This window comes from Moschus berezovskii, chromosome 5, assembly GCF_049115385.1.
Source record: "Moschus berezovskii isolate FMDL1 chromosome 5, NW_MosBer_1.0, whole genome shotgun sequence".
Classification (NCBI taxonomy): Eukaryota; Metazoa; Chordata; class Mammalia; order Artiodactyla; family Moschidae; genus Moschus; species Moschus berezovskii.
The window spans coordinates 26670344-26814522 of NC_142464.1; the positions used below are offsets into that span (position 1 = coordinate 26670344).

Below are 144179 nucleotides of genomic sequence, written 5' to 3' on the forward strand. Positions count from 1 at the left end.
ACATGACTGAAGTGACTTAGCACACACGCATGATAAATATGATAGTAAATACTGTCTGGAAGAGTGCGTAAAGGAGTGAATGCATGTATCCATGAATAGGTGGCAATGAACTCCTCAAGGGTGGTGGGGCCTTGAACCTCAGTCTCGCTGCGGGTACCCCTGTGCAATCCCGCCAATGTGCCAGGCGCCGTAGGAGCAGTCTGCACCGCCAGCGTGGCGGGGGCGGGCTTCCCAACCTCCGCCGGGGCGTGCCCACTCCGGGCGGTAGGGGGCGCCGGCGCGCGACCGGGCGCGTCCCCCGGCACCACCCGCGCGAAGCCCGACCAGGGTCTACGCCATGCGCGCGCTGCTGCCGCTGCTGCGCACCAGCTGGGCCCGGCCCGTGGGCGCCGCCGCCGCCCGCCTGCCGCGCGGAGCGAGCGCAGCGCCCGGGCCGCGCCGGACCATGGCCCTGTACCGCACGGAGGAGCGCGGCCAGCCCCACTCGCCCGATTACCGCCTCTTTTTCAGTAAGTAGCTGGCGGGAGGCCCGCCGCGCGTCGCACCGGAGCTCGGCGATGGGAGCGCGGCTCCGTCCCTGCGTCCGGCGGGCGCCGCGCGGTGCAGGCCGCGGTCCGCGCGCGGGGCCCGCGCCGAGCCGCGGGAGCTCTCCGCGAAGGGAGCCGCCCGGCCCCCAGCCGCGGGGCGCAGGGACGCAGGGCGGCCCGGGTCACCCTGAGCGGGCGCGCCGCCACCCGCCCGGGCGCGCAGCCGTTAGCCCGGCCCCCGCCGGCGTTCCGGACTCTGCGCTGGGGAACGGAGCTCCCGGGCCAGCCCGCCCTCGGGGTGGGCGTAACAAAGCTTCTCCGGCTAGGGCCGCTGGCGATTGGAGAGGCGGGCGGGACTTCGGAGATGCTTGGCCCACCTGTTTTTTTTAAGGGGCGGGGCTCTGATGAAGGCTCTCTCAGAAGCCTGAATTTATACTCGCGAGTTTGCACCTTGAATGTGATCCACGATCAAGGACCTCGTTGGTTCCAAAGTAACCCCTTCTCCTCCCCAAATTGAGCAAATCCAGAGGGCGAAGCAACTTAGGACCTTGACCTGGCCAGCTAAAATGGGAAAGACCCAGGTCTCCCTTAGTCTCTCTCTTTTTTTTTTTTTTTGCAAGTGTATGTTTCACTGTGCAGGTTAGCTATGATATGAAGTAGCGAGGTTGGTTGAGTTGCTGTCAGCCCTCACTGATTTGAGAGCCCCAAGGGGAGTAGTACCTTTTTTTTTTTTTTTGGAAAGTTGGCCTTGCCTTACCGCCCACCAATTAGGAATGCCAACTCGAGAGACTTTGGGTTTCAGCTCGAATCTGGATTCTTTAGCTCTTAACTCTGTGATCCTGGACGAGTTTCCAGACTTGCTGAGCCTTGTTTTTTCTCATTTTCTCATATGTAAAATAGGGCTGTAAGAATTACATGGCATAGTTTATGCAAAGAGATTAGTCACAGCGTCTAGAATATAAATTCTGTTGTTAATACTTGTGATCATTTTTGATACCTGTAATTTACAAAATGTTTACACGTTTCCTACTTGAGCCTAGGGTGGAGGCATTTTTATAGGAGAGAAGACTCAATTTGCATAGTTTTGTGGTTACTATCATTGGGTTGGAAGATGCCCTGGAGCATGAAATGGCAACACACTGCAGCGTTCTTAGCTGGAGACTCCCTTGGACAGAGGAGCCTGGTAGGCTACAGTCTGTGAAGTCGCAAGGAGTCGGAGACGACTGAGCAACTGAACACACAGGCACGTGGTCGTAAGACAGCTGATACTAAAATTCCCGTTTTCTTTAAACTTTTCTCCGTATTCTTTTCCATCCTTATTTGGTCAAGGCAAATGAAGTAGAGAGGAACCATTAACAGGAAGACCCAAATTTCTGATGGATTGTTGCAAAAGGTTACAACATGATGGTTTGAGGAATAGCTTTCCATACTATGTAACAGTGTTACAGATTGGCAGATTTCAAATCAGATAGAAGCTGTCTAACTCCTAAAATGGTGAAAGCATTTTAGATTTGTTATAAATACAGTAATAAATTATAGACCAAAAAGTCAATGAATATTTATGAAGTGTGTGCTGAAACTGTTACATGTGGCACTGAGAAAATTTTAGTTATGGGCCCAGAGGTTCATAATGTCAATATAATTAGTTAAGGAAAATATAAAAAACTAAAAAATATTTTATTTGAATGTTGGCTGAGAAAAAAGCAGCCTTGAGGATCCTGGCGCATGCGGTGTAGCCTGCTGAGCACAGACTTTGGAATGGAGAGTCCTAGGCCTTGATTCTGGCCCTTCAATAACTCTGTGCTGTCAACAGGCCACGGCGTCATCTCTTACATGGCCGGTGTCTGAAGCTGTGAAAGAAAGCAGTTGACCTACCAGTGCTCTTCAAGGCCCTCCTTAGTGCCGGTATTCCCTGGAGGCATTGGATGACTAAGAGATTCTCCTAACATTATCTGTTAGGCATTTCTGAGGCTCTATTGACCTCTTGCTGTGGTGTGGTTTTTTTAGCTACCTTGTGTTTCAAACTCATGACTTTTCTGCAGCTGGAATGCCACAAATAAAATATATTTTATATAAACATAAAATATTTATATCTCATTCAGTTGAAATAACTGACAGAAAAGAAGAAAAATGATTTTACTGGGGTTGATGGGCAAACATTGAAGGAAGTAGTTTGGAGGAGAGGCCAGGTGGTGAGATAGTCATTGCGATTGTTGGGTTGAACAATTCCTCAATTAAACGCCAGATGGCGTCCTTGACCCAGGACAGTTTACGGTTTGCTGGAAGGGGTAGGACAAAGTGAAATGAAGCCCCTTCAGTGTTAGGGGGTATGCAGGAAGCAGTGAGCAATTTACTCTTTATAAAGATAAATAAATTGGACATTTGTACTCTGGCAGTATCCATGAGCAGTAATATGGTGCAGTTCTCTCCCTTCAAAGAAGAGCATGAGTATACCACTTTTTTTTTTTTTGAAAAATGTTGTTTAGTATTGTTTAGCAGTGAAATCATTTCCCACATTTCCAAATATTTCCCAAGCCTCTGTAATACTAGTGAAGTTGGGAGGTAGGCTTTTTTGAATTTCATTTCTGTAAATGGTTCTCCTTACCACCATTCAGAAGAATTAGAATAAATGACAGATGCAGTACTTGGTTTTTCCCTTTTAATTGGTGTTAAACCTTGTAGGAATAGTATTGAAGTGAGACAAGGTGATGGGGAAGAGCATCCTGGTGGTAATCATGAGGCCTCTTGGCCCTGTAATTTACTTTTTGTGGGGACTTGTGTGAGTAATTGAACCTCTCACTACCTCATTTTATTGAACCATGGAAAGAGGCGATCGGAATCAGTCATTTTCCAAACTGCTTAGTTGAGCACAAGCATCCCATGGTGTGTTACTAGATTTTCTTTAAAGGAAGAGCTTCATGGTTTATTAAATTAGCAAACCGCTTCGCATTTTATTACCTTGGGGAGTCACCGTGTGCGTATTAAAGTTCTTGGAAATTTTTATGTAATGTAACTTGTCCCAAGCTTTTGAATCCCAAAGCCCCTGTTTCTCAGGACATTTGTTGACATTTTAGTAACTCTAGAGTTTCATAGAATTCTATTTGGGAAGCACTGAGTTTAATAGTCAAAAGACTTGGGTTGTGGAGGGGTAGGATGGGGAGGGAGACAGGAGGGAGGCTCAAGAGGGAGGGGAGATATGTATACCTATGGCCAATTCATGTTGATTTATGGCAGAAGCCATCACAGTATTGTAAAGTAATTATCCTCTAATTAAAATTTTTTAAAAATGGAAAAAAAACATAGGTTGTAGGTTTGACTTGACTACCTTGGGCATCACTTGATTTCCTTTAGCTCAATTTCTCCATCTGTAAAATGGGAATAGCACTGATAATTTTATAGAATTGCTGTGGCAGCTAAACGATACCATATAAGTAAAGATTATTAGTGTCTCATGCGTGGTACATGGTTAATGTTTAATATGTATAATTTCTTTTTCCCTTTTGACTTTAAGACACTAGACCAAAATTCTTGTTATATTTTATAAAGGATGAGAATAGTGGGATATGGATAGAATTGGATATTTTAACTATGTCCCAATTTATTAATTTCAAGTCTCAGGAGTTTTAATGGGTACTGATGACCTGCAATCTTTTGAATTAGTTGTGAAATCATAATGAAGTAAGACTTGGTCATATGGGACTAGAGACATAACATTGTATGCCAGTATTCATTTGGTAGTCTGCATGTGTTTCTTTTGTTCATAACTTATAATTCATTATTTTAAGTTTTTTTAAGTTTTCTGAAAGGATGAGGAGAAACTACGCTTTTCTTAATTTGGATTTTTGTTACTGTGGGGTAGGTGACTGGTTCACTTAGAGAAATAATGCCATAGATAATTCCAGTTGCTTTTATTTAGCACGAGAATGAATCATGCAGTTTTTAAACAATGAATTTGTTTTATCATTTATAGTAAGCACATGTTTATGTTGAAATTATTATATGTTTTAAGTACATCATTTGAATAGTAGGAGCAATCTGCCATTGAATGTACCACACATCCGGACTTAATAAAATTTACAATGAGTACTACACAAAAGGTGTGTTTTGAGCCTTAAATATATGAGTTCTTATAACCTTTTTTTCTTTTCAATTTTGCCTATATCATAGAACTTGAATTAGCATAATAGAATATAATGGTTATTGTGTGGCTATAGAAACATAAATTGTATTTATTTGGTTTTTGTCATTGCTACAGCATCCAGTAAGAATCTCTGTACATGGTTTTAGTAATCATCTGTGATAGTATGTTGGTACTTGGCCTCCATGTAGCTATTTGATGTATGTAATAGATATAATCAGATACAGGGTTTGCAGTCTATTTGATTTTCTCACTTGCTGATTTAAGTGAACTTTCATTCTGAGACAACTTGCTATTCTAAGAGAAAAACATGTAGATAACTTACAAAGTGATAGAATGAAATCTCATTTCAGTCCAGTTGAAGGTAAAATTTTAACATTGTTTGGCAACATCTAATATATGTTGATGGGCCTGATAGAATTTGTTAGCTAATGCCTACTAGGTATGTAGTCTGATTTTTGACAAAATGAAATATCACAGTAAGGCGGTGGGGGTGACTCCCGTTGTTTTCCTCTCTCCTCATAAACATCCAAAAGTGACGGTAGGTGGGTAAAAAAAAAGATAACCCTGAAACAACAAATAAGAAGGCGTCATTAGAGCTGGTGATTTCAGAATATTTATAAAGGAAAAAGAGCAGAAGGAGGTGTGGTTATTGGTGAAGAGGCACAGAGGAAGTCCCAGCTTGAGTCTGTGTGCTGAGGATCTGTAGTTTCAGAGGAAGCTGAGCTGCTTTGCAGAACCTCAGGGTCTGAGAACATGTTGATATCATATGGGAGAGGGGGTGAGAGAGAGAGAGATGTGGAGCTTGACACGGAGGAGCCGTGGAAGTTGTATTATGGAATGGCAGGCACATGGATATTTACAGTGCTGGCCTGGGGCTTAGGCTATGGACTGATCCCTTCCCCAGAGGGTGAAGGACGTGTTTGGAGATCAGCAGGACAGCCTGATGGTGTTGCTGTCCCTCTGACTCGGGGATGTGCCAGTGTCACAGCCAGCTTCTTAGGCACACATCTTCGCAGGAAGCTGGCCCTTCACCAAGCTTCTCCCACACACATCAGCCTTTCCTAGTCTTTTATTCTTAACTATAGCGCAGCTTGTCAGGGGTCACCTTCAGACAGGTTTTCCTGACTGCTACTGTTGTCTACCAAACTGCTTTGTCGAAAGGTGACTTTCATGTGGCAAATTTAATAATCAACTGAAAATTCTCCTCTCAGGTGAATTCCCAACAGTATTTTCACAGTCTAACCCTCTTTCTGCCTTGAAATTTTTTTTCCCCTCCTGGGACAACACTTTCTTTTATCTTCTTTTGATGGCTTTTCCATCAGCACTTTCCTTTGCTGGATTCTCTGATCTGAACTCTAACCTTTGATATGGCCCAGGACTCAGTACTTTGCACGTATATCTATCTTTTCTCTCTCTAGGGCAGGGGTTGGCAAGCCCTTTCTGAAAAGGGCCAAATAGTAAATAGTTTAGGTTTTGCAAGACCGGTGGTCTCTCACAGACTACTTGGCTCAGTGTTGTAGGGCAAAAGCAACCAGCGAGTAAAGGAATGGGTATGGCCATTCCAGCAAAAGGCTGTTTATTAAAGTAAGGACAGCCCTTGTGCTGGACTTGGCCTGTGGGCCAGAGTTTCTGTTGTTGCTTTTGCTGTAGATGATCCCATCCATCAAGATATCACTGCCTCCCAGATTTGTAATGTTAGCCCTAGTCTCTTCTTGAGCTCAAGATTTACACATGCGGTAAATGTACTCTGTATTTCCACTGAAATGTCCCAGAAGTTAACCTAAAGTTAATGTGTAGAAAACAGAACTTCTCCCTGTCCCCCACCCCTACCCAACTATTTCTGCCTTCACACCTATGACCAGTAACTTAGGAATCATTGTTGTGGCCACTCTTGCCCTATATCTAGTTACTATTCTCTCCCTTCAGTCCAGCTTTTGAAATGTATCCAAAAGGCAGTTACTCGTCTCCGCTCCCACCTGAGCTCCTGTATCCACATCACCAACATCTTTCACTTGACCGATTGCAGGGCTTCCTGGTTCTTCACCCTGCTCCACCACTGTCCCCTGACGTCTGCTTTCCACCAGAAGTCATGAGATGTAAGTCTGATCATGCCAGGTTCTGCTCTTACTGTTACAGGGTCGTGAGTGACCTGATCGGGGCTTCGTCACTGAAATCTGTGCTTACCACTCTTCCTTTGGATCATTGTGCTCCAGCCATCTTGGCCTCCTGGTTTCCTCCAGCGTGCCCTGCATTTTCTCGCCTCAGCACCTCTGGGCTTGCTCCTCGTGCAGGGTTGCTCCCTAGATCGCTGCTTGACCCTCTTCCTCACTTCATTCAGCTTCCCTGGCATTTCCATATAAAATATTATCTCCTTCCACTATTCTTTTCTTGCCCTATACCTGATCAAGTTAAAAATATATTCATTGCTTCTATGCACCAACCCCTGACCAGAATGTAAATTCCACAAAAGCAAGGAATTTGTATATCTAGTACCTAAAACAGTGCTTAGTATATTGTATGTGTTCAGTATTTACTGAATGAATGATTTTAAGAAAACCTTTAAACTAAATGGGAAAAAAGAGAACCAGAATTTTTCAGAGTCACACAGGTATCCACTGAGATTTAAGAAGTGATTGCACGCATTAAGAAGGAAGAGGAGGCTAGGAAGAAAAGGCAGTTGAAGAACAAGAGCTTTTGGAGATTAAAAATTGATTAAGACACAAAAGTCGCTAGAAGGGGTAGTGGGTAAATTGGTGTTCTGTTATTTTAAGCCACCAAGTGTGTGATAATTTGTTATGGCAGTCCTAGAAAGCTGATATAGAGAAGTTAGAACATCAGGTAAAGAAATCTACCAGAAAGTAGAACAAAATGTCAAAGAGACAGCATGGGGAAAAAAAAAAAGGTAGAAGAGACACAGAGATTTACTCTAGGAAGTCTTAACATTTGGATACTATGAGTTCCAGAAGGAAACAACAGACAAAATGAAGAATTTTCAAAGGAATAGTGAAAGAGATCTAAGAATTTAAGTACCCAAGTGTTCTGAGTCCCTGGCTCTTTACTGTGAAAACTCAGAGAGCCTTTTATAAAGAAGAGCCTGACAGTCCCTGGGGTTGGGAGTAGGGGAAGGAGGGAGAACAGGTCACCTGCAGAGGACTGAGAACAAACTGGCATCTGACTTACTAGCAGCCCTGCAAACTCAGAGACTGGAGTAATGCTTTCAAAATTCTGAGCTCATTTTCCTTCTAGAATTTACCCTGGCAACCATTAATCCAGGGTGTAGGCTGAATCAAGACATTTCAGGCATTTAAGGACTTTGGAGACTTACCCCCTGTGCCTCCTTTCTTACACTGCACAAGTTAGGAATATGCTCTTGCAAAACAGGTAAAACAAACAAAGCTGAAGGCTTGGAATCCAGAAAACAGATCTAAGCTGGAAACCAACAAAGCAGAGTCTCAAGGTTCCAAGAAAGCATCCAATCCAGATTGCAACAGAAAGTATGATCTCCAAAGGGAGCTATTTGGTTAGAGGATTCCATAGTTTCTGTGGAAGCTGTGAGACATTTGAATAATTGACAGATATGATTATGACTGACTAAGGAAGGAAGAAAATTAGAAACACAACTCAAAATAGAAGTTGAACAGAAAAGGAAATTATCTGTAAGATTCTACTTGGCCGAAAATCAACATAGAGCAATGCTTAAAATTGCCTGACTTGTATGCTTACTAATAATATAGATACCCAGATTTCTCTCCTTATGATTCTGATTAACTAGGTATGAGATCTGCTTAACAAGCAGTCGAGGCTTTTCTGATCTTTAGGAAATACACTAACAGGAAAAGCATGGAAAACTCAATAGGATTATAGAACATTTTATCAGCTTTGAAGTGAAAAATGTAAGTGCAGAAGATAAAAAACTAGGGAAAAGAATGAAGAAAGAGAAGAAGCCTGTTAGTTGGGTCAAGAAATGCTGTGTATGTTTTGATGAGGCAAGGAGTAAAGCTGTGAAGTGTTGGCCAATAGAGAATTTATAGGGATTAGGTTGCAGTCAGATGAACTAAACTTACCTTTCAGAGCTGAAATCAGTAGATAATATTCTAATATTGTAAATCAAAAACTATATGAATATATTCCAGTATTTGAAAAAGTAAATTGGCAACAACTTGGTTATAATTCTAAAGAAACAACCAGTCTGAGCTGCAGATAATGAAGTTCTAACCTAAGATTATCACTACTGTATTCTGAGGCTCTAAGAAAGAGCTGTTTCTGATGTGTGCTTCAGTTCTATCTTTAAAAGGTGGCATACGCTGCCACAGTGCTTGCTGCTTGTACCAAGTCTGTCCATGGCTCATAGGTATAGTATGAATTACCCCGTTCATTTTAGACAGGATCAGAGAGAAGGCAATGGCAACCCACTCCAGTACTCTTGCCTGGAAAATCCAATGGACGGAGGAGCCTGGTAGGCTGCAGTCCATGGGATTGCTAGGAGCAGACACGACTGAAGCGACTTAGCATGCATGCATGCATTGGAGAAGGAAATGGCAACCCACTCCAGTATTCTTGCCTGGAGAATCCCAGGGGTGGGGGAGCCTGGTGGGCTGCCATCTATGGAGTCGCACAAAGTCAGACATGACTGAAGTGACTCACGTGCATGTATGCATTGGAGAAGGAAATGGTAACCCACTCCAGTATTCTTGCCTTTAGGATCCCAGAGACGAGGGAGCCTGGTGGGCTGCTGTCTATGAGGTTGCACAGAGTCGGATACCACTGAAGCGACTTAGCAGCAGCAGGATAGATAGCACAGGTTTCTCTATCTAGAAGTGGAGTGGTCCTATGAAATCATCCACCAGCTGAAATGTTTTAAAGAAGCAATACCTTAGGAGACCTTTTGCTAACGAATGCACAAGATAAATGCAGAGAAAGCACAGGTGCTCACGGACGTAGTTCAGAGCTCTGGCAACTTGCTGCTGAGATGCTGAGTGTAGTTCCCAGGAAAGGGGCTTGCCTGGCCACTCTCTCACTGCTTAGGGCTGCTTGATGCCTCCATTAACAGCTGCTGAAAACACACTGAATGCTGCTTTCATTTCTTTTTTTTGTAAAAGTGAAAATCCTCTTTGGATTTTTCTTTGTTGTTATTAACAAAAACAGGCACTAATATAGGTCTTTTATAAAAGTAAAGTGGCTTAAACCAAACTTTTGAAAAGTAGGGGATACCAGAACCTATCTTTAAACCCACCTTTAGAGAATCTTAATGCGTTTAAGAATCTTAATGCATTTAATGTTGCTTAGAACTCAACATTCGGAAAACTAAGATCATGGCATCCAGTTGCATCACTTCATGGCAAATAGATGGGGAAACAATGGAAACAGAGAGAGACTATTTTCTTAGGCTCCAGAGTCACTGCAGATGGTGACTGCAGCCATGAAATTAAGACACTTGCTCCTTGGAAGAAAAGCAGTGACCACCCTAGACAGCATATTAAAAAGCAGAGACGTTAGTTTGCCAACAAAGGTCCATCTAGTCAAAGCTGTGGTTTTTCCAGTGGTCATGTATGGATGTGAGAGTTGGACTTTAAAGAAAGCTGAGTGCAGAAGAATTGATGCTTTTGAACTGTGGTGTTGGAGAAGACTCATGAGTCCCTTGGACTGCACGGAGATCCAGCCAGTCTATCCTAAAGGAAATCAGTCCTCAATGTTCCTTGGAAGGACTGATGCTGAAGCTGAAACTCCAATACTTTGGCCACCTCATGCGAAGAACTGACTTTTTTGAAAAGACCCTGATGGTAGGAAAGATTGAAGGTGGGAGGAGAAGGGGACAACAGAGGATGAGATGATTGGATGGCATCACTGACTCGATGGACATGAGTTTGAGTAGACTCTGGGAGTTGGTGATGAACAGGGAACCCTGGCGTGCTGCAGTCCATGGGGTCACAAAAGTTGGACACGACTGAGTGAACTGAACTGAATGCGTTGAAGTGCAGCTGCAATACTTTGGCCACCTCATGCGACGAGTTGACTCACTGGGAAAGATTCTGATGCTGGGAAAGGTTGGGGGCGGGAGGAGAAGGGGATGACAGAGAATGAGATGGCTGGATGGCATCACCGACTCGATGGACATGAGTTTGAGAGAACTCTGGGAGTTGGTGATGGACAGGGAGGCCTGGCGTGCTATAATTCATGGGGTCGCGGAGAGTCGGACACGACTGAGCAACTGAACTGAACTGACTGAATATCATGCTTACAGCACTGACTCTGGAACACTTCTGATGGATTCTTCTCCTTCCTTTGTATGTTAGGTCAGAGATTAGCTCTCTGATTGTGCCAAGAGGACTTCTTTGTCTTTCAGTTTATAGGATGATGCTGATCCTGATAGTGTGTAGTGCGCCCTAACTTAGCTGTAGGCATTGCTCACATTTTAGCACTTTTGTATTATGACATCTAATACATTGCCTTTTGCATTCTAAATTGTATATTACTTAATTAAGGGAAATTGAGAAATTTAAGTGTCAAAGAAATCGAGTTTCTTTATCAAACTCCACAACTACAAGGCAGACTCTTGCCTTCTGTATTCATTGATCCTGTACAAATTTATTAGTATTTTACCCATCAAAGCATTATAATTATCAGAGATCTAAGGCCCTATTTTATTTTCCCAGATGTGTTTCTGTTTTTTCTTTATTATTATGTTTTTATTTAAAGTATTTCATGACCCAAATGTCTTGTAGTAGGTTTGGTTATCTGAGTCAAACCATTCATTTACCTTTATATTCTTTTTGCCTTCCAGAATGGCAATTAGAAAATTATTTTAATGTGTGTATTGGCACTGCCTTAGTGTTTGACTATATTGAGACCCCAGTTTGAAGTGATAGACGTCAGAGAACACGTCTCACAGATCTTTAGCTTTTAGTGCTCACAGTCTTGTCCTATTTTCTCTCATGCTTGAGTAGCACATACTTCTCTTACATCTTAATATTTGTTGAGACTTGTCCCCAGTTAACAAGAGCTTTATAGATCTTCAGTTGAGTTCAGGGAGAGTGTTATATCCTTTGCCACTTGTGTGCTTTCTCTTGTCTTCATCATAGTTTGTGCATCGGGTCATATATAAGTCACTCTGTTGCTTGGGTGGGAAAGGGTAAATTAATTTAGCAGCTTGTACAGAAAAATGAAATAGTAATAGAGATATTTGCTCAGCATGTATTAACTGAATGCCTACTAAGTGCTGGGAACTTTTCTGGGTTCTGAGGATCGCGTAGAGAGCCCTGTAGAACAAACAGAAACACAACAACAAAAGGTATTCTTTCTTCAGGAACTTTAGTGATGAGTGGTAAGGGAAACCCAGGCAGATGAGAAGAGGAAATGCGATCTTGGTGGCATGCAGGCCATCGCTGTGCTACACAGTTCTGATTTTATTGGACGGAAGCCATTGTCTGTATTTGTTCATTTGTTTAAACTTTATTTTGGAATAATTTTAGCTTGGACAAGGTTGCAGCAACTGTACAGAATTTCAGTATGTATCTTTCCATGTTCCTAACATTAACATCTTTCATTACCACTGTGCATTTGTCAAAGCTAAGAAACCAACACTGATACATATTATTAACTAATTCCACGTTTTATTTGGGTGTTGCTGATTTTTCCACTGATGTCATTTTTCCGTCCCAAGATCCAATTCAGGGTACCACATTCCTCTTAGACATTCTATTTCCTTAGTTTCCTCTAATCTGACAACTTCTCAGTCATTCCTTTCATAAGTTTGTTCTTGATGACCTTGAGACTTCTGAAGAGTATTCGTTAGGTATTTTGTAGAATGTCCCTCAGTTTGGGTGCTTCTGATATCTTTTTCATGATGAGACTGGAATTATGGGTTTGGGGGAAGAACATGGCAGAAGTGAAGTACCTTTATCCCGGCTTATCAGGGGATCCATGCTATGATCACAGCTTGTCCACTGGTGCTATTAACCTTGATCGCTTGGTTAAGCATCCTGATCGTCAGGTTTCTCCACGGAAATGTTTTTCCCCTTCCTCACACCGTTCTTTGGAAGCAGGTCACTAAGTCTAGTCCACACTTGGGGAATAGGGTAAGCTTTATTTTCTGGGGGGAGGGGGGGCGGGAAACATCTACATATATTGTTTAGGATTTTTCTGAAAGGAAGTTTAGTCTCTTCTGTCATTTTCATTTATTTATACAATCATTTATTTGCATTACTATGGATCATGTATATTTATTGTATACTTTGGATTATAATGCATTACAGGCATACCTCATTTTGTTGTACTTTGAAGATACTGAACTTTTACAAATAGTTTTGTGGCAGCACTGTGTCGTGCAAGGCTGTCAGTACCAGTTTCACAGAAGCATTTGCTCACTTGGTGTCTCTGTGTCACATTTTGATAGTTCTTGAAATATTTAAAACTTTCATTGTTATAATATTTGCTATGGTGATATGTGGTTGATGATCTTTGGCGTTACCAGAACAATTCATTGAAGACTCAGTTGATGGTTAGCTATTTTTTCTTTTAGAAATAAACTATTTTTTAAAATGTATAAATTGCTTTTTTAGATATAATGCTGTTGCACTCTTAATAGACTAAATGTAGTGTAAACGTAACTTTTATGTACATTCAGTTCAGTTCAGTTCAGTCACTCAGTCGTGTCCGACTCTTTGCGACCCCATGAATCGCAGCACACCAGGTCTCCCCGTCCATCACCAACTCCCGGAGTTCACTCAAACCCACCTCCATCGAGTTGGTGATGCCATCCAGCCATCTCATTCTCTGTCGTCCCCTTCTCCTCCTGCCCCCAATCCCTCCCAGCATCAGAATCTTTTCCAGTGAGTCAACTCTTTGCATGAGGTGGCCAAAGTATTGGAGTTTCAGCTTTAGCATCAGTCCTTCCAATGAACACCTGGGACTGATTTCCTTTAGAATGGACTGGTTGGATCTCCTTGCAGTCCAAGGGACTCTCAAGAGTCTTCTCCAACACCACAGTTCAAAAGCATCAATTCTTCGGCCATCAGCTTTCTTCACAGTCCAACTCCCACATCCATACATGACCACTGGAAAAACCATAGCCTTGACTAGATGGACCTTTGTTGGCAAAGTAATGTCTCTGCTTTTTAATATGCTTTCTAGGTTGGTCATAACTTTCCTTCCAAGGAGTAAGCGTCTTTTAATTTCATGGCTGCAGTCACCATCTGCAGTGATTCTGGAGCCCCCAAAAATAAAGTCTGACACTGTTTCCACTGTTTCCCCATCTATTTCCCGCGAAGTGATGGGACCAGATGCCATGATCTTAGTTTTCTGAATGTTGAGCTTCAAGCCAACTTTTTCACTCTCCTCTTTCACTTTCATCAAGAGACTTTTTAGTTCATCATCACTTTCTGCCATAAGGGTGGTGTTATCTGCATATCTGAGGTTATTGATATTTCTCCAAGCAATCTTGATTCCAGCTTATGATTCTTCCAGCCCAGCGTTTCTCATGATGTACTCTGCATATAATTTAAAAAAGCAGGCTGACAATATACAGCCTTGACGTACCCCTTTCCCTATTTGGAACCAGTCTGTTGTTCCATGTCCAGTTCTAACTGTTGCTTCCTGACCTGGATATAGGTTTCTCAAGAGGCAGGTCAGGTAGTCTGGTATTCCCATCTCTTTCAGAATGTTCCACCGTTTATTGTGATCCACACAGTCAAAGGCTTTGGCATAGTCAATAAAGCAGAAATAGATGTTTTTCGGGAACTCTCTTGCTTTCTCCATGATCCGGCGGATGTTGGCAATTTGATCTCTGGTTCCTCTGCCTTTTCAAAAACCTGCTTGAACATCTGGAAGTTCACGGTTCATATATTGCTGAAGCCTGGCTTAGAGAATTTTGAACATGACATTACTAGCATGTGAGATGAGTGCAATTGTGCGGTAGTTTGAGCATTCTTTGGCATTGCCTTTCTTTGGGATTGGAATGAAAACTGACCTTTTCCAGTCCTGTGGCCACTGCTGAGTTTTCCAAATTTGCTGGCATATTGAGTGCAGCACTTTCACAGCATCATCTTTCAGGATTTGAAATAGCTCAATTGGAATTCCATCACCTCCATTAGCTTTGTTCATAGTGATGCTTCCTAAGGCCCACTTGACTTCGCATTCCAGGATCCCTGACTCTAGGTGAGTGATCACACCATCTTGGTTATTTGTGTCATTAAGATATTTTTTGTACAGTTCTTCTGTGTATTCTTGCCACCTCTTCTTAATATCTTCTGCTTCTGTTAGGTCCATACCATTCCTGTTCTTTATCGAGCCCACCTTTGCATGAAATGTTCTCTTGGTATCTTAATTTTCTTGAAGAGATCTCTTGTCTTTCCCATTCCGTTGTTTTCCTCCATTTCTTTGCATTGATCACTGAGGAAGGCTTTCTTATCTCTCCTTGCTATTCTTTGGAACTCTGCATTCAGATGCTTATATCTTTCCTTTTCTCCTTTGCTTTTCGTTTCTCTTCTTTTCACAGTTATTTGTAAGGCCTCCCCAGACAGCCTTTTTTCTTTTTTGCATTTCTTTTCCATGGGGATGGTCTTGATCCCTGTCTCCTATACAATGTCACGAACCTCCGACCATAGTTCATCAGGCACTGTATCAGATCTAGTCCCTTAAATCTATTTCTCACTTCCACTGTATAATCATAAGGGATTTGATTTAGGTCATATCTGAATGGTCTAGTGTTTTTCCCTTCTTTCTTCAATTTAAGTCTGAATTTGGCAATAAGGAGTTCATGATCTGAGCCACAGTCAGCTCCCAGTCTTGTTTTTGCTAACTGTATAGAGCTTCTCCATCTATGGCTGCAAAGAATATAATCATGTTCATGCGTAGAGTCTTCTCTTGTGTTGTTGGAAGAGGGTGTTTGCTATGACCAGTGTATTCTCTTGGCAAAGCTCTATTAGCCTTTGCCCTGCTTCATTCCGTGCTCCAAGGCCAAATTTACCTGTTACTCCATGTGTTTCTTGACTTCCTACTTTTGCATTCCAGTCCCCTAGAATGAAAAGGACATCTTTTTGGGGTGTTAGTTCTAAAAGGTCTTGTAGGTCTTCATAGAACCATTCAACTTCGGCTTCTTCAGCGTTACTGGTTGGGGCATAGGCTTGGATTACTGTAATATTGAATGGTTTGCTTTGGAAACGAACAGAAATCATTCTGTCGTTTTTAAGATTGCATCCAAGTACTGCATTTCGGACTCTTTTGTTGACCATGATGGCTACTCCATTTCTTCTAAGGGATTCCTGCCCACAGTAGTAGATATAATGGTCATCTGAGTTAAATTCACCCATTCCAGTCCATTTTAGTTCACTGATTCCTAGAATGTCGACGTTCACTCTTGCCATCTCCTGTTTGACCACTTCCAATTTGCCTTGATTCATGGACCTAACATTCCAGGTTCCTGTGCAATATTGCTCTTTACAGCATTGGACCTTGCTTCTATCACCAGTCACATCCACAACTGGGTATTATTTTTGCTTTGGCTCCATCCCTTCATTCTTTCTGGACTTATTTCTCCACTGACTCTAGTAGCATATATTTGTGTGACTTTCCTCATTGCAATATTTGCCTTACTAACACTGGTCTGGAACCAAGCCTGCAGTGTCTCCAAGGTTTGTCCTTAACCGTTATTTATTTTGTTGCTCAACTTGCTCCAGCTTTGGCCTTTGGGAGCTCTTTCAGGTTGGCTCCTTTTCTCTTTGACTTGCCTGTGAGTGAGTGATAGTCGCTCAATCATGTCTGACTCTTTGCAGCCCCACAGACTGTAGCCTTCCAGGCTCCTTTGTCCATGGAATTCTCCAGACAAGAATACTGGAGCGGGTTGCCATTTCCTTCTCCATTGACATACCCGTAACTTTTTGTTTTTTTGAGCACTTAGTCACTTTCTGGTACTCCAGGATTTTCCAAGCTCATCTTGTATTTTCTTTGCTCCAGGCATAGAGTAAGCCCCTTCTTCAAGAAACCCTAGTTCTTTTCACTGGAGAATGGTATTTAGAAACCAGGATTTAGGTGTTCTGTATACTCGTTGCTAGTGGAGTGTTAGCCAGTCCTCACTTTATTTATTAAAATATTTTTAAAGTCTATACTTGAAAATTATACCAAAGAAGTAGCAGGCCAGAAGTAGTACGTACCTTGACTTTGGAAATTACAAAGTGAAAATTTTCTATGTCTATATTAAGCCCAGCTTTTGGAAAAACACATTCCAATAAAAGTATGCATTCATATTTTATTTAAATAATATATACTTCTAAAGATATTTTACATATATATTTCAGTATGTAATGAGGATAGAATAGTTTCGGTTATTGAAGTTTGTTTTTGTTTTAGCTCCCCTTAATAATAGCATCCTATCACTTTGAGTGGAACAAATGACTTGTTTCTTTTATTTTGGTAGGATTTTTAATCCTTTGTTTCATGTGGTTGTAAGTAGAAATGAGGAATTATGTTGTTAGGTTTCCCTTGGGAAAATTGACATCAGTTTTAACCCAGTTCACCTATTTATGAGCCTCTTTTCGAAAGTAAGATTTTTTCATATTTGGAGTTTTAGTCTAATTTAGACTTTTTACTTTGGATTTTTAAGCCACAGGGGTAAGTGAATGGTTTCAGCAGCCCAGATATAGTTGATTTGGTGTGTCCAGCAGTCCCCCTTATTTGTGGTTTTGCTTTTCACGATTAAGTGTTAAATTATGTGCCGCTGTGTTCTGAGTAGTATGATGCAGTCTGGTGGTGTCCTGCTGTGTCCCTCTCCTGGGCATGAGTCATTCCTTTGTCCGGACTTAGTAGGTAGATGTCTTGGTTGTCAGACCAGCTGCCCAGACAGAGCTTGTGTTCAGGTAACCCTTATTTTACTTAATAATGGCTCCAAAGTGTAATGATGCTGGCACTTTAGATATTCTCTTATTGTGCCTAATTTGTAAATTAAACTTTATCATATGTAGGTGTGTATAGAAATAAAAACAAAACAAACCTATGTGGGGTTTGGTACTGTCAACATTTTCATGCATCCATTGGGATGTTGGAAGGCATCCCCCGAAGATAAGGGAGGGCTTTCATTTTTCTTTTTGGTCATCAGACTGGAGCAAGTTTTAAAAGTTGAAATAAACCTTAAATTGGGAGTTAAAGTTAATTTTGAAAAAACATTAACAGCTTGTTCAAAATTTAAAAGTGGGTAAGAGTATAATTGCTCTAAAGAATAAGCTAGTTCATTGCTTTAATTCTGTGTTTTTGTTTGTTTTCCTTTTCAGAGAATGTAGCTGGTCACTACATTTCCCCCTTTCATGATATTCCTCTGAAGGTGGACTCTGAAGAGGTATTGTTTTAACTTGTTTGGGGCATGAAAATGTATACTTCTAGTATCACCATCAGATGCTTTTTGGAAGCATTTCAAAAAGAAATGTTTTAGTTGGCAGTAGAGAAGAGCAGAGGAGAATTAGCATCAATTATCTTTGTAACAGGATTATAAGCCTTCTTCATGAATTAGAATTTGGATAAGAATGGGTTTCTTCCAGGAGGACTTGGGAAGAAAGAAGTGTTAGTAGTCTATGAGGCTTAGAATTTGGTAGCAAATAAAAATTTAAGGTTAAGAATTTGGGAGGTAAACAAGAGGCTTATTTTTAATAAGAATAGTAGTGGTATTAGTAATAATAAGATGGTAACATTTGTGGATTATCTTCTGTTTGCTAGCCACCATGTCAACATATGCCATTTTATTTAATCCTTAAAAATTGCTATTATCATCTCCAAGGACACTGGAGCTGAAGTGTCCTTGACTTGGACACTTTGCCTAAGGTCACATAGCTGGTGAGTGGCAGAACAAGGATTTGATTTAGCATTTCTGACCACAGAGTTCATGCTCTTTAACCACTCTACAAGATCGAAGCTAGAAAGATACAGTTGGAAAAATGGTAGTCTTTGAATAGCTATTCTTTTAGAACCTAAAGTTACTTGAGAGGTGGGAGGGTAGAAGGGATGTAAGTCAGGTTGGAGGGAAATCTGAAGATGGAGCTAAGAGGGGCTCAGAATATTGGAGCATTCCTAGGGCTCTCTTGACTAGCTGGCGAGCTGGCATCATTGATGGTGATGTTAGTAGTCACCGCAACCTTGGCGGTTCTTTCAGTAAGATCCGAGTAGTTAACTGGCTTATTTCATTACCACGTTTTTCAGTGACCAGAACTACATTCCAGGATGAGATTCCGTGGGGCTGGTTAGTGGGGTTGGGTTTTCCAGAACCGTGGTGGAATCAGTGTGCAGTAGAGGCAGGGAAAAAGTGGGAAGCTGCTGCAGCTGCAAGTCTGGTTTGACCTTTCCAGTGTTACCTCAGGGGCCGACTGTCAGGTGTCACAGTAAAGTTATGGAACTTGGGAATAGGATTTATGCTGCCTCCCAGGTCTTCACAGGGCTGGACTGTCCATAACAATGATAACGGGGGGCAGTGAGAGCCAAGAGTTACTGAGTGCCCCAAGTGCTTAGCCAGGCACTGTGCTCAGAGTTTGACTTGCATTATTTCAGTATGCCCAGGCCACTGTTATCGTTTTTATTTTGCTAATGAGGTGCAGTGCCTTGCCGGTGGTCACAGACCTGGTCTGTTGTGGAGATGAGATTTGAACGTAGGTGCTGTAACTCCACAGACTGTAATTTATTTTTTTTAACGTTTCTTCGGGTTTTATTTTAAATAATAGCAGGTGTGAAGTCAAGATGACAATAGGCAATGGTGACTTGATCCAGTAAGAAAAGGAAAGGTATTTTATTCTGAACTATTATTTACAAATACATTTAAAACTGTAGTCATTTCCTATAATGTCTATAAAATTTTCATAAATAATTATCCCAGAGACATCCAAGGAAGAGGACATTCAGCAGCATCCTCTACAAAGTCTGTAGAGGTCTTAGCTGCTCTTGTGTAATCCTGCTCTTGTGTAATCCTTCTAGCTCACTCCTTGTGAGTAATATTCAGCTACAGGACGAGGAGCCATGTAATCTGGAGAGAGAAAGGAACCAGTGAGAGAGCGTAAAGAGCTCTACGGGGGTGTGTGTGTGTGGTGTTTGTGTGTGTGGGGTGTGTGTGTGTGGTGTTTGTGTGTGTGTGGTGTGTGTGTGTGGTGTGTGGTGTTGGTGTGTGTGTGTGGTGTGTGTGTGTGTGTGGTGTGTGTGTGGTGTGCGCACGCGCGCCAGTGAGCTGTCCAACCTAGGTATCTCACATCTCCCAACCACCCTCTTTGATTTTGGCTTAAAGAGGGTGCATTCATCTATTTATTTGTTAATTAATTTATTCATTCGGTAAACAGTTATTGCGTGGTTACTGTGAGTCAGACACTATTTTGAGCACTGGAGTTGCAGTGGTGAATAAGGTGAATATAGTTCCTTCTCAGCCAGAGGAGACTAACATCCTAAAAATAAACACGACAAGCAAATACTGTAAGGTGCTAGAAAACTAGAGGAGAGGAGTGAAGGTAGGAGTGACTAGCAGGTGCTGCTTGGCGGGGAGTGGTGTCCTGTGACAGAGTCTCCGTACCTAATAGCAGGAGCAGTGATAACAGTACTGTATGGAGGAATTGTGTAGTAGGCCAGGGTGTAAGTGGAGCACAGAGTGGGCTTCATACATCCCTCTGAGTAATAACACTCTGCCTCAGGAGGATGGGTTTGGGGGAACATGAGGTTTGGGCTTATGAAAAATTGATAACAGCAGAACAAAGTGTCACAGGTTGTGCAAAAGAATTTTGGGCCTGTGGAGATTGGTACACACAGTGGCTGTATAAATGTGGCTTCCCTTGTTCCCAGACATAATGATTAGAACTCTTGCACCTTATACTTTGGGTGGTGGTATTTTAGGAAAAGAAATGATGTATCAGAGCTGACTTGGAATAATTGTTTATCTGTTTGTTTCCTTCATTAGCTGTTTTGGTGTGTAAAAGTTACATATAATGTGTGAGCATTTGTGAATGGTGTGATTTTTCTTCCCAACCCGCCGCATAATGCTCTTTTAATTTAAAAGTGCTTGATGGAGACTTGGTAATCACACCTTGGTGGAAATCACAGGCAGGAGGCGCAGCCGAGTACTTTCATGGCTTGTTAGTCACACTCCCTGGAGTTTCATTTCAACAATGAAATGACTGTTTTAAGCATGATTACTGGAAACTGCCAGTCTTTCTTTAAAGACTGAACCGAGCCTTTGCTTATTTTGTAAAAACTAGGAAAATATTCTTGAAAGAGATTTAGCTTTTCTAATAATTTATTTTATGAAGCACTTTGATGCTCATGCACTGGGGATGTAAATGCAGAGAGAAAACTGCACGGGGCATTTGGTGGATTCTCTGTTGAATCAGGTTTCTGGAAACCTCTGGTGGAATGTTTATACGATAGGCATATTTTTATTGCTGTACAGTCAATACAGCTGTATTCGTTCATGAAATATTAGAGTCAAAAATAGCATCTTTTAAAAATTGAAGTGTAGTTCATTTACAGTGATTCAGGTATATAGCAAAGTGATTAAGTTATATATATATGCATATATACACATATTCTTTTCAGGTTCTTTACCATTATAGGTTATTACAAGATATTGAATATAGTTCCCTGTGCTATACAGCAAGTAGGTCCTTGCTGTTAATCTATTTCAAATCCAGTAGTGTGTATCTGTTAATCCCAAATTCCCAATTCATCCCTCCCTGCCTTCCCCTTTGTTAATCATGTTTGTTTTCGATGTGAGTCTATTAATATTTCTATTTTTATAAATAAGTTCTTCTGTATCATTTTTTTAGATTTCACATATAAATGATAGTTTATGATATTTGTCTTTGTCTATCATACTTCACTTAGCACATTAATCTCTATTTCTATCCATGTTGCTGCAAATGACATTATTTCATTCTTTTTTATGACTGAGTAATATTCCATTATATGTGTATAAAACATCTTCTTTATCCAGTCATCCATCAGTGAACATTTAGATTGCTTCCATGTCTTGGCTATTATAAATAGTGCTGCTATGAGCATTGGGGTCCAAGTATCTTTTCAAATTAGTTTTTGTCTTTCCTGAATATATGCCCAGGAATGGGATTGCTGGATCATTGGTAGCTCTCTTAAGGAATCTCTATGTTGTTCACCAAAATAGCTGCACCAGTTTCCATTCCCACCCATAGGGTCGGAGGATCCCTTTTCTCTACACCCTCTCCAGCATTTATTATTTGTAGGCTTTATTATGATGGCCATTCTGACCAGTGTGAGATGGTACCTCATTGTATTTTTGAATTGCATTTCTCTAATAACCATCTTTTCTTTTATAGGAAAATGGCATTCCTACAAAAAGAGCACGAAATGATGAATATGAGGTATATCTAAAGGTTTTTATTTGTGTGTATCACTTATATTGTCTTTTAAAGACCTTGATGGTAGTCTGCATTTGTAAAGTGATGCTGAATTATTTTCCCTTGCAGAACTTATGAGTGCGTCCTTATGTTTTTCTCCTAGTCTCTCTTTAAGGTAGCTAGGGACAATATTACCATTTTACTTTATTCCCTTATGGTAAAATATATATACCATGACATTTACTGTATTATTTATTGTACACTTTTTAAGTGTACAGTTCAGCGGCATTAAATTCTTTACCATGTTATACAACCATCACCGCTATCCATCTCTAGAACTTTTCATTTCTCAGACTGAAACTCTGGACCCATCAAGCAATAGCTCTCTACTCCACGTCCACGCAGCCCCTGGGAACCACTGTGCTACTTTCTGTTTATGAATCTGACTATTCTAGGATCCAGGAATATATGCTATATTCCAACTATATGCTAAAATAAATACATTATAAATCCATCTTTCAAATATATGACTGTCAGACTTTTAATTGTTCTTGACGTAGGAACAGAACATTTGACTAATAACTGTCTTCCCATTTCTTTCTGTTATGCCTTTTTATCTTGCTGATTCCAGGAAACATTTCTACCTCTTCCTTAGCCTTCTTTTCCCTTCCTAACCTTACTGCCCTCTAGTCTCATCTGGCTGCAACTTTTGACCCCAGCCTTTGAATCTACTTCCAAGCATAGCTGTGTTGCTGTTTAATTCCTATCAGCTTTTCCTGCCCCACATCTTCTATTTTACTAAACTGATGTTTGTCAGAATGGTCCTAAACCATCTGCATTGGAACTGCTTAGGGCACTTGTTAATATTTCAGATTCCTGGTCCATTCCATATCTACTAAATTCATGCGGACTGGGTAGTCTTCACATTTAACAAGTGTTCTGTGCTCAGTCACTCAGTTGTGTCTGACTCTTTGTGACCCCTGGACTATAGCCCTCTAGGCTTCTCTGTCCATGGGGTTTCTGAGGCAGAAATACTGGAGTGGGTTGCCATTTCTTTCTCCAGGGAATCTTTCAGACTTAGAAATCGAACTCTTGTCTCTTGCATCTCCTGCATTGGCTAGTGGATTCTTTACCACTGTGCCACCTGGAAAGCCCAAAACAAGTGTTCCAAGGCATCCTGTACACTCTGAAGTTTGAGAACCATTGCTCTACATAATGGATAAATAGACATTCAGGGTCAAAGTCAGTAGGTTGCTAGAGACTTTGAGTGTTACCCTGAAAACAGTTGTTTCAGTGGGAAAAATGGTTATGGAGTATATATAGTAGTAGTTCTTAGTCAGTTAGTTGTGTCGGAATCTATATGACCCCATGGACCGTAGCCGGTCAGGCTCCTCTGTCCATGGGATTCTCCAGGCAAGAATACTGGAGTCGGTTGCCATGCCCTCCTCCAAGGGATCTTCCTAACCCAGGGATCGAACCCAGGTCTCCCGCATTGCAGGCAGATTCTTTACCATCTGAGCCACCAGGGAAGCCAACTTAAAATTTAATTTTTAGAACATAGTTTGTGTGTTGGTGACTACCTGATTTTTGATTTGAGATTTTTTTAAAAAATTCTTTTCTATTTCCCCCACTCCTCAGGCTGTGGCAGCTACTTTCCTACTCTCTTTCTATGAATTTGGCTTTTTAAAACTTTTAAGATTCTACGTGTAAGTGGTGCCATGCAGTATTTGTCTTTTTCTATCTGACTTCTTTCAGTGAGCATAATACCTTCCAGGTTCACCCATCCTGTCACCAAAGGCAAGATGTTGCCCTTTCTCATACTTGGGTAGTATTCCCTTGTATATATGAAAAATGTACTCATTCATTTATTGACAGGCACTTAAGTTGTTTCTGTGTCTTGGCTATTGTGAGTAACGCTATAGCGGGTGTAGAGTATAAGTATCTCCTCAGTATCCTGTTTCCCTTTTTTTTTGGGTATATATATACAAAAGTGGGATTGCTGGGTTACGTGGTAGTTCTATTTTCAATTTTTTGAGGAACCTCCATACTATTTTCCATTGTGGCTGCACCAGCTTACATTTCTACCAACAGTGCACAAGGGTTCCTTTTGTCGGCATCCTCGCCAGTACTGTTATGTCTTTTTTCATGATAATCATTCTAATGGGCATGACCTGGTATCTTATTGTGAGTTTGATTTGCTTCCTTTCCCTTGATGATTAGTAAAATTGGCCATCTGTATGTCTTCTTTGGAAAAGTATTTAAGACCTGTGCCCATTTTTTTTTTGATGGATTGGTTTTTCACTATTAAGTTACATGATTTCTTTATATATTTTGCTTATTAACCCTTTAACAGATATATGACTTGCAACTGTTTTCTTCCATTCCATAGGTTGCCTTTTCATTGTTACCTTTGCTGTGCAGAGCTTTTTACTTGAGTATGTTCCCACTTGTTTATTTTTGCCTTTGTTGCCTTTGCTTTAATGTCAAATCCAAGTTTATTTGATATTTTAAGAGTTAGAAAGAGGATAGAAGGGTTATATCCTTTCTTTTTACACCCCAAGAATATTGATAATGCAGTGTTAGAGAAGGCAATGGCAAGCCACTCCAGTACTATTGCCTAGAAAATCCCATGGATGAAGGAGCCTGGTAGGCTGCAGTCCGTGGGGTCGCTAAGGGTCGGACACGACTGAGCGACTTCACTTTCACTTTTCACTTTCACACATTGGAGAAGGAAATGGCAACCCACTCCAGTGTTCTTGCCTGGAGAATCCCAGGGCCGGGGGAGCCTGGTGGGCTTCCGTCTATGGGGTCACACAGAGTCGGACACGACTGAAGTGACTTAGCAGCAGCAGCAGCAGTGTTAGAGAATCTGCCTGCCGATTCAGGAGACACAAGAGACAAGGGTTCTATGCCTGGGTTGAGAAGATCCCCTGGAGAAGGAAATGGCAACCCATTTCAGTATTCTTACCTGGGAATTCCCATGGACAGAGGAGCCTGGCGGGCTACAGTCCATGGGGTTGCAAGGAGTCACACAGCACTGAGCACACACACATATAAAATCTACTGACTGCTTTTTCATCCTTTTTTTTTTTTCCTGCAATAAAAATAGAAGGGAAAAAAATAGAAAAAAGAACTGAAGGAAGAGGTAAATATGTCCCTAACCCAACATTCCGAATTTGAAACATGCCCCCTTGTGTCTTTGTGATTTTCTAATAAAGTTCAGCAGGCCACTTTTGGTTTGCAATTAACATTAATCTTAGAATAAGCAGACTAACATTGGCTTTAAAAAATTACAGGTCATGTGCATTTTAGCCCGAGAGACGAAAAGCAGACCGGAAGTACACTCCTAGTGATCAGGAGCAAATGATGAGGAAGATTGTAGTTTTCAGGCTTAAAATCCAAACCTGATCCATTGTTCTTTTGGCGTAATTCAAGTCTCTGTGAGGGGTTTTGGTTGGTGTCGTTCTGTAAAAGGATTGGCACCAGCTTTGTCTTCTCTGTCACCTCTGAGTATTCATCTGCATGCATTTCTTCTCTTATAACCAGACTTTCAGGGATGAATAAATTATGTGAACATCTGCCGTTTACTTAGGTTTTTCTTTTTAACAGCTACTTCAGACATATTTAAACAGGTGCTGGGGTACCTCATGAAAGAGCATAGAAAATGAAACATAACAGCAGGTCTGTATATAAGGTTGCTAAGATAGATATAAGGCATATTTCTAAGGAGCGGTTGTTGAGAATGCATTCTCAACTTTGTTCTTTATCTCAGTATGAGTATGCAGTTTTGTCATGGTAAACTTCGGTCTCATCTAGAAGAACTTAAAAACCATCATTTCTGTGGCTTGATTTATATTTAATTGTGTAAATGGCATTCTTTGATGGACAGGGAGGCCTGGTGTGCTGTGATTCATGGGGTCGCAAAGAGTCAGACACGACTGAGCGACTGAACTGAACTGAACTGACAGCATTCCTATTTCACTAAGGAAACCCCAGATATTGTTTTCAGTTCAGTTCAGTCGCTCAGTCGTGTCCGACTCTCCGCGACCCCATGAATCACAGCACGCCAGGCCTCCCTGTCCATCACCAACTCCCGGAGTACACTCAAACTCATGTCCACAGAATCGGTGATGCCATCCAGCCATCTCATTCTCCGTCGTCCCCTTCTCCTCCCGCCCCCAACCTTTCCCAGCATCACAGTCTTTTCCAGTGAGTCAACTCGTCTCATGAGGTGGCCAAAGTATTGGAGTTTCAGCTTTAGCATCAGTCCCTCCAATGAACATCCAGGATTGATCTCCTTTAGAATGGACTGGTTGGATCTCCTTGCAGTATAAGGGACTCTCAAGAGTCTTCTCCAACACCACAGTTCAAAAGCATCGATTCTTCGGCGATCAGCTTTCTTCACAGTCCAACTCTCACATCCATACATGACCACGGGAAAAACCATTGCCTTGACTAGACGGACCTTGGTCGGCAAAGTAATGTCTCTGCTTTTCAATATACTATCAAGGTTGGTCATAACTTTCCTTCCAAGGAGCAAGCGTCTTTTAATTTCATGGCTGCAATCAGCATCCGCAGTGATTTTGGAGCCCAAAAAAACAAAGTCTGACACTCTTTCCACCGTTTTTCCATCTATTTCCCATGAAGTGATGGGACCAGATGCCATGATCTTTGTTTTCTGAATGTTGAGCTTCAAGCCAACCTTTTCACTCTCCTCTTTCACTTTCATCAAGAGGCTTTTGAGTTCCTCTTCACTTTCTGCCATAAGGGTAGTGTCATCTGCATATCTGAGGTTATTGATATTTCTCCCAGCAATCTTGATTCCAGCTTGTGCTTCTTCCAGCCCAGCGTTCCTCATGATGTACTCTGCATATAAGTTAAATAAGCAAGGTGACAATATACAACCTTGACGTACACCTTTTCCTATTTGGAACCAGTCTGTTGTTCCATGACTGGTTCTAACTGTTGCTTCCTGACCTGCATACAGGTTTCTCAAGAGGCAGGTCAGGTGGTCTGGGATTCCCATCTCTTTCAGAATGTTCCACAGTTTATTGTGATCGACACAGTCAAAGGCTTTGGCATAGTCAATGAAGCAGAAATAGATGTTTTTCTGAAACTCTCTTGCTTTCTCCATGATCCAGCGGATGTTGGCAATTTGATCTCTGGTGCCTCTGCCTTTTCTAAAACCTGCTTGAACATCTGGGAGTTCACGGTTTACATACTGCTGAAGCCTGGCTTGGAGAATTTTGAGCATGACTTTACTAGCGTGTGAGATGAGTGCAATTGTGCGGTAGTTTGAGCATTCTTTGGCATTGCCTTTCTTTGGGATTGGAATGAAGACTGACCTCTTCCAGTCCTGTGGCCACTGCTGAGTTTTCCAAATCTGCTGGCATATTGAGTGCAGCACTTTCACAGCATCATCTTTCAAGACTTGAAATAGCTCAACTGGAATTCCATCACCTCCACTAGCTTTGTTCCTAGTGATGCTTTCTAAGGCCCACTTGACTTCACATTCCAAGATGTCTGGCTCTAGGTCAGTGATCACATTATCGTGACTATCTTGGTCGTGAAGATCTTTTTTGTACAGTTCTTCTGTGTATTCCTGCCACCTCTTCTTAATATCTTCTGCTTCTGTTAGGTCCATACCATTTCTGTCCTTTATCGAGCCCATCTTTGCATGAAAAGTTCCCTTGGAATCTCTAATTTTCTTGAAGAGGTCTCTTGTTTTTCCTATTCTGTTGTTTTCCTCTATTTCTTTGCATTGATCACTGAGGAAGGCTTTCTTATCTCTCCTTCCTATTCTTTGGAACTCTGCATTCAGATGCTTATATCTTTCCTTTTCTCCTTTGCTTTTCGCCTCTCTTCTTTTTACAGCTATTTGTAAGGCCTCCTCAGACAGCCATTTTGCTCTTTTGCATTTCTTTTCCATGGGGATGGTCTTGGTCCCTGTCTCCTGTACAATGACACGAACCTCCGTCCAGAGTTCATCAGGCACTCTATCAATCAGATCTAGTCCCTTAAATCTATTTCTCACTTCCACTGCATAATCATAAGGGATTTGATTGAGGTCATATCTGAATGGTCTAGTGGTTTTCCCTACTTTCTTCAATTTAAGTCTGAATTTGGCAATAAGGAGTTCATGATCTGAGCCACAGTCAGCTCCTGGTCTTGTTTTCGCTAACTGTATACAGCTTCTCCATCTTTGGTTGCAAAGAATATAATCAATCTGATTTCGGTGTTGACCATCTGGTGATGTCCATGTGTAGAGTCTTCTCTTGTGTTGTCGGAAGAGGGTGTTTGCTATGACCAGTGCATTCTCTTGACAAAACTCTATTAGCCTTTGCCCTGCTTCATTCCGTGCTCCAAGGCCAAATTTGCCAGTTACTCCAGGTGTTTCTTGACTTCCTACTTTTGCATTCCAGTCCCCTAGAATGAAAAGGACATCTTTTTTGGGTGTTAGTTCTAAAAGGTCTTGTAGGTCTTCATAGAACCGATTAACTTCGGCTTCTTCAGCATTACTGGTTGGGGCATAGGCCTGGATTACTGTAATATTGAATGGTTTGCCTTGGAAACGAACAGAAATCATCCTGTCATTTTTAAGATTGCATCCAAGTACTGCATTTCGGACTCTTTTGTTGACCATGATGGCTACTCCATTTCTTCTAAGGGATTCCTGCCCACAGTAGTAGATATAATGGTCATCCGAGTTAAATTCACCCATTCCAGTCCATTTTAATTCACTGATTCCTAGAATGTCGACGTTCACTCTTGCCATCTCCTGTTTGACCACTTCCAATTTGCCTTGATTCATGGACCTGACATTCCAGGTTCCTATGCAATATTGATATTGTTTAGCAGTGCTTTAAACCAGAGATTCTCAACTCTGGCTGCATACTAAAATTGCTTAGAGAGCTTTTAAAAATAAGCAGTGCCCTGGCTTCACCACAGAACCACTGCATTCAAATATGTAAGTGATGGGGGCTCTAAAAATCTCTTTAAAAACAAAGAAATCAATTCCATCTCTCCAGGTGATTTTACTGTGTGGCATAGTTGAGAATAACTGTATTTAATCACTGCTTCTCAAATCATCTGTGGTAAAAGATAGTTTTTTGGTTTATTTCTAATCTTTTGTGAACTGATATTGACACTTTAAAAAATTACAATCAAAATGAACTATTAGAAAAACTTAATTCAAGTTCCAAATACTTATTAATAGGTGTGACAGTCATAAAAACTACTTGGTCAAATTGTTATAAATGTTTCTAAAGGAGCCGGTACCAGTCAACTTGCAGATTAGCCCTGGTCCATGACCACACTTGGATGAAGACTATTTTAAACCATTGCTTTGATAAGTTGTTAGTAACTGATATCAGAGTGGCAAGCAAGCCAACTTTAAGCGTAGACTTTCTCTCTCTTTTTATAAAATAATTTTGTTTATTTTTGGCTGCACTGTGTCTTCTACTGTTGCTTGGGCTCCCTAGCTGCAGCGAGCAGGGGCTGCTCTCTGGTTGAGGAGCTCAGGCTTCTCGTTGTGGAGCACAGGCTTTAGGGCGTGTGGGCTTCAGTAGTTGTGGCGCGTGGGCTTATTTGCTCCTTGGTATATGGGATCTTCCCAGCCTCGGGATCAACTCCGTGTCTCCTGCATTGGCAGACAGATTCTTTACCACTGAACCACCAGGGAATACCTAAGGCTTTTTCTTTGTAAGGCCATTACTGTAGAAAATTATTTTTAGTCACCACTGATCTAGAGTTTCCTTTGTTAAGTACTCTCCAAGTTCAGAAATGGTAGAAAGAAGTGGTGGTTCTTTTGTAACTTTAGGGAATCCGAGATCAGTAGATAATGTTAAGCTAAGCTTTGTAACTCTTTGTAAGCTTTATAACTACCTGTACTGATGGCCTCAATTTTATATTACAATAGGAATAACTTGGATTTAAATTTTTTTTATGATTTTCAAAATATTTTACTTCTTGTCTGTGTATTTTCATTTAAAGCACGTAATTAATCTTCATAACCTTGTGTGGGATGAGGACAGAGATTATCACACTTACTTTGCAGACTGGAAAAGTGAGACACTCAGCGCTCACTTCTGTTTTAGTTGGAAAGTAATTGAAGCGTGTTTCTTGGCTCCATTCTGATTCTGTCCCTGCTTTGAAAAGGTATTTCCAGAAGTGTTGCAACTTCTAACACCATGCAGTAGTGGTCAAGTAACATAATCAGGCTTAAATTCTGTTATATTTTAACCAACTTCTTATCTAATTTTTTATTAGGAATTTAAGGCATAGGCAGACATATGATGCAGATTTTTTACATTTTTTGTAGGAAAAAAATAAAACATTCTCATGCAGGAGATAAGTGAAAAAATAAAAGATGACAACACTAAAAAAATGTTTTCTTTGTTGTTTTTTTAAATTGTAGAATGTGTTTAACATGGTTGTGGAAGTACCTCGGTGGACAAATGCTAAAATGGAGGTATGAAATAACCTATTAACATCAAATGGAATAATTAATAATGATATAAAATTTTGTTTCAAGTTGTTTGTCATAATATTTTGAATTTGGGATGGTTGACAAGCTTCTTTATAATGGACAATGGAAAACATTCTTGTAAACTTACTTTGAATCTATTTTCAAAAAAGAAAATATTATTCAAAGCTGAATTTACACTTTAAAGAGAATATATTCTTTTTTGCTTCTCTATTTTGTTGTACACATATTTATTTAATTTTCCTTGACTCCTGTGTCTTTGAAAATAGCAAATACTTTTAAGGTTTTCTTAAATAGGTTATGAGATGTATTTTGTTCATAGACACAATTGCAGCATATTTGGGACTAACAATTTTGGTTCCTAAGGACTTAATTCTCCTTTAGATTAAATTTTACTCTATGAGGAGTGAAAGTGTTTTTCTGGCCAACTCTTGATTTCTGGGTACTTTCTAAGAGCATCTGCTATTCTTCTGGTTAGTTTTTAAAATTAACAATTTTTTCTTGATTTTTCTTGATAGATGTAAACCTATCAAGAACTTCCCTTTTGCTTTTCAGAATTTTATCATTTCATCTTTAGTTAAGTAAGGTCCCTATTTCTGAGTGAAATTTATGGTACTTTGTTTAGTTATCTAAGTCTTATGTAACTTTGGATGTGATGGTAGGTATTATTTTAAATGTTTAAGTTAAGATAGTTTTATCAGTATATGTTTTGCAGATTCTATATTTGGAGAATTATTTCTCTAAATATAAAATAGTAAGTTTTTTGGTTAATATTTTAATAGGAAAAAGTAATTATATTCTTCTTTTGCTCTTCTTGCTTTTGGTACAATGTTTTATTGTTCTTGGCTACTCTCTACCTCACTTGGGTGTAGGATCAAGAACCTATGAGATCTTACCTAATTTAAGCAAAGTTTATTCATTCAAACATGGCTTCAATTATTTTTTGTTTACTTTTGTAGGATAGTTTTTTTTTTTGGCATGGTAATTTGAATATGTTTGATTGAAAGGTAACTTTGAAATGAAATCACTTAGTGAAAAATCTTTATTATAAATTGATGGTAGAAAATCCAAATAGTAACAAAAAGCAAGTTGATTAATCCTTATCTTCTTGCCATTTCAATAATATTTATTATTTGTGTTAAAAATAATGAGTTCATAAGTAATAGAGTGCCTAAATATATTATCCGATGTTTCCTTTCCAGTTTAATACAAAACAGTAAATTAGAAATAAGAACCAGGTTAACTTATTTTTAAAGTTATCTTTGATCAATAAGTTGGAATACAAATATTTAGTCTGACAATGGCAGATTTAAAAATCCTGTTTGAATATAAGATTAACCATTTCTTATGTCCCACACCCCTTTTTCTCCCACAATCTGCTTAGATTGCCACGAAGGAACCATTGAATCCCATTAAACAAGATGTAAAGGATGGCAAGCTTCGCTATGTGGCAAATATCTTTCCTCACAAGGGTTATATATGGAATTATGGTGCCCTCCCTCAGGTAACATTCTTGTTATAATGGTAAAACTTCTCTGTCTTCTGAAAAAATTGCCTTGTAAATCCTGTGAACTACTTGAATAAATTGAGGACATGTCAGTGTGAGAGATTTGCAAATTAAAAAAAATTTTAATGTGGAATTTTACTGTATCAATAAATTTTTTTTCAAACTGTATATATGTCTATACTCAGATCTCAGAGTTAGGTATTTAGAATGCTCATATTTGGCATTTTGAACACATTTCTTTTTCTGGGCTTGGCTATTAAGAGTCAATGGAAAATATTTTATCTCCTTTATCTGCAGTCATTTTTTTTGGATATGACAAGTTATGCTTTTGTATACATTCATACATGACAGTATGAATTTTACTTTTTAAACTTTAACAGATGAACCTATTAATTGTTACCTCTTTTGTTGTAGCCACGCATTCCGGGAAACAAACTCACTCAGAAGGACAATGCATATAGTGGAGTGCACTTTATTACACTGGCGGGCCCAAGGCAGAGTCTCCTCTTAGCCAAGGACCCCGACCACCATTTGTGAAAATCTTTTATACCCTATGTGTACGTGGAACCCACCTACCCAATTTCTTTGAGACTTACATAAAACAAAGGAAGGGTAAATACAATCACAATAACCCCATCATTCATGTGTTAGGTGTTCAAACAGTTAATAATCAATAAGCCTGTGATTACATTCCGATAGACACGGAAAGAGTTTATGACTTGTCTGGAGGCAGGTGTGATTAGAGTATGTTTTCTCTTAGGTGATGAGTAACCCGGATGTGATCTTCAAGATTCCCCTGTCCAGAGGGGAGCTTATCTTTCTATTGTAGTTTCCATAGGCACTAAGCACAGAGTTCAGAGTCCATTGGAGAGGTGGCTGAGCATGATCAGCATGAACAGGCCTAAGATAGAGTCCAGGCCCTATGAATTCCCTTTTCACTTTCAGAACTCATTGTGAATTGAATAAGGCAACTTAATTATATACTATTAAGAATTTATGATTTTTCAGTAGGAAGCAATGAAAGCAATGGCTAAGTGATGGTAAAGCAGCATTCCTATTAGAAAGTAACACTTACTATTTGCTTTTCTTCCTTTTTTCTCCTTTTTTGTTTTCTTCTCATGTTTCCTCATTCCTAGGAAGTGGTAACTCCTTCCAGATAATTTAGTGAGTAAAACTCAGAATATGCAGAATCAGAAGTCTAGGTTTGGAGACATAGAGGAGCATCTGCGTTTATGTTTATAAAAACCTTTAGAGCATCTGTCTATCTGGATATTTTTATATTTTAATTTTGTTTATTAATTTTAATATTTTGTGTGAAATTCCAAGATGCTTTTTGGGAAATATCTGAGAAAAGGGGTTCTTTTTTATCTAACTAAAAAAAAACAAAACCCAGCTGCCCATGTAGAGTAAACAGTTGCAGGAAAAGAAAAAAGAAAATTGTTTTCTAAAGAGTCAGACTGCCTTTGATGGCAGTTAGACCACCCACATGGATACATTCTTGGTTAAAACAGGCACTTCTAAAATGGTGTGCTAAGAATGAGAATGTTTGTTGAAACACAGGATTTCTGACTTCCCAGGTACCTAAGTAGACATTCTGTTTGACCTGGCAGTGAAAGGGTGAGAACCTTTTTGTTAAGCTTAGGGGACACTGTCTGCAGAAGAGATGAGTAGTTGTTATTTAATCAATCAGTCGTGTCCAACTCTTTGCAACCCCACAGACTGTAGCCCTCCAGGCTCCTCTGTCCATGGGGTTCCCCAGGACAGAATATTGGAGTGGGTTACGATATCCTTCTTCAGGGGAAGAGTAGAGTAAGCATAGGATAAACTAAAGTTCATCTCTTTGTTTATTTCATTAAATATTTATTAAGGATTTATGTGCTAGACTGTATTTAGGTGTTGGGTAGACAAAGAAATGGCAACCCACTCCAGTGTTCTTGCCTGGAGAATCCCAGGGACAGGGGAGCCTGGTGGGCAGCTGTCTATGGGGTCGCACAGAGTCGGACACGACTGAAGCGACTTAGAAGCAGCAGCAGCAGCAGACAAAGAAAAATGAGATATAAATATAAGATCAGTGCTGCTTAAGTAACTAAGAATGTTGATTTTAGAGTCAGCTTGCCACCTACTAGTAATGTGACTTCAAGCAAGTTCTTTTGTTTTTCTGGACCTCACTTTCTTCATCTGTAACAGAGAGATGATAAGATACTTACTGCATGTGATCCTGTTAAGGTTAAATGAGTTATTGCATGTTCATGTTAAAATAATGCCTAATGAATAGTGATCACATTGTTGTTACCACTGGTACTTTTACTATGATACAGTGGTTTTTTTTTTTTTTTAAAGCATTTATAGTCTCCTGGAGGTGGGATGATCAACAACTAAATTAGTGGCTACAGTGGCACATAGTAGATTCTAATTAGCTCATCTTTTTGTAGTTCATCTATTTAAAGTCCTGACAAATTTTTGTATTCCTCTGGATGTGTTTGAATGTTCAAGGTGCTCTTACATGCTATTATATTAGTCTGTAAGGTGCAATAGTTCTTCAGCTGGAGCAGAATTAGACTCTTAATCTTGGTTCTTAATGTCCCCTGCATTCACCACTGCCTGCTGAAATTTCATACTCCACCTAGTATCCAAAAATACCATTTTTGTCCATATGAGAACCTTTTAATGGTTTCCTATTGCTGAAAGGATAAAATGAAGCATTGCTAACATAGCTCCTCAGCCCTTCGTGGTCTGGCCCTGCTTCTCCAGCCTATTTGTGCAGCCTTTGTCCTCCTCACTGCCCTCCCACCACAGCAGCATCTTCAGTGTGTCCAGTTTCCCTTGTCATTTTCACACCAGCCCTTCCTTCACAGAGCTGTTCGTTTCTTCAGGACCCATTTTTTGAGTACCTGATGTTTACCAGACCATGTTCTAAGTACTGGAGGTAGAGCAGTGATAACAGTGACAAAAATTCTTATGGAACTTTTATTCTAAGACAGACCGAAAAAAAGTAAAAACGTATAGTGTGTCAGATGGTGGTAAGTGTGTTGGAAAATAATCAAATAGGAAATGGGTCTAGGGTGTGTTGGAATTGTTGCAGTTGGGAGGAAGACCTCAGTGAGGACCTTTTTTCTATAAGGAGACCAGGAGAAAGTGAGAGGGTGGCATCTTAGGAAGTGAGTGCCACCCCAGGCCATTTAGAGGAACTGATCAAGAATCATGAGGTATAAAAGTCTAGAGGTGGAAGGAGGGCTCGTGTGTCTGAGTAGCAGAAAGGAGGCCACTGTGGGTAGGATGGAAGTGAGGAAAAGGAAATAGACCTGTGTTCTCTCTGCCATTTTTAGCCAGAGATGTTTACCCTGTACCCAACTGTCTGAGCAGTGGAGAACTCACCTGCCAATGCAGGAGATGTGGGTTTGATCCCTGGGTGGCAAAGAGCCCCTGGAGAAGGAAATGGAAATGGAAACCCACTGTAGTATTCTTTCTGAAATTTCATGGAAATTTCATGGACAGAGGAACCTGGCAAGCTGTTACAAAAGAGTCATACGTAACTTAGTGACTAAATAACAGCAAATGTACCCAATATACTTTTTGCTTCCTTGTCAACGTTAAGACAGAGTGAGCCAGTTAAATTGAAAGCCAGCCCCTGGCCCATTTATGTTTTTGATCTCATGTCCAGCTTCTCCTTCTGCTGCTGCTCCTGCTCCCTAACCCCAACGCTGACCGTCTCATGATTCCTCTGAGGCTCTAGGCATGCTCCTGCCTCAAGCTTTCACACTCACTGTGTCCCCGGCTCGGGACGTGTTTCCCAGTGTACACACGCCCTCCAGTGTTCGCTCATCAGTTGCCTCCTTCATGATGTCTGCCTCTAATGCCCTTTACTGTACCCCGGGTACGCCCATCGTTCTTCTTCCATGCTTTATTTTTTTTCCCTTTTCCATTACACCTGTCAGCTTCTGACATGCTGTATAATTTGTGGTGGTTTAGTCGCTAAGTCGTGTCCGACTCTTGAGACCTCACGGACTGTATGTAACCTGCCAGGCTCCTCTGTCCATGGGATTCTCCAGGCAGGAATACTGGAGTGGGTTGCCGATTCCTTCTCCAATATGTAATTTAGTTGTTAGGTTTATTGTAAATGTGTTCTAGTTAGAATGTAGTCTCATGAGGGCAGGGATTCTGTTTGTTTTGTTTGCTGTTGTCTTTCAATGCCCTGTTTAGTGTGTGGCACCGAGGTAGGTGATCAGTAAATATTTGGGGGATAAGTGACTCCATGAGTGCATGGTGTGTGTTGCATATGGTTCATAGGCATGTGTGGGTAACTGGATTTTGCTGTTCTCTTGTGATGCATCTGTGACAGTGGGGAATTTGTTCAGAGCAGTTCCCAAGCCAGCCATGCTTGGAAGAATGTTTGAGCAGCAGAATGCCATCTAAGTGGAAGCCTCTCCATTTAGTCGTCAGTGTGCCCTCGTTATTTCAAACCTTCATCTGCCTAGACTGTGTAACCCCGCTAATAACCTCTCCTGCACTGCGACGGTGACTTCCTCAAAGTTTGAGTTTGGACTGGGCAGAAATCATCTTTGTTTGTATTCCTCTTGAGAGATTTTTAAACTTTTTTTTAAAGCTTTTCATGAATCTGTGCTAAAGTTTTTCTGGGTACATAATATGTATACATATATACTACCAGGTATATGCCTATGATTCAGATTGCCAAGTTCTGAGTTACATACCTTTTACTAGGTATTCCCAAATTGTTTACAGAAGATGTTGTAACAATATGCACTCCTACTAGTAGTAGCATTTCAGCCTTCTTACATAATTATGAGTATTTAATGTTATCAGATTTTTGAAGTTTTTGAAATAGCGACTCATTTTGGTTTTAATTTGTATTTCTCTGATCAGATTGGTTATCATGTATTTATAAGTCATTCATGTTTCGTCTTAGAATTACCTGTTCCTGACTTTGACCCATTTTGTATTGTGTTGCTTTTTCTTACTTAGTTGTAGAAGTTATTTCTAAAGTCTGGATGCTAGCCTTTGTCAGTTTTGTGAAACAAATATTAAGACTAGGAATTTTCATCTTCTGGATATTTCTTTGCTAGCTTGACTGCCTTTCAAGTTATTTCCCTGCCTAGTTTTAAGCCTAGACACTTAAAACTCCACTAGAGGGTGTGATTAAAGTTTAAATTTGTCAAGATTTCTTCTGGTCTTTGCTTGAAATTATACTGTATTTTCAAGTTAAGTTAGAAATCATTTAGTGTGACTCTCTTTTTGTAGTAAATAACCAAGCCCTGAAGATATAGAGCACTAAATGCAGAACTAGAAATAGACAGAACCGTTATGTTATTTTTTCTGGTGAGGGAGATCATGAAGAACTGGCCCTAAAATCAACAGCATTGTGATAGGTTAAGAATTTTGCCTGTATGTATTTATTTCCTCAACAGAAAGAACTAAATTGATAGGTAAAAAATGCAATTGGAGTTTCTGAAGAGAATGAAGACAGTTTTTGTGTCAAGACGAAGAAGGACTTTTGTAGAAAAATTAACTGACCACAGTGGATTGAGTTATTCATTAATTTGTGAGCTACCTGTTTACTGGTAGTATTTATGCAGATTACGAATGACCACTAACAATCATAGAATTCAGAGATAGGATGTATCTAGCAATTGTCTTATTGAAGACCTTCTTTTTATAGGTGAGTATTCTGAGGTCTGAATGTTTTGGCCTAGGTAGTTTGTGGCTAAAATAGGACTAGAATCTAGGTATTGTCCTTCAGGCTAGAGTGACTTCTAGCTAGCTTATCACGTTTGCTCCCTTCTGAGAATGAGAATGAGTTTAAGGAAGATTCAGAGAAGGATTCCGGCCTTAGAGAGGAGGAACCTCCCAGATGTTTTCTGATTCTGCCTCTGGGTTTTCTAATTCCACTTTCACTTTCTTTCCTTCATGGTTTCTCCAGCACATTAAGATTAATTTCGTAGCATTTGTGACAGATGCTACACTACTTTTTAACATGGTGTTCTTTAGGGTGTTGCGTGTGTCTTGTTAATTTCTGTTCCTAACTCCAATACTTTGGCCACCTAATGCGACAAGTTGACTCACTGGAAAAGACTCTGATGCTGGGAGGGATTGGGGGCGGGAGGAGAAGGGGACGACAGAGAATGAGATGGCTGGATGGCATCACCGACTTGGTGGACATGAGTTTCAGTGAACTCCGGGAGTTGGTGATGGACAGGAAGACCTGGTGTGCTGTGATTCATGGGGTCTCAACGAGTTGGACACAACTGAGCAACTGAACTGAACTCCTGGCCCAGAGTAGATTATTAATAAATATTAACTCAGTGAATGGATGCTTGGTAATAGAAAATAAGAAGTAGTAAGGGCAACAGTAGGAAAATACACTTAAGAGATTCTGAGAGTAAGAGAAGGAATTTAAAGGAAGAGAATCATGAATAGAGTTATATCTGAATGTAATTGCAGTTCAGTTCCCATACTAAAATTTAGGCTTTGTAACATAATGATTAATGGCAAGGGTTCTCATCCTGTTGCCACCATTTAGAATCTGAATGTGGACAAGTTTAAACTCTGTGCTCCAGTTCACTTATCTGTACAGTGGGGTTAATAGATGGCATGTTCTTCCTGGTATGCATGTATGTATATGTGTGTATGTATCACTTAGGTGAGCTCTCACCTATAACCAATATGTAAGGTTAACAATTGTGTTTACTATTCTTATATTAATTATGTTAGTATTTGAGGGTAGTGAAATGTAGTTAGACTTACTGTGAATGTAATTAGACTTACTGTAGTTACATTTACTATGCGGGTTTTTTTTTTGGTATGGTGAGTTAGCTTATTCCTGAATAGTCTATAATTAGAATCAGAAAGAAAACATTAGAGTTTATCTATAGGGTTTAGCTCTAAGTAGCATTCCTTTTTCGGAGAAGGCAATGGCAAGCCACTCCAGTACTCTTGCCTAGAAAATCCCATGGATGGAGGAGCCTGGTGGGCTGAAGTCCATGGGGTCGCTAAGGGTCGGATGCGACTGAGCGACTTCACTTTTACTTTTCACTTTCACACATTGGAGAAGGAAATGGCAACCCACTCCAGTGTTCTTGCCTGGAGAATCTCAGGGACAGGGGAGCCTGGTGGGCTTCCGTCTATGGGGTCACACAGAGTCAGACACGACTGAAGTGACTTAGCAGCAGCAGCAGCAGCATTCCTTTTTAATTATCTATGTAAAATTAGAGGAGCTAGGCTTAGATAATCTGAAATTCTAGATAAGATTCTTGAGATGATGTTCTCTGCATATTTTATAAATCTGAAAGGATTAATTTCAGGAAACTTGTACAGTTCTAGTCAGAATCAGCTAATTATGAGGGTTTTGAGGAAGGATGGTGCATAAAGGATCTTTAAACTTGATAATAAATTTCTGTTATGCTGTTCATTTATAAAAATGCCCATGTATATAGTTTGTAGGCAACAAGGTATAATCTCTTCAGAAAACTAAAGAGTTGACATCTTTTCATGCTTTTGTCAAATTCTTGAGATTTGACGAAAAGGTGGAGGATCTTTTAAATGGAATGAAATGATTCAAAAATGAATTTTCTTTGGTAGATACTCTCTTGTTCTTTAGTTTATGAAGGGAAAACTAGGTTTGTTCTATTAAAAGTCATTTAAAATATAGGAAGTTTATTTTCAAACCTGGAAAGCAAGACCCAATGCTGTTACCATGTCAAAGAAAGCAAAAATGGAAGCAGCAATTCAGACATTTTGTAGAAACAAGGGCACAGACAACAGGAACATCTGAAATGAAGCTCCAAATAAAAGTGAGCATGAATTTAGACAATGACTAAACTTGGAAGAAGAGTGTGTTTGGAAATACCACCCACTTTCAGATGTGATTATACAGACAAATGAGAGACAGATGGGAGGAAATAGTATAAATCTGTTTTAATTATTATGATGCTTAAGAATGTACTGCCATGTTGGCATTGAGCCTATTTAATTTCTGAGAATTTTTTCCTTGGATTATGACTATCTGTAAAACTTCATGATGATGTGGAAAGATTATAGAGTATTAACCTATATTCCACCCCTGCTTCTGTTTTTTAGACTTGGGAAGATCCCCATCGAAAAGATAAGAGCACAGACTGCTGTGGAGATAATGATCCTATTGATGTTTGTGAAATAGGCTCAAAGGTTTGTTTCATAGACTGTTGTTCAACCATATGTTCTACCTTAGTCATGCCGTAAAATTTCAGTTCTTTTCAGAAGGCACCAATTCTTCAACTCGTCAAAGTTCTTGCCTGTTTATCCCTCTCAGAAGTGAAGTGAAGTTGCTCAGTCGTGTCCGACTCTTTGCGACCCCATGGACTATAGCCTACCAGGCTCCTCAGTCCATGGAATTTTCCAGGCAAGAGTACTGGAGTGGGTTGCCATTTCCTTCTCCAGGGGATCTTCCCAACCCAGGGATTGAACCCGGGCCTCCCGCACTGCAGGCAGACGCTTTACTGTCTGAGCCACCAGTCCTTTTTTGCGTCTTTACTTCCTTCTCTTACACTATGGGTTGGTAAACCCTAGCCCATGGCTAGTCCAATCCAGCTTGCCACCAGTTTTTATAAAGAACACAGCTCTGGCCTTTCAATTACGTATTGTCTGCACCGCTTTCACACCACCACTGCAGTTGAGGAGGTTGGAAGAGATGCTACAGTCCGCAAAGTCTCAAGTATTTGCTGTCTGTCCTCTTACAGAATGAGTTTGCTGAGTCCTGCTTCATCGTCCTTGCCCATTATCCAGGCAGGATGTTCAATACTTATGAGAACTAGCTGGTACTTTTTTTGTGTGCCTGCTTCCAGGTTACTGGGGACAAACAAAACTTACACTTTCATAGGTTACTACTACCCATAGAATTCTGTGTGTCTTCGCTCACATTCTCTCTCCTATTTTATGCCGCCTTTATCACCAGGGTTTATTGTTCTCTATTAAAATCCTTGTACTTGGTTCTCACTGTCAGCAGAGCATGTTGTCTTGGGGCTTCCCTGGTGGCTCAGAGGTTAAAGCGTCTGCCTGCAATGCGGGAGACCCGGGTTTGATCCCTGGGTCGGGAAGATCCCCTGGAGAAGGAAATGACAACCCACTCCAGTACTCTTGCCTGGAGAATCCCATGGTTGGAGGAGCCACGGGGTGGCAAAGAGTCAGACACGACTGAGTGACTTCACTTCACTAGAAACCCGCAGATAAGGATCACTTAGAATAAGGATCTCCCCTTAGGCTCTCAAACAGATGTGCCTGCAAATACTCGTCCTTCCCTTCCTTCTGTTACTGAGACCAGGACTTCCCCTGGGCTCTCAATCCTGTCCCTTCCTGCCATTTGAATGACACTGTTTTCTTGACTCTTCTCTGATCTGTGTTTACAACTGCCCTTTCTTTATTAGGGGCTTCCCTTGTGGCTCAGCTGGTAAAGAATCCGCCTGCAGTGTGGGAGACCTGGGTTCAGTCCCTGGGTTGGGAGGATCCCTTGGAGAAGGGAAAGGCTACCCACTCCAGTATTCTGGCCTGGAGGATTCCATGGACTGTATGGTCCATGGGGTCAGAGTCAGACATGACTGAGCGACTTTCACTCTCACTTTTCTTTATTGCCTTCCTTCCATATTCCCTTTCATTAGAAGACTCGTAAAAAGAGCAAACACTCATCTGTCTCCTCCTTCCCACTTAATCTTCAGTCAGTTTAAAATTGTTTTCATCCCCCCATTATTTCAATGAAACCACTGTTACAAAGATCACTGGCAGTTTTCTTTTAACCAAATCCAACCTATCCATTTCATATGTTTTGTATAACGTGAATTTATCTTGGAATTTTATGCCTTTAACCTCATCTTCCTTCTTCTGTCAGTCTCTTTGCTTGACTTCAGTTGTATCTGAGTGACTTGGATATCCTCTGATTCTTCCTGGGTTTCTTTTGTAGGCTGATTTTCTTCTGCCTGCTCCTAAAGCATTGCTTAGCTTGAGAGTTGTGCCGTTGTTCAGCTTTTTCTCATGTGAGGACTCCCTTGGTGATCCAGTCCCAACCGTTTGTGGTTTTGCTGTCAAACTACTATCTCCAACTCAGACCCACATTCTCAGCTATCTGCGTTTACACTTGACTGTCTCCCAGGCATCTCACACTTGTGTCCAAAACTGAATTCCCTGTTTCCTCCTCTCCACGTCACTCCTGTCAGTGGAGGACACCTGTCTTCCTTCCCTCCTCACCTCCAGATTCTTGAGACCGAAACTGGGAAATCTTACAGGTCATCCTTTGCTTCTCTTCATCCCATTAGTCCTGAAGTACTGACTCCGTGACCCAAACGGCCTTTAAATCTCTTTCTTTTGCACTGTCACTGGAGCTGGTTTGTCTAGCCCTCGGTTACAGTGCACTTGCATTATTCCTACCACAGCCCAATCTCCTTGCTGAGCCTTATCCTCCCTGCCGTCATTCATACCAGACTCTCCTGCTTTGTTCTTGTTTGGGCCTCATCCCCTGCTTCCTGACTTTTCTCTCCCCCAGTGTTTGCACGCTGCCCTGTAGCTGTGCCACACTTTCCGTTCCGGTAACGTGTCTGCCCTCACTCAGTACAGGCCTTCACACAAACGGTTCCCTCTGCAGAATGGAACGTTAATTCCCCCTGCTTTTCCTTGTACGTCCCCCTGCTCATCCTTTGGATCTCAGCTCTAGTATCCCTTCTTCTCGAAGTCTCCGTTCACCTGCCGTAGACTAACATTCTAGCTCTTTGGTCTGTGGTTCCTTAGTGCTAACTGTCTGTGTCGTTTGCCTCATTGTCTCCTCTCAAATGGCTGTGAGCTCTCGGAAGAAAAGACCCACCACTGCGGTGTTTAATTCAGTGTCTGGCACAGAGCATGTGCTTAATGAAAGACATACCAAGTGTGGTCACTGCTTGAGTTGTATTCTTCTAAGATCAAATTAGTTATCTCTGGAATTTCATGTTAGCACTTTTAGGCTTCCAGAATGTTGTTTTAATAAATAGTTTCCTTTGATTCTTTGTTACTTGTTTGTTTGCTGTGATATTTTGTTACTCTCTTTTTTGTTTCTCCTCTTCTTCCTTATTCTCCTTTCTTACTCCTATTCTCTTTTCCTCGTCTTTGTCCACTTCTTAGATTTTCTGTGCCTTCTTTCACTTTTTTCTTCTTCTGTTTTTCCACTTCTTTTCTTCTTCCTTATACTGTTCTGTCTGCCCTCTCTCTCCCTCTTCTCTTCCTTCCCCCTGTTCCTTTCTCCTTTCCTGCAGGAGAGATCTGCATCCAATCTTGATTTCTAGTCTTATACCCAGTTAAGGACAGACAGGGACCAGAATTTGTTTGTGTGTGTGTGACTCTAATTCCTCTGTCTCTCCTGCAGAAAAATGGCCAAATCGTTTGCTTTAGTTCAGATTAAACTATAGTTGAGAAATTTGTTTGGACATTTTCTCTCCAGAGGGATAGTAAAGTGTATATAAAATGCATAGATTAGAAGGAAGAATATAACTATTTTAATGAGTACCTCCTCTCTTCTATCTTATAATAGATGCTCTGTTATATTACTTTGGTCATTTTCCTGTGTCTTATTTTGTGAAAAGAAGAGTCACTAAATTAAGTAGCATTACACTGATAGAAAGGTTGTAGTAGAAAACTCTTCTTTTGTTGAAAATTTATTTTATTGAGATATAGTTGATTTACAGTATTGTGTTAATTTCCTCTTGGAGCAAAGTGATTCAGTTTTATATATATGTGTGTGTATACACACACACACTCTTTTTCATATTTTTTTCCTTTATGGTTTGTCACAGGATATTGAATATAGTCCCCTATGCTATATAGTGGCATCTTGTTGTTTATTCATTGTATAGTATATATAATAATTTGCATCTGTTGATCCCAGAATTCCTCTGCAGGTGACTCGGGTTTGATCCTTGGGTAGGGAAGATCCCCTGGAGGAGGGCATGACAGCCTGCTCTATTATTCTCGCCTGGAGAATCCTATGGACAGAGAAGCCTGGTGGGCTACAGTCAATGGGATTAAAGAGCTTGACATGACTGAAGTGACTTAGCATGCATGCACACATAGGAGAAATTGTATGGTATTTGTCTTTCTCTTTCTGACTTAACTTTATTCATTATGATCATCTCTGTGTCCATCCTTGTTATTGCAGATGGCATTATCTCATTCTTTTTGCGGCTGAGTAATATTCCATTGTATGTATGTACCACATCTTCTTTATCCATTCATCCATCAGTGGATGTTTAGGTTTGCTACATCTGGCTGTTGTGAATAATGCTGCTATGAATATAGGGGTGCGTGTATTTTTTTTGAATTATAGTTTTGTCTGGATATATACCCAGGATTGGGATTGCTGGATTATATGGCAATTCTATTTTCAGTGTTTTGCGAAACCTCCGTAGTGGCTGCACTGATTTACATTCCCACCAACAGTGTAGGGGGTTTCCTAGAAAACTGTTATTCTGAAGGTATAATCCTTGGGGTCACTTGGCTTGTATAAAATGCAGGTTGTTAATTTAAATTCCTATGCAGATATTTAGTGAGTGAAAAGATTAAATGAAAATATCTTATTTTCACTGATGTAAAAATTAGACAGTGAACCTATAATTAATGAGATTGGCAACTGAAAATCATGAAAGTCTATATATCTGATTAATTGATTTGACTTATTATCACTAATTCGTTATTGACTAAACAAAGGGATCTAAAAAAACTTGATGTACAGGCTTTTAAATAAACTTGTCAAAGTCACTAAATATCTAAAATAAAATTAAAGGTCTTAAATGTAAGTTATTTTTTAAAAGTGTACATAATTAATCTTGAATGCATGCCTTTGTATTTTACATAGAATGCTTGGTACATAGTAGGTGTTTAGTTCCTTACTACTGAAAAATATGTTGACTGATGTTGTTCAGTCAGTAAGTTGTGTTTGCCTCTTTGCAACCCCATTAGATGGCCGCACACCAGGCTCCCCTGTCCTTCAGTGTCTCCTGGAGTTTGCTCAGATTCACGTCTATTGAGTTGGTGATGCTGTCTAACCTTGTCATCCTCTGTGGCCCCCTTCTCCTTTTGCCTTCCATCTTTTCCAACATCAGGGTCTTTCCAGTGAGTCGGCTCTTTGTATCCAGTGGCCGAAATATTGGCGCTTCAGCTTCAGCATCAGTCCTTCCAATGAATATTCAGGGTTGATTTCCTTTCGGATTGACTGGTTTGATCTCCTTGCAGTCCAATGTATATATTATTATATATAATACTATATAATATATATAGTATTGTATACTATATATTATATAGTATGTACTATATGTGTCTATGCATATATATACGCATATAACCAGAGAATCTAGCTATGTTGTACCTGGACTCATGATGTATGGAAACTGTGAGATAATAAATTTACACTGTTTACGGCTTTCGGTTCATAATAATTTGTTACACTGCAGTGTATACCAAATACCCAGGATAGCAGGTTTTAAGCAGTTTCACTTTCTGTGGTTTTTCATATTGACTGGGTCCAGTTGAAGTCCTACCTCACTCTTCATATTATAAATCCGCATAGACGTTTCACCGTGGGCCACTGTCATATTCTGCTGATTCCAGGTTCCCAGGAGTTAGCAGCTGACAGGTGTGAGCAGGTCCGTGTAGAGCCCAGAGAGAAGATTAACATCTGAGAAGACCTCTTATGTTATAGTTCATGTGTCTTTTGTTTCCTTTGCTCTTTTTCTTTACATCAAAGAATATGCGATATGATCTCCATTTTACTGTTGAGAAACCAGGTCCTGAAGTACTGTGTGGCTTGTGTGAAGTAATTGACCTCAATCACCTCTAAGAATGGTGGAGCAAGAATTCACTCCCACATACTTGTGACTGAAAAATCTTATCTTTTCAAATATTTTTGTATAATGGCTAGAACAGTCTATGATAACCCTAGTCTAGTTATGTGTATAATTTTGAGGCAAACCTGTATTTTTGTTGCAGAATGTAAACTCATTTTTGAAACAAGGTCAACTGTATGATTCCCAAGGAATTAGTAACAATATCTGCTGTGTACATTAATTTCCTTGCAGAGTAGATGGAAAGTTTTATAATGGAACTGAGAAAATAGGTCTCATCTAATATCTAAAGCAGTTTATTCCTTTAGTTAATGAGACCTTTAATAATATTTAGTAAACCTGTATTACTTAATCACCATCTATACAGTGGACCTTGATTGAGACTGTGTGCGTGCTAAGTGACTTCAGTCATGTCCAGCTCTTTGCGACCTCATGGACTGTAGCCCACCAGGCTTCTCTGTACATGGGATTCTCCAGGCAAGAATACTGGAGTGGTTTGCCATTCCTTTCTCCAAGGGATCTTCCTGATCCAGGAGTCGAACCCAGGTCTGCTACATTGCAGGCAGATTCTTTAGCATCTGAGCCACCAGGGAGGACCTGGTGTTGAGACTGTGCTCCTTTATCTTGTGCCTGACTGTGCCTGGCTAGTCCTTAAGTCACCTGTAAGGAACATCATAGAAAGAAAGCCTCTCTTAACACCATGTTTGTAAATGGGCAAAGGAAAAGGAGCAGAGTCCTGGAAGTTGATAATAGACTTAGGATCACAGATACAGACATTTTTAAGGGTAAGTTCTTTGAGAAGTATTATTCATTTGATGTCTAATATTATATGTTCTGCAAAATTTGTTGAATTGAATTGTGGGATCTTCATTAGAATTTTACCATTTGTCCCTAAGCATTTTATCCTGAGTTTTTGTTTTGATTGATTTTGTTTTGATTGTTTTAATTTTCTTTTCAGATCTTAAATGTGTTATGTATAGCAAGACAGTGTTTTGTCTACTCCCCTTCTGTTGCTTGTGAGATCAAAGGGCATTTATCATTCTAATGAAACTTGATAATGCCAAGACATGCGTCCTGCTTGTCCTTGTAACCATAAAAGTCTCAAAAGTTATATGAAATGTCAAAGTAAATTGATTTTTATGAATAAATATAAAACAATTTAGAATGTATCTTTAAAAACTACATCAGTTCAGTTCACTTCAGTTGCTCAGTCGTGTCTGACTCTTTGTGACCCCATGAACTGTGGCACGCCAGGCTTCCCTGTCCATCACCAACTCCCGGAGTTCACTCAGCCTCATGTCCATCGAGTCGGTGATGCCATCCAACCATCTCATCCTCTGTCGTCTCCTTCTCCTCCTGCCCTCAATCTTTCCCAGCATCAGGGTCTCTTCCAATGAGTCTGCTCTTTGCATGAGGTGGCCAGAATATTGGAGTTTCAGCTTCAACATCAGTCCTTCCAATGAATACTCAGGATTGATCTCCTTTAGGATGGACTGGTTGGATCTCTTTGCAGTCCAAGGGACTCTCAAGAGTCTTCTCCAACTCCACAGTTCAAAAGCATCCATTCTTCCGCTATCAGCTTTCTTTAGAGTCCAACTCTCACATCCATACAAGACCACTGGAAAAAACATAGCCTTGACTAGATGGACCTTTTTTGACAAAGTAATGTCTCTGCTTTTTAATATGCTGTCTAGGTTGGTCATAACTTTCCTTCCAAGGAGTAAATGTCTTTTAAGTTCATGGCTGCTGCAGTCACCATCTGCAGTGATTTTGGAGCCCCGAAAAATAAAGTCTGACACTGTTTCCACTGTTTCCCCATCTATCTGCCATGAAGTGATGGGACCAGATGCCATGATCTTAGTTTTCTGAATGTTGAGCTTTAAGCCAACTTTTTCACTCTCCTCTTTCACTTTCGTCAAGAGGCTTTTTAGTTCTTCTTCACTTTCTGCCATAAGGGTGGTGTCATCTGCATAGCTGAGGTTATTGATATTTCTGCTGGCAATCTTGATTCCAGTTTATGCTCCCTCCAGCCCAGCGTTTCTCATGATGTATTCTGCATATAAGTTAAATAAGCAGGGTGACAATATACAGCCTTGACTGGTTCCCTATTTGGAACCAGTCTGTTGTTCCATGTCCATTTCTAACTGTTGCTTCCTGACCTGCATACAGGTTTCTCAAGAGGCAGGTCAGGTGGTCTGGTATGCCCATCTCTTTCAGAATTTTCTGGTTTCCAGTCATTCTGATAGATATCCCTGCTCCCAGAGTCTACTGCAGGCTCCTCAGCTGTGGCACTTTTGACAGTTTGGGTGGATGTTTCTGTTACAGGAGACTGTCCCGAGCAGCATCCCTGGCCTCTTGTCACTAGATGGTAATAATACCCACCAAGTTGTGGCAACCAAAAGTGTCCCAGACATTGCCAGATGTCCTCTAGAGAGCAAAATTGCCTCTGGTTAAGAACCAGTGATCTAGTTTATCACTGAGTTAGCCAGTGTGGTAACCTTTCCTTGATGGTTATGTGATAACTTTGAACATTTTTGTTTTATAAAGGACTTCCTGGCATGAGGTATGTAAGTCTCTGCAACACGATTGTAAACCGTTAAGAAAGGAGGTGCTTTCTTTTAGTATACATAGTGTCTCACGTAGTGCTTGGGTACTTAATAGAGCCTAAACGTGAGAATCTGGTCAATATAGTTGTGTCCGTTCTCCTGAAAGTGGTATTTCAGTTTAGTTTATACAGTCACATTAACCTGTGGGATAAACTGATTACAGCTTCATGCAGGTTATATTAAGAGTTTAGATTCATTTTGCAAATGTTCGGGAAAAGATGTATTTGAGCTTATGGTTTAAGATCTGCTTTTTTCTCTCAAATAATTTCAAGACACAGCAGTGACTTAAATTTGCATACCTTGATTTCCAGTTGTAAAGCTGCATTTTAAATCTTGAAGGAATTATTCTGAAGCAAGTGTTCAGATTTCAGCTTACAGTGAAATTCTATAGCCAAGTAAACCTTTAAAAATAAGAGACTATAGAAGGAATGCATGCATATAAACTTGGTACTGGCAACTTAAAGGAACCACTGAAACATCTTTCTTTAGCACAAGGAACATCTGCTTCAACATCATGCTATTTCTTGACTTCTCTTAAAATTTTTTTAACACATTTTGTGAAATCTGCTTTGTCTGTATCTTTAACATATTCATAATTCTTTGATTGTCATTCATTATCTTAAGGCTGCATTCAGATATGGTAAAAATTTACTTTTCATTAGTAACTGATAAATATAGTTTGCAAAAAAAGGTACTGTTAAGAAGTTTCAAAGAATTCTCATGTGTCTTTTTACCTCCAAGTGGCAGAAGCCAGATTTATACTATAACATGATGTACGTGGCTTTATTTCCTGCTTAGTATGAGTTTCTGGGCCTACTACATTAAATTTTAAGATCTATATATAATTTCAGTTTCTAAAAAGGGATTAAGATATCTATTCTAAAAAGTATATCATAAAAGGCTTTATGATTGAGTTTATAATAATTTTAATTATTAAAGCTTTATTAAGTTTCAATCTGTAGTGCTTTTAATATTTCATATGGATTTTTATAATATATGAGTAAACTTCTTCAAAGCCTTGCAGATTCTGAGTTTCTTTTCTCTTTAAAGGTTCTTTCTCGTGGAGAAGTTGTTCACGTGAAGATCCTTGGAGTTTTGGCTCTTATTGATCAGGGTGAAACAGATTGGAAATTAATTGCTATCAATGTGAATGATCCTGAAGCCTCAAAATTTCATGGTAAGTCTGTATTTCTCCAGAAACAGAGGTAGATTGGTGTGTCATTGGAGTTCTTAGAATTTAAAAGGTGCTCGTGTAAAGCACAATGTATGTATTTGGGAGTTAAACTTATATATTTTTTTCTAATTCTCTCTCCATGGACTATGAGGGGCAGTTCAGTATGATTGTGTCTGAGTTGTGTCATACTGCTGGGAGGAACAGGAGAAAGAAAAGGATGCAGACAAACAGATGGTAGTTCACACTAAGAAAGGACGTTCTACGGCTTTCCTTCCCGCTCACCTCTGTGCCTCTCACCCTTCCTCCTTTCTCAAATCTCTATTTTATTCATTTGCTAACAGGAGAAAATAAAGTGTGGGGGGTGCGTGTTCATCAAGGACACGTTGTTGGTTGTGTTACTTGCTCAGTCGAGCCTGTTACCCCACAAACTATGGCTCAGCATATTCCTCTGTCCATGGAATTCTCCAAGCAAGAATCGTGGAATGGGTTGCCATTTCCTTCTCGGGATCTTCCCACTGCAGGCATCAAGCCCTGCTCTACCACATTGCAGGCAGATTCTTTACCATCTGAGTCTCCAGGGAAGCGACTAGAGAAGTCATCAAGGACATAAACTGTTCTTATACCTAGATTTTGTTTTCTCTTGTACGATTGAAGGGAAAGATAACTGCCCTCTAACAAAATTTTGATGTCCTGGAAATTTAAATTCCCAAAATAGTTTGTGTGATGAAGAGTTGACTTTCCTTGGAGTCAGACAGACTCAGTTTGCACTCTGGCTGTGCTACTTCCTACCCAAGTGACTTTGGATAAATCATTGAACCTTTCTGAATTTCTGTTTGCTCATCTATCAGTGGAGGTAATTTTACCTACTTGTGAGGTTGTTCACAGAATAAGAGATGATTTACTTAAAGCATCTGGCTGTCATATCGGGTGTTGAATATGTGGCCACTATTATTATTCTTTCACCAATTTCCCCCCCTGTTTTTCTAACCTTTCTCCTTTTGGTTTCATCCTTATTCAGGATCCTGTTTTTTTCTAGACCTCAATTCTTATCTAAACTGAAAAGTATACCATTTCTGAATTGACTGAAACTCATTAACACATTCTTTCTCTTAATTTATGTGCATTTAAAATCTTTTCTTGAACATGGAGCAAGAGAAATTTTATGCCAGTCTTGCTTGCAATTGAGAAAGGAAAGGGTCTGATAGGGTGAAGTACATATAACCTCAGAGCCAAAATTAAAACATGAAAACTACAATTAAAATATGAGACTGAGCCCATATTGAACCATATATATTTCTTATCTAATTACTTTACCCTGAGTTTCTTTATTATCATATTTCTCGTATATACATATATATGTGTATATGCAGCAAGAGTAAATATCCAGCTTAAGAGTTTTTTTAATACATTAGCTTCTCCTCTAATGAGACCTGATAATATAATGATGAAACAACCAGCAAAAATAAATCATTCAGCTAATTCACTTGTGATGTGGCACACTAAAGTCACAAAATGTGCTGACAAATGTCCCTTTAAACTGGAGAGGCTGAGAGTCTAAGGAAACTAGTCTTTACCCAGTACTGTTGGAGATGTGATTTAACATCTTAAATTCCCTAACATATGCAAACACTGGTTATTATTCTTAATTTAGAAGACTCTCAAAGGATTTAAATGATTAGCCCAAGTTTGCACTTTTGCTAAGTAGCAGAACCATGATTTGAGCTCATTTTGGTATGATTATAAAGTCTGCTATCCATCTACCATACTCTACTGAGCAGTTCATGTTTGTGTAATTTTTACAGTATTTGTAACTAGTAGTTTTGAAACCAAATTACATAGGATAAGTATGTTACTCCTAGAGTTTCCTAAAGGTTAGAATGCAAATGTTAATGGACAGAGATCATTCCTAACCTTACTTTTTTCTTCACTACTTAGCCTGGTGTGTTGTCTGTGTTTTCATTAGCACCTCTAACGAGGAGAATTGGAGGGGATGAGAACTGAGAGATGCTCACTAACACAGGGGTTGAAAGCTTCCTAAATTCGTGAAGAAATTTTTATAAAATCAGATTATGTGACTTGATCACAATATTTAATAGCTCTGTCTTGTATCATAATAATTAATCTTCTAAAGATACGTAACTTATAATTCAGGAGGAGTTTAAGTATTGTAAGTACATGGCTTATTTTATATAATGTTACAGGTTAAAAATAGAACCTTGGCAAGGGTGAGGGGACCTCAGGAATAAAGGAACCAACTTCATGATTTTGAGATTAGGGGAAATGTCTCTTGTAACAACTCATGGTTTTAATGTAGCAGCATAAGAATGTATGTTTGGATTCATATGATTAAATACTAGCGAATAGTTATTAAAAGTGTGATGCTATTCTCTATCTACTGTAAATCTTTGAAAATAAATCAACAGTATTTAATCTTAAACCAGGTAACTTTTAAACATTTTATTATACGCCCCTGTCATGTCTACCTTCTAAAATTACAAACACAAGATTTTGGCTGACTTTTTTTTTTTAATTATAAAAATAGCCATATATTTAGAAATAAAATCTCAGAAGTATAAAAAAGATACATAAAGTAAAAAGTAATGTTCTCTTTCCCACCCCCACCCCCCAGTCTTAATTCTAGTATCTTCTTCCCCATATGTTTTTAGTTCTCGATTGGTAGCTTCTCTTCTGTGATCAAGGTGCCTCATACCTCTGTTTCTTTTCTTTTAAGTTGCTGCTTTGAAAGATTAGAAATTTAACATCTTATACATTTCTCAATTTTGTTACCACATTTCTTCTTCTGTTAGTTAATAACTGTAGGTATTACATTTCAAACTATATTTACTGCTTCATTAATTTTGTACAGTAACTCGTGGCTGCCCAGTGTAAAACCAGGACATTGAGGTTTCGACCCTTCTTTCCTTCTCTGCTCCTTACCTCCCAGCTTCCCTCAGCTATACTATGAGTTCTATAGTGTCAACAGGTATAATGTGTAGGTTCTGTTCTTTCACCATAGCTGTTTATCATGTTTTGTTTCTTAAATCTGATAGTTGAAAACTACTGAATAGCGTTTCAGTTCAGTTCAGTTCAGTCGCTCAGTCGTGACCGACTCTTTGCGACCCCATGAATCACAGCACGCCAGGCCTCCCTGTTACAGTATTATATATCGTTCACTTCGTTTATCATGCTGTTTATTGAATGACTGATTTTGGACAGGCTGTATTCTTAAGCCTGCTGCATAGCTGTCATCATGGGGTTTCTTTTCATTGCCTTTCCGGGTTATTGGCCCTATTCTTTCTTAGATTCTTTCATATTCTCTCTTCTTTATTTTCAGTTTTGACTGGTGTACCTTTCCAAACATTTTTACAGAAGATGCCTAGGAAATTGAGCTCATACATGTCAGAGTCTATACATGTCAGAAATAGTTTATTTTGTTTTGTTGGTCAACTTATACTTAAATAATCTTAAAATATCTAATGCAGTAACCTTAAGTATAAGTTACTGTATATGAGTTGAAATTTCTATCACAAAGGAGTAAGTAATTTTTTAACAGTTTTAAACATTGTCATTTATACTTGGCATTTTTATTCAATATGAAGAAGAGTTAGAATCATGTAAGGAAGGGTAAGTATCTGGAAATTTTTTAAAAAATCAGTAGTTTTCTGAATATGTGTGCAATGTAGAAATGTATAGAGAAATTTTTTTAATATTTCCTATATATTTTAATTGTTACTTAGACACTTAAAAAATAAGTCCCTGCTATTCATTTCTACTACCTTAAGAAAAAAAGCTGCTTTTTACATGGTCAGTACCTATTTTTTTCTTTTTTGGAATAAAAGGCAATTTATAGACAGTATACATTATCTCTCTTTTTTTTTCATATTAATCTGAACACATTTATGTTTTTGCTAGGAAGTTCTGGTGTTGTTTTATTTGGTAGGTAATAACTTCTTTGATCCTAATGAACATGTGCAGACTTCAGTAGACTGTAATATTCTGTTTTAATGTGTATAGGTTTTTAAACTTTGACTTGACTGAACTAAAAGTGTCATTGCATGAGAGAGCACATTTCAATTAGAAACTGGTTGCTAGCTATGTGTGTCATTTTAACATTATTATTTAAATTTTCAAGTTTTGCCTCCTGAATTTGGAGTAGCCACTTTGAAAATCTAAACAAAGTCTAAATAACACTTGAAAACAAATATGTGTCATTTTAACATTATTATTTAAATTTTCAAGTTTTGCCTCCTGAATTTGGAGTAGCCACTTTGAAAATCTAAACAAAGTCTAAATAACACTTGAAAACAAATTCCTTATACTCTTGGTAGAAAATTGGGCACTTTGACTGGCTCATTAACACTTGACGAGCACCAAGACGGTTTAATGCCCTGTAATTAGGTTCCAACCCCTAATGCTCCTAATGGTACCTTAATTTGTAAGAGTTAATAAGACTCCTTATGTCGGGCAGCCAAGTTGTTTCTAGAGAATGCCTTGGCTGTTAGGGATAATAGTTCTTGGTTATGAAATAACCAAGTTCAGAGCTTTTTAAGAAGACTGATATTGTAATCCTAGAGCATATGTCATTTCTTTGGTTAAAGCAAGCAGTTCCTATAATATCAAGCTTCAGATACTCACCAAGCAGATGTTTGAGCCTCTTCAGAACTGCCAACGATGCCTAAGAACCTAATGTCAGGTAAAGTAATGTCATGAGGAGATATTTTAAGCCTGGAAGCTATGTCAACTTGCAGAGTAATAAAAATTTATTTTCTTTGGTATTAGATGAAAACTGCTATCTATTGTCCTGTAATAAATATTGCCTGTGCAGTGATGTTAAATTTTTCAAAAATTGATAAGCAGAACAATTATATTGATGTAGATACATTCTGGGATGAATAAATCACATGAGTAATAAGGGAATTATTTAGAAGAGGCAGTTGGGTCTTTCTCAAAGGCCAGCATTATACTTGTCCTGAAATTATCAGAATTTATCTTTATTTCATATTTGTATAGTTTCACCTTACATTGAAAGAATTTTGAAAGTCAAACTATGTAGTTTCTTTTATTTTCTTTCAAAGAAAGAGTTAGTCACTCAGTTGTGTCCAGCTCTTTGCGATCCCATAAACTGTAGCATGCCAGGCTCCTCCGTCCATGGACTTCTGCAGGCGAGAACACTGGAGTGGGTTGCCATTTCCTTCTCCCGGGGATCTTCCCAACCCAGAGATTGAATGGGTCTCCTGGATTGCAGGCAGATTCTTTACCTTCTGAGCCACCAGGGAAGCTCATTTTCTTTCAAGGCCAAATCTATTTAACTTAAAATTTCATGTGCTAACTAAGTACTTCTAGTGCCCCTTCAATTATTATTTTAAAAATAAGCCCAATTAACTGATATTTGATTTGCTTAATTCCTGAAAAAACAAGTTAATCTTGTCATTTAGGGGAAAAATAGGGCACAGCATAGTAATCTTAAGGGAAAATATTCACGTAACCCTCTGTACCCTAAAAGGATGGAGTTCTGTTTGCTTTCCTATGCATGCACTTGGTGCAGACAGGGGCTGGTATGTCACCATTGCCATCCTCAAAGCCCTAACGTTTCTGGAACAGTTACTGTATGTATGTCTAGTAACTATGCCGAGTGCTTCTTTTGCAATATCTGCTTAATGTTTGCCTAAGTTCAGTCAAGATGTGCTAGTGTTCTCTCTCTCTCTCTCTTTTTTTTTTCAAATTAGAAAACTGAGACATTGGTTGTTGGGGGCAGGGGTCAGTTGGTGACTTCTCTAAAGGCTTATGGGAGCCACTGGAATCCAGTTGCACTCCAGAGCCCATGCTCTTCACCACTGCATTGAATCGGCCCTCAGAAAAGTATCTGTGGCCTTGGTTTTCTGGGAGTGCTGACCCCTTGCTCTTAAATAATTGAAGCATCGGTGGGATAATTATGATTAGAAGTCCTAGTAAAAAAGATGGCTCTTTTGATCTTCATTCTTTTGATTTCATTAATAGGTATGGCTTAATAGGGCATGGGTGGGTAGGGATGGAGTGTGGGAGGAAGTGGTTGAAGAATAGAAACAAATAGAGTAAAATGTACTATAATTAAGAATATAATTAAATTACGGGGAATCTTTTTGAACCTTGACCTCTCCCAGTGCTTTTTCAGGCTTCTGTTATATTCCTATGATATGAGGAGTAGAGGAGACCTTAATTCTAAAACTCTCTCTTATATGTATTAATTATCTGACCTTAGAAAGGTCACATAACCTCCTGACGCATTCTTCATCTCTAACGCTGTGGGGTTGATCCTCTAATCAGTAAATGGTCCCTAGAGTTTTTCTTCTCTAAATTTTGGTTGTTTTAGGAACATTTCAATCCATTATTTTTAGCCTGTCTTAAGACCCAAATTATCTTCAGAGTTAGTGCTTAATGAAACACTTATAGGATCATGAGATAGATTTCTTGGGGACATTGGCACATTTTTAGGTACTTTAGGGAAGCTTTAAGTGGTGGAGCTGAAACTTCAGTGAAGGGCTGGCTGACCCAAAGTCTAAGCTTTTAGCCACTGGATTATATGCTTCCAATTAAAGTTAGGTTAGAAAACCATTTGGATTACTACATACAAGGCACTCGGATGGTTTTCATTTTGTTGGTCATGTAAAATTTTTCATGAAATGACAATATTTATATTTTGGGAAAGAAATCTACCAAGTCTTTTCCAAGAGAGTTTCTTGATACAGTACAGATAGTCTTCTATGCAGAAATGCTATGATTGGTTTTAACTCATTTTGAAGTGTATTAATTTCCATTTTTCATGATGTTAGTGTATATTTTTAGTACAGACATTGATAAGATATGTAGACCAGTGTGGAAAGCATGAGAACCTTTGAGAGGTCCCGAGTAAGTATAACAATTAAAACTGTTCTCTGAGCTGGAACCTCTATTTTTGATGTGGAAAATACAGTGAGTATTACAGGATGCAATTATTATTTCTTATGAGTGTTTATACAGTGTCATTAAAAGCATGTGTTCTGCTTCCCGTGGACTTCCTTCCAAGGCTGGTCGTGCACGTGTTTAGGCCTGTGATCGGCAGCACTGGGACAGGAGCTTTGTGTGCTTACGTCACTGCCTTTGGCAGCATCGCATAGAATCGGAAACTCCTTTTCTTTTTACTCACTTTGGGCAGAACTTCAAACATAAACACGTTATCTATTATCTTCTTTTTTTTTTAAGTAATGTAAGGAGATATGGCATTACATTTGAGTTACTGGTTTTTGTCTAAAAATAGAAACAAAAATCCTCATCTGATTATAATGCTTTCCTCACTTCAGGTTGTCGTTTGTGAAGATAATGCTAGAGAAACAGCATTTTCATTTTCTTTTCTCTTATCTTTTTCATGGAGATACAGTTAGTTCTCCATATGGGTATGTGGGTGGGAAGTTAGAGGTGTGCATGATATATAGTTTGATAAATCTCCCTGAGTGATTTTATGGATTCTTTCTAGTTGAAAACCGTTCTGTTAAACTATTCTTCATTGCTGGCTAGATAATCCAGTCTTGGAACTAGAATAATTGATGACAGTTTTGATATATGTTCAGTTAGGAGATGAAATCACCTAACCAAATTTGATGATATTCGTCTCCCCACACATGTCCCTGGCCCCCATATTTTTCAGAAGTCTCCATACAGTTTTCCATAGTGACCGCACCAATTTACAGTCCTCCCACCAGTTTACAATGGCTCCCTTTTCTCTACACTCTCCCCAACATTTGTTTTTCCTTGTCATTTTGAGAATAGCCATTTTAGCAAGCGTGAGGTGGTATCTCATTGTAGCGTTGATCTGCACTTCCCCGATAGTGATGTTGAACATCTTTTCATGTGCCTGTTGACCATCTGTATGTCTTTGGAAAAATGTCTATTCAGATCCTCTGCCCGTTTTTGAATTGGGGTTTTTTGTTGTTGTATTGTTATTGTAATGAGTTCTTGATATATTTTGGGTGTTAGTCCATCATCAGATATACAACTAGCAAATATCTTCTCCCTTTCAAAGGTAGGTTACCTTTTCATTTTAATGATGGTTTCCTTTGCTGCTACAAAAAAGCTGTTTAGGTTAATGTAGTACTATTTGTTTATTTCTGCTTTTGTTTTCCTTGCCTTTGGAGTCAGATCCCCAGAAACATTATTAAGGCTGATGTCAGTGAGGTTGCAGCCTGTGTTTTCTTCTAAGAAGTTTATGGTTTCAGATCTTTAATCGATTTTGAGCTAATTTTTGTATCTATTATATTTAGATGGACAGGGAGGCCTGGCGTGCTGTGATTAATGGGGTCGCAAAGAGTCAGACACGACTGAGCGACTGAACTGAACTGATATATAGACCGCTCTTTGTTTCACAGGTCGCTGAAACTCTCTTCATGTCTTTTCGGTCTTTCTTGCTTACTGTTCTCCAGACTTCATAATTTCCATTGTTCTGACTTCTACTTGCCTGATTTTTGTGACATATCCAAGTTCTGCTAGGAAATTCATCATTTTTCATTTCTGACTATCTGTTATTTGTCTTCTTTTTTTGAAAGTTTCATAGTTTTTATTCCTCATCTGAGATTTCCACATGTTCATGCATTGTGAACTTTCATATACTCCTGAAAGTCCTGGAGTATATTCATAATAACTACTTTAAAATCCTTCCTTGTATTGGTCCTCTCAGGATTGACTGCTTTTTCTCTTAATTAGCTCTAGCAGATATTCCAATACATACAATAAATCATATGATTATCCTCCTTTTACCTGACAGGTATTTTTGTTCCATATTGAGTCAGCAGAGTGCTTTTTTGTTTTTAAGTATTTTGAGTTTTCCTTTTTTATAATTTATCTATCTTGCTGTGGGTTAACTTGAGTGAATGTGTTGAAACATGAATTCTTTGCCTGATCTTTGTCAGATGTTTCTATTTTTTGTAAAGCAAAATGCTTTGGAAAGTTGCTGCTGCTGCTAAGTTGCTTCAGTCGTGTCCGACTCTGTGCGACCCCATAGATGGCAGCCCACCAGGCTCCCCCGTCCCTGGGATTCTCCAGGCAAGAACACTGGAGTGGGTTGCCATTTCCTTCTCCAATGCCTGAAAGTGAAAAGTGAAAATGAAGTCGCTCAGTCGTGTCCGACTCTTTGCCACCCCATGGACTGCAGCCTACCAGGCTCCTCCGTCCATGGGATTTTCTAGGCAAGAGTACTGGAGTGGGTTGCCATTGCCATCTCTGAATTAAGTAAGAAGTTAGTTACAAATTCATTTGAGGACTGGTCTTTACCATAAGGAAAAATAGTATGTTTATAGAAGAATTTTATGAATATGTTATTTTTAGTGCTTATTTATATTCACGTCTATGTCTAAGTGGAAAAGTGAAAGTCGCTCAGTCATTTCTGACTCTTTGTGACCTCATGGACTATACAGTCCATGGAATTCTCCAGGCCAGAATATTGGAATGGGTAGCCTTTCCCTTCTCCAGGGGATCTTCCCAACCCAGGGATCGAACCCAGGTCTCCCATATTGCAGGTGGATTCTTTATCAGCTGAGCCACAAGGGAAGCCCCTAAGTCGGGAAGGGAATAGCAAACTACTTCACCTTCTTGCCTTGAGAACCGCACGAAGAGTATGAAAAGACAAAAAGATAGGATGCTGAAAAATGAACCCCCAGGTCAGTAGGTATCTAATATGCTACTGGAGAAGAGCAGAGAAATCACTCCAGAATGAAGAGCCTGAGCCAAAATGGAAATAATACCTAGTTGTGGATGTATCTGTTGGTGTGAAAGTAAAGTCTGATGCTGTAAAGAACAATTTGTATAGGAATCTGGAGTGTTAGGTCCGTGAATCAAGGTAAATTGGAGGTGATCAAATAGGAGATGGCAAGAGTGAACATCGACATTTTAGGATCAGTGAACTTAAATGGGCTAATTTAATTCAGGTGACCATTATGTCTGTTATGAGGGCAAGAATCCCTTAGAAGGAATGCAGTAGCCCTCATAAGCAAAGAGACTGATGCCATACTTGGGTGCTATCTCAAAAATGACAGAGTGATCTTGGTTCGTTTCCAAGACAAATCATTCAATATCATAGTAATCCAAGTCTATGCTCCAACCACTAATGCTGAAGAACCTGAAGTTGAACAGTTCTATGAAGACCAACGAGACCTTCTAGAGCTAACACCAAAAAAAGATGTCCTTTTCATCATAGGGAACTGGAATGGAGAAAGAGGCAAGTTTGGCCTTCGAGTACAAAATGAATTGGGGCAAAGGCTAACAGGGTTCTGCCAAGAGAACACACTGGTCATAGCCAACACCCTCTTCCAACAACACAAGAGATGATTCTACACATGGACAGCACCAGATGGTCAATACCAAAATCAGATTGATTATATTCTTTGCAAGCAAGGATGGAGAAGCTCTATACAGTCAGCAAAAACAAGACTGGGAGCTGACTGTGGGCCAGATCATGAACTCCTTATTGCAAAATTAAGACGTAAACTAAAGAAAGTAGAGAAAACCACTGGGCCATTCAGGTATGACTTAAATCCCTTATCATTATACAGTGGAAGTGACAAATAGATTCAAGGGATTAGATCTGATAGAGTGCTAGAAGAACTGTGGACAGAGGTTTGTAACATTGCACAGGAGGCAGTGAGCCAAATCATACCCAAGGGGGGAAAAATGCATAAAGGCAAAATGGTTGTCTGAGGACGCATTATAAGTAGCTGAGAAAAGAAAAGAAGTGAAAGGCAAAGGAGAAAAGGAAAGATATACCCACATGAATGCAGAGTTACAAAGAATAACAAGAAGAGATAAGAAAGCCTTCTCTAGTGAACAATGCAAAGAAAGAGAGGAAAACAATAGAACGGGAAAGACTAGAGATCTCTTCAAGAAAATTAGAGCTACCAAGGGAACATTTCATGCAAAGATGGGCTCAATAAAGAACAAAAACTGTATGGACCTAACAAGCAGCAGAAGATGTTAAGAAGAGGTGTCAAGAGTACACAGAAACACCGTACAAAAGGGTCTTAATGACCCAGATAATCACGATGGTGTGATCACTCACCTAGAGCCAGACATACTGGAATGTGAAGTCAAGTGGGTCTTAGGAAGCATCACTGTGAACAAAGCTAGTGGAGGTGATGGAATTCCAGTTGAGCTATTTCAAATCCTAAAAGATGATGCTGTGAAAGTGCTGCACTCAGGATGACAGCAAATTTGGAAAACTCAGCAGTGGTGACAGGACTGGAAAAGGTCAGTTTTCATTCCAGTCCCAAAGAAGGACAATGCTAAAGAATGTTCAAACTACCGTGCAGTTGAACTCATATCACATGCTAGCAAGGTAATACTCCAAATCTTTCAAATAGGCTTCAACAGTACATGAACTGAGAACTTCTAGATGTACAAGCTGGATGTAGAAAAGACAGAAGAGCCAGAAATCTAATTGCCAATGTTTGTTGGATTATAGAAAAAGCTAGGGAATTCCAGAAAAACATCTACTTCTGTTTTCTTGACTGTGCTAAAGCCTTTGACTGTGTGTATCACAACAAACTGTGGAAAATTCTTAAAGTGATGGGAGTACCAGGCCACTTTACCTGCCTCCTGAGAAACCTGTATGCAGGTCAAGAAGCAGTAGTTAGAACTGGACATGGAGCAACAGACTGATTCCAAATTGGTTAAGAGTACATCAAAGTTGTATGTTGTCACCCTGCTTATTTAACTTATATGGAGACTATATCATGTGAAATACAGGGCTGGATGAAGCTCAAGCTGGATTCAAGATTGCCAGGAGAAATATCAATAACCTCAGATATCCAGATGACACCACCCTCATGGCAGAAAGCAAAGAGGAACCGAAGAGCCTATTGATGAAAGTGAAAGAAGAGAGTGAAAATGTTGCCTTAAAACTCAGCATTCAGAAAACTAAGATCATGGCATCCAGTCCCATCACTTCATGGCATATAGATGGGGAAAAAATGGAAACAGTGACAGACTTTATTTTCTTGGGCTCCAAAATCACTGATGGTGACTGTAGCTGTGAAATTAAAAGATGCTTGCTCCTTGGAAGAAAGGCTATGAGAAACCTAGACAGCCTGTTAAAAATCAGAGACATCACTTTGCTGACAAAAGTCTGTATAGTCAAAGCCATAGTTTTTCCAGTAGTCATGTTCAAATGTGAAAGTTGTACTGTAAAGAAGTGTGAGTGCTGAAGAGTTGATACTTTTGAACTGTGGTGTTGGAGAAGACTCTTGAGAGTCCTTTGGACTGCAAGGAAATCAGACCACTCAATCCTTAAGTAAATCAACCCTGAATACTCTTTGGAAGGACTGATGGTGAAGCTGAAGCTCCAGTAACGAGTTAACTCATTTTAAAAGACACTGATGCTCTAAAAGATTGAAGGCAGGAGGAGAAGGAGACTACAGAGGATGAGATGGTTGAATGACATCACCGATTCAATGAACATGAGTCTGAACAAACTCTGAAAGATAGTGAAGGACAGGGAAGCATGGCATGCTTCAGTCCATGGGGTCGCAAAGAGTCGAACAAAACTGAGCGACTGAACAACAATGTCTAAGTACATTGATTTTTCAATAAACTTATGTACATTAAAAGTAAAATAACTATATTAGCAAAAAAGTAATTTTTAAAATCATTAATTTATATTTGTTTATTTGTTTTTAAGAGATAAAAACATGTGAAGTTATAGGTTTCCCTTTTGAGTATCTTTGGCTGCATCCCATGGACAAGGTTTTAAGGGACTGCAGGGGTAATAATATTTGTTAAGAGTTATTCCATATTTTAAATATATTATTTATTAAAAATCATCACAAGCTTTATGTCTTTTTCTCCACTTCGTATTTGAAAAGACAAAGTAATGTATTTTTCCAAAATAACACAAGATACGAGTGCTAGAACTGAAATTTGAACTTAGTACTCTGATTCCAAACAGAATGTTTTTCCTGGTTTACCTTATTTCTTCTTGTAAACTTTTTGAATATTCTTACTGTCATTAGTTTCTGAATATTCTAAGTGAGAGTTTGGTTTTCTTTTGTACCAGTTATTTATTAATGATAAGTAAGTGTTTCTTTGTTTTTGATATTCATTATTTATATCAAAAATTGGGAAGACTGGGTGTGGCTCTATTTTGGTAGCCAAGAGAGTTATTTAAATTATTTTAAAATTGTTATTGTAGTTGTTGTTCAGTCACTAAGTCGTGCTCAGTCTTTGCAACCCCAGGGACCGCAGCATGCCAAGCTTCCTCATCCTTCACTGTCTCCCGGAATTTGCTCAAACTCATGTCCATTGAATTGGTAATACCATACAACCACTGCATCCTCTGTCACTCCCTTTTCTTTCAGTTCAGTTCAGTTCAGCCGCTCAGTCGTGTCCGACTCTCCGCGACCCCATGAATCACAGCACGCCAAGCCTCCCTGTCCATCACCAACTCCCGGAGTTCACTCAAAGTCATGTCCACAGAGTCGGTGATGCCATCCAGCCATGTCATTCTCAGTCATGCCCTTCTCCCGCCCCCAATCCCTCCCAGCATCAGAGTCTTTTCCAGTGAGTCAACTCGTCGCATGAGGTGGCCAAAGTATTGCAGTTTCAGCTTTAGCATCAGTCCTTCCAATGAACACCCAGGATCGATCTCCCTTAGAATGGGATTGGATCTCCTTGCAGTACAAGGGGCTCTCAAGTGTCTTCTCCAACACCACAGTTCAAAAGCATCATTGCTTCGGCGATCAGCTTTCTTCACAGTCCAACTCTCACATCCATACATGACCACTTAATTAATTAATTAAAATGTTTAATAATAAATGGTTTAGGTATTACAGAATGTGTTGTGGTTTTCTCATGATTAAAGTTTCTTAATTTTTCTTTGTTTTGGTAAATAATTACTTTTAAAGTTCATCGTGTCCTTCATGTCTCCAGAGTACAAAGATCTCAGAGGTTAGATATTCCACGCACACTCTGTCTCTCTTATGGTTTATGAGCTGTAGGTATAAAATGAACCTTATCACAATTTTTTACTTCATTTATGTCATTACTATATGCTTATTTGGCAAAATTAGAACATTTAAGTATGTTTAAGTCTGAAATCTGGGTAAAATGGAAATCTTGACAAACACATGTATTTAGAAACTACTCCTGTTGTAAGAGAATTTTTTTTTTTTTATAATAAAGATTAGAAAGAGAGTCAATTATCCAGCCTTTTTTTTCCCTTAGAGCACAGTTTGTGATACTCAGTTACATTTTATTTTTTTTTGAAGTGATTCTTTAATTTTTTATTTTTTTTTAAAAACAATTTTAGGAATCTTTACTTAAAAACAACCTTATCTTAAAATGGAGTAACTTTGGTTTTACAAGCAGCAAGCATAGTACAGAAGCAAAAATGCATTACAGGACCATTAAGTTCTACCTTAGGTCACAGTGTCTAATCTGAAATCACACCTATAATATCATTTTTCAGGATATCTGGGAAATAGTTATTTCCCAGGATGTCTGAACCATAGCTACTCTATTTTGACTTTTAATTGTAAAAAAAAAAAAAAAAATTTTTTAATAGCCAAAGCAGATTTCACCATTAATGACATCAGTGTTTTTCTAGGTATGAGAAGATGCAAGAATTGGAACTCATAAAACCTTTTTCTGAAAAGATCTAACTATCTGAAGACCTGTTCTGCCAGTTTTTGTTTTTTTTTTTTCAGAGCACAGAGTGCCTCATTCCTGATTTTCACCCTGAACATCTTTCAGGGGGTGTTGAAGGTCAGCAGCTTGCAATGGTCATGATGTAATCTTTGTAGAGGCAGCTGGCAAGGACCAACTTCCAGTCAGCAGGGTCCCTTCATAGCCACATATCTGACCATGTGACACCATTTCATGGCCATTGTGTCCCGCGGTGCTGGGAAGGCTCATTCCCAGGTCTAGGGAAGTGATGGGCCACTCAGTGTGCTAAAATTGGACCAGGCCTTGCAAGTAGCAAAAGTCTCTGGACCACTGTCTTACTAGCCTCCTGGTCCAGGAAAATATTTCCTCTTGTTGCTTTTTCCCATACCCAGAGTCACATTATTAAAATTATTGATCTCATATGGAACTGTCAGTTCAGCATTATATCACAGGCTCAGTGAAACAAGTGACATAGAAAATAATATAGCCATAGCTAGCAGTTATTAGTAAAATAAGAATTATAAGTCAAGAACTTTCATTAGATAAAGCCTGGTATACCCCAAGTCACCTGACTTCATTTGTTAAATGATTATAGTCTGGTGTTAATCTCCTGGTTGTACAGTATGGACCATCCGACCTTTATCTGAAGATTGATTATTGAGATAAGCCTTAGAAACTAACCTAGAGTGTCCTTTTTAATAACTTAATTAAATCTTTTAGCAGTATCACGTAACAAGGAACTGTCTCAGCAGTGAGTCTTAGTTAACATTAACAAAACTAGAAACTTAATTTAACAATTTACAAAACTTAATATTCCGTGATTTTTCATTATGGAGGCCCTGTAGCCAGGGAGGCTTTAACCCATCAAATAAAAAATGAGGTTTGTCAGGGAGCTGGGAAAAGCCAAGCAGCCATCTTGGATTTCCCATAGCCCTGACTCTGATTTCTAGATATTGTTTTCAGTTTTCCAATTTAGAAGCAGTCTGTTGCCATGGTTTAAGGACATTAGGATGGCACAAGTCTTAACAGAGTTTTTGTGTAAGCTGAATGAGCTTTTACATGTCTACAAACCCAACAATTGGATTAATTTCTAAAACTAGCATAGGATCAGGCCTATGGTAGAAAAGCATTTGATTTATATGCAGAGGGCTAAGAAGTCACGAAAACATTATAAATGATCATACGAATCAGGTCCAGCATCTTGGGCAAGCTGTCTACCTCTGATGTCGTCATCTTCTCATCCTGGTGTAGTGTAGTTTCTTCTGAAAAAAAATCCTTCCATCCAGGTTGGAGACAGTCCTTTGAATTATGTCCTTTTTTTTTTTTTTAAGTCCTGGTTGCAGGTCACGAGGCATCTGATCTTCATCCAAAGATAGATCACTGAGATAAGCTTCAGAAACAAACTTAGGGTGTTCTTTAAGAATTCAATTAAATTTTACATTAATATCACATAACAGCAAGGAACTATCCAAGAAATGAGTCTTACTACCTCCATTGGTAGACCGCCATTAACAAACTGGGATTTAACGTTTATTGAAACATCCTTTTCTCCCTAAAATCACCCTCATTTTTACCAAATATAACCAAATTAAGACTTGTTTAAAAAATAGATCTGTTCTCAATAAACTTGACCTGATTATTTATATAACCATATACCCCCTTTTTTTTTATTTGCTGAGACTTTTATGGAGTCTCAAGCTTAACTTTATTTTTTTTTAATTGGAGGCTAATTATTTTACAATATTATATTGGTTGGTTTTGCCATACATTGACATGAATCCGCCACGGGTGTACATGAGTTCCCCCTCCTGAACCCCCCTCCCACCTCCCTCCTCCCTTTATCCTCCCTCTGGGTCATCCCTGCACACCAGCCCCGAGCAACCTGTAACATGCATCGACCCTGAACTGGTGATTCGTTTCACATATGACAACATACATGTTTCAGTGCCATTCTCCCAAATCGTCCCACCCTCACCCTCTCCCACAGAGTCCCAAAAACTGTTCTATACATCTGTGTCTCTATTGCTGTCTCATATACAGGGTTATCATTTGCATCTTTCTAAGTTCCATATATATGCGTTAGTATACTGTATTGGTGTTTTTCTTTCTGGCTTACTTCACTCTGTATAATAGGCTCCAGTTTCATCCACCTCATTAGAACTGATTCAAACGCATTCTTTTTAATGGCTGGGTAATACTCCATTGTGTATCTGTACCAAGGCTTTCTTATCCATTCGTCTGCAGATGGACATCTAGGTTGCTTCCATGTCCTGGCTATTATAAACAGTGCTGAAATGAACATTGGAGTACATGTGTCTCTTTCAATTCTGGTTTCCTCGGTGTGTATGCCCAGGAGTGCGATTGCTGGATCATATGGTAGTTCTATTTCCAGTTTTTTGAGGAATCTCCACACTGTTCTCCATAGTGGCTGTACTAGTTTGCATTCCCACCAACAGTGCTCAGTCCTTTGTTCTGTGAGCAGGGCTGGCAGAGTCTTAAGTTAGGGCTTTCCGCCTTTTCGTGGGGAAGCTATCCCAGTCTGCTTTGCTGTTCCCAGTTCTCTCAGATTGCCCTCCTGGCATTCAAGCCCAGTCCTCTCTCTGAGCAGTTCAGCCGGCTCCTCCCTGCCCAGCCCCCACTTGCTAATGGCGTATGCAGGCGTCTGTGCTGCTTCTCCGCTGGGAGTTACCCTTTGGTGGGTAATCTGTGGGTTTTAAAAAAATCTTAAAAAAAAAAAAGAAAAGAGGGTTATGTGGCCCTCTGAGGTTCCAAGGCTCGCCACAGATTCGCCAGTGAGAGTGTTTCCTGGTGTTTGGAAACTTCTCTCTTTTTAAAGCCTCCCGTCCCAGGACGGAGCTCCGTCCTTACCTCTTTTGCCTCTCCTTTTATCTTTTATGTTTTTTCCTACCTCCTTTCGAAGACAATGGGCTGCTTTTCTGGGTGCCTGATGTCCTCTGCCAGCATTTAGAAGTTGTTTTGTGGACTTTACTCCGCGTTCAAATGTTCTTTTGATGAATTTGTTGGGGAGAGAGTGGTCTCACCGTCCTATTTCTCCACCATCTTGTTCCTTCCCTTGTTTCTCAGTTACATTTTAGAAACAAATCAATTGGTTTATACTGAAAAGAAACTTGATTACATGTTGGACGGTGTACAATATCCCTAATGAAGGGATAAGATAAAGTCATAAAGATTTCTTTTAAAAAGTAAAAAGTATCATGATCCTCTCATGTCTATAGAAATAAAGTGGTAGGTTTTAACTAAGATATTTTAGCTTAATTTCTTTGCTTTTATAAATTTCTAATTCAAAATTAGTTAAGACAAACCAAATTAAAATGAAAAACTCTGGATTTTAAAAAAGCAAATTGAACTTAAAATTTTGTTAGATTGCATCATTATTTCTGTTTTGCTTTTTACCTAGCATTTAATAAAGAAATTTACAAAATTTCCAATCAATTTATATAGAACTATCAGTTCAGTTCAGTCGCTCAGGCGTGTCTGACTTTTTGTGATCCCATGGACTGCAGCATGCCAGGCTTCTCTCTCCATCACCAACTCCCAGAACCTACTAATACTCATGTCCATCGCGTTGGTGATGCCATCCAACCATCTCATCCTCTGTCGTCCACTTCTCCTCCCACCTTCAGTCTTTTCCAGCATCAGAGTCTTTTCCAGTAAGTTGGTTCTTTGCATCAGGTGGCCAAAGTACTGGAGTTTCAACTTCAGCATCAGTCCTTCCAGTCAACATTCAGGACTGATTTCCTGTAGAATTGACTGGTTGGCTCTCCTTGCAGTTCAAGGGGCTCTCTCCAACACCACAGTTCAAAAGCATTAATTCTTTGGTGCTCAGCTTTCTTTATAGTCCACCTCTTACATCCATACAAGACTACTGGAAAAACCATAGCTTTGACTAGACGGATCTTTGTTGGTGAAGTAATGTCTCTGCTTTTTAATATGCTATCTAGGTTGGTCATTGCTTTTCTTCCAAGGAACAAGTGTCTTTTAATTTCATGGCTGCAATCACCATCTGCAGTGATTTTGGAGCCCCCTGAAATAAAGTCTCTCACTGTTTCCATTGTTTCTCCATCTATTTGCCATCAAGTGATGGGACCGGATGCTATGATCTTAGTTTTTTGAATGTTGAGTTTTAAGCCAACTTTTTCACTCTCCTCTTTCATTTTCATCAAGAGGCTCTTTAAGTTCTTCTTCACTTTCTGCCATAAGGGTGGTGTAACTGAAACTGCAATACTTTTGCCCCCTCATGCGACGAGTTGACTCACTGGAAAAGACTCTCATGCTAGGAAGGGTTGGGGGTGGGAGGAGAAGGGGACGACAGAGAATGAGATGGCTGGATGGCATCACCGACTCTGTCTGTGGACATGAGTTTGAGTGAACTCCGGGAGTTGGTGATGGACAGGGAGGCCTGGCATGCTGTGATTCATGGGGTTGCGGAGAGTCGGACACGACTGAGCGACTGAACTGTACTGAACTTGAATAGTATATTTTTAGTTTTAATATAGAAATTCCATTAGGGAGTTCCATATAATCTTTGTTAATTAAACTTTCAAATTTGAAAACAGCTCGTTTATAGTGTAAATCATGGTTTTACACTATTTGTCAGAACTTAAGACACTTATTATGAAAGTTTTTAAAAACTGGGTGATACATATTTAGGTGACTGCTTTTAGCTGTATTATAATTTGAATTGCTACTTAATGTTACAGAGTAGTCCATTTTAGCTCTTTGATTCTTTAAATATTAAATATTCTTTAAATATTATATTCTTTTAATATTTGATTCTTCAAATATTCTTAAAATAGTCTTTAAATATTATGATTTTTACTGGGTTCTGTTATTTTTTGTTTTTTCTTTCATTGGTGATTCATCTCAGTTCTGCTTTCTAAAATTAATCCAAAACTGACCATTTGTCACCACCTTCCTTCAGTTATAATTATCAAAGCCCTCCGTCATCATATTTCGCCTACATGCACCCTCAGTAGCCTCATGTTGGATTTCCTGCTTCCCCTTCTTCCTCTCCACAATCTTTTCCCTAAAAGACAATTAGAATTCTTCCTGAAAACACATACTCCTCTGCCCAGAATCCTGTATGGTGTCTTGTCCCAAAGTCAGGTCCATAGTGTGACCCCTGGGGTCACATTACTGCTTCTCTAATCTCATCTCCTAACACTCTTACTTAACTCTGTCCCGAATACAGGGCTTTCTTGCTGTCTTCCTCAAGCATTCAGTGCACACTCATACCTCAGAATATTGGTACCTACTCTTCCTCCCAGGACTCCTTTTCTGGATGTTTGAATGAGTCACTCCCACACTTCTTCTAAGAATTTACTAAAATACTTTTTGTTAGAAGCTGTCTTTGACCTCTCATATCTAAAATCCTCTCCTCATCTCAGTTGCAGAGTGACTGACATACATAATTGTAGATTTTTACATCTTTGTCTCATCTTTAACTTACCCAGGCCTACTTTGACAGCCGATGTTTGTAACGGTCTCTCTTATTGATTTCCTTCAAAACCATTCACAGTAATTTTATAAAACAAAATCTCATTTTTGTACTGATAAAGTCACTGCCTTATATAACATTTTATTAAATTTCATAATTATAACACTAGACATCGTTGGCATAAATATTTGGCAGTAAATACACCTGATGCTTGGCAAAGCTAAAATTTAACTTGTGGGAGCAAAGTGCAGGCTTCATTCTAGGACTGTCTGCTAGACTCAGCAGACAGACTACTATCAACGTCAGGCAGAATATGCTATAGAAGTAGAGTCTTTGTTAATCGTCCAGGGAGTTGATTGGGTAGATCTCAATTAAAAGAGTTTGATTTGTAGTTAAAAAGAGAACCTAAATAAGCTTAGCTTGATTATATAAAGGAACACTTCTAGAGTATTCTTTTATTTTTGGATTAGTTCATCTTGAAAGTAAATTATATAATTATTTATAATAAAAGCTTTCATATAAAATTAATTCCAAGATTGGAAGTAGATGACCACTAGAGAATTGCTGCTTTTCTTACAATGAACATATATTGTAAAAATTTCTGAAGATGGCTAATAGTGATGGTTGTGCAACACTGTGGATGTACTTAATGCCACTGAAACAAACACTTAAAAATGGTAAATTTTATGTTAAGGATATTTTACCATAATAAAACTAAAATAAAAATATATCTGTACTTAAAAATAATATAAGTAAACCTGTGACATATTATTAATGTGCAATATAGAAGAAAAGCTGGGATTCATGGAATTAGAAGACTTGTATAATACTAGTTCTCACATGAATGAGTTGGAAGCATTTTACCCAAATTTTACATTTTCTTAGCTGTAGTTTTCTTAGTTTTAAGGCAAATTTACTTACTCTTCACAACTCTCAGGAGTTTTATGAGGAACAGGTGAGGTTATTTATATAAAAATCTTTAAGGAACTGTAAATCAGTTTATAGACTTAGGTGGAATTTTTCATATTTTTGGAAAAGTAATTCATTGAACTGACTTAGTATTGTATGTAAAGTCTTGGCTGGAGGCATTTGCTATTGAGGTTTTAAAATGTTTATTACTTATTTTAAATGTTTTGGTTTTTTTGCAGCTGTTTTTGCTCCAGGGTATAATTAATTGAGAATGGAAAAGTTTGACTTATATTTGAAGTGTTATACTTCTTATTGGCATTATTAAATGTTTAGGTTTTTTGTTATTGATGTCATTTCTTAACAGATCCCCTTTATAGCTTCTGAAGGGAAAACCTTGTAAACTGAGGTGGATACTGAATAACTTTGTCAGTGTATTAAAAAGCAGTTATCAAAAAAAAAAAAAAAAGGTTTATGCAGTAGAACAAAAAATGGCCGATTGGGCAAGGTATAATGATATCATAAATCAGATTTGTGTGTGTGTGTTAGTCGCTCAGCCCTGTCCAACTCTTTGCGACCCCATGGACCGTAGCCCACCAGACTCCTTTGTCCATGGGATTCTCCAGGCAAGAATAAGTAATAGAAAATTATTCATTTTGGACATTGATTAAAGTGCATTTCTGGTTGCTCACCTTCCATAGACTAAAAGATATTTTTTTCTGCCAGTAAGAGAACAGTGATTTGGAGGAGCTCAGTTAATTTACAGAGATTTTTTGTTTTTTGCAAAAATAGAGATAGAATGTAGAAAAATAGTCAATACAAACTCACTTTGGCAGGAACTTTTTTATAAGATAAAGGTAAAAAAATCAGAATTTAATTAGGTGAAATCTATTGAATGTTCTATTGGGGGCATAACAGAGAACTCTGTGACCTAGTATACAGTGTACAATACTAAAACAATGTGATCATAATCTTTGGAATTCGCTGTTTTAAACATCTTCTGTCAATATGTACTCATTCTGATTAATAGAGCTGGTGTAGTCTGTGTTTAGTTTCAAGGGATTCTTTTTCCTCTTAGTTAGTTGTAGCATTTCTGCAGTTTGTTCCAGAATTATTTTAGATAATGTGGCCCATTGACATATTTTAAAATTTTAAATTTGAGTGCCTTTAGGCAGCCTACTCAGTCGTTTGCCATAGTCTCTGCCATTCCTATGGTTTCTGCCTTACTACACTTACTTCACTTATGTGAAACATCTGGCCTTTAGAGACATGTCACTCTTGCTCAATTTTTACGTAAAGGCACAAGGCAGGCATAAAAAGGAAAAGTATAATTTCTGTCTGTTCAACCCATACCTTTTCCCATCATGCCTAGTGAGTGGGGATTCCCACAAGGCTTGGATGAGCAGATCTGAAACTGAGTGATTGTTATTATCCCTATGCATGGTGTCATCTCCTGGTTTTAGTTATAGCTTTCTAATTTTTCAAGTGCTATTAGTGTGTCATTTGCCATAACATATTGTGAATAAAGGACTATGCTAAAGTTCTGTTAAGCCACAGTCTAGTGGAGGTAAAGACTTCCAGTTTTATCTAGATATTTCTCATACTTTTTTTCCCAAGGTATGCAAGAATTTTTATGCTGTTCTTTTTTTGTTAAACAGAGCAAAATAAATTAGTGGAATATAAAGATAAGAGCTGATGAGCATGCCACTAATGGAGAAAAAGGGGTATTTTCACGGAATTGTTTTTTTTTTCCCCATCCTATCTACATTTGATGTCAATCAAAACATACCATTGGCCATTCAGTTTTAAAAAAATGCAATATGCTTGTGCACAGACACCAGTTGCATCATGTACAATAAAGGAATGGGGAAGGGGAAGATGAAAGAATAGACAAACTATATTGTAGTAGTCAGAATGCAGTGGAACCAAATTATAGTTTTCTAGTTGAAAATGGTTTCTTGCTCTGGAAGAACAGAATTGTGAAGTAAAGTGTGAAAGTGAAAGCCACTTGCTCAGTCCTGTCCGACTCTTTGTGAACCCATGGACTATACAGTCCATGGGATTCTCCATGCCAGAATACTGGAGTGGGTTGCCTTTCCCTTCTTCAGGAGATATTCCCAACCCCGGGATCAAACCCAGGTCTCCCGCATGGCAGGCAGATTCTTTACCAGCTGTACCATCCATGAATACTGGAGTGGGTAGTCTATCCCTTCTCTAGAGGATCTTCCTGACCCAGGAATAGAACTGGGGTCTCTTGCATTGCAGGCAGATTCTTTACCAGCTGAGCTCCCAGGAGTAGAGTAGAAAGTTCCCTTTTTAGTTGACACCTCCTGTCTGCTGCTGAAATACATCAATGGTATCTGCATCTTCCAACCTTGCAGGTGTGTTTACTAAGTGGTGTATGCCTCTTAATTTTAAACTGCACCACAGAACCAACCTGCCCCACCAATTTCAAATTAATGTGATCGTTGTTGTCAGTTTTGACTGGTGCTTGGGGTTTTTCGACCGCCATGGCAAGCACCGGGAACATCCTCAGCCCCACCTCACAAGGGAGGTACCAGGTCTGCACAGAACAAGCATGCAAGTAGCACGAGGAACCGCAGAAGGAGGCGGCAGCGCTGGAGGAGGGAGAGGGCATATACCTCTCAGGCTTTTTGAACTGATACCTTTGGAAATGATGCATTTCTTGGGGGCCTCTTTTGCAGGAGGAGGGTCTATTACTAATGCAGTAATATTTCCAATTATATTAATATTTAAATGAATGTCCTCAAAATGGAATGGTTAAGGTGTTTACATGGTAATAGAACTTGAAGATAAACCCTATAAACCATTATTAATTTGAAATGAAAAACGCTGAACCATTCATGTATCATTCTGTTTAAAATTGCCCTGACCACATTCTCTGTCTCTCTCACTCTGATTTATTTTTCTTCATCACACTCTTCACCCCTCAAATTTTGTATTTGTTTCTTTATTTGTTGTCTGTCTCCTACTTCTGTGTAATCTTGTGGGCAGGGACTTGTTTCTGATTACTGTTCTGTTTCGTGGCTTACAACAGTGTTTGATATATAATGAGAAACTTACTAAATATTTGATGCAGGAGTCCATGCAACCCTCTCATGCAGCTGTCGTGTTTTCTATTATGGGTATGCGCTCCCCAGTCTACCTTCAGTGTCCTTTAGCTTAGTACATACGGAATACAGATCCTGATGTTGTAATTTTTCCTACTGTAAACCCTGCATTATCTTCAGACTGACAGCTGTCCTAAGTATATCTCACTTTAATGCAATTTGCTGTTTATCTGCCTGTTCGTTTTTGTTTTTTTTTTAAATTAAAACTTTTTGATCTCCTTGAGGAAAAGATCTTTGTTGCCTTCACCAACTTATCCCTATACCTAACATGGTATCTGAAGGTGCTCAGGAAATGTTTGTACAATAAAGGTATAGTAGTTTGCATATGAAAAAAATGAAAGTTCAGAGGTGATATGATACATGTTGGTGATTATGCTGCTGGTGAGCAGCAGAATCAGACTAACTCCCTCAGTCCAATGCTCTACCACTTAAAGGAGTGGATTTCTATTTTTAACGAAAAGTATTTCTGTTTCTTCACTTGCAGATATTGAGGATGTTAAGAAGTACAAACCTGGTTACTTAGAAGCTACACTTAATTGGTTTAGATTTTATAAGATACCAGAGGGAAAACCGGAAAACCAGTTTGCTTTTAATGGAGAATTCAAGAACAAGGTGAAGTTGATAATCTTTATTTTAAAATGTGCCTGTGATACTTGTACCACACTTCTGTCACTTTGGGGGATTTCTTATGTGAATATTTGTGAATAGTATGATAACAAAAGTACTGTTTACTGACTTTCATGTTTAAGGACATTATTTTTATTTTTTAAAAAGTTTTAGGAGCTCTAAGTAAATCAGTAAGACTGATAAATACCTGTGTCCATCCATTTATCTATCTCCGTCATCTCAGAAAATAAAAGATTTCCATGATCAGTCTAACTCTGTAAATTGTAAATGAAGAAAAATCTTTCATTTTACTGTTCTGGAGAGGAGGGAGTTACTTACCATTAATGCAAATCCAGAGGGGCTTCCCTCTTAAGTGTTCATTCTATCATGACTAAATTCAGCTACTTAACATTAAGAAAGTATTTGAATTGTCTTACTGTCAGAGGGTTTTTATATTAGAAACCACGAAGTTACAAAAAAGTGGCTCTAATATGACACAAATGGAGAAAATGGACCAGGATTAAAGTCTGAAACTATTAGACTACTTCTTTTATTTATATTTATTTTTACTACTTTTAAACGTATTGCCACTATATAAGTTTCACATTATAAACCAACCTTTAAGTAGGTACTAATAAATACAGTATGTTTTGTAAGTAAAGTAAGCCATGGTCATAAAAACTTCAAAATTACAGTAAGCATTTTGTTATACAAGAGCTTATTGCTGAACCCAGTATTTTTAAAAGGTATATTAACCCTTAAGATCTTGAGGGCTTTATCTAGGATTTATTAAATATGTATATAAAACTCCCAGGCTGTGATCTCTCACATAAAAATAAAATACTAAAAATTTATAAAATAACTTATTTTTTTCTTTTTTCTCTAAAATGTATGTTGTATTTTATGTTTGAAACAATACACATTTCAAACATATGTGTACCTTTGTGGCCCCTTATTGCCTTGGGGTTGGACTGCCAAGTCATTCCATGAATTTATAAAAGAATGAGGTAGTTTGAGAATTTTGGGGGTTTGATTTCGACAACCATTAATTTTTTCTGAATGAAGATTGGGTCATTTATGCATCCCTTCAGAAAATAATCATTTTATGCATTGCTTTTTATCGCTGCTGTTTTATATATTGAGCCTAACCCAGGAAAATTGAATTATATCTCTTCAACCTGGTTGAAAAGATGGCTCTAGGCTATAATCCAGATTTTTTTTTTTCATGCTGACTGCTTAAAGCAAGTACTGGAATCTGTTTTAATAATCAAAATTATCTGAATAATATAGTTAAAAATCTTTCCATGTATTTTCCAAATAATAAATTGACTTTTTGTCGCATACCTTAGGAGTCTCCCCTACACCACCTCACCAAGCATTAAGTCTCCTTTGTCTCAGGCAACAGCAGACCTGAGGGAAAGTTTTCTCTTAAGAAGTACATTTGCCATCATTTTCTTCATATCATAATGTGTTTAGTTGTCACTGAAAAAGAGAGGAGCTAGTATGACTTAGTTAATACATGAAGACTCTGCTTAAGGAAATTTAGCAACATTTTTGGGGAAAAAATAAAAATGTTCTTCTCTGAAAAAATAAAGCAAGTTTTCCTTAAATGGTCTTACTAGATATGTGTCTGTTGTTGAGTTTTCATTTTTAGACACTATATGAATTCACGCTAAGAAAAAGATTTTTAAAATGTTGAGGTTTATTACCTTCAGACAGTGGATAGTCTAAAATGATTATTCAGTTAAACTACTTGCAGCATTGTTGATGATGAAATTATTAAGTTTGTGCTTATTTACAGTCCAGATAGTAGGCTAATCTGTTTACATGCAGCAATCTTTATTCTTTCAGCAATGCTGTGATATAAATCAGGGTTGGCAACTTTTTCTTTTTCTGTAAGAGCAGATAGTAAATATTTTAGACCTGCAGGCCATGTGTTCTCTGTCACAACTACTCAACTCTTCCATTCCACTAATGCAATGCACAAATGCATGGACATGACTGTGCTCAATAAAACTTTATTTACAAAAACATGTGGCAGGCTGGATTTGACCCAAAGGCCCAAGTGTGCCAGCTTCTGGTTTAGTTGATTTTCATTACATTCCATCTTAAAGAAGAAGAAATTAAGACAATGAGATTGAATAATCTGCACAAAGTCACACAGCTGGTAAATAAGGATGTGAGAACTTAGGTTTGCCTGACTTCAGAGCTCATGTTTTTAATAATTAACTGTCATACTGTGACTAGTTCCAAGTTATTAATAGTATAATGGTGTGATTGCTATGTCTGTTTTTGGTTTTTAACCAGGCTTTTGCTCTTGAAGTCATTAAATCTACTCACGAATGTTGGAAAGCCTTGCTTATGGACAAGTGTGATGGCGGGGCTATAAATTGGTAAGAATTTATCTTTTCTATGTAGTGTTAATTTTTATTACTAATTGGTACTAAAGAGCCATATGATACTACTCAGATCTTTTGTTTGTTTCTTTTAAACAGAATTGCAATTTTTTTTTTTTTCCATTTAAAAAGTGTTTAAAGAGCACCTATTTGGAAAGCATTACCAAGTACTGGTCACTATGACATTAGAAATTGACATGATCACTATTCTCAAGGGATTTATAGTTTAGCAGGGAAGGAGAAGACTGTTGAGAGTCCCTTGGACTGCAAAGAGATCCAGCCAGTCCACCCTAAAGGAGATCAGTCTGTTCATTGGAAGGACTGATGCTAAAGCTGAAACTCCAATACTTTGACCACCTCATGAAAAGAGTTGACTTGTTGGAAAAGACCCTGATGCTGGTAGGGATTGGGGGCAGGAGAAGAAGGGGACGTCAGAGGATGAGATGGCTGGATGGCATCACCGACTCAATGGACATGAGTTTGAGTGAACTCCGGGAGTTGGTGATGGACACGGAGGCCTGGCGTACTGTGATTCATGGGATCACAAAGAGTCGGACACGACTGAGCAACTGAACTGACTGACTGATTGTTAAGTAAACAAGCATTTACTTACAATGAATTGTGATATATGCAAAGGTGGAGCAAAAAACAGTGATTTTTCAACATGCAGACATATGATTATTTAATTTATGTTGTATGTACCACATCATTTCTTGATAAGAGTAAAAAAAGCCTTATCCAACATGATCTGAGTCACCAGCTAATTAATTAAGGGGACTCAAACAAATGTAAGATGTATAACTCAAAGATTTTATTTTACTTTAAAACATTTAAATCTATGTTTATTCATCAATCTGTGGATATAAGGCTAAGACTTTTTCTGTAGAGATTCCATGTAGACTATATCATAGAATAATATAATAGACTATATAATAGAGAATAAAGATCAGATCCTGCAATCTTTATACTCCTTATACTTAAAAACCTTTGCAAATTTTTAGGATTCTTTTTATCTAACCTTTTACACTTGTCTTGGTGATGGTTTAGTTCCTAAGTTGTGTTCGACTCTTGCAACCCCATGGACCATAGCCCACCAAGCTCCTCTATCCATGGGATTTTCCAGACAAGAATACTGGAGTGGATTGCCATTTCCTTCTTCAGGGGATCTTCCCGACCCAAGAATCAAATCCAAGTCTCCTACATTTCAGGCAGATTCTTTAGTGACTGAGCTATGAGGGAAGCCCTTATAGCTGGGTTGTCTTACCCACACCTAATTTAACACCCAGGTTTTTATAGTGGCTCAGTGGTAAGGAACCGCCTGGCATGCACAAGATGCGAGTTCAGTCTCTGTGTCAGGAAGATCCCCTGGAGAAGGAAATAGCAACCCACTCCAGTATTCTTGCCCGGAAATATCCCATAGACAGAGGAGCCTGGTGGGCTACAGTCTATGGGGTCACGAGGAGTCGAACATGACTTAGTGACTAATCACCAACAATAGAGCCTCGCTAGTGTTTACAGCCTCAGTAGTTTTAGAGCCCACTTGATGTCCATAGAAATAATTCTGTTTCCACATTCCCTTCATCAGTGAGTATACATAGAGCTTAAATTATGAAGTTATAATAACAAAGGCAACTGACATAAAAGATTTGAACATGAAAACAACTGACTCTTGGTAAGCCTAACTAACAAGCAAAAATACAGTCTTTCTGGCAAGCAGAATCCTACCCAAGTTCATTGTCCTCTTTGAATCAGAAAATGGGAAGCGCTTTACTCTTTCAGTAAGTACTGATGCAGGTCTCCTGCCAGGTGCTGTGCTGGAGTGTGGTGAATATAGTCCTTGTGCTCTTGGAGCCCAAAGTCAGGGAATCAAGAGAGAAATCATTAAAAAAAAAAATCATTAGACCAAAATCATACGGGATAAAGAATTAGTCAGTCTCAGGGAATGTTTTATCCAAGTTCAGAGGCTTACCTTGTAAACACTTGGGCGTTATAGCTTCAGATTCTATTGTTCTCTTTTTAAAAAATTTTAATTATAGATGATTTACAATATTACATTAGTTTCTGCTGTACACCAGAATATATCAGTTGTATGTATATATCCTTCCTGTTTTAGATTCTTTTCCCTTATCGGTCATTACAGAGTATTGAGAAGAGTTCTATATGTTTTACAGTAGGTCCTTAATTAGTTATCTATTTTATATATAGTAGTTTGTCTATGTCAATACCTGTTTCGCAGGTTATCCCTCCCTCCCCTCAACTCCTGCTTTCCTTGCTGGTAACCAGAAGTTTGTTTTCTACATCTGTGACTGTTTCTGTTTTGTAAATAAGTTTAATTCTATCATTTTTTAAATTCCATATATAAGGAATATCATATGATATTTTCTCTTGTCTGACACTCCACTCAGTATGACAGTCTCTATTGGTCCATCCATAATATGACAAACGGCATTATTTCATTCTTTCTGTGGCTGAGTAATATTCTATTGTATATATGTACCATATCTTTAGGGCTTCCCTTGTAGCTCAGTCGGTAAGGAATCTGCCTGCAGTGCAGGAGACCTCGGTTCGAGCCCTGGGTTGGGAAGATCCCCTGGAGAAGGAAATGGCAACCCACTCTAGTATCCTTGCCTGGAAAATCTCATGTACAGAAGAGCCTGGTGGGCTGCAGTCCATGGGGTCGCAGAGAGTCGGGCACGACTGAGCGACTAACACTTACTTACTTAGCATATCTTTATCCATTCATCTGGCAATGGATATTTAGGTTGCTTCTATGTCATCAGATTCTGTTTCTCTTGCAGGCTAGCATGACACTGTGGACTTCATCTTCTTCCATTTTTCTTTCGTAGAACACTTTTTTTCAGCATAGTTTTTAAAAGTTAATTGTTTCTAACATAAATATTGCAGTTTATTAGCAAGAAAACTGGGTATAAATTAAATGTCATCTAGCCGTTGCTATCCTAGTAACTAATAGGCTGAATTCTTCTTTCTGGTCAGATATCCTAAGTCATTTATTAATCTGATGGGCTCCCAGGTGGTGCTTGTGGTAAAGAATCTGCCTGCCAATGCAGGGGGCACAAGAGACATGAGTTTAATCCCTGGGTTGGGAAGATCCCCTGAAGGAGGAAATGGCAATCCACTCCAGGATTCTTGTCTGGAGAATCCCATGGACAGAGGAGCCTGGTGGCCTACAGTCTGTGTGTTTGCAAATAGTTGAATATGACTGAGCACAGACACACACAGACACACACACACACCCTCTAAAAAGAGGGGTTTTTGATTGTTCAAAGAGGTATTTGCTTGCTGTTTGTTTTCATTTCCTCCTAATGGTACTTTCTGAAAACCTTTTGCAGTCTTTAATGGGGCTTATATGGTTCCCAGGTTTTTTGAGCTGCACATTTAGAGAGCATCTCTGATTAGTTTTTCTATAGCTTGATATCATTCCTTCTATGCTGATTCTAATTGTCTTTACTGTGAGAGTATATTTATATGCTCTGAAGTCATTTTACTGTAGCCTCCTAGGTAATGCTATGGATTACATTAACAATAAAAATTGACATTTATTGAACTGTATGCTGTTTTTCAGGTTATGTGAGCTCTATATGTATCATCTAATTAATATTCACCAGAACTCTGTAAGACACACATAATTTTTGTACCCACTTTACATATGAGGAATTTGGGGTCATGTAGAGATTATGACCTATTGATGGGCTCTATGTGATGGATTTAATCCAGACTTTAAACATATTCTCGTAATAGGTATATTCTTTCTCTGTTTTCAAAGAATACAGCAAAATCAATTCTTTTAGGTAAAATTGTTATAAGGCCTGGATGTAAATTTTATGCATCTAGATAATTTAAAGTCAAAATCTTCAGAAGTTTAACTCATTTTTGTCCATATTTTTAAAATTTTTTGTCACTACCTGATTTGTAAAATATATTTATTGTTAAGTTTTTCTTTCCTTTGTCTTTACCTGTGAATTGCTTCTCTCTAGAAGGGAAGAGAAGAGCAAAGGAGAAAAGGAAAGATATACCCATTTTAATGCAGAGTTCCAAAGAATAGCACGGAGAGATAAGAAAGCCTTCCTCAGGATCAATGCAAAGAAATAGAGGAAAACAATAGAATGGGAAAGACTAGAGATCTCTTCAAGAAAATTAGAGATACCAAGGGAACATTTCATGCAAAGATGGGCTCAATAAAGGACAGAAATGGTATGGATCTGACAGAAGCAGAAGATATTAAGAAGAGGTGGCAAGACTACACAGAAGAACTGTACAAAAAAGATCTTCACGACCCAGATAATCATGATGGTGTTATCACTCACCTAGAGCCAGACATCCTGGAATGTGAAGTCAGGTGGGCCTTAGGAAGCATCACTATGAACAAAGCTAGTGGAGGTGATGGAATTCCAGTTGAGCTATTTCAAATTGTGAAAGATGATGCTGTGCAAGTGCTGCACTCAATATGCCAACAAATTTGGAAAACTCAGCAGTGGCCGCAGGACTGGAAAAGGTCAGTTTTCATTCCAATCCCAAAGAAAGGCAATGACAAAGAATGCTCAAAATACCGCACAATTGCACTCATCTCACACGCTAGTAAAGTCATGCTTAAAATTCTCCAATTCAAGCTTCAGCAATACGTGAATTGTTAACTTCCAGATGTTCAAGGTGGTTTTAGAAAAGGCAGAGGAACCAGAGATCAAATTGCCAACATCCGCTGGATCATGAAAAAAGCAAGAGATTTCCATAAAAACATCTATTTCTGCTTCATTGACTATGCCAAAGCCTTTGACTTGTGTGGATCACAATAAACTGTGGAAAATTCTGAAAGAGATGGGAAAACCAGACCGCCTGATTTGCCTCTTGAGAACCCTGTATGCAGGTCAGGAAGCAACAGTTAGAACTGGACATGGAACAACAGACTGGTTCCAAATAGGAAAATGAGTACATCAAGGCTGTATATTGTCACCCTGCTTATTTAACTTATATGCAGAGTACATCATGAGGAACGCTGGGCTGGAAGAAGCACAAGCTGGAATCAAGATTGCTGGGAAAAATATCAATAACCTCAGATACGCAGATGACACTACCCTTATGGCAGAAAATGAAGAAGAACTAAAGAACCTCTTGATGAAAGTGAAAGAGGAGAGTGAAAAGGTTGGCTTAAAGCTCAACATTCAGAAAACTAAGATCAAGGCATCTGGTCCCATCACTGGCAGATAGATGGGAAAACAGTGGCTGACTTTATTTTTCTGGGCTCCAAAATCACTGAGGATGCTGATTGCAGCCATGAAATTAAAAGACGCTTGCTCCTTGGAAGGAAAGTTATGACCAACCTTGATAGTATATTAAAAAGCAGAGACATTACTTTGCCAACCAAGGTCCATCTAGTCAAGGCAATGGTTTTTCCCGTGGTCATGTATGGATGTGAGAGTTGGACTGTGAAGAAAGCTGATCGCCGAAGAATCGATGCTTTTGAACTGTGGTGTTGGAGAAGACTCTTGAGAGTCCCTTATACTGCAAGGAGATCCAACCAGTCCATTCTAAAGGAGATCAATCCTGGGTGTTCATTGGAGGGACTGATGCTAAAGCTGAAACTGCAATACTTTGGCCACCTCATGGGACGAGTTGACTCACTGGAAAAGACTCTGATGCTGGGAAAGGTTGGGGGCGGGAGGAGAAGGGGACGATGGAGAATGAGATGGCTGGATGGCATCACCGACTGTGTGGACATGAGTTTGAGTGAACTCCGGGAGTTGGTGATGGACAGGGAGGCCTGGCGTGCTGTGATTCATGGGGTCGCGGAGAGTCCGACACGACTGAGTGACTGAACTGAACTGAACTGAACTCCTTGGAAGGAAGGTAATGACCAACCTAGATAGCATATTAAAAAGCAGAGACATCACTTCGCTAACAAAGGTCCGTCTAGTAAAGGTTGTTTTTTTTTCCAGTGGTCATGTATGGATGTGAGAGTTGGACTATAAAGAAAGCTGAATGCTGAAGAATGGATGTTTTTGAACTGTGGTGTTGGAGAAGACTCTTGAGAGTCCCTTGGACTGCAAGGAGATCCAACCAGTCCAACCTAAGGGAGATCAGTCCTGGGTGTTCATTGGAAGGACTGAAGCTGAAACTCCAATATTTTGGCCACCTAATGCAAAGAACTGACTCATTGGAAAAGACCCTGATGCTGGGAAAGATTGAGGGCAGGAGGAGAAGGGGATGACAGAGGATGAGATGGCTGGATGGCATCACTGACTCAATGGACATGTTTTTGGGTGGACTTCAGGAGTTGGTGATGGACAGGGAGGCCTGGCGTGCTGTGGTTCATGGGGTCGCAAGAGTTGGACGATTGAACGACTGAACTGAACTTAGTTCCTTATAGTGTACTGTGTACCAAACCTTCCCACCTTTCTTTTTTACCTGTTCGCTCCATGTAAATGGGTTTAAGTCTGAACTGAAGGCAGTGTTTTTCACAGTAGTTCTCTCAGACAGTGTATATAGTACAGCACATTACCTAAGGAAACCATCAGAAAGCTCAAGTTTGTTGTCCTCTTCTTTAAATCTGATGAATTAGGATCTTTGAGGAGAAGGATCTAAGTATCAGTATGTTTTAGAAGCTCCCTGGTATCTGATGAGCTGTTTGCTTGCTGCTGCTGCTGCTAAGTCGCTTCAGTCGTGTCCGACTCTGTGCGACCCCATAGACGTAGCTGACCAGGCTCTGCCGTCCCTGGGATTCTCCAGGCAAGAACAGTGGAGTGGGATGCCATTGCCTTCTCCAATGTGTGAAAGTGAAAAGTGAACGTGAAGTCGCTCAGTCGTGTCCGACTAGTAGTGACCCCATGGACTGCAGCCCACCAGGCTCCTCTGTCCATGTGATTTTCTAGGCAAGAGCTGTTTGCTTAAGAACTATAAAATCTAAATTTTTCAGAGAACAAACAGTTGGCCCCTCTTGCCACACAACCTCATTTCCCATCACTTCTTGCCTTTTATTTCATGTTCGAACAACTTAGAACCACCTGTCGCTCCTCACAAATACCGTACTTTTATTGATCTCTGGGCATTTCTCATTTTGTCTCCTTTGCCATGATTTTCTTCTCACTTCTTAAACTGGCTGACTTACTCATCTGGTAAGGCTTTGTTTTGACTTTGCTTTCTCTAGGAAACTTTCCCTCATCCTAGCCTCATGCTCGCTAAGGTGCCATTATACCTAGCTAAAGCGCTATTCCTTGCCCCCCTGTGTAGTCTTATCACTGCATTTAATTAACTGCTTGTTTAATGAATTTGTCTCCTCTGGAGTATAATTTCCTCAAATATAGATGAATAAAGATGCCATATTCATCTTTATATTCTTCATAAATATTCTTATTTATATTCTACATGCCTGACATGTAATAGCCACTCAGTAAATACATATTTGAGTGATTGTTGGATGATATTTTAAAGTAAAAAAAATATGTTGTGTTTTAAGTCCAGTAGTAACTCTTCTGTTTCTAGGAGCCTTGCATTTACTAAATTACTTAATTCTCTTTTCCCAATAAGTTTTATTGTTGTTATTTTTATTCTTTTTCTTCCACTGCTTACTGTTTACTCTAGAATATTTTTTTTTAGCAGGGATAATTAAGTTATTTCTGTTTTTACTGAAAGCAACTTGAAATTCTCTGGAGGAAAAATACAGTTTTTTGTCATTTGGTTTTATTACTCTTCAGCTCTTCTCAGATTCTCTTTAATCACGATTTATATGTCTACCTTATTCTTAAGACATCAGGACTGTACTCTTCATTTCACCAGTTTATTTTATGTCACTGATCATTATTCTGATCCAGATTTTTTCAAGTTTTGACTGATTCTCAGTTGCCCTTCTAATTATAAAACTGCTTTAATTTCTTTACTCATTAATTGTTTTATATTGTAGCTACTCTAACATAGTCTTTACAAGACGTACCATTAGATTTATCTTTGAAAAATACAGATGTGGTTGTCATTTTTATGCTTACAATTTTCTTGTGACTTCTGTTGTAGGATCTAATCCAACTCTTCTCTGTATTAAACCGTGTATCTAAACCGACTTTTCCAGCCTAGTGTTCTTTTCCTCCTCTTTCATCGTCTTTCCTCCATGAATGCCTGCCCCATCGTCAAAGAAAACAGTTTAGATGTTACTTCTGCAAAGTAGTTGCATTTCTTTTTTGCATAATTAACGGTACCCTCACCTGTGTTCTCATATCACTGCTTTCCACACCTCTAGGTAGAATTTGGAGCGTTTTATTACTTTTTTTATGCTCTAAATTGAGTTTGTATTTTAGCCCTAGTGATAGGACTTGGCGCATAGTAGTAGTTTGAACATACTTACTGAATGAAAAAATTATATAAATATTTATATGACATTTTCAACATATGTATATGTTTTTTCATATATATGTATATTGTTCCAAATTATTTGTCTTGAAGCTGTTTTTACCTTTCCAAAGAAAGATATATTTAATCCATATATAACTCCAGTTCTATTAGCTTTATGTAGATTTACGTCAATGCTAGTTTTCTTCAGTGAACTCTGGAGGTTGTGGTCCCAAATCATTGCCATTCTTATCTCTTTAAATTTTCTCTCTCCTTTGTCCTTGACTGTTTTGCTTTAGAGAGAAAAGCCTTGACCAATCTGAATCTTGGACACTGTTCTTGGGGATTCACATGAGTGTGGGCCTTTGCCTGATTTGATTGTATTGAAGAAAATAATTTTCTCTTTACTAAAATTCCATATTGCTGGCCCTGTAAATTTCATCTTTTAGATATTTTTTATTATTTGCAGGTAATTTTTCTTTTTCTTTTTATTTAATCCTTATTATGTATCTGTTAATATATTTTTTATTATTTGTAAGTGAAATTTGGTTTGCTGTGCACAGAAATTTTGATGTGGTTGATCTTTTACTCTAGTATGTCTGCTTGTTTTGGTCAGCAAATGATGTAGTCAGCAAAGGCTGCTGCTGCTGCTAAGTCACTTCAGTCGTGTCCGACTCTGTGTGACCCCATAGACGGAAGCCCACCAGGCTCCCCCGTCCCTGGGATTCTCCAGGCAAGAGCACTGGAGTGGGTTGCCATTTCCTTCTCCAGTGTGTGAAAGTGAAAAGTGAAAGTGAAGTCGCTCAGTCATGTCCGACCCTTAGCGACCCCACGGACTGCAGCCTACCAGGCTCCTCCATCCATGGGATTTTCTAGGCAAGAGTACTGGAGTGGCTTGGGCTATACAATGTTTATACATTTAGAGCAAAATATTGAATGTCTTACTATTAAAAGGAAAGCAGCACATTCTTCCTTGTGATGATGATGATGATTTTTGGCTGCAATGCATAACATGTAGGATCTTAGTTTCTCAGCCAGCAATCAAACCTGTGTGTGACCCTTGCATAGGAAGCATGGAGTCTTAACCACTGGACTGCCAAGGAAGTTCCCCCTAGTATTTATTTTTAATCTCATTTATAGTAAGCACCATCAGTTTAGTCATCTTCCTTGAAGGGATTATACTGCTTTTCCTCCTGTAGGGCATAGCCATAGCTAGAAAGAACCCTGAATATTTTAATGTCCAGAGAGGTTCTGTAGTTCAGTATTGTGTCCTCAGCATTTAAAAATGTCCTAAATACGTTGGTATAAGAATAATTTTTTGAATCAATCAATAAATATGAATCAGTGTAAATTCTTATACAAGGGCCAGTTCAGAGGAAATGAAAATATTTCTTGATAACCTGCCTTTTAGCATACCTTCACACATCCAAAGTAAATCCTGAGGAAGGCATATTGCAACCCAGGTTATATACTTCATTAACTAGAATGATGTTAGTGAGGAAGGTGGCACTATTTGTAGCAATAAAATGCTATTATTATTGTTATTGTGGTTGTGGTTACTGTTGCAGCAATAGTAACAAGGGGCTTTGTTACTTCTTATCTCTCCTCTTTTGTATGTCATATATCATGCACCAATCTCCTATGTCCATTTGTATATACATTCCTAAAACAGCCATGCTAATAATTTGTCCAGGGTGAAAAATGGCAAAGCCTATTGACTTTCCTAGGTTTTGCTGGTTACTTGTCGAGACATTTTATTGGGGATATTTTTTAACTTACTCAGTTTTTAAAATTTACAGTTCTAGCTTGAATATTTTTTCTTGCCTAATATTTCTGTTGGTGGCTTTGTTGTGGGAGTAGATGTTTACTTTAGAAATAGATTATCAGATTTAACAGATAAAAATATAGGATACCCACTCAAATCTAAATTTCAGACTTTAAATGTCTCATGCAATACTTGGGACATATTTATACAAAAAATAATTTGCTGTTTATCTGAATTTCAGACTTAACTGGATTTTTTGTATTTTATCTGACAACCATTTTTACATAAGATCCCTTTTCTCTCATCATCATTCTCCCAGAATCCCCACTGAACGTTTCCCTTTGTTGTTGTTCGTTGCTGAGTCGTGCCCGACTCTTTGCGATCTCATGAACTACAGCATGCCAGGTTTCTCTGTCCTTCACTGTCTCCCTGAATTTGCTCAGACTCATGTCCATTGAGTCAGTAATGCCATCCAACCATCTCATCCTCTGTCATCCCCTTCTCCTCTTGCCTTCAGTCTTTCCCAGCATCAGGGTCTTTTCCAATGAATCAGCTCTTCGCATCAGGTGGCCAAAGTTTTGGAACTTCAGCATCAGTTTTTCCAATGAATATTCAGGATTGATTTCCTTTAGAATTGACTGATTTGATCTCCTTGCTGTCTAAGAACTCTCAAGAGTCTTCCCCAGCACAACAGTTCAAAAACATCAATTCTTTGGCGATCAGCCTTCTTTATGGTCCAACTCTCACACCTGCACATGACTATTAGAAAAACCATAGCTTTGACTAGACTGACCTTTGTCGCCAAAGTGATATCTCTGCTTTTTAATATACTGTCTAGGTTTGTCGTAGTTATTCTTCCAAGGAGTAAGCATCTTTTAATTTTGTGGCTGCAGTCACTGTCTGCATTGATTTTGGAGCCCAAGAAAATGAAATCTGACACTGTTTCCACATTTTACCCATCTGTTTGCCATGAAGTGAATAGGACTGGATGCCATGTGTATATACGTAAGACCTTATGTATAGCATATTTATTATACACCATGCTTTCTTCAGAGGAGTAGCACTTATGACTTTGTAGTGTCTGGGTTTTTTTGCCTTGTTCCTTTTAAATTTAGATTTTCTTTAGAGAAACATCTCACTTATAAGACCTTACCTTTTTCAATTTTTAGCTTACTTTAACAAGGGCTGTCGGAGAAGGTAATGGCAAGCCACTCCAGTACTCTTGCCTAGAAAATCCCATGGATGGAGGAGCCTGGTAGGCTGCAGTCCGTGGGGTCGCTAAGGGTCAGACACGACTGAGCGACTTCATTTTCACTTTTCACTTTCACACATTGGAGAAGGAAATGGCAACCCACTCCAGTGTTCTTGCCTGGAGAATCCCAAGGACGGGGGAGCCTGGTGGGCTTCTGTCTATGGGGTCACACAGAGTCGGACACGATTGAAGTGACTTAGCAGCAGCAGCAAACAAGGGCTGTGGAGAAGAGAGTAGTTTAGTCTTAAAGATGATAATGCCAGCTTTCATCAAACATCAGCATTCATGCAAGGAATGAAAACAAATTCCACATTGAGTCTGAGTAGAAAGCAAAATGACCACTTTCATAATCACTGTGTACCCAGTATCTGATTATAGACAGATGTAGTTTAAAAGATAAATAGCTAGACAGATCTTTTTATCATATATGTCCCAGAATATTTCACAAAGCCATTGCCAAAATAAATTTGGTAACGTGTATCCCTAAGATCCACTTGGGGAGCATGTGTATGTGAGTATGTGTATGCATGTGTGTGTTTCATCTATTATCTCCCTTGCTGCTGCTGCTAAGTCACTTCAGTCGTGTCCGACTCTGTGTGACCCCATAGACGGAAGCCCACCAGGCTCCCCCGTCCCTGGGATTCTCCAGGCAAGAACACTGGAGTGGGTTGCCATTTCCTTCTCCAATTATCTCCCTTAGGGATCTGCTAATCATTTATTTCTTCAGTTTTGAAAACATTAATTTGGTTTTAACTCCCTATTCTACTACCTTTTTCTGGATCCACTTTAATCTGATTTCTTTGATGAAATTTTTAAAAAAATCAGACTTAAAAAGTTTGAGGGGAGTAATGCCTGTGCTTTCATCTGCGAAGTAAGAAAGATGTGGTGGGCAGCATGCTTGTGGAGAGAGTAGACTGGTCCCCATCATGTTTGAAGGCTCTGGACTTACAGAACCTTTCCTGATCGTGGGAGGAGCTGCTGTCTGTGCCTTGCTGAAGTTCCTTACTTGTATAGAAACTCAGTCTTGATGTTCATGTGGTTTCCTCTCACCACTCTGAGCTTAGTCTTTCATACCTGTCTGAGACTGTACAGTGTTTATCACCTCACTTAGAGGAAAATTCTTTCTTATGATCCTCAATCTGTGGGTCAAATTTGGTTTTTCTTTTCTTTAGCAAAGGTGAAGGGTAGTGGAATAGCCTTTTACATATACCAGTGAAGTCGCTTAGTTGTGTCCGACTCTTTGAGACCCCATGGACTGTAGCCTACCAGGCTTCTCCGTCCATGGGATTTTCCAGGCAAGGGTACTGGAGTGGGTTACCATTTCCTTCTCCAGGAGATCTTCCCGTCCCAGGGACTGAACCCGGGTGTCCCACATTGTAGGCAGACGCTTTACCATCTGAGCCACCAGGGAAGATTTGTATACGATCATTTGATTTTTTTTTTTTTTTCAAGTTCTGAAGAGTGCAATGCTGTGAAACACTTTATAACTTTGCCTGAAGGAATGTACAACACTCTTATTTGTCCTGATTTATATTCATGCAGTTTCTTTTTTAGGGTATCTTAATCACATTCCTACAGTGCTGTAACATTCTACTTTAGAAGATCCCTTGTCTCCTTTTGAGGTGGGATTAGTGGGAAGAGAGAGAGTGTGTGTGTTATCAGGTGAGATCTGGAGACTCTGTAACTATTGACTGGGATCATACACTTAAATGTAAAGTCTTTGAAAGTTGGTTTTATTTTTGGTAATTGCTCCTTTTTTATCCTAACAGTTATATTCTCTTTTCCTCTCCAGCACAAATGTGCAGGTATGTGATAGCCCTTTCCATTGCTCTCAAGAGGAAGCAAGATCATTAGTTGAATCGGTAAGCAACAGATGTCCAAAGCATCCTTTATTCTAATAAATGTCATGGGGAAGTCTAACAGAAATTCTGAGAAATCTATCAGTGAAATGTATCATGTCTTTTGGGGAGCATAACATTAAAAACTAACATTGAAATTATTTTTTATCCAAGGAATTTAGATTTAAAACTTGTTACTGTCATTCTGTTTTCTGAAGTACATTAACCATTAAACTAATTTCATATGATACTATTATTCACCACTTTACTATTGTTTAAATCCATTAGCGCTCCTCTGCAGTAACCTATCATCACAAGTCATCCACCACTCCGTGTCTAAATTGTGACTGGCTGCTGGCACGGGTGCATTTTGTCTCAAGAAAAATAAAATAATAAGTTTCTTTGCCTTTTTTTTTTTTCTATTTAGTTTAGTTACCTCACAAACTTTCCTTCTCTAAGGAGAATATCTTCAGATTTTTACAGGTCTTAGTGATAATGCTGCCTTGAGGCAACTGAATTTATTAGTAAAGTAATACTTGACTTGGAGACCACTAAATAAGAAAATTCAAATTCATATATTCAAGTAATATTGCTGTGTAAAGCATGTTCAGGAGTGATCTAAGGCTAGAAATCCCATCTATAAATTAAAGGTTTCTTGGTTTTTTTCCTTAAACTAATTATCAGATTGAAAACCAGTGAGTTTAGCTCTTTACTTCAGGACCAACAAAAATGTTTACTCACAGTGGCTGCTTTGAATTGTTTTTCACTAACTAATCGGCTGTTTAAATATTGCTGTTATGTATGGTTAGATTCTAGGTACTGGAGATGCAGTATTACAGAGAAGATACAAAACCTGTCCTCGTATAGCTCACATTCTAGTTGCAGTGATGGATAATAAATACTCAAGTGAAATATAAAGTGTTTCTGAATGTGATAAACGCCATGATGAAAAATGAGCCAGGGAAGAGAGGATATAGTGCCTGGAGTGGCGGGGGGCGCGGGGCACTGCAGTGACTGGGAAGCAGTGGGGGACAGCCGCGTGGATCGAGAACTGACCTGAATCTAGATTTGTAGACGGTAAGGGACTATGCCATGTTGACTGTCTGAACAAAGAGCATTCCACACCGCAGACTGAAGGCCATGAGGCAAGTGGGTACTTGATGTGTTCACGAAGTACCCAAGAAACCACAGTGACTGGTGGAATAGGGGAGTCTAAGGGAGAAAGGAGGAGCTGAGATCAAAATGTTTGGATCTGGGGTGAAAAAGGAGGCAAATTATTATGAAAGACCTTGTGAAAAACACCCTGTAAAGATTATTTTAAGAATTTCATTTCTTATTCTGAATAAGATGGACCCATTGAAAGGTTTTGAGCAAAGGTATGATGTAGTGATATGATCTGACTTAGATTTTAACAAGATCACTCCGACTATGTTGGCAAGAATGGACTCCAGGGAGTCAAGGAAGGTGCAGGGGAGCCCTGATAATCATGCACACTACAATGTCAGTTTATTTTCTCCAAGTTTTCAGTTTTGTATCTGTGTCGATTACATTCTGAACTTGGTTCTCATTTATTATTCTTTAAGAAAAAATAGAGGAAACCAAGTTAATAACTTTTTATCTTTATTCATGTAGTCTCCCATTAATGGGACTTCACTGGTGGTCCAGTGGCTAAGACTCCATACTCCCAATGCAGGAGAGTGGAGTTCAATCCCTGGTCAGGAAACTAGATCCCACATGCAGCCAAAAATAAAAAAAAGACTATTCCTTTTTAGTTTTGAATTTATAAATGATAGGTATAACAGGCTTTTGTTTTAAAGTTAGCTGCAAGATGAAAATTTCTGTTTCAGATCTTAAAAAAAAATTTCCTAACATTTTAGTAGGAAAAGTCCTCTTAAAATAATTGGAGAACATGGATATGATCTAGGTAGTTAGATATGGGGGACAAGATTAGAATTCAGAAACATTAACATCCAGATTTAATTATATCGTTTGGTAGCTTTGCTCAGTTTCATAATGATGAAGAAGGTGCTATGCTGATTTTTCACTGAGAAAGCTGTAGTAGAAAATAAAAATGCAGAGAAAGCAGTCCTTCATCAGCTCTAGTGGAACTTACTGTATATGGGATTTCACTACTAAAAATTTGTTAGTCAAATAATTGCTCTTTTAGCAGCCTCATTAGTGAATTTGGAGCTCAGATTAAGTAACACTTAGTCAAGAGGATTTTATCACCTTGTAATAATGAAATTTTTTGTAGTCAGAGCATTTTGACTTGGCGTTTTATCTCTTCCCTGGAAGCTCAGCTGGTAAAGAATCTGCCTGCAATGTAGGAGACCCCGGTTTGATTCCTGGGTCGGAACGATCCCCTGGAAAAGGGATAGGCTACCCACTTCAGTATTCTTGGGCTTCTGTGGTGGCCCAGCTGGTAAAGAATCTGCCTTCAATGCGGGAGACCTGGGTTCAATCCCTGGGTTGAGACGATCCCCTGGAGAAGGGAACGGCTACCCACTCCAGTATTCTGGCCTGGAGAATTCCATGGACAGACATGACTGAGCAACTTTCACTTTATATCTTCAAAACCACACTGAGGTGTTTGAATCAGCATTGCTTAGGTTTAGATTCCCATATCTCTCTATTGCTATATACTGAATGTTGCACTGACTTCAAAGTACTGTCAACTTTTGCTTGTCCTTTGCTCGCTCAGAATAACTTAAGACATCAGAGTCATCCATCAAATTTGATCATATTCACACCACATCAATCCTGGGCCTAAATGGAAACAAACTATAGCCCCAAGGTTTATTAGTGGGCTTAGAATAAGCGAACTCATTCTTACAAGTTAATCAACTTAGGTAATATTATCTTAAGATAGATGTGAAGATTTTTAGTGAGTCTGAAGTAATGGTTAAAACGAAGACAGGTAGCAATAAATTTTCATTTTCTAGATGTATCTGTGTGTGTGCTCAGTCATGTCTATTGATTAAGTGAGATTTTAGGATAAAGTAATTGCTTTGATGATCAGATACTCTTAAAGCACCGAAAGAAAAGAAATGGACTAAGCTTTTGAGTGATTATAGAACTGTTACAGAAAGCATATACTTTTGAACATGTATTGATCAAAACACAGTTAAGTGTAGTAACATTGAGACCCTCCCTAAAATTATTAAGTAGTCACCCAAAAATATCAATTAGGAAAAATAGCGTTACCATAACCAAGAAAAATAAAATCCGACAACCTGGTGACTGTAATTTGGAAGCATCTTAGAAACAAAACAGAAAATATCTACAGAAGTAATTTGTCATACTTAAGTTAGAAATCTTAAGGAAGATAGTTGATCTAAGGATGATAAGGAAAGTTGAAGTAGTCAGGAAGGTTAGTGAATTTTGTCTATAAATATAGATGCTTGAATTATATACAGTCATGCAAGGCATGGGTATGTCCAAAACAAGGTTTGTTACCTAGACCTGAACACACTCAGGATCCACAGAGACAGATTGTTACTCTGTGTGTCCAGGTTACTGTGCGTGACCACTGGCTACCAACTGAACCACCCAATTATATTTTTTTTGGATAGTGTCATTTTTTTTTTTAATAGCCAAAAGTGTAGAACTCTTTCCCAATTTTTAAATACCGTGTGACTAGAAATTGGAGCTTTATTTCAGGGAACAAGGTTCTGAGCCTTTATAGGGAAGAAGGAATGTATCCTTGTGTATGCGTGTGCATACATGAGTGTGCATTTGTGCATACACATGTAGTTTTCCTTTCAGATCTAATATTAATATTGAATGACAGTTGATTTGATGACTGGGATCTAAGATGCTACTTTTAGGGTCCTTTACTATATTTAAAGTATTTGGAAAATATGTTGCGAAGATAGGAACAGTATTTATAAGCTTTGTCTAATATACATATAGAATTAGAGAATACATTGTTTTTTTAAAACATGTGGACACTTCCAGAAATTAAGTATATGTTAGGCCACAAAGAGAGTTGGGGAAAAAATGCCAAGGAGTTGAGGTAATGCAGACCAAGTTCTCTGTCAGTAGTACAACAAAGTTACCAATCAGTTAAAAAATATTAAAAGAAAAAAATCCCAAATCCTTGTTGTTTGGAAACTAAAAACATTACTATATGTCATGCCAAAAAATGAATTGTAACAAATTATAAAATATTTAAAATGAATAACTAAATCACTCTGTGTCAAAACTTGCATGATGCTGCAAAAACAGTTTTTGAGAGAAATTAAATATACAGCAGAAATGAAGAAAGAAAGTTGAGAGGCTAAATGTTCAGCTCAACAATTTCTGTTTTTTTCCTGTCTTTTCACATTATAGGAAAGAAAACTATATAGGGTAGAGTAAATATTTAATGAAATAGAAAACGAGATATGGAAAGTATCTGTTAAAACAGAAGCTGGGTTTTCTTCATATAGAGCTGACAATATGGACAAACTTAATTCCCTGGTAGCTCAGTTAGTCAGGAGCCTGCCTGCAGTGCAGGAGACCCAGGTTCAATCCCTGGGTTGGGAATATCCCCTGGAGGAAATGGCAACCCATTCCAGTATTCTTACCTGGAGAATCTCATGGACGGAGGAGCCTGGGGGGCTACAGTCCACTGGGTCACAAGAGTCGAACACAACTTAGCGACACAACCACCATTACAGGAAGGACCATGAAAGAGAGAAGACATAAATAACAATATCCAAAACTAAAATGAAGACATTACAGACATAGGAGTATATAGGCAATCAGAAAGGAATACTCTAAGTTGCTTTTGGCAATACCTTTCTAAACATAGATGAATTGCCAGTCTTGTTTAAAATATAAATAACAATGTTAAGAAGAAACAGTCAACCCAAATAGACTTATCAACAGTTCAAGAGAATACTTAGTTATGAAAGTGACAGTATCTCCCATATTAATTAAATAAGTCAATCTGTTTTTATAAGAATTTCAGTAGGGTTTTCACTGAACTTGGTAAGATAATCCTAAAGTTTATATGAAATATTAACTCAGGGATAACCTAAAGAAAACTGATAAATTTAAACAAAGTTTTTTTAATCTGTAAACAATTAAAGATACCACAGAATAAGTTAAAAGATATGCCACTGATTGGGAGATCTTTGCATGAAGTGACAAAAGAATTAAGTTTATGAAGAAAATAACCCAGTAGGGGGAAAAATGGGCAAGCAGTATGAATGGGCAACTCACGAGAGAGGGTATTTATGTTAACAGAAAACATGTGAAAATTTGCTGTATTTCTCCAGTGATCAGTGAAATCAAACTTAAGACAGTGTAATTTCATGGTTATCAGATTGGCCAGCATTTATTAAGTGTTTTTAAACATGTGTAAAGGAGACCTCTCGTACTAGTTGATGGGCTTGCAAGAGTATAAATTAGTATAACTACCTTGAAAAGCAGTTAAGTAATTTCTAGTATGGTTGAAGGTGCTTATAACCCACTACTCTGAAGGTACCTTTCTAGATATACATTCTACAGAGACACTAATACCTGTCTTTTTATAGTCAGACATGGGCAAGTTGGAAACTGAACAATGTCTGTCAGAAAACTGGGTAAATAAACTGTAGTATACTTATACAGTAGAAACTATACCATAGGTAAAATATGTGAATTAAAACCATATAACTCTACATGGATAAAATCTAAAAGTGCAATGTTGGGTGAAAAAAATGTTTGCAACATTGTGTGTATTGTTGAAATAAAATTTAAAACACTGCAAGTAGCAGCATAGATTTTTAGTGAATATAAACAGACATGTTTTTCACATTTTTGAAACATAAATAAGAATAATAAACACTGGTTTTAGCCAGTGTTTCTCCTAATGGTTAGGAGAAGTTACTTCTGAGAAGGAATAAAAATAAGGTTTTTATTTTTGATGAATAGGGAGAAAAAGAGACTTCAGTTATAAAGTTTCTGAAATAACAAAATGTTAAGTCTAAAAAAAAAAATCCAGAGAATAGATATTTGTTATAATGGTCTTTACATTTTCTGTGTTTTTGTAGTAGTTCATAATTAACAGAATTTGAATGCCCAGAAAAAAAAAAATAAAATTAATGAAACCCAAACTTTATTAGTTGTGAAGACCAGCAAAATTGATAAACCTTTAGCCAGAATGATCAGGAAAGAAAAGAGAAGACAAATCTTTAATGTCAGGAATGAGACAAGTGACATCACTACTGATCTGGGAGATAATAGGAGAAAAATAGAGAAATATTGTGAAAAACTTTACATCAGTTAATTTCAGAATTTGGATGAAACTGGACAGATTCCTTGAAATACATAAAATACCAAAGCTCCCTGAAGAAGAAATAGGTATAAACAAATTAAATCTGCACTTAAAATATCTTTCTGTAAACACAACTCTGGGCCTTGTTGACTCCTGCTAATTTTATTCAGCATTTACCAAAGGTTCTAGCCAGTACAGTAAGGCATTAAAAAGAAGGAAAAGCATCCAGGTTGTAAAGGGAGATGCATGAATGTCTATATTGAATATTCAATAAAATGAACCTAAAAGCTATTGTAAGTGATTTTAGCAAGGTTGCAGGATACAGGCTCAGTATACAGTAAACAGTTGTGTTTTTATGTATTAGCAACAAAAATTAGAAACTAAAAATAAATACATTACTTATAATGGCTTCAAAAATATGAAACACTTCAGAATAAATCTGGAAAAAAAATATGTGAAGATCCTGAACCCTGAAAACTGTCACATATAGCCCATAGATGTAGAACTAAATAAATGGGAAAATGTTTCATGTTCATGATTTGGAAGACTCAATATTGTTATGATGTCAATTCTCTAATTGATCTGCAGGTTTAATGCATTATCAATCAGATTTCAATACACTTTTTTTTATAGAAATCAGCAAACCCATGTATGTAAATACTAAGGACCTAGAATTAGACTCAACAACTTTGTGGAGAACAAGGTTAGAATACTGATTCTACCTGACTTACAGTCAATTTACACAACTACAGTAATGAAAAGAGTGTAGTAATGGTGTAAACTAGAAGAAATCAGTGAAAACAAATCCACAGATATACCTACATTTATGTAGGCAACTGATTTTTGAAGTAATAATCTTTCCAACAAATAGTTCGTGAACAGTTGATTATTCCATATGGGGGAAAAAAACACACTTTAATCCATACCTTGCACTGTGTATCATAGTTCTCTAAAGTGTATCCTAGGACAAAATTTAAAACAGAATACTAAACCAATTTTGACCTTGGGTTAGTTAGGCAAGATTTCTTAGATATAACACTAAGTTCAGTTCAGTTCAGTCACTCAGCCATGTCCGACTCTTTGCGACCCCATGAACCACAACACGGCAGAGCTCCCTGTCCATCACCAAGTCCCGGAGTCCACCCAAACCCATGTGCATTGAGTCGGTGATGCCATCCAACCATCTCACCTTCTGTTGTGCCCTTCTCCACCTGCCTTCAATCTTTCCCAGCATCAGGGTCTTTTCAGATGCGTCAGTTCTTTGCGTGAGGTGGCCAAAGTGTTGAAGTTTCAGCTTCAGCATCAGTCCTTCCAATGAATACTCAGGGTTGATTTCCTTTAGGACGGACTGGTTGGATCTCCTTGCAGTCCAAGTACAATCTGTTTTGTTTAAATGTTAAGTTGAACTTCATCAGAATTAATTTTTGTTCTGTAAATGACACTCTTAGGAGAATGAAAAGAAGCTACATGCCGCAAGAAAATATTTGAAAATTGTGTACCTGATAAAGGGACTTGTATCTAGAACTTAAAGAATTCTCATAATTGAATAATAAGAAAAAAAATACATCACCCTCCCACCACAAAAGTTGCAAAGCATTTGAATAGTTACTTTGCCAAAGAATATATACTGAAAAAAACAGGAGATGATGCTCAACTTTACCAGTCATTAGGAGAATGTGTATCTGTAAACTGAATACCAAACTGGAGCTCCCACACCCTGCTTGTTGGAGTCCAAAATGATAAAACTACTTTGGGAAACAGTTTGGCATTTTCTTAGAAAGTTAAACATATACCTACCATATGATCTAGCCACTTCACTCTTAATTAGATATTTCCCCAATAGGTTTGGAAGTCTTTGTTCATACAGAGACTTATTTATGGTGGCTTTATTTGTAATAGACAAAAATTGGAAACAAACCATATTTCTATCAGTAGAAATAAATTGTGGTATATTCGTATGAGGAAATACTCAGCCATAAAAAGAAGTGAATTATTGATACATACTATGACATGATTGAATTGAAAAAAAATTATATGGAATAGAAAAAGGCAGATATACATGTATTATACCGTTTATAATTTTAGAATATGCAGACACTAGTGTATACTGTTCGGAGAAGGCAATGGCAAGCCACTCCAGTACTATTGCCTAGAAAATCCCCTGGATGGAGGAGCCTGGTAGGCTTCAGTCCGTGGGGTCGCTAAGGGTCGGACACAACTGAGCGACTTCACTTTCACACATTGGAGAAGGAAATGGCAACCCACTCCAGTGTTCTTGCCTGGAGAATCCGAGGGATGGGGGAGCCTGGTGGGCTTCCGTCTATGGGGTCACACAGAGTCGGACACGACTGAAGTGATGCAGCAGCAGCAGTGTATACTGACACAACGGGTGATTAGTTGGAGGGATTACAATCACAGGGATGGGAGGAACTTGGTTTTGATAGTGACTATGATTATTATCTTAATAGTGTTAATGGTTTCATGAGTATGTGTGTGTGTGTGTATGTCAAAACTTATCAAACCATACACTATAAATGTGTGCAGTTTATCCCGTGTCAGTTTTGGTTCAGCAAAACTTGAAGGAAAAATTTTTTTTTCTGGAATTGGACTGTCTGCATCCATATCCCAACTCTTATTCACAGTTGGAAGCAAATTGCTTAAGTTAACTTGTGCCTTGGTTTCCTTATTTATAAAATAAGAAGGTAATAGTAGTATCTTCCTTGTACTGAGGGCTGTTGTGGAGAACTGAATTAGGTAGTCCAGGTAAAATGGAGAGCAGCTAGAAAGTATTAATTAAATATTGGGTTTTATTGTCCCTATTGTATTAATAGTATTGTCGAACTAATTTAACCATAGAGAGAAGCCCCTTCTTGAATATTTTTTGAGTATTCCAGCCTCTTGACTACTTCCAGTGATGAAGAGAGCACTTCTTCATGAGGTATCCCGTTCCGTTAATGCATGAGCAGTGGAAAAGTCAACCTAGTTTACATTATTCTATGAAAAGTAGTTCTTTTTCAGAGACTTAAGCAGAAAGGATTAGGAGAAAGAGTGAGTTAGTGTCCACAACATAAAAACTCAGTGAAGTACTTAACCATTTATCCTGTCTGGGAATTTTTTGCCCTATAATTCTCCCACACACTTCTTTCTGTTCAAATACTTTCGTTGTATTCTGCTCTCTCTGGAAATGGACACCCTCTGGGCAGCATGCAAAGTTGGGAGAAGTTTGAATTAGGTTATTTGGTAAGAACTTAGTATGCACTGATTATAGTTATTTTACTGGAAGAAGAAAAAACACCAAAGTTTGAACTTTGTGAGATTCTGCACACAATCTCAGTGCACATAGGACTGAGAGAGAACCAGACTCATTGCAATGGAGTCCTCGCCTAGCCTCAGACCCTACACAGCCCGGTAGCCGCAGAGATTTAAAGCTGTTCAGTTCAGTTCAGTTCAGTTGCTCAGTCGTGTCCAACTCTCGCGACCCCATGAATCACAGCACGCCAGGCCTCCCTGTCCATCACCAACTCCTGGAGTTCACTCAAACTCATGTCCACAGAGTCGGTGATGCCATCCAGCCATCTCATGCTCCGTCGTCCCCTTCTCCTCCCGCCCCCAACCTTTCCCAGCATCAGAGTCTTTTCCAGTGAGTCAACTCGTTGCATGAGGTGGCCAAAGTATTGCAGTTTCAGCTTTAGCATCAGTCCCTCCAATGAACACCCAGGATTGATCTCCTTTAGAATGGACTGGTTGGATCTCCTTGCAGTATAAGGGACTCTAATCTGCAATTCAGGCCAAGGAGAATAAGTAACCACACTCCTGCTTAGTTGCAGGGACCCATCCTGTGATACTGTGCGCCTTTAGATCATAGTAATGATGGAAAACTTCCCAAAAGGGGAAAGACGTCTAAAACTGGGAGGATAGAACGCCTCCCAGGGAAGTCTTGGCTGTCTCAGTCTGACTTGTTTTCGCCTTCGCCTGACCAGACTTCCACTGCAAGCAGTCTCCGGAGTGCAAATCTGGAGCACAGCAGGCTAGGAGATGACAATGCTAATGGTGCATGGATGCATGGAAAGGAGTGCTTTGAAGGAAAAAAGTGAGGGGAAATTTCAAGTTTAATTAAAAGTATTATTCTGACTACATTGGGTAGATCTTATTTATTCAGTAAATCAGTATGTCCACAGTGCTGTGTGAAATTTTGGATCGTCATTTTATATTTGATGTCAGACTTCTTAGCTGAACTGTCAAGAGCAGTGCATTCAGGAGACCAGGGCCTTAGAAGGAATTCCAGTGGCAATTAACGCCATCAATATATACTCTAGCCGTCTCTCATCACTGAAGTTTACCAGCAGTCTTGTAAATGCATGTTTGTATTTACATACTAAGTCAAAGATGAATCCAGATGAAGGACTTTAGAGCTAAACTCATCATCAACAGTGTCTCATGTGAGTCTGAGTCTTTTCTAAAAAAATTCACACCAAAGCCACCTTTACATTTTTCTAGAGGTCCACCACAAAGATAATCGATAGACCAGGTAGTTTAGAAGTGTGTATTTTGGGGTTCTGTGCCCTAATAGGAAATTACCAGTGAGTGAATATTGTTAAATAGTTTCAAATATGAGAAGTAACAACCAACAGAATAATGTTGCAGTTCATTAGAGCTGTTGGATAGGACTTTTAGCCGCATGCTTCTCAAATGATTTCCTTTGGGCACGCACTTCATCTCTGCGTAGAGCTACTGAGGACGGCAGCCACAGTTTTCTTGCACATCTCAGAACAAGATGACCATCCTTGGCATCTGATTGTTGAAATCAAGCCAACTCAGAACTAAGTTCTGACAGCAGTCTGACTGGGAGGTTCTCTTATCTGGACTGCTCGGACTGGCTCGGCAAGAGACCTTCCCTCTGTGGGCACTCACTTTACGTCTCTATCAAAGAGGACTGTGTTTCCCTTTAGAGGGGAAACTTTCTGTGGGTGTGATTTTTCTAATGAGGTCACACTACAGTATTCATGCTATACAGATCTGTCTTATTTGTGATTCTGAAAATAAACATCTTTGTGGCAGTTCACTATTAAAAAAACTTTAAGGTATTTTCTTGATAAATCTATATCTGATTCTAGTCACCTTATGTCTCCTTCTTCATTTTCCTTTTTTGCTTAAAAGCTTAAGAAGCTTTTGCTTAAAAGCTTCACTGCATTACCACTCAAAGATGAACAAAGAAGGTGAAAGTAAAATAGAATTTTAGCCAATTGTATATGTTCATGAAAGGAAGAGAATGTTTATTAAACTTAGGCAAACTTAAAATACTCTTACATTTTGGTTATGGATAACTAAGAACTGGTCATGTTTTATTGACTCATAAATCAGAAAAGAAATTGTGAAGATAAAGTGAATATATTCAAGTTAACAAATAGGTGAATCATGGGGTGAAGTGTACACAAAGGGGAATATGGTCAGTGTCATTGTAGTATCTTTGTGTGGTGACAGATGGTAACTAGATTAATCGTGGTGGTTATTTTGTAATGTATAGAAATACCAAATCACTGTATCGTGTGCCAGGAACTAACATAGTGTGGTAAGTCATTCATACACTCATAGGAAAAGAGGTCAGGTTTGTGGTTGCCAGAGGTGGAAAGTGAGAGGAGGAAGAATTAAACGAAGGCAGCGAAAGGTACAAACCTCCAGTTATAAGTAAGTACTGGAGATATAATGTACAGCATGATAAATATAGTTAATACTGCCATATGTTAGATGTGGAAGTTGTTAAGAGAGTAAATCCTGGAACTCCCCTGGTAGTTCAGTGGTGAAGACTTCTCCTTCCATTGCAGGGCGTATGGGTTTGATCCCTGGTTGCGGGGTGCTAAGATCCCACATGCCTCATGGCCAAAGGAAACAAAACCATAAAATAGAAGCAATACTGTAATAAATTCAATAAAGACTGTAAAAATGGTCTGTATAAAAAAATCTTTTAAAAAGTAAATCCTGAGAAAAATTTTTTAAATTTTGTATCTATATGATAATGATGGATGTTCACTAAACATATTGTGGTAATCATTTCATGATGTAAATTAAATCATTATGCTGTACACGTTAAACTTATACAATGCTGTATGTCAGTTATATCTGAATAAAACTGTAAGAAGAAAAACATGAATACAGAGCTTTATGAACCATGGAAACATAATGCCGGGAGAGAATACCCAAGGTAATGTAATTCAACTGAAACCCTACTGCACTTGAAAAACCAGAAACTTTTTTCTCTTTAATTTTGGATCCTTATAATAAAGTAAAAGAATATAAATTCTCATATCATGTGGTAAAGCAAGATTTTATGTTGGTTGAGTGTATCATGCTTGTTTATTAATTTGAAGAAATGTACCCTCAGATGAAAATGCTTTCACAGGGATCCGGTGGGATTATCTGAAGGAGTAAAAAGCAGTTGTATTAAAGTTATATTAATTTAACATAAAGTTTACACATGAATAGGGACAGAGGCCAGAGTAAACCTTCTTTGGTTGATTAAAAGAGTAATATTTCAGTAATGAAAACACTAGATTTGTTTGAAAGAAATTAAAGAAATGATTATTCGTGAGAAATATTTTTGGAGAGGGAAAGGAGAGGAGATCGCATGTTTAGAAAGGATGTATATTGTGGCTCAGTTGGTAAAGAATCTACCTGCAATGCTGGAGACCTGGGTTAAATCCCTGGGTTGGGAAGATCCCCTGGAGAAGGGGAAAGCTACCCAATCCAGTGTTCTGGCCTGGAGAATTCCATGGACTGTATAGTCCATGGGGTCGCAAAGAGTTGCAAAGAGTCGGACACGACTGAGCGACGGAACTGAACTGAACTGAAGCAGCTTTCACTCGCTCATAAAGTCATTCATTTTCCTGGAGAAGTTATCTTCGATGAGTAGAGGGTGGCCACATTCATCCCCTGTAGAGAAATGAGGAGAAGGAAGCACCCGAAAATCCCCCATTTATTTCTTACAGGGAAAATGTAGTGATGGCGACTCCTGGGAGCGAGGGTTGGGATTAGGTCACTTTACAGTGTTGCTCTGTGCTTTCTTTGTTGTTGTCTTCCATTTTCTGTAATTGTTATGTTTAAGAATCAATTTAATGTTGGGCCTCTTCTGGCATATATTAATATTATTATAGAAAAACGTGAAAAAGCTTTATTTCCAGACTTTCATAGTTATTGTCTCTGAGTGTTATGGTTCTTTTACAAATGGGGCTTTATACCTTCTGAATATATTCTACCAACCAAGAAATTTATTTTAAGAGTAAGTAAATAAAAAGTTCTTAGAATTACTTTTTAGATGTAATGATAAATGTTTTAGTTAGAATAGTTTGTTCATTTCTTTTCTGTAATGCTTTTTAGGTTGAATACTCAGGTGTGTGGTATGTGGTTCCATTGGTACATTTGCCACTGACCTCAAATATCAGCCTCTTTCCTACTGAGGCTGAGCAGATTGAGAGAATTAGAACTTGATGACTGAATTGAAATCTGAAAAGTGTGTTATAAAATCAAGGTGGTGGTTATTCCTCAGGGAGAAGAGCTTATGATTGGGGAAGTGCCTGGCATGTTCCATTTCTTGACTGGGTGATGGTTACATAGATTTTATTCTAATATTTTGGAGCTTTCTGCATTCTTCTCTGTGAGTAATAGATCTCCCAATAAAGTTAAAAAAAACTTTAAAAATGTATTCATAATTAGGAAAAAATCTTATATCTCAGAAAAACTTGTCTTTCAATCTTGTCTTCCGCAGATTATATCTATTCTAAGAATCTTGACACAGTCATCAAAATAGAACAATTAATTTAAATGCTCTAGGAGACAGCTAAATAGCGTGTGTGCTTTTTTGCACATGTGCATGTGCGTCTTTGAATGTGTGTGTTGGATTTTGATTCTAAAGGCCCAGCCTAGGAAGCAACTGAAAGGAAATGTCTCTTCATATTCTCAGTAGTTCCCATGGGTTAATGAGAGAAAATATTTTTAAGAATGCTTTTTATCTTATTTGACTCTTAAGCCTATGGTTTGTTTATTTAAAAGAATAGGCAATAACAATAAAAAGGTAAAGAGGAGTATTCACTTTTTTTAGATTAGAGAACCATTGTGTGTAAACTTTGTTCTATAATTTTATGTGTTTTTTTTTTTTAAGAAAAAACATTCAGAGTATAGTTTCCACATCTAAATATTTGTTATAACAGAGACTCTGTTCTTATCTTTCAGGTGTCGTTTTCCTTGAGTAAAGGAGGTGATGAAGAAGGTAAGGTATACGTTGGTTCTTAAGGAGCTAGATATGTAAATGTATTTGTTTACAGTGGTGGAGGCCAAAAAAGCACAGGAGATTAAAAATGATACAAACCAAGTAAATCAGATTATATAAATGATATAAACTAAGTAAAGTACATTTTAAAATAGTCATTAAAACTTCAGATGAAATCAGTTATTTTCTAATTTCAGACAATAAGGAACACGTTTATTACTTTTAGTCTGGAAAGTAGTTTGTGCAGTGACTTTGTTGGTGAAGTACTAAGTTTCCAGATAGTTCGGATAAATTTTAAGACTTCTGATGTCTGCATTGGTGAGATTTTATTTATTAGTTATCACTGTTTTAATGAATCATTCATTTTATATTCTTGCTGTTTATTTATTTGGCTGCTTGGGTCTTAGTTGCAGCACGCGGGATTTTTGTTCTGGTGCGTGGGCTTCTGTCTAATTGCATGCTTGGTTGCCCTGTGGCATGTGGGATCTTAGTTCCCCTGGTCCTGACCAGGGATAGAACCTGTGTCCCCTGCACTGGAAGGCGAATACTTAACCACTGAACCACCAGGGAAGTCCCCACTCATTTTAACTGAAGACGTTAAAATCAAAATTTAAAGTAGAATTAAAAATAGAATTTTAAAATTACCATTATTTAAAACTGTTGTGAGAAACAAATAAAAATGTTCTGTAGTAAAAATTTCAAAATGTGTATATATTATCTTTTAAAATATTGCAAGGCTTTTTGTCTGTTTGTTTTAATATAAAATATTAGACTACTCAACTTGCAAGTTTGGAGGAAAAAATGAGAACTATTTACTGTAAATCCAAGTTCTAAGATGTTTAGAAAGGAGAAAATCTATAGATAATGATTTCATGGGGAGGCAAGCTCTAATCCGTATAGGGGGAAGTAACAGATTGTTTCTTTGCAATACTGTCCCATCTGGGCTGTTTGACAGGCAGTCACATTTTACAGTACAGGGTTTGCCTAGACCTTTCATGCCATAGCTAGGATACTTAACTTCAGTATTAATCAGTAAAGACTAAAGAACCCAGCAAGATGTATGAAATAAAATGGGAGCCTCTAGAATATCAAACCTGAGCCAAATGAGAGAACTTAGAACAAGAGTTTAAAGGTGAGTGACTTTAAGTATAGAAATGTGTCACCCTAAGGTCTGATTATTTTTATCTGCCTAAATACTTCTAGAAAGTCTAAATTTAATTTGTCTTCTCCTTTCTTCTCTCCTCCCTCCCTCTTCACCCCTTCCCTAACACCCTGCTTCCCCCATTTTAAACACAGATCAAATATGGCACTTCCTTGGCAAGTGACTAGAACATCTGAAGGTCTGCCATCAGGATTCCAGTCTCTAAGAACACCAAGATTCAATCTCCTCCAAGTGCTAGAAACAGACAGAATTTGCTAATTAATTTCCTGTTGAAACTTCTTTTTTTTTCCTTCAAGCTTTTTGCAGTATGCAATGTGTAAATAAACATTGACATTTTTTAATTATTCGCCTTTGAATATTTATTGATATGAAAAGATTTTGTTGAATTTCATAGCAAAAGTTTAGAGGAACTGAGTTTTTTTTAAATTAGTTTATTTATTTTAATTGGAGGCCAATTACTTCACAATGTTGTGTTGGTTTTGCTCATTCAGCATGAATGAGCCTCAGGTGTACAGGTGTCCCCCCTTCCTGAACCCCTCTCCTACCTCCCTCCCCATCCCATCCCTTTGGGTTGTCCTAGCACACCAGCTTTGAGTGCCCTGCTTCATGCATCAAACTTGCACTGGTCATCTGTTTTACATATGGTAATATACATGTTACAATACTGTTCTCATATCATCCCACCTTTGTCTTCTCCCACATCGTCCAAAAGCCTGTTCTTTACATCTGTGTCTCTTTTGCTGTGTTGCATATAGGGTCTTCATTACCATCTTTCAAGTTCCATATTGGTGTTTCTCTTTCTGACTAACTTCACTCTGTATATAATAGGCTGTAGTTTCATCCGCCTCATTAGAACTGACTCAGATGCCTTTTTTATAGCTGAGGTGATGGACAGGGAGGCCTGGTGTGCTGTGATTCATGGGGTCGCAAAGAGTTGGACATGACTGAGCGACTGAACTGAACTGAATATTCCATTGTGTATATATGTACCACAATGTCCTTATCCATTCATCTGCTGATAGACATCTGTGTTGCTTCCATGTCCCAGCTATTATAAACAGAGAAGCACTGAATTTTGGCCAGTCTTAATTTAGAACTGTGGTGCTGGAGAAGACTCTTGAGAGTCCCTTGGACTGCAAGGAGATCCCACCAGTCCATTTAAAGGAGATCAATCCTGGGTGTTCATTGGAAGGACTGATGCTAAAGCTGAAACTGCAATTCTTTGGCCACCTCATGCGACGAGTTGACTCACTGGAAAAGAGTCTGATGCTGGGAGGGATTGGGGGTAGGAGGAGAAGGGGACGACAGAGAATGAGATGGCTGGATGGCATCACCAACTCGATGGACATGAGTTTGAGTGAACTCCAGGAGTTGGTGATGGACAGGGAGGCCTGGCATGCTGTGATTCATGGGGTCGCAAAGAGTCAGACACGACTGAGCGACTGAACTGAACTGAATTTATATGCATGAAGGAGGAGAAAAATAGCTTTTCTTTCTAAGGGTTAATGTAAAAAGGATAAATGTAGTAAACTAAGATTTTTGTAGATACAATGGTTCTCATTTTTCTACAGTGTTATGTCTTTTTGAGTCCACTGCTGGTAGAGACTTATTTAGCCAACCTCTGTCCTCTTAGTCCTGTGTAAATATGTTTACATTTATTAAGACTCTTTCCTATAATTATTTTGTAGATTCTAAACTCTGATTCTCATTGAGTCCTGTCAGATTTACTTCTCATCTCTATGGCGATGACTCCCAAGTCTACATAAGAAACTCAGGTCTTTCTCCTGGGGTCTCTTGGACATCTCTTTAAATGCCTTTGATTCCTCTTGTACGAAACTAAACTCATCCTCCCTTGTTCTTGACATTCTCCTAGTCACCCATGCAGGCCCTTGAAACCATACTGAATCTCCCTTCTCTTTTCTTGGGCTTCCCTGGTGGCTCAGACGGTGAAGAATCTAAAGAATCTGCCTGCAGTGCAGGAGACCTGAGTTTGATCCCTGGTTTGGGAATATCCCCTGGAAAAGGGAATGGCAACCCACTTGAGTATTCTTGCCTGGAGAATTCCATGGACAGAGGAGTCTAACGGGCTACAGTGCATGGAGTCACAGAGAGTGAAACACAGCTGAGCAGCTAACACCTTCACACTTTCACTTTTCTCCTTTCTTTACTCAGGAAGGCCATCTAAATGTTTCTTTATCCTCTTTATTACTTTACACCCTTCAGTTCAGTTCAGTTCAGTCGCTCAGTCATGTCCGACTCTTTGCGACCCCATGAATCACAGCACGCCAGGCCTCCCTGTCCATCACCAACTCCCGGAGTTCACCCAAACTCATGTCCGTTGAGTCGGTGATGCCATCCAGCCATCTCACCCATCCCCTTCTCCTCCTGCCCCCAATCCCTCCCAGCATCAGAGTCTTTTCCAGTGAGTCAACTCGTCACATGAGGTGGCCAAAGTATTGGAGCTTCAGCTTTAGCATCAGTCCTTCCAATGAACACCCAGGACTGATCTCCTTTAGGATGGACTGGTTGGATCTCCTTGCAGTCCAAGGGACTCTCAAGAGTCTTCTCCAACACCACAGTTCAAAAGCATCAATTCTATGGCGCTCAGCTTTCTTCACAGTCCTACTCTCACATCCATACATGACCACTGGAAAAACCATAGCCTTAACTAGACGGACCTTGGTTGGCAAAATAATGTCTCTGCTTTTTAATATGCTATCTAGGTTGGTCATAACTTTCCTTCCAAGGAGTAAGCATCTTTTAATTTCATGGCTGCAGTCAGCATCTGCAGTGATTTTGGAGCCCAAAAAAATAAAGTCTGACACTGTTTCCCCATCTATTTGCCATGAATTGATGGGACCAGATGCCATGATCTTAGTTTTCTGAATGTTGAGCTTTAAGCCAACTTTTTCACTCTCCTCTTTCACTTTTATCAAGAGGCTTTTGAGTTCCTCTTCAGTTTCTGCCATAAGGGTGGTGTCATCTGCATATCTGAGGTTATTGATATTTCTCCCGGCAATCTTGATTCCAACTTGTGCTTCTTCCAGCCCAGCATTCCTCATGATGTACTCTGCATATAAGTTAAATAAGCATGGTGACAATATACAAGCTTCACGTACTCCTTTTCCTATTTGGAACCAGTCTGTTGTTCCATGTACAGTTCTAACTGTTGCTTCCTGACCTGCATACAGGTTTCTCAAGAGGCAGGTCAGGTGGTCTGGGATTCCCATCTCTCTCATAATTTTCCACAGTTTATTGTGATCCACACAGCCAAAGGCTTTGGCATAGTCAATGAAGCAGAAATAGATGGTTTTCTGGAACTCTCTTGCTTTTACACCCTTAAAATACCCATTACCCCTTTATTTCACTTGGACCGTTATAACAGCCATCTAGCTCTTCACCTCCAGACCCAGGTCTCTGCCTCATTCCCCTTGTTCCAGCCCAGTTTCTTGCCCTCTTGTCCCCTAACCAAGTTGTTGTCCTGTCCCTGGCTTTTCTTCCTCCATATCATCTTCCACATTCCCAAAAAGTATTTTCCTAAAGCATAGGTACTGCCTTGTTAGACTTTTCTCAAAATGCCTTTAGTGGCCTTTCTCATTCTTGAGAAAAATCAGGAGTGCTGTGTTTCAGCTATGTCATGTTACCTCTCTCCAAGCACATCTTGTACTTTTCACACTCCCAGTACTGTGCTTCTATTGCCAGTTCTGTTTTTATATTTTTCCCCTCTTTCTTTCTATTATCACTATGAACACATTGCATTTGCATGTTTTATGGTTTACATGGCACCACTATGATAATAGCTAGCTTTTCCTGAGCATCTGTTTTATGTTGTGCATGTTATATACCCTATAAGGTAGAGATTGCCCATTTCACATTAAGGCTTTGAGTTTAATGACTTGACCAAGGTTGCACAGCTAGTAAGTTTCAGAGCCAGAAGTAGAAGTCATGGCTGCATGGCTCTGAATGCCATGGTTTTTCCATGCTGCTGTGCATGCTGCTTTCCACCTCCAGCCACCTTGTGATATGGGCAAAACCCAGAGCATGCCTGTTTTACAGGTGAGTTTAAGTGATTAGCCCAAGTGAAATAGTTTGCTTGAGATGTCTTTGGAAATGTGTAAACCTCTGGTGGACATCAAAGAATGTAAAGCGAGAATCTATTGTTTTTAATTTTGTATAACAACTTGATTTAAGTTAAGGAAATAATAATACATACAGAGAGATACAGAGAACAACCATCGATACAGTCCCTTGAACAGCATGAGTTTGAATTGTGCAGATCCTGTTTTAGGCAACCTTTGTAAGTAGTAAATATTATAGTACTCCATGGCCTGCTCTGATACTTGGTTTAATCCATGGGTGTGCACTGCAGATACGGAGGAACCACATATACAGAGAGCGAACTGTAAGTTAAATACAAATTTTCAATTGTGAAGAGGGTCTGTGCTAAGGAATAAACTAAGTTATTAAAGGGTAGATTATTGGCTTGTAACATGTGGCATATTAACCTCCTGAGAGTTGGAGAAGAAGCCATGTCTGGTGGGCCTCTTGTAGAGTAACTCACACCTTGTGTTCAGCTCCCCTTCTCCTAGCGGTCAGTGGTACTTAGATGCTACCTGGCCAGTGAGTCTTGCTCACTGCAGTACAGTTAATCACAGTTGTCTTCATAGTATAGGATTTTACGTGGTTATAATCTTAAATACACCATTTTGAATTTTATCTTTTCTTGTAAGAATCTACATTGCCACATCGTTATTGTTATTACGGTGACAACTATATTTCAGTGAACATCTGTTTCGTGTAGTTTCAGAATATCTTCCAGACATATCTCTTTTTTTCCCAGCCCATTCTCACGGAACTAACCTTAACCCGAATAGATTTTACACTATATACTTACAAAGGAAAACTCCTGCAGGGTTATGAAGGGGTGGAAAAAGAATGATTCATTTTTAAAAGTGCCTAAAACAAATTAGGAAACCAAAACTGACCCATGGATGGGATGTTAGGTAACACCCACAGACAGTTCCATGGATATGAAAAAATCAAGGGATGAACTGTCCAAGATTTATTTTTCTCAAACTACCTATTATTGCAAATATCTGAAATTTTTTATGAGCTTTTTTTCACTTACAGACTGAATCATTTTATATATGATACATTTAGTATTGCTCCATTATTCTACAGAAGAAACACACTGAATTTCATAAAATCCAGTTCTCCATCAAGGACTGCATGCATTTGTAGCAGTTTGTTTGCTCACCAATAGCAGCATTTGATGATTTGCTTCTGGGAATAAATCACTGCCTTGTCATAGGTAAAGATGTCTTTTGTGACTACTGATTTATTTTTATTACTTATTGTTGCCATCTTATTATACAATGCATCACATCTTTAAGTTCTTGGGTCAGGTATGTTCTTTTCAACCTCCTTACTATATTCTGTCCGAGGTGTATAATTGGTGTTTGCCACTGGGGTCTGTGAAACGCTTGCTCTGGAATCACTTAGAATACTTCTTAAAGTACAGATTTCTGACTTTCCCTAAAATCTGTTAAATCAGAATTTCTGGGGGTGATGCCATAACCTTGTTTCACCCCACCCCCATCAGTCTTCTAAAATTTTAAGCTCATTGGTTTAGATGATATAGGGATAGATCATACTGGGAATTTCTTCATGTTAATGTTCTGTTTGAGGTTATCTTCACCCTAAAAAAGAGCAGAAAGAAAACCAGGTGTCCGCCTTCATAGTGGACTCATGTATAATATTATCACAACCTCCTGTTAGGAAAAAAATGAAAGGGAATAAAAGTTATATGAAGTATAGTATTAAATAATAAAAAGTAATGTTTAATGTTAGTATTAAATATATGAAAATATTTTCCATTTCAAATCAGAAAAATGTATACCTGATGAGAGTCACTTCTGACTTATAAGTTACCAAAGTTACTGGAGTCCATAATAATTGGTCCACAGCCCCACACCTGGCTTCTGTCTTCCTAAGACACAGGGAGAGTGAAGCGGCTGCTTCTGATGCTCCAGCCTGGAGGAGTCAAAACAACAAAGAAGTGGCTCTGCTCTGATGGGAGTAGGGAAGACAGCGGAGGCAGCAGAAGACGGAAGAGCTCCGTGAAACACGTGAGCCCTTGTCAGTCAGAGGCCGGGGTTTCTGTGGCCGAGCTGACATTTGCCCTATTTGTTGGAAACAAGCTCCATTTCTCAGCTTATTCCCCACCTTGACAGGAGCCAGGAGCCAAGTGCAGCCAGGACAGAAGGCATAAGCTGTTCTTCCCTTCAGTCAGAATATTTATTGAGCCCTCTCTTGTCAGGTCCGACAGTGCGGCTGTCATCCCTGTCGTGAGTGCCAGGACTCTCCAGGCGTCCTCATACGCCGCGAGGGAAGCCTGCAGTGATCCCTCTTCTCTCTTCAGAACCTCCAACCCAGAAAAGGCCCGCTCCTCTGTTTAAAGTACCTGGTTTGAGTGGGTCCAATCAATGCAGAAAGATTCAGGGGCTTAATGACGTCAGTCCAGAATGCATCCCATTACTGTGATTTTGATTAGTCAACCCTCTGTTTTCAGACATGCTTCCTCCTTTTTGCTATTTTAAGCTTCACTCATTCAACAGTTATTTATTGACTGTCTATGTGTAAGGTCCGTGTACTAGTCCAAGTTTTTAGGATATATTAGTGCAAAACTGACAAAAACCCCTGCCCTTGTGGACCTTGTGTTCTGGGTGGGGAAGAAAGAGGATAAACATTGTAAGTACTTCTGTAGTACATAGAAGAGAATGTGGGAAGGGAGAATCAGAAATCCAGCTTTTACTCAGGGATAGGAATGTGAATTAGAGTTTGAACTGAGGAAGTCAAAGACAGGCATCTTAGGAAGATGACAGCCAGGATAAAGGTAGAGAAGCAAAATCGGCCCATGTGGGTCTCTGGGGGAACAGAACTGAGGCAAAGGAAACACTCAGGACAAAGGCCCTAAGGTAGCAGTGTGACCAGCTTGCAGGGACAGCAAGGGGGCTGAGTGGCTGGAGGGGAGAGAGAGAGCAGAGTAACAGAAGAGGCAGCGTGACCTTGTCGGCCAACGTAAGACTTGGCCTCTGGTTATGAGTGAGGAGCCATGGGAGAGTCCTGAGCAGAGGAATGGGTCGCTGCCACTGCTAAGTTGAAAATAGATTGTGGTGGGTGGTGGAGAGGGCCGGGGGTTCATGCAACACACGGATGGAGACAGGAAGACCCCTCATGAGATTTCTACAGTAGCCCAGTCGATTGGCAGCTTTTCCTTCTTTGAGCTCATTTCTCTTAGTATAAACTCTATTAGATGACATCAGAGAATACATTTTATGGTGAAATCTATTCTCATAAAAGTTTTTTCCACTTACATTGCCAGCAGCTGTATGTGAGATTTTTAGTTTCTTCTTTACTATCCTTTCTAGGATAGGATATTTTGTTGTTATTATTATGATAGTTTTATATATATATATATATATAGTAGTTAATTATTTTTTTCCTACATTTTTACTATAGTGTCTTTTGTGAATGTTCTCTTTTTTTACTTTGCCTGTTTATTTACTGGATCTTAATGTTTTTTAACAATTTGTATAATATCCATATTTTCAGATGCAAAATTTGGATCCTGAAGGCTGGATTTGTGTGTAAATAGATCTGCTCCCATTCAGAAATCTAAACCTGGGCCCTGAAAATATTTATGCTGAGCTAATGTGGAATGCATGGGTTAGTTGTACTAATTTTCATGGTTTGAGGCAGAACTAGCTGTAGGACTGTCCCTATGATGCTCCCTTATTACTGCTTTTTGTTCTCTGTTAAAAGTGAAAAATGGGGGGAGGGATGGAGCGTAAAGATGGAAAGTTAAATTTTTTAAAGTTAATACCTTAAATGAAAAACGGATAAAATAGTACAACCAGTACAGTTTTCAAAGAAATGTTGGAAGAATGACAAACAATGAGTTTATCCAATTAAAGCAGTGAAAACTGGATGGCAGGTATCCATCTGTGGCCCTCAGCCAGAAGGACTTGGCAGTTGGCAAGATCAGGGATCACTATCCTAAAGCATGGATTCTCCCCACTTGGGGAGTAGAACATGAAGACTAGGATTCAGGCCAGAATCTCATGGGTTGGTCTCACTGCTGTGGACAAGTAGGCAAAAACAGCTCAGCCCACATAAAATCTGTAAGTAGACTTTGCTGTTCTTCCCTGTCTAAGCCAACAGCACGGCGGACAAAGCCCCATGTTCAGGGCCCTTCCTGTGCTGGAAATGCCTCTGGGCGAGTGAATGGTGCAGGCAAATGTGGAGCAGAACCCGGGATGTTAACTCCAAGACTGATGCCCTTTCCCCTGTATCTCTTTGTTTCTTGAGCTCTTTCTTATCCTCCAAGTTCAGCTCAGATGTTGCTTTTCCTGTGAAACCTTTCCCACCTTTGCCGTTGCAATCAATCATTTTCTCCTCAGGGAGAAGAGTATAGCACTATTGATTTATTCCTCCATTACAGGATTTCAGTCTGTCTGGCTTACATTAATATTAGAATTGTTCGTACTGTCTCTACTGCTGGATTATACTCACCGAGAGCGGAGACTGTGTCATGACAATTTTAGCATTTTTTTCATACATTAACAATTCTTGTTGGTTGTGTTAAACTGATACAGCATCCTGTGAGGAAGACAGATACTCTTTCTCTCTCTTTTTTTTTCTCTTTTACTTATTATATTAACTGAAGTTTAGAGGTTCCTGGAAATCATCTGAACCTAGTGTCCTATTATTGCATAGAAAGCATTTTGAGGGTGTCTCTCTGCTCTATTCCAAAGCCAGGTAGGATTTTGAAATATAAGAATCTGTTCCTTTTAGGGATCTCTGAAAAAGGACATTTAACACATCTAGCCTAGGCAATGGCAAGCCACTCCAGTACTCTTGCCTAGAAAATCCCATGGACGGAGGAGCCTGGTAGGCTGCAGTCCGTGGGGTCGCTAAGGGTCGGACACAACTGAGCGACTTCACTTTCACTTTTCACTTTCACACATTGGAGAAGGAAATGGCAACCCACTCCAGTGTTCTTGCCTGGAGAATCCCAGGGACGGGGGAGCCTGGTGGGCTTCCGTCTGTGGGGTCACACAGAGTCGGACATGACTGGAGTGACTGAGCAGCAGCAGCAGCAGCCTACATCCCAGTGCTTTCGTAGTTGTTGTTACTTTATATTGGAGTGTAATTGATTTACGATGTTGTGTTAGTTTCTTTTGTACAACGTAGTGAATCAACTATGCATATATCCACTCGTTTTTAGGTTTTCCCACATAGACCATTACAGAGTCTTAAGTCAGGTTGCTTGTGGTATACAGTAGGTCCTTATTAGTTATCTATTTTATATATAGTAATGTGTATATGTCAATCCCAGTCTCCCAGTTATCCCTCCTGCCCCCCCCCATATACCAGTGCTTTTAATTTAACATTATTTTTAATGTGTATGAACCTGATCAACTGTACTCAGAAAACACTTAAATTTTAAGGCATAATCTTAAGTATTAAATTTTATTTTTTTTCTTCACGCAGCATAATTCTTGCTTCCTAAAAATTCTATTCATCAGTGATATTTTTTTCGAAAATCCTTCTATTTTATTGGGGTTTTTTTGTTTGCTTGCTACAGAGCCCTCAAGTGAAAACAGTAAACGTCTCTCTAAAAACTTCACTTGTTACGCATTCCATAAACTTTTTACCACAGCCTAGAGTATGTTGTACTTTCTGAAACAACGATTAGCGTTATTCATCTTCATGTTCCCAAGTGAATCTAAATGATATTGAGAAAGTAAGATTTTCTGGGCAGAATCGTATCTATTATTAGTATTTAAGGCATCTTGAGAGTTCTTACATGAGTTTTCTCTAATGCCCCAGGGGAAAAAGTTCAACTTGACATAAAAACAGTACCTTAATTGTGAAAATACAAAGGCTGATCATCACATGTTTACTGCTGCTTTTTTTTTTAAATGGAGTATGAGGCAAAAATAAACATGGAATACATCAAAAAAAAAAAATAGGCTCAGGGCTCAAAGGCCAAAATTCTTGTCCCAGAGTGGCTTCTTACATGAGTTTTGGTTTAATTATTGATAATAATTTTCATGTTTGAAACTTGACCTTCTGAGCTTAAAAAGCAGACGTAATGTATTTTTGCTTTCAGATTAGGGATACAGTAAGAATACCATAAGAAGCACTGTGATAGAAAACCTGAATAATCTCAAAAGAGTGGTAGAACAAATAAGATTAATATGCAGTGAGAAATGAGAAAAAGGAATGCGGATCGAATATAAATAGTTCAGTGAGTCTAATATAAATACTTCAGTGGATAACTTCTTATTAAAAAAAACAAACTTAAAACTCCACTTAACTCTAAACTACTGTATTTCAGGGAACATTTTCTCACAGAAAAGTTAGCTGTTCCTACTCTTCCCACAATATCAGATTTCCCTCCTCTCATTTCTCCTTTTCTTTCATTTTTGAAAACAATTTAAAATTCAATTTATTCATGAAGTTCTTGGTAAGCTTTCAAACCATAATTTGATTTTTACCAACATCCATCCCAGCCTTGATTTTTCTGCCCCTCAAAACAAGCCTTATAAATGCAATTTACAATAGTGTTAATACTATCTGTAGAATATACTTAACTGCTTATGAACAGATTTTCTGTAATTTAGAAATGTGCTGAAAGCACAATGGGTATAGACTGTAGGTTGCTTTTATGAATCTGACAGGATTTAGAATACAGAACATTTTGAACTGAAAAAAGTCTTGCCTGTGAGTTGAGACAAGGTGGGCCCAGAGAGGTTACTTGCTAAAGCCACCCAGCCATGGAGAAAGGAAGACGGACCTGAAACTAGATCTTCTGAAGCCGCGCCTGTTTTGGTTTTGCTTCTGGGTTTTGTCATGCTTTTCTGTGTACTTTGCAGACTTTAGAGTTGAAAGGTAATCATTGACCCTTTCCTGTGGTATGCATTGAAAAATAATTGTGTGACTGTGGAAATGAAAATATTGTCAACTGAAAAAAAATAAAAAAGCACAACATGAGAGTTGTGAGCTGAGTTTTACTAGAGGCAAAATGAGGACTGTATCCCAGGAGACGGTATCTCAAATAGCTCTGAGAAACTGCTCCAGAGAGGGACGGGGAAGCTCAACATTATATATGATCTTAGTGAAGGAGGGTACGTGCAGTCTGGCACACACTAGAGCCTTGCTGGTAATCACAACAGCAAATGTCACAACTGATGCTTTCAGTACTTTCCTAGATATGAGGGGATACAAGGGTTCGGCTCAAGAAATCTCCTCCTGGACTCACAGAGTTAGGAAGTGAACTTATGGTTGCTGGAGTTGGGGGAGTGGGGCAGGGTGAGAAGGGGTAGTTAGGAAGTTTGGGGTGGAATGTACATACTGCTAGATTTAAAATGGATAACCAACAGAGACCTATAGTACAGCACATGCTTTTTTCCAATGTACATTGAATGAAAGTTTTAAAACAGAGATGGAATTCCAAAGAAAACAGGTGGTGTGAGAGCTGGACTTGATGTTGGCCAGATCCTCTGTGGCACAGATTCACTCTCTCTAAGCAACTGTCTGTCCCATGAAAGCTTTTTGCAACTGACTACAAGGAACATGATGTATGATGAGTGTTGAGAGTTGACCTCATGGTTGGACACTTTGGGAGGACTGTGAGAAAGGACTATTTGCTGATACCTACATGTACATGAAAAATTATCCACTTTATAATGTAATTTTGAGTTAGATTAGTGCTTATTCTTTGGAAAAGGAGATGCATTTTATACTCAGATGGCATTTGGCTTTCTACCTTTGTCTCTCCCCTAGGAGGGACGATCTGGCTGGCAAACACGATTATACTTGACTATGCATGGGCATCTGTGAGTATGGTGAAGGTGATGCCTCTTGAAGAAAAAAGGGTGAAACAGTGAGTCTTTGTTTATTTTCTTTACAAACTGAAATATGGCAAATGCTTTACATAGGACGTAAATCTTTGACAACAGAATCAGTCTAAAAATTATGTTCCCAAGAAACTCGTTCACAAAAACAATTCTCTTTCTGTAATTTGTGAAAATAGGAGTACAACAACCTCACATACAAAGAAATAAGGTTATCATCAGGTGGTGGGTGCCACTTTGGCTTTTTACTGTCACCGAAAATATGGTCATTAACACCAAAGTTGTGACAGCATCATAAGAAGAGGTAATTACTTTATTACAATTGATAATTAATAGACTATCTGGCAACCTGCTTTGCATTTCACTTGGGATTAATTAATTTCAGATCATAAAGAGACTTTCCCCTACTATTCTCATTAATCTTATGAACTAATGTGTTTTTACACTTTGAAATTTATTTTTTCAGGTCTAGTATTTGCTTTTTTCAATTTTTATTTTATATTGGAGTCATGAAAAACATAAGGAGATACAAAGGAATGCATGATTTAAAGGGAAAATAAACTAATATACTTAACTGCCTAAAAAATAGCAACTATGGAGAACTGTAGAGATTTTAACCTAAAACCGTCAAGGAACATAACCCTGGAAGTGCCGATGGTTTGGGTTTCTCAGGTGTGAAAGTCTCCAGGCCAGCATACTGGAGTGGGTAGTCGTTCTCTTCTCCAGGGGATCTTCCCAACCGAGGGATCAAACCCAGGTCTCCCACATTGCAGGCGGATTCTTTACCAGCTGAGCCACAAGGGAAGCCCAAGAATACTGGAGTGGGTAGCCTATCCTATTTTCAGCGGATCTTCACAACCCAGGAATTAAACCGCGGTCTCCTGCATTGCAGGCGGATTCTTTACCAACTGAGTTATCAGGGAAGCCCTATCAGGGATGAGTTTGTTGAATTTGAGGTGGCAGCATATGACAATATTGAACTCATTTTTCTGTTCCCAAGTAAAAGGTTAAGTCTGGAGGTGACCAGAGCTACTGTGTTCTAATGCCCACTTAGTCATAGTTGGTCAATCGAGCACCTTACGCTTTCCCTTGACTGGACTCACAGTCAAAATTGATTCATTCAAGACCCAAGCCTAAGCTGAGCCAGTCCAGATCCTTTCTTAGAGACTTGGAATTGAGACCCAATTGGAATTGATCTCTGTGATGAAAGAAATGTAGATTCGGTCTGCACAAAGGAAAATGAAATAGACACAAAAAGAAAGCAAAATAAGCAAAAGAAGAAAATGTCACATCTTTAGGCACAGCTTCATTCTTGCCTGGGATCCTTCAATATCTTTTACACTTTTATACTGATTCAGTTTAGGTTGCTATTACTTGCTACTCTCAACTAATCCTAAGAAGCCACATGCAGATGACAATTGCAGGTATTTGGAGTGAATGAACCCCCTGAGGAAACAGGAAGAAACCATGAAGGGAGCAGTAAAGGTGCAGTGTCAAGAAACGAGAGCAAAGCTAACATAGTTGTGGCTGCCGTGGAGCCAGGGCAGGGATGGAGGGGTGGGTGGACAAAAACACCAAATGCCACAGAGCAGTCCAGGAGAGTAAGAGAGGAGGAAAGTCCATTCACCTTAGATTTTCATTTTAATTAAGGTTTTTAATTGAAATTCATGTTTTTCAAGTTACCACGGGTGGGTAACTTAAAGCTGTCTATCGTTCTCGACAGATTATTGTTGTTGCTTTGTCTCTAAGTCGTGTCTGACTCTTTTGTGACCCCGTTGACTGTAACCCACCAGGTTCCTCTGTCCATGGGATTTCCCAGGCAAGAATATGGAGTGGGTTGCCATTCCTCCTCCAGGGGATCTTCCCAACCCAGGGATTGAACCTGAGTCTCCTGCATTGGCAGGCAGGTTCTTTACCACTGAGCCACCAGGGAAGCCCTCTCAACAGATTACCTGTAATGAAATCTCTAGGTTAAAATTATGTTGAGGCTCAGCAAATACTACTTCCTTCTTTAGAAGTTTCCCTAGCACACATGTTGAATATGTACATATTTAATTTAGAATTGTTGGGAAAATGGATTGACTGCATTGCATCTATGTTGGTTATGGTTTAAAATGAGCTGATCTTTAATGGCAAGGTTACTGATTGTGGCTGAGTTACTTAGCTTAGTCTTATGAGAGTGACATCACCGTGGCCACTATAACAGGCAGGAGAAGACAGGGTATTTCAGGCTGCTTCAGGAGGAACAGAATGGAGACCATCACAAAACAGAGCACCTCCTGATCAGAAGTACTTATGATGTGGAAGCACGATGGTGACCAGAGACAGGCTCCTCTGACAATCAAGAAAGACCCAGAATAGGCCCATTGAGTGTATCGGAGCTTTTGGCACCTTAGTAACATAGAAACAGAGGGTCTACCTTCTTAAACATTGAAACTTGACTTAGAAGAGTGAATCCCCTTATAAAGGTAAGGCCGAGCGATGGTCAGCGTAAGCACACTGAGAAACATACAATCTGTTCAGTTCAGTCACTCAGTCGTGTCCGACTCTTTGCGACCCCATGAATCACAGCACGCCAGGCCTCCCTGTCCATCACCAACTCCTGGAGTTCACTCAAACTCATGTCCATAGAGTCGGTGATGCCATCCAGCCATCTCATTCTCTGTCGTCCCTTTCTCCTCCCGCCCCCAATCCCTCCCAGCATCAGAGTCTTTTCCAATGAGTCAACTCGTCGCATGAGGTGGCCCAAGTATTGCAATTTCAGCTTTAGCATCAGTCCTTCCAATGAACACCCAGGATTGATCTCCTTTAGAATGGGCTGGTTGGATCTCCTTGCAGTCCAAGGGACTCTCAAGAGTCTTCTCCAGCACCACAGTTCAAAAGCATCAATTCTTTGGCGCTCAGCGTTCTTCACAGTCCAACTCTCACATCCATACATGACCACTGGAAAAACCATAGCCTTGACTAGATGGACCTTTGTAGGCAAAGTAATGTCTCTGCTTTTTAGTATGCTATCTAGGTTGGTCATAACTTTACTTCCAAGGAGTAAGCGTCTTTTAATTTCATGGCTGCAATCAGTATCTGCAGTGATTTTGGAGCCCCAAAAAATAAAGTCTGACAGTACCTCTCTTGTAACTCCTTCTGCTTTTTGCTTTTTGTGTTATTGTGTGGTTCCATGTCTTTGTGTTTGACAAGGAAATTAATTGATTTGTTTTGAAGTGTGTTTGTGTGTTAGGATAGTTAGTAGGTTCTTGCTTGCCCAGATTTACATTCCTACAGGCCTAAATCACTGCCTTTTCCACTAGCCAAAAAAGTCACACAAGCCTTCTAGAATCACTGAGTGATGGTCTGCTGCTGCTGCTGCTAAGTCGCGTCAGTCGTGTCCGACTCTGTGTGACCCCATAGACAGCAGCCCAACAGGCTCCTCCGTCCATGGGATTCTCCACACAAGAACACTGGAGTGGGTTGCCATTGCCTTCTCCGAGTGATGGTCTAGAGGGAAAAAAATTCAAAGATCTTCACTAATAGTTCCAGAAGTATCTCAGGTGCCTTTGAGTCTTAGCCCTGGTCCGTTCCGTTCTGTCGCTCAGTTGTGTCTGACTCTATGCGACCCCGTGGACTGTAGCCTACCAGGCTTCCCCGTCCATGGGATTCTCCAGGCAAGAATACTGGAGTGGGTTACCGTTTCCTTCTCCAGGGGATCTTCCCGACCCAGGGATCAAACCCGGGTCTCCCGCATTGGAGGCAGACGCTTTAGCCCTGGTCAGAAGGGAGAAAATGCAGTCTTGGATTTCCCTGTCACACATCTGGGACCTATTTGCACAGAAGAGGCACACAACCTTTACATTCTCATGAAAAATATGAGTTACCATTGAAACTGCGTGTCTCCTACGGACTGGCATCACTCTCAGGACAAAAGACCTCGTTGCCTTGATCCTCAGCTTCTTTATCTCTTGCTTTGGGTCCCTAAATTAGGTATGAAGAAAACTCCCAATACCTTCTGCTAAAGAAGTAATGGGTGTGTATTTACCCACTTCCTGGCAGATGAAAAGCTGATACTATCCTGGCATTGGCCCTCCTGTTATTTGGGTTTTTGATTGCATATGGCCTATGCTTGTCAACACTTGTGCTAAGGATGCGACCATGAGCTTGTCACCTAAAAAGATAAGTAGTTACCAGATTAAAAAAAAAAAGAAGTAACTGGAAGCACTGAGTTTTTAGTATCTGACATAGGTGATGTGGCCTCTCAAATGATAATTTTAAAAATGAGCAGTAGTACAAAGTAGCATCTGTTTTGATTACAGCTAGGTAAAAAGTATACATGTGTCCAAACAGAGCTCATTTCTTTGTATGTTTTTTATGTAGACAAACTGAGGGAGGTAATAAAGTAGTGGGAATCTGGATGATTCTTTTAAAATTCTTGTTGACGTTATAATACTTGGAGTGTAATGAATTTAAAGTAACCAAAATTAACGGATTTGTAGCAAGTGATGGTTTTTCGCTTGAACGACAATAAAAACACCTTGAACGACAATAAAAACATCTAACCTAACCCACGCACATTATCACTGAATCAAAGAGTGGCCGGAGTCCAGATTCTTGTGAGCCTAGTAGTTATATGGGGTGATAGAGAGGGAGGCCTCCCATCCCAGGAAGGGAGCTCAGAAAGGGTAATAAGATCATTTAAGTGAGCTTTCTTTCTCCATAAGGGAAGGCCAATAGCTCAGCTCTGAAGCTGGGCTGTACAGAAGTTACACCAGTCACTCTAAGTTCATGGCTAGTTAAGAGAAAAAAAAAAATGTCAATTTCTTCTGGGAAACAGTCCATGAAGCTAAACAATAAGGATGGTCTAGTGATGATAAATTGTGCATAGAAAATTGACTAGAGGAAAACAGAATTTTTTCTTGAGAGGAGATGCATCTAACTTACTGGAGATCTATGTGTACTGCAAAAGCAATTAGAATTAGAGTCCTTGAGAGATGGCCAGCTCAGCTAGAAAGCAGGAAGTTTCACTTCCCTCAATTTAATGATAGAGATGAAAGTACAGAAACTGTATGCCTGTCTGTCTCCAGTGAGCATTTGTTTTTGCATATTTAACTTTAAGAAGGCATGGTAATAACCCCTGAAATCACAGAGGCTCTAGCTTAGCAGATTCAGATAGGTTTAATGATATACAATGTATGTTGAAATGTTTAGATCTAAATTTAATCTGTGGTGAAAGCACAAACTTGGGGTTGAATTCCACTTTTTACTATCTGCGTGATTTTGGGCAACATCTTGCTTAGACTGAGTCGCAACAAAATGAGAATAAGAATACTCTCTTAGAGACCATTGTGTTATATTGAATGAAACTTGCTCAAGGTAATTTAAGAAGAAAGGAGAAATAATGGTAAGAATTCAGACTGTCTCTTAAACCTCTAAGAACAGGAAGTATGGCAGACCTCATAGCCAGTGAATCCAGGAACTGAAATACAGCCAGGCACCAGTGTGACTTCTGAGTCACTCAGTCTCTCCTAAGGCCAAGCAGTCTTCATCTGCCTCATTTCTCATTCTCCCCAAAGACTTGCAAATGGATCCAACATGGCCTCTCCATCAGACATTTATCAGTTCTGATGTTCAACAGAGACTAACCTGGTTTGTCTATATCCAACTGAGAATTCCTAACAATATGAATTCGATTGGCACAGTCTACCTGTTGTCAAATGTTTGGCTGTGGTCAAGTCCACCGTGAATGGTGGATCAGGATTTTGTCATACGAAAGCCAGCCCCTCCCTGAAATATGATGATAAGCAGGTGAAAGTAAAGAGAAAATGATAGGCATCTCTAGAAATGAAACTTGACTTCCTAGGGAGAATATGAGGGTCAAATGAAGTACTGTATGTGAAGGATACAGAACAGCTCCTGACAAGTAGCTCTATAAATGGAGTTTGAAGTAAACACAGCTAATCGGCAAGGGCCATAAAATCTCCTCCACCTAATCTTTGAAGTCATAATTTGCTGTGCCTGTCATTAAAGAAGGAAGCTCACGGAATCATTAATTATGTGAAATCCATGAGAAGTTTCTTTTGTGGTCAAAGTGACCAATATGAGAAGAAGCTGCCTGAGCAGCTGATTTTATTGTGATCAGGTTCTTCCAAGCCAGTGATAAAGAGGGAGGCCTCCCATCCCAGGAAGGGAGCTCAGAAAGGGTAATAAGATCATTTAAGTGAGCTTTCATTCTCCATAAAAGAAGGCCAATAGCTCAGCTCTGAAGCTGGGCTGTACAGAAGTTACACCAGTCTCTCTAAGTTCATGGCTAGTTAAGAGAAAAATCTCTGTGGTCTCATTTGAGTTTCCTACATATGTTTACTGAAAGTAGATGGTAACTTGAAAAGCTCCCTAGCAAAATGATTAAGTTATTTGGATACTTTCCGTGAGTTTATGTAAAAGACATGTGGCCACTGACTAAATTTTTTTTGTTAAATTGCTTTCTCCTCCTGTGTTGGTTTTGATGAGATTAGAGAGCATTGGAGGCAAGACACTGGGCCCAAATGAAAGATCCTGCTTTAACGTTGAAATGGTATTTACCTTTCACAGGCACCTCTTCTCTGATTCTGGGAAAATAGCCTCCACACAGAAAGAAGCAGTCAGTCCCCCAAATAGCCAAGCTCAGCTGAAATACAGGCTCCTCCCTGAAATGTGCTATTTCATTCCTGCTTAAATCAGGTTGTCTATTTTTAGAATTTAAATATCCCCTTTAATTAAAGAAACATTATGAAATGAGGATGAATGTGCTTTTTCTTCTGCACCTGCAGCAGTCCTGTTGTCCAGAGGTGGTGCTATTTATAAAAGAAAAATTATCCCAATAAAGTTGAGTTCTGTACTTGACATTGTATACTAGAGAAATTTTTGAAAAATTCAAAAACCCAAATGCACTGAATAATTTCTTTTTGAGATGATTCGAATTTATTATACCAATTTAAAGCAATGCCTTTCCTTGCTGCACTGTCAGGTTTTAAAAAACCAAAAATTATAAGTAAATACAAAAAAAAATGTTAACTTTTCTCTGAAAGATTTTTTTAATGATTCCATACTTTAGGAAGACATTACCTAATACATTACCTTCTTTTCTTACTTTCAGCGTTCAGACTTTACCTTTCAGGGCTAAATTCTGCTTTAGTCTAAGGTCAGTATTTACTTCAGAAGGAAGGGCACCAGTGCAGTTGTCAGAAATGTCTCAAAGAAAACCATGATGTGCACAAGTTATGAGATGTCCATCTTGCACGTCAGTGAAGTGGCTATTGCTGCCTCTGGTTTTAGGCTGAAGAATTTGGGGGAGAAGTCCAGTCGTCACTTGGCTTAGGATCACATAAGAAATCTGCATTTTTCCTGACTGGATCCAATCCACTTTGGTGCAAATTTCCTAAAATTGCCCCCAGATAGCCTTCATAAGAGGGCTTCCCTGGTGGTTCAGACAGTGAAAAAATCTGCCTGCAATGCGGGAGACTCAGGTTCGATCTCTGGGTCAGGAAGATCCCCTGGAGAAGGGAATGGCAACCCACTCCAGTATTCTTGCCTGAAGAATCCCATGGACAGAGGAACTTGATGGGCTACAGTCCATGGGTTCAGAAAAGTCAGACATGACTGAGGGACTTTGACAACCTTCATAAGAAGGACTTGGCGGTCCCTCCACTGCTGGGGTGTAGAGATGATATGGTTGTGGATACATCATATCAGTCCTGACATGTCCTGGATTGTAAGAACGTTGTGGAAGATGTCAGAGGGACCCTGGTTATTAAATGGAAAGTACTGGATAGAGACAAAGTGAAGGTACCAGAGCTTAATCCTGATGCTGTAGGACACTGCTCTGGGCCTATCATAAGGGCCCCACCCTCTTATCAACTCCAGGTTCTTTCCTGAGTCTGACCTGTTGTATCCAGCAGCCTTTTTACATCTCCATCTGGAAAATGTACAAACCCTCACCATGTCCAAAAATTGAACACATGGTTTTCCTTCCGAAGCCTCACCTATTTCACTAGTGGACGGGTGCCAGCCTCCATCCTCTTGCCTCAGCCAGAAATCAAGGTGCTGCTCTTCACAATTCCTGTTGCCTTTGCCTCTGTATCCAGTTTCACCTAGTCAAGTCAATTCTGCATCCCAGTAAATCTTTGACTTTGTGGTTTCCAGCCCTCTTGGGTTCCTTTTAAAGTCCATCCCTTATAATATTTTCTTCTTTCAATGGAAGTGATGATTAGTTTCCTAAAAGTGGGTCATTAAAAAAAAAATACAAATGAATTTTCCATAAGAAAAACAGCAGCATTAGAGGTATACATTCAAGTGGATTACTGGAATAATGTGAGTTTAAAAAGAAAAACAAAAAAATGAATATATAAAATGTTTTTTCATGGAAAAAAAATGTTAATGACAATGACCAAATAAGCCACAGATGTAATCTTATGCTTCCTCAAGTGCTAATGTGCTCACAAATCATCTGGTTGTTGTTCAGTTGCTGTGTCACATCCAACTCTTTGTAACCCCATGGACTGCAGTGCACCAGGCTTCCCTGTCCTTCACCATCTCCTAGAGTTTGCTCAAACTTATCCATTGAGTCAGTGATGCCATCCAACCATCTCATCCTCTGTTGCCCGCTTCTCTTCGTGTCCTCAATCTTTCCCAGTGTCTTGGTCTTTTCCAATTAGCCAGCTCTTTGCATCAGGTGGACAAAGTATTGGAGTTTCAGCTTTAGCATCAGTCCTTCCAATGAATATTCAGGGTTGATTTCCTTTAGGACTGATTGGTTTGATCTCCTTGCAGTCCAAAGGACTCTCAAGAGTCTTCTCCAGCACCACGATTTGAAAGCATCAATTATTCAGTGCTCAGCCTTCTTTATGGTCTAACTCTCACAGCTCTACATGACTACTGGAAAAGCCATAACCATGACTACGGGCCTTTGTCAACAAAGTGATGTGTGTGCTTTTCAATATGTTGTGTTGGTTTGTCATAGCTTTTCTTCCAAGGAGCAAGCATCTTAATCTCATGCAGTCACTGTCTGCAGTGATTTTGGAGCCCAAGAAAATAAAGTCTGTCACTGTTTGCACTTTTCCCCCACCTATTTGCCATGAAGTGATGGGACTGGATGCCATGATCTTCATGTTTTGAATGTTGAGCTTTAAGCCAGCTTTTTCACTCTCCTCTTTCATGCTCCTCAAGAGACTCTAGTTCCTCTTCACTTTCTTCCGTTAGAGTAGTATCATTTGCTTATCTGAGGTCGTTGATATTTCTCCTGGCAATCTTGATTACTGCTTATGATTCATCCAGCCTGGCATTTCACGTGATGTACTCTGCATATAGGTTAAATAAGCAGGGTGACAATGTACAGCTTTGACATACTCCTTTCCCAATTTTGAACCAGTCAGTTGTCCCATGCCTGGTTCTAACTGTTGTTTCTTGGCCTGCATACAGGTTTCTCAGGAGATAGGTAAAGTGCTCTGGTATTCCCATTTCTTTAAGAATTTTCCACAGTTCGTTGTGATCCACACAGTCAAAGGCTTTAGTGTAGTTAATGGAGCAGAAGTAGTTTTTTTTTTTTTTGGAATTCCCTTGCTGGTTCTATGATCCAACGGACGTCTTTTCTAAATCCAGCTAGTACATCTGAAAGTCCTCGGTTCATATACTGTTGAACCCTAGCTTGAAGGATTTTGAGCATGACCTTGCTTGCATGTGAAATAAGCACAAATCACCCAGTGATCTTGTTGAAATGCAGATTCTGATCCAGTTGGTCTGGGGTAGGGACTGAGATTCTGTATGTCTTAGAGGCTCCAAGGTGATGCTGATGCTGCTGACTAGAAAACTGTACTTTCAGTAACAAGACCTTAACTATACTACTCTCACTGTTCACTTGCATCTCAAGGAATTCTTGCTCCGTATCATCTGGCTCACTGAGGGACATTTCAGACTTGGCTCTTACATGTTAACAACGTTGTGCTGATGCTTTTCCTCTGGCGAAGCAGCTCCTCAGGGAAGTGACCCTCTCACTTTGTTTCACTCTAGGTGATAACCTCTGTTTGTATAACAGGTGTGGAATCTGCAATTTGCATGAATCAGTGACATTAAATAACATTTAACAGACACGTAAACTCTTAAAAGATTAAAAACTAAGAAACAAAAACAGCCCACCATAAATACATGTGTTTACAGAGCATGGAGCTAAAAACACCTCAGCAGCAACTGAGAAATCACTTCACATCATCCTTAACCACTCTCAGCATGAGAACTGGTGTTGCCAACAAAAGTCTCCAAAAATGTGGCAGGGCAGTATAAACCATGGTATCTCAAAAGTAACACATGAGTACTTGCCCTGAAACAATTTTGAATTTTTTCATCACTTTTTTTTTCTGAAAATTAAAGGAGATACTTTGAGTTGCAAAATTTAATATCTTAAGATAAAAATTTTCTATTTTCTTATGCAAATAAGATCATGCTATATATTCAGCTTTCTCCACTTAACAATTGAGCATCCTTATTTTACACTATATTGTTTTTAACATAAGCTATTTGATGCCTGTGTATCAAAACCCTCATTTTTGTATATTTGTACGCATCCTGAGACTTTATTTAAAATTCATCTGACCTGAGGTAGAAGTTCATATCCATTAACTGAAAGAAAAATAAAAAGTAGTTGCATGACTTAAATTACATTGTGTTGCTAAACACTTCCTAAATGCTTCCTCTGTCCCAGATACTGTACCAACTGCTTTCAGTTCAGTTCAGTTCAGTCGCTCAGTCGTGTCCGACTCTCCGCGACCCCATGAATCACAGCACGCCAGGCCTCCCTGTCCATCACCAACTCCCGGAGCTCACTCAGACTCAAGTCCACAGAGTTGGTGATGCCATCCAGCCATCTCATCCTCGGTCGTCCCCTTCTCCTCCCGCCCCCAACCCTTCCCAGCATCAGAGTCTTTTCCAGTGAGTCAACTCGAGGCATGAGGTGGCCAAAGTACTGCAGTTTCAGCTTTAGCATCAGTCCTTCCAATGAACACCCAGGATCGATCTCCCTTAGAATGGACTGGTTGGATCTCCTTGCAGTACAAGGAACTCTCAAGAGTCTTCTCCAACACCACAGTTCAAAAGCATCAATTCTTTGGCTCTCAGCTTTCTTCACAGTCCAACTCTCACATCCATACATGACCACGGGAAAAACCATAGCCTTGACTAGACGGACCTTTGTTGGCAAAGTAATGTCTCTGCTTTTTAATATATTATCAAGGTTGGTCATAACTTTCCTTCCAAGGAGTAAGTGTCTTTTAATTTCATGGCTGCAGTCAGCATCTGCAGTGATTTTGGAGCCCAAAAAAATAAAGTCTGACACTGTTTCCACTGTTTTTCCATCTATTTCCCATGAAGTGATGGGACCAGATGCCATGATCTTAGTTTTCTGAATGTTGAGCTTCAAGCCAACCTTTTCACTCTCCTCTTTCACTTTGATCAAGAGGCTTTTGAGTTCCTCTTCACCTTCTGCCATAAGGGTGGTGTCATCTGCATATCTGAGGTTATTGATATTTCTCCTAGCAATCTTGATTCCAGCTTGTGCTTCTTCCGGCCCAGCGTTCCTCATGATGTACTCTGCATATAAGTTAAATAAGCAGGGTGACAATATACAGCCTTGACGCACTCCTTTTCCTATTTGGAACCAGTCTGTTGTTCCATGTACAGTTCTGACTGTTGCTTCCTGACCTGCATACAGGTTTCTCAAGAGGCAGGTCAGGTGGTCTGGTATTCCCATCTCTTTCAGAATTCTCCACAGTTTACTGTGATCCACAGAGTCAAAAGCTTTGGCATAGTCAATGAAGCAGAAATAGATGCTCTTCTGGAACTCTCTTGCTTTCTCCATGATCCAGCGGATGTTGGCAATTTGATCTCTGGTGCCTCTGCCTTTTCTAAAACCTGCTTGAACATCTGGGAGTTCACGGTTCACATATTGCTGAAGCCTGGCTTGGAGAATTTTGAGCATCACTTTGCTAGCGTGTGAGATGAGTGCAATGGTGCGGTAGTTTGAGCATTCTTTGTCATTGCCTTTCTTTGGGATTGGAATGAAGACTGACCTTTTCCAGTCCTGTGGCCACTGCTGAGTTTTCCAAATCTGCTGGCATATTGAGTGCAGCACTTTCACAGCATCATCTTTCAAGATTTGAAATAGCTCAACTGGAATTCCATCACCTCCACTAGCTTTGTTCGTAGTGATGCTTTCTAAGGCCCACTTGACTTCACATTCCAAGATGTCTGGCTCTAGGTCAGTGATCACGTTATCGTGACTATCTTGGTCGTGAAGATCTTTTTTGTACAGTTCTTCTGTGTATTCCTGCCACCTCTTCTTAATATCTTCTGCTTCTGTTAGGTCCATACCATTTCTCTCCTTTATCGAGCCCATATTTGAATGAAATATTCTCTTGGAATCTCTAATTTTCTTGAAGAGATCTCTTGTTTTTCCTATTCTGTTGTTTTCCTCTATTTCTTTGCATTGATCGCTGAGGAAGGCTTTCTTATCTCTCCTTGCTATTCTTTGGAACTCTGCATTCAGATGCTTATATCTTTCCTTTTCTCCTTTGCCTTTCGCCTCTCTTCTTTTCACAGCTATTTGTAAGGCCTCCTCAGACAGCCATTTTGCTTTTTTGCATTTCTCTTCCATGGGGATGGTCTTGGTCCCTGTCTCCTGTACAATGTCACGAACCTCCATCCAGAGTTCATCAGGCACTCTATCTATCAGATCTAGTCCCTTAAATCTATTCCTCACTTCCACTGTATAATCATAAGGGATTTGATTTAGGTCATATCTGAATGGTCTAGTGGTTTTCCCTACTTTCTTCAATTTAAGTCTGAATTTGGCAATAAGGAGTTCATGATCTGAGCCACAGTCAGCTCCTGGTCTTGTTTTTGCTAACTGTATACAGCTTCTCCATCTTTGGCTGCAAAGAATATAATCAATCTGATTTTGGTGTTGACCATCTGGTGATGTCCATGTGTAGAGTCTTCTCTTGTGTTGTTGGAAGAGGGTGTTTGCTATGACCAGTGGATTCTCTTGACAAAACTCTATTAGCCTTTGCCCTGCTTCATTCCGTGCTCCAAGGCCAAATTTGCCTGTTACTCCAGGTGTTTCTTGACTTCCTACTTTTGCATTCCAGTCCCCTATAATGAAAAGGACATCTATTCTGGGTGTTAGTTCTAAAAGGTCTTGTAGGTCTTCATAGAACCGTTCAACTTCGGCTTCTTCAGCATTACTGGTTGGGGCATAGGCCTGGATTACTGTAATATTGAGTGGTTTGCCTTGGAAACGAACAGAAATCATTCTGTCGCTTTTAAGATTGCATCCAAGTACTGCCTTTCAGACTCTTTTGTTGACCATGATGGCTACTCCATTTCTTCTAAGGGATTCCTGCCCACAGTAGTAAATATAATGGTCATCTGAGTTAAATTCACCCATTCCAGTCCATTTTAATTCACTGATTCCTAGAATGTCTATGTTCACTCTTGCCATCTCCTGTTTGACCACTTCCAATTTGCCTTGATTCACGGACCTAACATTCCAGGTTCCTATGCAATATTGCTCTTTACAGCACCGGACCTTGCTTCTATCATTGGTCACATCCACAACTGGGTGCTTTACAAGTGTTATTTCTTTATATCCTGAGGCAAAGTGTAATGTAAGGTATTGTAAAGCTAATGTGTAGAAGTGAAGTGAAAGGAGTGCTCTGGACATTCCAGTTTGAGTGCAAAAACTACTCAGATGGAAGAGAAAGAGTTAATAAAATAATTCGAAGTCATTATGGTATTTTGTCGAGCACAGGACAGGAAACTTGAAACAAATCTGGGGGGAGAAAGTCAAGAACTTCTATTGACACTGCCATATTCCTTCTCTGGGAGTTTGCAGGGATGATTCCCTTGTGAATGGCAAAGACCTGCTGGAGCAGACCTTTTGAATTCGTCTTCTCTCTGTCCCCTTGGGTCCTCACCTAGTTCAAACCTTGGTGAGTCCTCATCTGGGCTATTGCAGCAGACTCCTGTTTGGTCTCACTGCCTCCAATCTAGCTGTTCCTCCAACCCCAAGCCATCTCACTTTCCACACTGGCAACAGAATCACCTTTGTAAAATGCATACCTAACTCAGTCATCCCTCTCCAGATCCTTCAGTGAGCCTCCATCAAGTACAGGGTGAAGTCTCAGCAGCCTTTTTGGTATACAAGTTCCCCCACAGCCTGGCCTCTCTTCTCACCTCCCTCCCTCTGTCTACCTCCAGAAATACCATGTTACATTTAGCTCTCCAAATACACGCGGCTACTTTATCCTTCTGAGGCCATTGCCTACACCACCACCTTCGGCTGCAATCACTGGGACACCGTAGGCATCCTGAGTTCAGGGACCATCTATCTCACTCTCAGAAACCGACACCGACTTCCAGTATGTCTGGGACTGAGGCCCCTTCATTCCTTCTGCCTCCCCTGTGTGTCATTGCCGTACCCAGCACGCGTCTCAGGAAACATGTCTTCCACTGCTCGAGAGGAAGGGGTTGGTTGAAGTTTGTAACTGAAGACAGTGTCTTATTCATCTCTGTTAGGGATAACTATTTAGCATGAGGTCTAACAGGGCTCACTAATTTTCTTTTTTACATAAATTCCAGTATATGACTTTTTCATCTGTACACTTAGTCAAAAGGTATAAACTTATTTTTGGTTGTTATTGCCTATTGCCAGCTGCTCTATGGTTTCCTCTGCAAGTGTTTCACCGCTTTAGATACCAGCAGTGCCATATTAATGTGTTCAGTTTTACCAAAACTTCATCCATATGAGTTTATCATTTTAATGTAGTAGGCTTATGTGTGTGACAAATGGTGCTGCAGATTGTTTTTAGATATATTTCTTCAGTTTTTCTAAGCTGCTTACTTTGAAAAGAGAAAAGAAGAATCTGGAAGTATGAGAGGCAGGGGCCTCCAGGTTCTGCTGGGGTGGAAACCAGGGATCCCAGGACATCTCTCTTCACTCTCCCCCGCTTCCATTGTATCGATTATTTTAACTAATAGTCCAACCCAATGCACTCACGTCCTTAATTAGGATAAACAATTGAGGCAAAGACTCTTCTCTACTTTCTCCTGTCTCAAGCAGCTTCTCAGTGTTTTCTCTTGTTCATGAACGATTTCTGATGTTAAGCCTTTTTAGTTTGTTTAATTGATGCTTTTTCAGTAATATTTAAGTCCTCTGGGTCTGTTTTCCTCATTTGTCATCTACTTTTGGGGTAGGAAATATGTCTGAGTGACAATCTCACCCACACACGCTGAAAACACACCTTTTAAGAAGGGAATGGAGGTGGGAGTCTTTATGAACAGAGCCTCTCACTGCTTATTTCCACATGAATCCTGTGATGGTAATAAAGCCTTTAGGAGGTGGGTGGGAAGAGAGACGCACCGGGAAGGGGCAAAGGAAGCGTGTGTCAGCTATTCCAGTCCTCATCATACTTTCTGTGTGGACAGCACATCACATTTGGCTGGAGCTGAAAAGCAAAATCCTATATTTAATGAGCCAATAAAATGCCTGGAGCACCAGTGGGCTTGGGGAGGCTTGACTTTCCACTGAGCTAAAAGCCGGTAATTGAGCCTGTGTGCCAGCTGAGACCTGGAGGTTTCTGCTGAAAGAGCCACGGCTTTCACGATTTTTTTCTTCTTTCCCTCTCACGTGCAGCCAGCTTCTGATGAGGACTCCAATTTTCCCGGGAGTCAACTGCTATCACCTAAATTATTTTGATTAACCCTTAACTCTGAGAGTCTCCATTTACTGACATGCTGCATTAACGGCCATGCTCCTGTGTAAATGCCTGAGTGGGGGGAGTGATAAACCAGGTCTATTACCAGGGGATGAGGTTGAGCTGCCTATTTTTTTTTTTTTAAGCTTGAAATAGAACTATAACTGTGTCTGCCTCAGGAATACACAAGGGAGAGGAAAAGGGTAGCACCAAAAACCATTTTGTATCATTTTAAGCAACCCCTCCCCCCCTTCAAATGGCAAGTTTAGCTGTGAGATTGCTTTAGGGGGAATGTTTTTTCAAACATTGAATGGAGTCCACTTCTCGATCATGCCTTTCAACAATTTTCTTTGTATATCTGGCCCCTCATTCCCATAGTCCTCACTATGTGTGCCTGAGTTAGAGTGGATTCTGCTGAGAGTTTTACAGGAATGCTTTCTTGAGCTTTTGAGGCTGGTGGTAGAGAGTGGTTTGAGGCATTTAAGAAACTTAAAATACAACAAAACAAATATTATTGTCTTAGTCCTTTCAGTCTTCTATAACAGAATATCACAGGCTGGGTGGCTTATAAATGATAGACATTTATTTCCGAGTTCTAGAGTCGGGAAGTCAAAGATCAAGGTGCCTACAGATTCAGTGACTGCCGAGAGATTTATCCCTGGTTTATAGATGACCATCTTCTTAATGTATGCATAATGTCTCTTTTATAAGGGCACTAATCCCGTTCAAGAGGGCTCCAACCTCCTGACCTAATCACATCCCAAAGGCCCTGTCTCCCAAACCCATCACGTTGGACATTAGGAACTAATATATGAATATAAGGGGACAAAAACCTCCAGTCTCTAGCAATTATGATAGATTAATTCAGCTAGTCTCTAGCCATTGTGAAAAACTAGTTCAACTACATTTGTAGACATAAAAGGCTAGTAATGTGATAACTTTTGAACCTGATCCAGAACCTGGATCCTATGGTGTGTGATATGATAAAAGAAATCAATTATATGACCAAAGTCCCCTGAGACTTTGGTTGCGTTTTTCAAAGTGTATAAAGTGAAATTCAGGGAAACATTCTCTAATGATTCATCTGTCAAGTTTAATATATAGCTGTGATTTCTTGTTGTTGTTGTTTAGTCACTAAGTTGTGTCCGACTCTTGTGACCCCTATGGATTATAGCTCACCAGGCTCCTCTGTCCTTGGGATTTCCCAGGCAAGAATACCGGAGTAGGTTGCCATTTCCTTCCCCAGGGGTTTTCCAAACCCAGGGATTGAACCTGTGGCTCCTGCATTGACAGGCAGATTCTTTACCACTGAGCCACCTGGGTAGCTGTGTTTGCAGGTAACTGTGATTGCACACCCCAGAATTTCATGGACAGCAAGTATTGGTCACCTGATGCAAAGAGCCAGCTCACTGGGAAAAACCCTGATGCTGGGAAAGATTGAGAGCAGGAGGAGAAGGGAGTGACAGAGGATGCTGCTGCTGCTAAGTCGCTTCAGTCGTGTCCGACTCTGTGCGACCCCATAGACAGCAGCCCACCAGGCTCCCCTGTCCCTGGGATTCTCCAGGCAAGAACACTGGAGTGGGTTGCCATTTCCTTCTCCAATGCAGGAAAGTGAAAAGTGAAAGTGAAGTTGCTCAGTCATGCCCGACTCGTAGCGACCCCATGCACCACAGCCCACCAGGCTCCTCCGTCTGTGGGATTTTCCAGGCAAGAGTACTGGAGTGGGACAGAGGACGAGTTGGTTAGATATCATCACCGACTCAATGGACCAGAGTTTGAGCAAACTCCAGGAGATAGTGAAAGACAGGGAAGTCTGGTATGCCGCAGTCCATGGGGTTGCAAAGAGTCGGACATGACTGAACGACTAAACTAAAGTGTATTATATGGCAGGCTAGAGCATTTATTAATAATATAGTTACATGAGATAAAAGGGTTTGTTTAGCATATTTTAGTGAGGAAATAATTCCCCTCCAACCTATATTTTCCAACTGTATTTACACACATAGTTCTTCCCTGTAGCTCAAAAGATAAAGAATCTGCCTGGAATGCAGGGGACCCGGGTTTGATCTCTGGGTCAGGAATTTCCTCTGGATAAGTGAAAGGCAATCCGCTCCAGTATTCGGGCCTGGAGAATCCCACGGACCGAGGAGCCTGGTGGGCTACAGTCCGTGGGTTGCAGAGTCGGACACGACTGAGGACTAACACTGCTACTGCTCTGTACACACAGTTTGGCCCGTTGAGAAACTCAGAAACTCATCTTCTGGGGCCAGCTCCTGTTTTCTCTCCTTCTCCTCTCCCTATTACCCCACTTCCCTGCACCAGTCTCATTTCACTTGAGAGTTAGAGTTGAGACTTCAGAAGAAGTCAAAAGAAATGAAAAAATTGCAAATCAAGGAGGCAGATAGCAAGAGATGAGTGAGGCCTGCAACATATTTCTTAGAGCCCCCTCACTATCCAAAGTTGAAGGGGTTTCCAAGTTCTTGTATGGAATTCCTCAGTTGTTCGAAATTTCACATTATCCTCTGTAATTGAGAAATTTCCCCCTCAAACTAGATTCTTTTTCATGAAGATACTTTCAAAAAACTTGTTTAGGGAAATAAAAATTTCATTTGTACCCATTAAAAATGAAGTTGACACATATATGTAAAACTGAATCACTTTGCTATACATCTAAGATTAATACAACATTGTAAATCAACTATATTTCAACTTAAAAAAGTTAAAATAAATTGCCTTATCAACACTGGAAATAACTGGAATCAGTAATAGCTGGTGTAATTAATGTAGTCACTGTATTGACATTATAAAAAATTTATTAAAATAAGTTCCTTCTAGAGATTCACTTTAAAACTGAGAACTGGTTTATTTGACTTTAAGTTTTGAAATCAAACCATGTACTTAAACCCTAATACTTGTCATGGTTGTTCTTGAATGTAGGTGTGCATGAATTAGAATCAGCAGACAGACTTGTTAAAACACAGATTCTGGGCCCCATTCTGAGTTCCTGATTCAGCAAACCTGGGCTGAGGCCAGAGAATTTTTGAATTTCAGAAAGTTCCAAGGTATAAAGAATTCTAAAGCTGTCTCACCAGTAATCCCATGCTCTTGTTACTCAATCAAATTCCAGACTAGGAACCCCCGTGAAGGGATTTTGCTGAGGGAATTCAGGTATTACTAATCAACTGACTGTAGGTTGTCCTGGAGTTTCTTAGTGAGTCCAGTGTAATCATGTGAGCCCTTAAAAGTGAAAGGCACGGTCAGCGCAGAGAAACCTTCACCGCGCCCTTGCTAGTTTCCAAGATGGAGGAGGAGGCTATAAGGCAAGGTCGAGTTCGGCTTCTAAAAACAGACAGCCCCAGACAGCTCAAGAAAACAGGGGCCTTAGTCTGACAAGGAACTGAACTGATTGAAAAGTGAAAAGTTAGTCGCACAGTCGTGTCCGACTCTTTGCGATCCCGTGGACTGTAGCCCGCCATGTCCTCTCTCCGTGGAATTACCCAAGACAAGAGTACCGGAGTGGGTTGCCATTTCCTTCTCCATACAACCTGAATAAATCTGAAAGTGGATTCATCCCTAGAGCTTCTAGAAGTGCGGCCCTGACGACAGCTTGATACTGGCCTCATGAAGACTCCAAGCAGAGACCCCTGAGCCACGCCGGGTCCAGGCAACTGACATACAGATAATACTTTGTGTTATTTATTTTTTTAAACAGTTATTTACTTCTTTGGCTACACTGGGTCTTAGGTGTGGCATGCGGAATTTTTCTTTATTTGCGGCCTGCAAGATCTTTATTTGGCATGGAACTCTTAGCTGTGGCCTGTGGGTCTAGTTCTCTGACCAGGGGTGGAACCGGGGCCCCCTGCATGGGGAGTGGGAAGTCCTGACTGGACCACCAGGAAAGTCCTTCATTTGTGTTATTTTAATTATTAAATTTGTGGTGCTTATTAACAGCGGCAATTGAAATCTAATACATGTGGTAATACTGGTGCTGCTGGTCCCAGGAACACAATTTGAGAATCATTGTTTTCCGTTGTGTAAGTCTTCTCTTATTACCAGTTTAGAGACATCTGAAAAAGTTAAATCACTTACCTTGTTTTTCTTACTTCAGAGAATGAATTCAAAGAGGAAGGCTGCTATTTTATTGTTTAAACTGAAAATAACATTTAAAATGTTAAGGAGAGTACTTAGCCCTTGCTGCGTGTTCAAAGAGAGTAGCTATAATAATAACTTTTATTAGTGGGTAGCATTTATTAAAATCTCCATGCCAGGCACTGTGCTAATTATTTACTATGAATTTACCAGATGTATCCTCATTAACTCTGAGGTAGATGTTATCATTGTTCTCATTTATCAATGTCCAATCTAAGGCTAGGAGGAAACTTGCCCAGAATCAGGCAGTCAGTAAAATCTGGGGGTGGTGTGTGAATCCAAATGGTATGACTCTAGAACCTAAACTCTTAAATTGCTGTTGAGTTCCTTTATGTTATTTCACATCTGCTTATGTATGCACATCTAGTTTACCACTTGAGTTAAGCATCTCTACATAGTTTTACAAAATAATAAAACCTAAGCTTGTATGCTTTTGTCTTTATTAAACTTGGCTAACTAGCGTAACGAAGTATATCTGTATCATTTATCCAGTCAGTATGTATTAAAAACACTGGGTTGGGATTGAGTTTACAAACTTGTGAGTGGTTTCTATCCCTGTTGAACTTATGATATTAAGATCAGCACCCCTGGGGTACTTAGAGAAACACTATAGCATCATTCCTAGTAAACCCAGAAATAATACAATGATGCTGTCATCAATATTATTTGGCATGATCCATGCAGTGCAGCTAGCCTTGCCAAATTTAGCAAATAAAAATGTAGGATGCCCAGTTACACATGAATTTCAGGAAAAAAAATTTTTTTAGTATTGGTATGTTTAAAATACTGCATGGAAAATACTTAAAAGAGTTACCTGTTCCTTAAATTAATAACAATGTTTTTGATCTCTTATTTTGTCTGGCTACCTTAAACAGCTTTGGTGCCAAAAATCACAAACAAGACTGATGTCAAGGGGTTTACTGCCTATGTTTTCTTCTAGGAGTTTTGTGGATTTAGGTCGTATGTTGAAGTTTTAACCCATTCTCAGTTGATTTTTGTATAAGGTATAAGGTAGTAGTACGGTTTCATTTTTTTGCCTGTGGCTGTCCAGTTTTCCTAGCACCATTTTTTGAGAAGAGGCTTCCCCAGGGACTCAGCAGGTAAAGAATTCACCTACAGTGCAGGAGATACAGGAGACTTGGGTTCAATCTCTGGGGCGGGAAGATCCTTTGTAAGAGGGCATGGCAGCCCATTCCAGTATTCTTGCCTGAGAATCCCATGGACAGAGGATCCTGGTGGGTGGTGGGCTACAATCCATAGGATCACAAAGCACGGGACACGAGTGAAGTGACAGCACACACAGCCTTTCCCCATTGTATATTCTTGGTTCCTTTGTTGTAAATTTATCGACCATATATGTGAGTTTGTTTCTGGGATTTCTATTCTTTTCTATTGATCTGTATGTCTGTCTGTATGCCAATACCACAGTTTCAATTACTCTAAGTTTGTAACATACATTGAAATCAGGCAATGTAATGCCTGCAGCTTTATCCTCTTTCTCAAGATTGCCTCGACTCTTCGAGTCTTTTGTGGTTTAATGCACATTTAATGGTTATTTATTCTATTTCTGTGAAAAATTACATTGGAATTTTGGTAGGGATTGATAATAATTATTGGCGTAATAATAACAAAATTAATAATAATATTAAGTATATATTAATTTTTTAATTCTGCAAGTCTATTGAATTTATATATTAGTACCAACAGTTTCTTGGTGGAGTCTTTAGGTATTCCTATACGTAATATCTTGTCATCATCAAGTAATGACAGTTTTACTTCTTGTTTCCAATTTGGGTGCCTTTTATCTACTTTTCTTGCACTAATAAGAAATTAATAATCAACATTAAAAAGATCAAAGTTACCAAAAAATATGAGATAACATGGAGGAAAAATGTAATGGGGATGAAAATTTTTGAAGAAAGTGGATTGCCATGTGTAATATGCTCAGATGTCATTTCTCCTTGAATAGTGTATTTAATGTAATCATAGATAAAATACTAGTGGCATGAAGGGTAAAAAGTGAGGTGAGGGAGTTAGAAGAATGAATCTAAAATTTTCTGAAGAGGTAAAAGTGTATAAATAGCTTAATTCTGCAAAAGAAAAAAGGAATGGGGGCTGAAAGGGACAGAGGTATAGACAAATATTTTGTGCAAGAGAGCTGCTTGATAAACAGTCTGCTAAATGGAATTAAGCCCAGGAATTGCTTGTTTAACTCCTATGATGAAAGAGGGATGTAAGTTCCAAGTATAAAAGGTTTGTGGAATAGCACTGTGAAGCCCCACCATAACAGGACAGTGTCACTGGGCTATATGCCCCCTGCCACTGACATTCTGGGGTGTAGGCAGAGGAAGCCACATTGAGATTTGAAGCATTTGCCTCAGCTTTGTGCAGCCACCTCATTTTAACAAATTGGGTAAATCGGAAAGTGTGTGTATGTGAGTGTGTGTGTGTGTCATACTCTTCCTGCTAATCTGTGGTCCACCTGACTTTCTGCAAAGGCACAAGTTAATATTAACTCATTTTGAAGCCAAGACAAAAACCCATAATGCAGAAAGATTTTTAGATCAGACTTTACAAAAAAATACAACTTACACTTAAATATTATAAAATAGTTTCTTTGAACCTAACAAAATGTCAACATTCTTTTTTTTTTTTTTTGGTGGTGGGAGCAAATAATTTTTATTTCTTTATAAATACACCAAAGAATCATACAATGCTGTCAGCATTGGATGCAGTCCTATTTCACATTCCTTTAACTGGTCCCATGATGGCAGAACCTTCCATCTTGCTTTTATGGTTTACTATGACCTCTGTGTTATCTTCAAAATAAAGAAACACAACATCTTTTCTGCAGTATGATTTTTGTTGTCAAATTACCACTGCTGGATGTACCTTCTTTCTGAGCTCTGTTTTGCATTTCTTGACTGTGGCCATCACCATGTCACCCACACCAGCAGCAGGAAGTCTATTCTGTCTTCCCGTGATCCCCTTCACAGAGATGATACACAGATCTTTGGCTCCTGTGTTGTCAGCACAGTTGATCATGGATGGCTTCACCTGGAAGACCCAAAGAAATCTGGAATTTTGCACCAAAGGATGACCCAGCACATCCTCACTTTGACGTGCTGAATGCTGGAAAAGGGACAAAAAGGAAAATGCCAATATTCTTAATATACAAGTAACATTTTCAATTTTATACACACACACACAAAAGACATAATAGAAAATGGGTATTTACCCCAAAAAAAGCCATAGTAAAGATCAATAAACCTATAAAAATTACAAATAGGTTTTAAGTTTCTATGTTTTAAAACTTCTGAGCCTGATGAGGTTTGAGGTGGATAATTGGCAAAAGGTAATGAACACTATTGTAAATAGTGGAGGAAATGTGTCACGAGTTGGGGAGCAACTGAGAGTCTACCTTACTGGCAAAACCAACAAGCAAGGCTGTCACAGTTCTTGGATGCGCAGGTCAGAGACAAAAGACATTATTACTCACAGCAATAACAGCATCTAGAACAACAGCATCTTTAGTGCCAATTCTTTAAGCCTTATTTCCTACAAAGTGACTCTTACCTGGAATTCATACCAGGGAGATTATTGGAAAGGAGTGCACATGTACGTGCACAGACATATACCTGTGTTTTCATTGCAAAATTTTTAATAGCCTCAAAAAGTTGGAAACTATAAATATGTGATCATTTAAATGATAGTACATCCATAAAAGGGAATATTAGGTAAACTATAATATGATCATTTAGGTTTATATTTAGTAGTGTGAATTTAAATATCCTTAAAGCTTTTATGGGGGATATTATGGATGGAATTGTCTCTCCCAAAATTCCTGTATTGAAACCCAATTCCCAATGTGACTGTTTGGTGACAGAGCCGTTGCTGCTGCTGCTGCTAATTCACTTCAGTCGTGTCCGACTCTGCGACCCCATGGACAGCAGCCCACCAGGCTCCTCCGTCCACAGGATTCTCCGGGCAAGAATACTGGAGTGGGTTGCCATTTCCTTCTCCACAGAGCCCTCAAGGAAGTAATTAAAGTTTAATGAGGTGATTAGGGTGGGACCCCTAACCTGACACCTAACTCTTGGTGTCTTTATAAGAGACACCAGAATGCTCTCTTTGCATGCACAGAGAAAAGGCCATGTGAGGATATAGCTAGAAGGCAGCTGTCTGCAAGCCGGGAAGACTACTCTTACCAGAACCTGTCCTGCTCTCCTTGATCTTGGGCTTCTACTAGCCTCTGTAATGGTGAGAATATAAATTTCTGTTGTTTAAATTACCCTGTCTGTGGTATTTTGTTATAGCAACCTAGCAGGTTTGAGGAGACATTTAATCTTCTTACTTTTTCTCTTCTATGTTGTTTAACTTTCTACAATAAATGTGCTATCTTTTATATTCAAGGAAAAAAGTTTTTATTTTTGGGAAAAAGAGTGCCTTTTAATGCTAACCTCAGCATAACCATTTTTCTTTAATTATCTGGCTTGTCACCTTCCAGCTACCTACATGATTATAGGGCACATGATTGTTCCCTTTCAAGTAATGATTTCACCGATATTCATCTCAGGATATACTTGACTTATTTGAGATTTTGTAAGAAGTGGCTTCTGATGATGAGTGGTTGGAGGCTTAGGAGACAGAGCTAATTCATTTCGAATGTGAACTTGAACAGGTAGAAAGCTATCCAATATAGAAGAGTAAACATCTTTTGCATAATCTCTTCACTCCTTAGAGTAATGCTGTCCTACTTTAGGTGGTTCTTTCATGGTTTCCCCTTATTGACAGTTTTGATTTACATGTTTTATGGATAAGATAAATTTTTATTTTATATTGGAGTATGGTTGATTAGCAATATTGTGTTCGTTTCAGGTATACAGCAAGGTGATTCAGTTATATTACTGCAAATACATATATCTATTCTTTATCAAATTTTTTTCCCATTTTGGGTATGAAAGAGTATTGAGCAGAGTTCCCTGTGCTATGCAGTAGATCCTCGTTGGCTATCTATTTGAAATATAGCAGTATGTCCATGTCAATCCCAAATTCCTAATCTATCCCTCACCCCCATCCTTTCCCCCACTAACCATAAATTCATTCTCTAAGTCTCATTTTATAAATAAATTCATTTGTATCATTCTTTTAAGATTCTGCCTATAAGTGGTATCATATGTTTGTATTTCTCTAACTATATCACTTAGTATGATCATCTCCCGATCCACCCATGATCCTGCAAATGGCATTACTTCATTCTTTTTAATGACTGAGTAATATTCCATTGTATATAAGTACCACATCTTTCTCCATGCATCTGTTGGTGGACATCTAGTTTACTTCCATTTTGGGGGGTGCTTGTATCCTTTCAAACCATGTTTTTCTCTGGATGTATGCCAGGAGTGGGATGGCTGGATCATATGGTAGCTCTATTTTTAGTTTTTTAAGGAACCTCCGTATTGTTCTCTATAGTGGTTATACCGATGGACGATCTCACCAACAGCATAGGAGAATTCCCTTTTTTCCATGCCCTCTCCAGCATTTATTTTTTGTAGACATTTTGATGATGGCCTCTCTGACTGTTGTGAGGGGATATCTCATTGTAGTTTTGATTTGCATTTTTCTAATAATTAGTGATGTTGAACATCTTTCCATGTGCTGCTTGGCCATCTGTTTGTCTTCTTTGGAACAATGTCTGTTTAGGTCTTCTGCCTATTTTTTGATTGAGGCTTTTTTTAAAAAAATATATTGAGCTGCATGAGCTGTTTGTAAATTTTGGAGATTAATTCCTATTGGTTTCATTGTTTGTAAACATTTTCTCCCATTCTTTGGGTTGTCTTTTTGTTTTGTTTATAACCTCACTCAATTAGACATCCTCCAAGTACTCAACACTGTGCTTAGTGGTGGGGATACAAAGACAGTAATGAGGGAAATGTTTTTGAGTCTTTTCCACAGGAAGAAAAGAACGTAAAGTTACAGAACTTGACAACTAGGAAGGCTCTTGGAGGTCAGCTGTTTGAACTTTTCATCTTTATATGGATGAAAAACTAAGGAATGCAATTTCACACCTAACGGGTGGCCGAGCCGGGACTGGTACCTGTGTCTTCAGTCTCTTAGGCTAGTTCTCTTTCCTGAGTATTTTGGGATATGGAGGATGTTAGCCAAGTGAGGCACAAGTGAGATAAGATGGAGAAACGTCGAGGGGGAAATGTCAGAGGTGTACAGGGAGGGAAGAGATGAAACAAGCAGGGTGTCCTGATGAGAAAAAGTAAAAGAGGACATCCCAAGCCCCAGGAGAGCAGTGGGCTCAAGCAGATAAGAGTGGTTCACCAGCAGACTGTGGTTGCTGCAAAGGAAGTGACACAGGTTTTTATGTATCAGTAGGTGGGAGTAGGAGAGAAAAATGTAAAACTAGTATTTCTTAAAACTTGATAATATTTCATCTTGTTTTTTCAGACTGTCTGTCGAGCCCAAAATTTCTTCTAATGTCACTTAACATGAGCTATGACAGTATGAATTGGTAAATTTTTGAGAAGTCATGCCATCTTTATGGGATTTCCAAAGGTTGAGAAAATGAACTGAATAATATTGTTTAAAAAATTCTTTTTCTCAAAACCTTTGTTGAGATCACAGGAATAGACTGAATAGCTCCAGATGATAAAATTAACTATGACAATGTTATCCAAAGGACCATAGATACAGACACAAATACATGATGTCTATGGTCTAGAAGCTA

At 39.3% G+C, this 144179-nt stretch overlaps 1 protein-coding gene and 1 pseudogene across 2 annotated transcripts; one reads left to right on the forward strand and one right to left on the reverse strand.

Annotated features, from left to right (window-relative positions):
* The first annotated feature begins 300 nt into the window (after positions 1–300).
* PPA2 (inorganic pyrophosphatase 2) lies at positions 301–105950 on the forward strand. Of its 2 annotated transcripts, XM_055434163.2 has the most exons (12): positions 301–509; positions 17928–17992; positions 21966–22010; positions 30403–30456; positions 31856–31975; positions 40070–40156; positions 49476–49602; positions 74237–74364; positions 76666–76751; positions 89895–89964; positions 104408–104444; positions 105741–105950. In XM_055434163.2, exons 1-12 carry the CDS (start codon positions 338–340, stop codon positions 105767–105769), a joined length of 1020 nt encoding a protein of 339 aa, XP_055290138.1. In that variant the 5' UTR covers positions 301–337; the 3' UTR covers positions 105770–105950. The 2 variants fall into 2 exon arrangements, with proteins under 2 accessions (XP_055290138.1, XP_055290139.1); XM_055434164.2 differs by lacking the exon at positions 21966–22010.
* On the reverse strand, positions 54042–73133 carry LOC148777807 (small ubiquitin-related modifier 2 pseudogene; annotated as a pseudogene).
* Positions 105951–144179: the final 38229 nt, after the last annotated feature.

Bases quoted from the DNA above. Each gene is read 5' to 3' on its own strand.
- PPA2 (XM_055434163.2), top strand. From the start codon at position 338: ATGCGCGCGCTGCTGCCGCTGCTGCGCACCAGCTGGGCCCGGCCCGTG. The intron at 30,457-31,855 runs GTATGAAATAAC...CAATCTGCTTAG, and splicing joins GGACAAATGCTAAAATGGAG to ATTGCCACGAAGGAACCATT. The intron at 49,603-74,236 runs GTAAGTCTGTAT...CTTCACTTGCAG, and splicing joins TGAAGCCTCAAAATTTCATG to ATATTGAGGATGTTAAGAAG.